Source organism: Schistocerca gregaria, chromosome 8 (genome assembly GCF_023897955.1).
Source record: "Schistocerca gregaria isolate iqSchGreg1 chromosome 8, iqSchGreg1.2, whole genome shotgun sequence".
Lineage (NCBI taxonomy): Eukaryota > Metazoa > Arthropoda > Insecta > Orthoptera > Acrididae > Schistocerca > Schistocerca gregaria.
In genome coordinates, this window is record NC_064927.1 from 451,646,237 (window position 1) to 451,790,415 (window position 144,179).

General features: G+C 45.4%; 1 protein-coding gene across 1 annotated transcript; it reads right to left on the reverse strand.

The window, feature by feature from the left end:
* Nucleotides 1-112,964: 112,964 nt before the first annotated feature.
* On the reverse strand, nt 112,965-113,567 carry LOC126285236 (uncharacterized). Its single transcript, XM_049984534.1, has one exon. It carries the CDS (start codon nt 113,565-113,567, stop codon nt 112,965-112,967), a length of 603 nt encoding a protein of 200 aa, XP_049840491.1.
* Nucleotides 113,568-144,179: the final 30,612 nt, after the last annotated feature.

A 144,179-nucleotide genomic window follows, 5' to 3' on the forward strand; every position in this document is an offset into this window, starting at 1 on the left:
TGTGTGTGTGTGTGTGTGTGTGTGTGTCGCTCGGAGGGGGAGGGTGTTGTCTCATATTCGAACATATTCTTCTGCCCATATTACGTTAGGATTGTGCGGAGTGTTTATAAATTGGTTATACAAACGTAATTTTTAGTTGCGAAAAAGGTAAACGAGTTACAGATAAATTTGATACAGCACTTTAAGCAGTATGTTGTGAAGTTTAAATTGCAAGTATTCAACGTGAATGCTTTTTCCGACACGACATATTTCCAGTGTGTAATAAATTTCTTGGCAAATCGTATGAAGCAAGTCTCTCTGTATGGCGACAGCGGCTTTGTGTTACCCGTTGTCGTAGCTCTTCGATGTTTCGTGGAAGCAGAGGAACAAGGACTATGTATATAATATAACGTGATACACAGAAGTCCATCGGGGTTAATTCATTGTGATCGTGGTGGTGAGAATTCTGTTCCACCACGTTCAATCCAAGTCGGCTCATTCCTACGAAGATACGCCACAACGTCACGATTATAATGTGGTGGCGCCATCTTGCTGGAAAATAAGTCCTGTGCACGTATCCTATTGCAATCGGTTAACGATGAAGCATATCCAAGTATGATATACCATTTACAGTTCACTCGGAAAAAAAGAAAGGACCGCCAATCTTGGAACAGCTTACAGTGCAAAAAAAAAAAAAAAAAAAAAAAAAAAACCTTGACACATGTCTCGTACGTACTCGATAAGGGGACTGATGACCACAGCAGTTAAGTCCCATAGTGCTCAGACCCATTTTCGATGATGTGACGTGGTTTCTGTTCAACCCATACCAATTATGCTGATTCACTTTACCGCACGTATGGACGGTGGCTTCATCACTGGACACAATTTTGTTGTTGTTGTCTTCAGTCCTGAGGCTGGTTTGTTGCAGCTCTCCATGCTACTCTATCCTGTGCAAGCTTCTTCATGTCCCAGTACCTACCGCAGTCTACATCCCTCTGTATCTGCTTAGTGTATTCGTCTCTTGGTCTCTCTCTACGATTTTTACCCTCCACGCTGCCCTCCAATAATACACTCCTGGAAATGGAAAAAAGAACACATTGACACCGGTGTGTCAGACCCACCATACTTGCTCCGGACACTGCGAGAGGGCTGTACAAGCAATGATCACACGCACGGCACAGCGGACACACCAGGAACCGCGGTGTTGGCCGTCGAATGGCGCTAGCTGCGCAGCATTTGTGCACCGCCGCCGTCAGTGTCAGCCAGTTTGCAGTGGCATACGGAGCTCCATCGCAGTCTTTAACACTGGTAGCATGCCGCGACAGCGTGGACGTGAACCGTATGTGCAGTTGACGGACTTTGAGCGAGGGCGTATAGTGGGCATGCAGGAGGCCGGGTGGACGTACCGCCGAATTGCTCAACACGTGGGGCGTGAGGTCTCCACAGTACATCGATGTTGTCGCCAGTGGTCGGCGGAAGGTGCACGTGCCCGTCGACCTGGGACCGGACCGTAGCGACGCACGGATGCACGCCAAGACCGTAGGATCCTACGCAGTGCCGTAGGGGACCGCACCGCCACTTCCCAGCAAATTAGGGACACTGTTGCTCCTGGGGTATCGGCGAGGACCATCCGCAACCGTCTCCATGAAGCTGGGCTACGGTCCCGCACACCGTTAGGCCGTCTTCCGCTCACGTCCCAACATCGTGCAGCCCGCCTCCAGTGGTGTCGCGACAGGCGTGAATGGAGGGACGAATGGAGACGTGTCGTCTTCAGCGATGAGAGTCGCTTCTGCCTTGGTGTCAATGATGGTCGTTTGCGTGTTTGGCGCCGTGCAGGTGAGCGCCACAATCAGGACTGCATACGACCGAGGCACACAGGGCCAACACCCGGCATCATGGTGTGGGGAGCGATCTCCTACACTGGCCGTACACCTCTGGTGATCGTCGAGGGGACACTGAATAGTGCACGGTACATCCAAACCGTCATCGAACCCATCGTTCTACCATTCCTAGACCGCCAAGGGAACTTGCTGTTCCAACAGGACAATGCACGTCCGCATGTATCCCGTGCCACCCAACGTGCTCTAGAAGGTGTAAGTCAACTACCCTGGCCAGAAAGATCTCCGGATCTGTCCCCCATTGAGCATGTTTGGGACTGGATGAAGCGTCGTCTCACGCGGTCTGCACGTCCAGCACGAACGCTGGTCCAACTGAGGCGCCAGGTGGAAATGGCATGGCAAGCCGTTCCACAGGACTACATCCAGCATCTCTACGATCGTCTCCATGGGAGAATAGCAGCCTGCATTGCTGCGAAAGGTGGATATACACTGTACTAGTGCCGACATTGTGCATGCTCTGTTGCCTGTGTCTATGTGCCTGTGGTTCTGTCAGTGTGATCATGTGATGTGTCTGACCCCAGGAATGTGTCAATAAAGTTTCCCCTTCCTGGGACAATGAATTCACGGTGTTCTTATTTCAATTTCCAGGAGTGTACATGGAAACTTCCCCTTACAAAACTAAGAATGACAGTGCTGGAAAAACTCCTACATTATTTGATTTTCAAACAGCTGAGCAAAACTGAACGTACTCAGACATTTCTCTCTCTACTTATTCTGATCATCTCTAAACTGACACAATATTTTTAGCGCAACGCAATCTGACTTTCAATAATCCCTACAAAAGGATGGCCCTGACTAACAATAACCTATACTTTTCATGAATCACTGGTGCAGGGAATGGCAATTGAATCTCAATGTAGACAAGTGTAATGTGCTGCGAATACATGGAAAGAAAGATCCCTTATCATTTAGCTACAATATAACAGGTCAGCAACTGGTATCAGTGAATTCCATAATTATCTGGGAATACGCATTAGGAGTGATTTAAAATGGAATGATCATATAAAATTGATCGTCAGTAAGGCAGATGAAAGAAAGAGATTAATTGGAAGAATCCTAAGGCAGTGCAATCCGAAAACAAGGGAAGTAGGTTACAGTACGCTTGTTCTCCCACTGCTTGAATACTGCTCAGCAGTGTGGGATCCGTACCAGATAGGGTTGATAGAAGAGATAGAGAAGATCCAACGGAGAGAAGCGCGCTTTGTTACAGGATCACTTAGGAATCGCGAAAGGACCGAGCGAGGTGGCGCAGTGATTAGACACTGGACTCGCATTTGGGAGGACGACGGTCCAATTCCACGTCCGGCAATCCTGATTCAGGTTTTCCGTGATTTCCCTAAATCACTCTAGGCGAATGCCTGGATGGTTCCTCTTAAAGGGCACGGCCGATTTCCTTCCCCATCCTTCCCTAATCCGATCAGACCGATGACCTCGCTGTCTGGTCTCCTTTCCCAAACAACCCAACCCAACCCTAATCGCGAGAGCGTTACGGAGATGATAGATGAACTCCAGTGGAAGACTCTGCAGGAGAGACGTTCTGTAGCTCGGTATGGACTTTTGTTGAAGTTTCGAGAACATAATTTCACCGAGGAGTCAAGCAGTATATTGCTCCCACCTACGTTTATCTCGCGAAGAGACCATGAGGGTAAAATCAGAGAGATTAGAGCCCACACAGAGGCATACCGGAAATCCTTCTTTCCACGAACAATATGAGACGAGAATAGAAGGGAGAACCGATAGAGGTACCCTCCGCCACTCACCGTCAGGTAGCTTACTGAGTTTGGATGTAGATGTAGATATCTGAACCCGACAGAACACATCTGGGATGTGACTGAACTTCGCGTCAGAGCTCATCGCCTCCGGTACAACCTCCCCGTAGTTTACGGAAATTAGGTGACTTGTGTGTGTGTGTGTGCAGATGTTTTATCAGCCCCCTCCGGCGACCTACCGAGTCTTCCACATCACGATGCGTCGCCGCTGTTACACGTGCTAAATGTGGACACACCGGCTGTTAACGAGCTGGTGGTATTGCTCTGGCCGATCAGTGCAAATGTTCTCAGTATTGACAAACATTCAGTGTTCTCTGTCACAGGTGTTGATCCCTGCGACATCAGCGAGCGCTGCATGTATGCCGCAATCGCATCTCTGGGCGCGTTGTTCCCGTAGCACAGTCCTTATTATCAGCGGCAGTGTTTACCTATCGCCGGTCACACTGCGTCACGTCTCCATCGCCGTCTGGGGTAACCGGGCGGTAGCACGCTCGGCTGTTGTCCCGGAGGAGGCAGGGAGAAACAGGGCACCGAACTCCACATGGCAGGATGGACGGCTGCTGCAGGCTTTTGTGGGGTGGGAGCTGGGGAGACCTCAGTTCGAGCCCCAGAAGCTGTGAAAGCGCCCAGATCCTGACAAGTGGCGCAGGCACCGCTGCCAGTGTAGCATTTTTGTGTCTATATTTAGTATGCTGTCACGTGATGTGGCATGAAAAAATTAAATTTAGCATTTGACACATTTAGCATTTTGTCCCTATTAGTCATCGATTGTGTGTTTTCTTTAAAAAAATGATGATAAAATCTCATTATCTCACCGTTTCAGTTTGCACTTCGCGGCGGCACAGCTTTATCGAGATTCGACCTGCCATCTGCTGTCGTAATGTAAGCCCACTTGTTGGATATCCTACGTCGTTCTTTGTCACTGGTTAGGGTCATCTGCAAATTCACGGCCAACACGTTCAGATATATCCAGATCAGATATTATCATCATCAGTGTTCTGCCTAAAGGCAGGTTTTCTTATGGTAGTTCTCCAGGTTGTTCGGGCTTCTGCCATCCACTTCAGGTCTGCATAATTTCCTCTTCCCTTTATGTCGTCTATCATCTTGTATCTCCTCCTTCCTCTCAGTCTTCTCTCACAAACCAATCCTTCCAAAGCATCTACTAGCAAGAACTCCCTTCTCAATGAATGTCCCAACAAGTTCTTTTCCAGAATGAGATTTTCACTCTGCAGCGGAGTGTGCGCTGATATGAAACTTCCTGGCAGATTAAAACTGTGTGCCCGACCGAGACTCGAACTCGGGACCTTTGCCCTTCGCGGGAGAGCTTCTGTAAAGTTTGGAAGGTAGGAGACGGATACTGGCAGAAGTAAAGCTGTGAGTACCGGGCGTGAGTCGTGCTTCGGTAGCTCAGATGGTAGAGCACTTGCCCGCGAAAGGCAAAGGTCCCGAGTTCGAGTCTCGGTCGGGCACACAGTTTTAATCTGCCAGGAAGTTTGTTCTTTTTCCTTTCTCTTACAACCTTCAGCAGTCATCTTCTCTCTCTAACGCTTTCCAATACTCTTTCACTACCCACTCTTTCCATCCAGCTTATTCTCTCCATTCTCCTCCAAATCCACATCTCAAATGCCTCTAACCTTTTTTCATCCTCTCGTCTCAGCGTCCATGTTTCACCCCATATAGTGCCACACTCCAGAGAAAACATTTGACAAGCCTTTTCCTTAGTCCTATATCTAATTTGCCACATAAGAGTCTCCTCTTTCTGTTGAATGCCTCCTTCGCTATGGCAATTCGAGTTTTCACCTGAGTTATTGTGCTTCCGAGATACTCAAATGAACTTACTTGGCTAATGGTGGATTGTCCTATTTTAATATTGGACAGTCTGCGTCTTGTACTGATGACTATACTCTTTGTTTTTGCGGTGTTTATTTGCATCCCATATTCCACACAAGCTTCATTCAGATCTTTCAGCATGTTATTCACTGTCCGTTCACTTTCTGCCACTAATACCATGTCACCAGCAAATCTTATACATTCTATTCTCTTTCCACCAATACATATTTCTCTTTTCCCATCTAAGCCTTTCGCATTAATCTCTTCTAGGTACGCGTTAAACAACAATTGGGAAAGGCAACCGCCTTGTCTAACACATCGTCCAATGCTGTTTTCTTCTGACGTTTCATTGCCAATCCTTATCTTTACTTTCTGGTGTAAACATACATTCTGTATCAATCGTCTCTCTTTCCAAACTACTCCTTTCCTCTTCAAAATATCCATCAGCTTGTTCCACTGAACTTTGTCAAAAGCCTTTTCTAAATCTATAAAAAGAGCAAAGATTTCTCTACCCTTTTCCATATATCTTTCCCCTATAGTTCTTAGCAGGCCAGTAGCATCTCTTGTTCCTCTTCTAAATCCAAACTGCCCGAATGCAATCCCTCTATCCAGCTTGCCATATAACCTTCTGTTCAACACTCTCAGCAAGAATTTAGCTGCATGATAAATTAGACTGATGGTCCGGTGCTCTTCACATTTTTTAATGTTTCTCTATTGGTATCACAACTGTTGCAGCGAAGTCCTCAGGCCATTCCCCTCTGTCATATATCTTGTTACAGAGGTAGACTTTCTTTTCTTGCCTTGTTTCGCAGACTCTTCAACAGTTCTGCTGGCAAATCATCTATTCCACATGACTTCTTATTCTTCATCCCCTTCAGCGCCTTTTCTACTTCTGCTTCCAAGATGGTAAATCCCTTTCCATCTTCCGGCACATATTGCTCCTCTACAACCTTAATTTCGCTTTGGCAATTCATCCCACTTATACATTCAATATATTCTTGCCATCTGTTCAAAACCTCCTGTGGCTCTTCTGCTAGAGTACCATCCGCTCTTTATAATTCCATGTTATTTACCTTCAAAAACTACCTCACTAGCCAGTCTATTCATCATTTCATAGTTTCCCTCTCTCTCTCCATTTTCTCTATTTCGTCGCATTTCTGTTTCATCCATTTTTCTATCGCTTCTTCAGTTTCTTTTCTTAATTCATTATTCAGTTTCCTGTACCTCTTTTTTCCTTCTTTAGTTTCTACGCTTTTCCACTTTCTGCGCTCTTCCATCTTTTTTAACATGTTTTCTGTTATCCATTCTTTCCTGGTGCTTTGGGATACTCTAATTCCTCGTACTTCTTTGGCAAAGTCTATGAGTCCTTCCCTCTTTTTTATCCACTTGCCATTAACACTTTCATCTACACTACGTCTTTGCCATTTTTCCATATAATTTGTTGATTACGTTGTCCTTTAGCAACTAATTCATTCGCGATGGTGATGCCTCGTGAGTGATTAGAGTTCAGTAGTAATATTTTGACAATGACCACGAATTGTAGCCTGTATTGTCGTTCAGAGTGAGGTACGCCGTCGTCTTCACTGCAGCGTCCCCACGTGGCGTGCACGTCAGACACGGCACAGTTGTCAGACGACGAGTGGCAAGCCCTGGGGAGGGGATTATAAGAATTGCTGTCTGGAGACCGATCACGCGGAAGTAGTAGAACTGCCGCATTACAGGGCAGCTTCTCGAAGGGTGGTCGTGTGTGAAAGCAACACCGACTCAAAGGAAGGCCTCGGCGCTTGTTCGTGACGTCACGTCAGCTAGGCGCGGCGAACGCCAGGTCTGTTGCAGGCATACTCATAATGGTGGTGTCTCCCTCCCTGACACAGGAAAATGTGAAACTATTGGCGGTAGTTGACCGACACATATTGTTCTGAGAGATTTCTGCAATCAACTAATTGTGCAATTCATTACACTTCTTAACAAATAGTGTACTCCTGAACTTAAATTTCCACCTGTTTTAAGGATTGACATACAGAAACTACTTCATGGTCCAGCAGCAATAGAATTCGTGCTTCTTTACCTTATTTGTAAATCTGTGGAAGTTTCGTTTGTACTGGGTTGCTTTTACAAGAAACTGTGAACATATTGGTGCTCTTCTTTAGGTATCTCGGTTGACTATGGGGTGAGGAGCACAGAATGTCAATGACATATTTTGCGATTGTACACGTTGGGGGAGGGGGTGGGGGACAGAAGAAGAGACAAATAAAATTTTTTTATCGCATAAAGTTTCTCCTTTTAGTTGCAAGATGGGGATATTTATCTTTTCTAATGTGCTTGTTTAAAAAAGTTTAAGCTCAACAGTATCTTGCGTCATTATAATGTGGAAATTCCAGTGGCTTCGAACAAAGTGCACTGTTTACCGAAGTTAAATAAATTACCTTACAGACACGATCCGAGAAAACTAAACACAGCTTATGAATCGCATCGATGAGGCGAGTTTATTGCAAATCAAACCATGTTGATAAACCTAATATGATTATCGAAGTTTATAAAAATTATAGCAGTTGAACGCATCGTCTACACTGCGTTTCTATAACGTGGACGCAGGTCACCTGCCCTGCTGCAGGGCCGCGCTGGTTTTGACATCCCTGTTGTCACTGAATCCAGCGGATGGCCGCGTTAATCACCTGCATGCAGCGGGGGGGGGGGGGGGGGGGGGGGCACACGTTAATAGGTCGACTGCGTCTAGCCCAGTGCTATCCGCAACCTGCCTGTCTGTGTTCGCCCGTCCGTACGACCACATCTCAGCCGTTGCGTCCTGGGTCTGTGTTTTGGAATTAAAGTATCCATTGTTGATATGTGTGTAATTTCTCTGTATACTGCGGGATGTAACAGGACGCCCTCCTCTAGCATTACTTTTCCTCAACAGCAATTGTCGATACTAGTTTTGTTTTTCAAATTTTGGACAGGTCAGTATTATCTCAGCCGCTTGTAAGACGTAATGGCCTACTGACCTTCGTTGCTTACATATTCCGCCCTCACAATCATATTCCGCACATCAAGACGCTTCATTCCAACCCAAACTCGATAAGATAAAGTCAGTGTTACATGTATTCATGTAAACGATATGCGAATAACAAGTAAGTGCGCCGTGGTTGAAATACTCTGGGCTGGCGTCCACACATACATTCCAGACACGACAGTCACAGGAGCTTTTAGCTCGGGAGAGAAAGCACACAATGGGACGCTGGTCCCTTCAGAGGACAAACCAGCCTATGTTAGTTGGTGATCGCCCGTGGAGTGGAGAGTGTGGGCCCGAGTGAAAAGGGGGAACGACCCCAGTTCTGCTTAAAAGCAAACTCCGCTACATTGTGTGGGAGCGACCAGCCTACGCATTCTTTACACATAGCACGCAGTTTCAGAGATTTTCACAGGGAGACAGCAAACGCCAAACGCCAATGCTACGGATTTCAGGATTGGTCGCCTTAAACGAAACGTCATTCTCCCATTTTAGAAGAGCAATGCTGATTGGCAGACGATGTTTCTGACGCCTTGAGCTGAAAGAGTAATGGAAGAGACCGAAAGATATACCCCTTCACGTCTGATGTGGAGAGGCGCTGTTCCGTTGTCGCTCTTGGAGCGATGAACAAGTCTCTCCTCAGTACTTCACTGGGAGAGCACCTCTGTCGAGAGTGAATCGAAGTGCGACTCTCTGTATTGAGTTCTTGCGATTAAGCATTGTTCACAGTGTTGGCCGACACACTTATTGTGCGGTGTGAACGGACAGAGTTATAGTTAAACGCCTGCAAGCGAATTTTGAGTGGCATCGCGGTGGACTGGTTATCTGACAGGTGTACCACGCTAATAATTCGACTAGGGGCGAATAGGAATCGTTGACTTCATCAAGGCATAGGGAGAGTTTGACTGGCGAAGGTCAATCCAGATAGAACGAGAGTTATCTTATTTGTCTGCAGCGAGCGGTGCAACCCAGCAGTCATCGCAGCTTACGGTATTTTGCATTGTAGGTATTGCGAGCCCCATATCTCCTCCACAACAGTACACTTCACTGCATTTCACACGCCACAGCCTCGACCGTATCTAGCAACATTCTAAAGGATAATTATTCAAGTTGAGTAGGCGTGCCTCTCAGTCATTCTGCCAAGTCAACAACAATCTTAAACTTTGTATAGAAATTTAATTAGCGAATCCTATCCTCGAGAGGTAACTTCACATTCCGAAAAGAACCAGAATATAACTTGTTCAACTCATAACTAAAAGTGTCATTGTGATTTCTCAGAATTTTTGCAAAATAAATAATAATTTCGTTAGTTCAATGTTTTTCTTACACTAACTAGCACTACTCCAGTACCCAAGTATCCCACTAGTTACATAAGAAATTTTGTGAATTTTTGTGTCGTTTCCTTACAGCGGACGACTTCAGAAGATAATTAATACTGAACGTTTTTCAGGCACTTCTCTTTAGAACGTTAGAAGCGTTTCTCTGACTTCTGTAGTAGTGTGGGGGTGGAAATTGCATCTTGCAGGAGCTACAGGGTAAAGGGTGCATCTCAGATTAATACGTTGCGCAGAATAACAGAATCTCAGATCAACTCCACGCTCACTCACACACGCTTTTCTCAAAACTTTCAATAATTTTAAACACAATATCTTATACTTCAAGCTGAAATTCATGAAAAGAAATTACTTTATTTTCGATGTTACAAACGGTAAGTACTAGCTATGAATGCACACTTAACATTAATTTTTTTTAGAGAAATTTGAAATTACGAGTTATTTGGAACATTTAAAATTTTTATTATTAATTACACAACCTAATACTGTTTACTGTGTTTATTTCTGGATTCATTTATGAAATAATAATCGAAATTAATATAAACTCATTTGTCAAGAACAATTGTAAACCCTTTGGAATACGGTTTTTACCGCAGAGTGAAGTAGTAGTAAGCACGCCTTTAATGTGATTATTTTTGTGTTTTGGGCGAACAATGTAATTTCGGCTTTCTTAATGGCCTTAAAATTCTGCAACAACAATCTTCAAACTTATTTAGATCAATTCAACCATGAGGACCTAAAACGTGAGAGTTACAGCTTCAAGAATCAGACCCCTAGGCAAGAAGAACTCGAGCCAACCCTACACGAAAAGCTAAGTAAACTAGGAAGTTTATTGCAATCTTCGCTCCTCTCAAATTATTCATAAACGACTTTGCTTATTGTGGACAATAACTGGAATTAGGAAGGAGGGGAAAATTACAGGGGAAGAAACCGTTCTGTTTGGTTGTTCAAAATGCTGGTAGATAGTGGAAACGTGACATTGATCAGACAGTCACGTAACGTTGTGTCCGTGGTCCTTAAATTCGCATCAAAATGGTTTTACAGAAGAATAATACTTCTTCTGAACAATTCTCCCTCCGACCCTACCGAGGAGATCACAGTGTATAAAACTGCATGATTTTGTATCATGGTGCTATCTGAGTGCCGGCCGCTGTGGCCGAGCGGTTCTAGGCGCTTCCGTCTGGAACCGCGCTGCTGCTACAGTCGCAGGCTCGAATCCTGCCTTGGGCTTGGATGTATGTGATGTCCTTAGGTTAGTTCGGTTTAAGTAGTTCTAAGTCTAGGGGACTGATGACCTCAGTTGTTAAGTCCCATAGTGCTTAGAGCCATTTGAACCTTTTTTTTCTGTTGAGTTACGGATTTCTTTACGAGTGGTTAGCTTTAGTAACAAGAGGTTTAAAGGGTTCGTAAGAGTGCTTTTTTTATAACATATATGTTTGACAATGTGCCAGCTCTCGCCGCGATATGAATTGTTACACTATTTTTGAAAACCAAGATCGCTTGTAAGTCTTTTTATTGATTACTGGTTTCGACAGATGTGTGCTTTCGCCATCAAGATCCGATAATGACAGCACAGATCTGTCGAAACCGGTAATCATTTGAGCGTTGTTACAACAGTAGCTGCTATATTATTTTAAGGATGCGATGATTTACACATTTAAAATATACAGGGTGTAGTTAAAAGTACACGATACTAGAAGGAGAAAAAATCTCAATAAATTTAGGCTCTGAAATGAATATTTGTAGAGCTATGAGAAATTCGTCTTCGATGCTGTGAAAAAGAAGCCTCTTCTACTGCAAGCTTTGCAGTCCACATTTTGAGATGTAGTAGTATGGATCGAAACAATGAAAAATTGTCCAGTAAACGTTAGCTGTAAAGTGCCTGCGTTAAAAGTACGAGTATTTGTTCGTTTTCGTTGCTTTGAAACACCTCTGCTACTGAACAAGTGCACTTTAGAGCACATGTTTACTGACATTTTTTTTTTTTGCTTCTAATATTATGTACCTACAGTTGTATGCTTGTACTCCATCAGTTATGATACGCTCTGTATTCAAAAACTCACTATTTGGCACAACAGCTGTATGTCACTTAAGGCCCCGTTAAACGATCAAACTTGTTTTTAAAATTCCGTGTTTACTATCCATGGGTTTGTCAAGCAAGCTCTGACACGTGCCAACGAAATTTGCCAAATTTATTTCACTTCTGAAACAGCTGTTAGGCTGCGCTCATCTTGCCGCGAATTATTTTGATATTGGTGGTCAATGAACAAAGTGCAGCAAAGTACACAAATTTTAAATCTTAATAGGTTGGCAAGCAACTAGCTATTGTTGTACAAACGTATGCATAAACGTTCATTCTTGTTTGTGAAATCGGCTATCAATTAAAAACTCCGTCGAACAGATCCAACAAACGTGTTTGACAAACACGTTAAACAAAGCAGTTACTTCTAACTTAATTTGACAAACACGCTGGGTCTGATGAATTGTTTGATCGCGTACGAGGTTCTTTACAGTTTGGGTTAAACAACAGACCATCATCTGGTGTAAAACCGACATTCATTACAGTACATTAGTCCAACTATCATCATTTTGATCGAGACCAACGCTATGCATTAAATGCATCAAAAATTTTAGACTGCAGAAAAGCACCTGATTTATAGATCATGCAGTATAACCTTAGTGCCACGACGTGTTAACGTACTAGGCGCTATAGTCGGGAGCCGCGCGACCGCTACGGTCGCAGGTTCGAATCCTGCCTCGGTCATGGACTTGTGTGATGTCCTTAGGTTAGTTAGGTTTAAGTAGTTTTACGTTCTAGGGGACTGAGACCTCATATGTTAAGTCCCATAGTGCTCAGAGCCATTTGAACATTTTTTTTAACGTACTGCCTAATGGTATCGCCTTCCATCTGCTGCTAGCTAGTGATAATCAGTTTATTGAAAGAGCATTAGTGTTATTGTCAAACGAGCTAGACGTGACGCTGTTGCGCTGGTTGTTGGCGGTATCGGTGAGCGATTGCTCTCGCGATAAAAACCATTCAGAAGCGCGATCCTAACACAGAGAGCCTAACCGGTTTTGGAGGGGGAGACAATACTTGACCCCGCACAAACGGCCCACCAAACAGTCGTGTCACTGATTATTGGGTGCTGCTCGTCAGTCTGGGATGCTTAGCAGGCGGGTTCAAAAAAAGAGGATGGCTGTTGTCGTGCCCAACCGATAAGCGCCTTAAAGGCTCGAACACTGCTCTAGAACTGTTCATACCAGCATGTTGTACGTGATTTCATTCACAGATTGAACGTCGCTTTCGCAAAACCCTTTCAACAAATCAACCCTACCCTACTACCGATTTTACGTGGTCGTCACATTTCATGTCGCTCCTCAATATTCCCTCTAAATACTTGTTCGATGGGACTGTTTCAGCATATTCGCCAATTACGTTGTAGTCGCATACTGCCGGATTGCTTCTTTTTGTCGCAGGCGTTGTCTTAATTTTCTCCACGTTTAATGAGAGCTCCCGAACGATGTGACCGAGCGAGGTGGCGCAGTGGTTAGCACACTGGACTCGCATTCGGGAGGACGACGGTTCAATCCCGTCTCCGGCCATCCGGATTTAGGTTTTCCGTGATTTCCCTAAATCGTTTCAGGCAAATGCCGGGATGGTTCCTTTGAAAGGGCACGGCCGATTTCCTTCCCAATCCTTCCCTAACCCGAGCTTGCGCTCCGTCTCTAATGACCTCGTTGTCGACGGGACGTTAAACACTAACCACCACCACCACCACCGAACGATGTGGCGCAGTGTCATTTTCCTTCCATTTTTTTAAATTTTATTTTTAATTTTTTTTTGTAGGGAGAAGTACACATGGACAATTTACGTAAATCTTTCTACATTTCATTGCTATCGTCCAATGCAGGTACCCTGTTGTACGTAGCGGCACCGCAACGAACATCTGATAGCGCTGCACACAAGGACTCTTGGGCAGCAGCTAACCTAAACCACAGAATCATTCCCGTCTGAGCGAGGCCTGCCCCTAGACAACGTCAGCAATTTTTTCGGTAGTAAAAATGGACGGTACGTCAAGCTGCGTAGCGAATGACGTTTTTGGAGAACAAAAACCTCCTCTTTAAAAATCAGCGTGGACTCTGTCTACAGAGATCTTCGAAACTAAGCTCGCTCTGTTCCGCCATGAGATCCATGGCGCTGAAGATACGGCGCTCAGGTTGATGCCGTGTCTCTTCAGGAAAGCTTTTGGCGCCTTACCGCGCACAGAAAAAAAAGCCTTACGGCGCTGCCAGTTAGTGAAACCAGTACGATTTTATGAAGTATCGGACCTGATTTGCGAATGGGTTCAAGAGTTCCTTGCAGACAGAACTCAATACATCGCATTTAACGGGCCAAAAACGACAGATGTCAAGGTAAATTCCGGACACCAGTAGCAAACGTGATAGGTCCGTGACTGTTCACAGTCTATAGGAATAAAATGTGAATGTCGTTTGACTAGGGCCTCCCGTCGGGTAGACCGTTCGCCGGGTGCAAGTCTTTCGATTTGACGCCACTTCGGCGACTTGCGCGTCGATGAGGATGAAATGATGATGATTAGAACAACGGAACACCCAGTCCCTGAGCGGGAAAAATCTCCGACCCAGCCGGGAATCGAACCCGGGCTCTTAGGAATGACATTCTGTCACGCTGACCATTCAGCTACCGGGGCCGGACTAATGTATATGAATGAACTAGCAGAAACCGTCGGAAGCTCTTAAAAGACTGTTCGCAGATAATGCGGTTATCTATAGGAAAGTAGCAACGCTAGAAGACGGTATCGATTTACAGCTTACCCTGCAGAGGATTGATGAATGGTGCAGGCTCTGGCAGTTGACCTCGAAGATGAATAAATGTAACATGTTGTTCATACATAGGAAAAAAATCCACTACTGTACGCCTACACTATTGATGGCAAATCGCTAGGAACAGCATCTACTGTAAAATATCCAGGACTGACTATCGAGGGCGACCTTAAGTGGAATGACAACGTAAAACAAATAGTAAGAAAAGCTGATGCCAGACTAATGTGGATAGGAAGAATCTTAACGAAATGTAATTCATCCACTAAAGAGGCGGATGACAAGGCACTTGTTTCACCGGATCTTGGATACTGTTCATCAGTATGGGATCCTTACCAGGTAGGACCGGCAGAAGAGGTAGAGAAGATCAGTGAAGAGTGGCTCGTTTCGTCAAGTCATCGTTTAGTCGGTACGAGAACGTTATAGAGATGCTCACAAACTAAAATGGCATACGCTTCAAGAGAGGCGTTATACATCGTGGAGAGATTTAATACTGAAATTCCGAGTCAGAACTTTCCGGGAAGAGTCCTCATGAAGAGAAAATTCGAGAAATTTAGAGCTAATATGGAGGCTTACAGATAATCATTTTTCTCATACCCAATTCACGATTGGAACAGGGAAAGTGGGGGTGGACGGTGAGGGGGTGTAGGCCGCTTGCGGACTATGATGTAGATGTATGCTCGTAAGACGTGTATATTTCTATTGTCTATTGTCAAATCACAGTTTAAGAAAGATGTTTATATTTTATTAATAGCATTAAGTAGGAATAATTAATATTTGTCATGTAATTTCTTAGACTTTCCCGGCGATTTGATGACATCTCGTGGAAATCGGGTTTTCTGCCGGATATCAGCGTCTTCCAAACACGATATTTCGACGTCATTACTTGACGTCTTCATCAGGTGTTCCCTGAGACTGGCTGCTTGCTGGACCGGGTCGCATATTTATGCCTGCCCGGTGCCTGGTGTTCTGTTTGCCGTTTCCTTGTCGGTCCGCGCCCCTAGTCGCGCTATCCTGCCGCTCTAGGTGTTCTCTATTCCGTCCGCGCCCGCTCTGGCCGTCTCCAACTGCGGTCGTGGCCTCCTGGTGTTCCCTTCTCGGTCCGCACCCTCTAGTCGCGCTATCCTGCCGCTCTAGGTGTTCTCTATTCCGTCCGCGCCCGCTCTGGCCGTCTCCAACTGCGGTCGTGGCCTCCTGGTGTTCCCTTCTCGGTCCGCGCCCCTAGTCGCGCTATCCTGCCGCTCTAGGTGTTCTCTATTCCGTCCGCGCCCGCTCTGGCCGTCTCCAACTGCGGTCGTGGCCTCCTGGTGTTCCCTTCTCGGTCCGCGCCCCTAGTCGCGCTATCCTGCCGCTCTAGGTGTTCTCTATTCCGTCCGCGCCCGCTCTGGCCGTCTCCAACTGCGGTCGTGGCCTCCTGGTGTTCCCTTCTCGGTCCGCACCCTCTAGTCGCGCTATCCTGCCGCTCTAGGTGTTCTCTATTCCGTCCGCGCCCGCTCTGGCCGTCTCCAACTGCGGTCGTGGCCTCCTGGTGTTCCCTTCTCGGTCCGCGCCCCTAGTCGCGCTATCCTGCCGCTCTAGGTGTTCTCTATTCCGTCCGCGCCCGCTCTGGCCATCTCCAACTGCGGTCGTGGTCCCAAAAGTCAGGCGGTGATCTTCACCAGGAAGAAAATTCCGGCCGACCTCCAGCCACTCAACATCATGGGAGGCCCCATCCCATGGTCGAACACCGGACGCTACCTAGGCGTCACACTGGACCGGCGCCTGACGTGGAAGGCGCACATCAAGGAAGTAAGGGGTAAAGCGCTTGGCAGATTGCGCTTGCTATACCCCTTACTGAACCCAGCGACGACCCTGCCCCCACACTGCGGTGTTACACTGTACCTAACATTGATCAGGCCATTGTTAGAGTACGCTGCTGTGGTGTGGGGCAATGCGGCCGACTCGTCAATCGCCAAGCTGCAGACGGTCCAGAACAAAGCGCTTAGGTTAGCGCTTCACCTGCCGCGAGATTTCAGCACGGGAGAACTCCACAGAATAGCCGGAGTCCCGCTGCTCAAACACCGATTCCGGCAAGCGGCGCATCGATTTTATGCGGCCGCGAGGACTTCGGAGAACGACCTCGTCCGCAACCTGGGCAACCAGGTGCACTGGCTCCCGACCACAAGGTGGCCAGATCTGTTGCTGGCGTAAATATACGCCGCAACACAAGCTAGAAGAAAGAAAAGAAACAACGCAACCGAGACGAAGATCCAGAAAAAGAGGAAAACAACCATCAACCCAAGATAGAAGTAGGAAAGGCGTGATCCGCTCACCCTACAACACACCAGAGCATGAAGCTCTGTGAATTTGCGAGAGCGAGCGTGGCCTCCTGGTGTGCTCGTCACCGCCGTAACGGGGGCCCTCCAGGCCGCTACCGTCGCCACAAAACCACACCATGGATAACGTCCTTATCCACGGTCTGACCATCTGTGGTTTCAATGCCAACAGCCTGTTTCCGCAACAGGGTGAGTTTTGTCAGTTCATGCAGGACGAGGCCATCGACCTGTGCCTGATCTGCGAAACTCACCTCAAGCCAGGAGTTCACGTGAAGGTAGCAAACTATGTTTGCTACCGCAACGACAGGCCGACGGCAGGCGGGGGTACCGCCATCTACGTCCGCGCCTCACTCCGGCACCACCAGGTGCTGCTCCCCGCCATGGCCACCCTGGAAGTCACTGGGGTGAACGTCACCACGGCTGTGGGGCAAATAACCTTCATGGCTGCATACAGGCCACCACGTGGACACCTCCAGGAGGCGGACGTCGACGCACTGCTGGCGTTTGGGGGGAGGGTCTTCATTGCGGGTGACTTCAATGCGAAACACCCGGAATGGAACTCCCGCCTCACGAACGTCAGTGGCCGCCGACTTCTTCGCGCAGCCCAGAGGAATGGCGCCCTGGTACTGGGCCCACAGGAACACACCATCTTCCCGGCCAGGGGGCGGTCGGACGTGCTCGACGTCGCCGTCATCAAAGGCATCGGGCACCACACGACCGCCACCACGCGGTGTGCGATGTCGTCCGACCACCTGCCGGTGGTCTATGGAATCGACATCGCTGGAGCCACGCTCCCGCCACGTCGGCAGACGTACCGGCGCCTGGACAGCGATCGATTTCAGGACAACGTCCTGGCATCACTGGCGGACTCACCTGACCCCGCGGCAGTGGGGGCGGACGCCGCCCTTCAATTCTTCACACGTCAGCTGCTGCAGGCAGCTGATGCGGCCTCCCCTGCCCCTCCACAGGGTACCAGGGACTTCTCCCGTAACCTGCCGCCTCCCATCCGGGACGCAATACGGGAGAAGAACCGCCTCTTCCGGGAGTGGCAGCTCACGCGCCAACCCGCAACGAAACGGCGCCTCAACCGCATGCGGAGAGACATCAAAGCGGCGGCTGAGGCGCACAGGAACAACGTATGGGCAGACTTCGTCGCCTCCCTCAATACCGAGGACGGCAGCGCGTGGCGGACTTGGAAGTCCTTTCTACGCAGAAGGCAGCGCGTCCCGCCGCTACTCGTCGGACAAGACGTCGTCTGCAGCCCGGACGGCAAGGCAGGCGCCCTGGTGGACCACTTCGAGCTGTCATTCACCCCGGTGGATGATAACATAGACGAGGAGCACCTCCACCGGGTTGAGGAGCAGCTCCCAGTGTTCCTGGAAGCCAGGGACGACGCGGACGAGATCGACCCCATCACCGAGGAGGAGGTGGCCGCGCAGATAACGGCGCTCAACACCAAGAAGGCTGGCGGGGCTGACGGCGTCACCAACCATCTGCTGAAGAGCCTGCCGGCGGGTGCACACCCATTCCTGGCGGGCATCTTCAACCAGGTCCTTCGCTGTGGGGTCTACCCCTCTGTATGGAAACATGCAGAGGTGGTGGCAATCCCCAAGGCGAACAAGGACCCACGGGACGCCGCCAACTATCGGCCAATCAGTCTGCTGCCGGCACTCTCGAAGGTGTTCGAGCGCCTGTACGCCAGACGCCTGCTCCGCAGAAGGCATCATACCCGACGAGCAGTTCGGCTTCAGGAGGGGCCATTCCACCGTCCACCAGCTGATGCGGTTGGTAGAAGAAGCCATGCGCGCCTTGGAGACTCGGGAATACCTTGGGGCGGTGTTCCTGGACGTCTCTAGGGCATTCGACTCCGTGTGGCACGACGGCCTCGTGTACAAACTTTTTGTGCACGGGGTACCGACGTCGCACGGAGTCCTCCTCCGGTCATACCTAGCCGAGCGGTCCTTCCATGTCAGGCTGGAAGACGGGACATCCACCCATCGATACATCCGTGCTGGAGTGCCGCAGGGGTCCGTTCTTGGGCCCCTACTGCACTCCCTATACACCGCCGACGCTCCGCGCGTGACGCCGGTGAAGTTGGCACTATATGCTGACGACACTGCGCTGTTCGTGCGGAGCATGAAAGCGGTCGAGATGCGCCGTCTTCTCCAACGAGGTTGCGAGGCCCTTGGCGCCTGGTCGACCAAGTGGCGCCTCAAGCAAAACGCGGCGAAGAGCCAGGCGGTGGTGTTAACTAGACGACCACTGCCGCCCGATCTTCCGCCAGTCACCTTCATGGGCAGCCCCGTCCCATGGAGCAAGACCGGCCGCTACCTGGGTGTCACATTGGACCACAAGCTGACATGGAAGCCGCTCATCGAGGACGTCAGGGGCAGAGCAATAGGGCGCCTACGCGTCCTGTACCCTCTGCTCAATCCCTCGTCTGCGCTGCCGCCTCACCACGGCATCACGCTGTACCTGGCTCTGGTACGTCCAGTGCTGGAATACGCGGCTGTGGTGTGGGGCAACGCGGCCGAGACACACATCAGCAAGCTGCAGAGGGTGCAGAACAGGGCGCTCAAGCTCGCTCTGCGCCTGCCGAGGCTATACTCGACCGCTCGGCTACACGAGCAGACCGGAATACCCCTCCTCCGCGACCGCTTCAAGCAATCGGCGCGGGCCTTCTATGAGCGGGCCGAACGGTCCGACAACCGGCTCATCAGGGATCTGGGCCATCCTGCACACCACAGGCCAACAACACGCTGGCCTGACCTGCTGCGGGAGTGAAAACTTCCGCAATAGAGACAGGACATCCCCATCCAGAAGAAACAAACCAGAGGCCAATCCAAGAAGAGAGTTAGTCCCTCCGAAATGAAAGGCTTCCGCAGGAATAGCAGTTGACTGCTTAGCCTGCTCCTGCACGGGTCAGGGCAGACCCGTAAGGTAGAACAGTGAGTGAGTGAGTGAGTGGCCTCCCGGTGTTCCCTTCTCCGTCCGCGCCCGCTAGTCGCGCTATCCTGCCGCTCTAGGTGTTCTCTATTCCGTCCGCGCCCGCTCTGGCCGTCTCCAACTGCGGTCGTGGCCTCCTGGTGTTCCCTTCTCGGTCCGCACCCGCGAGTGTCGCTGCATTGCCGCTCTGGACGTTCCCTACTCCGTCCGCTCCCGCTCTGGCCGTCTCCGACTGCCGCTGAGGCTTCCTGGTGTTCCCTTCTTGGTTCATGCCCGCAGTGTGCGGATGTCTGAGGCTCGTTGTTGGTGTCGGAAACATATTTTCTCCGGCATTGCTTCAGCAGTTCAAATGCCGGGTTCCATGCAGTGCTTAGCTGGTATCCTGCTTCCCGGTTAATCAAGTTTTGTGCCATCTTTATCTCTATAGATTCAGTGATGACACTATCCCAGAACCTGGGGGTCTGGACCATGACCTTGGTGTTCTCATAATCCATGGAATGTTCCAATTTTAGGCAGTGTTCTGCTACTGCTGATTTTGTGGCCTGCTTTAGCCTGGTATGTCGCTGGTGTTCCTTACATCTGATTTCCACCGTTCTAGTCGTTTGGCCAATGTAGGACATACCGCATTCACAAGGAATATTGTAAATGCCAGGCTTCTTTAAGCCCAGGTCATCTTTGACAGTTCCAAGTAAAGCCCTGATTTTGCTAGGTGGGCAGAAGACACTCTTGATGTTATGTTTAATTAGTATTCTGCTGATCTTGGCAGAGACAGGCCCGGCATACGGTAAAAATGCCAGTTTCTTGATTTCTTCTTCTTGCTCGTTCTCCGGTGTCTTCTGACGTCTGGTGGGATATAGAGCTCTGCGGATGTCTCTGGATGAGAATCCGTTGTTAGCAAACACTTTTTGAAGATGTTCAAGTTCCCCTGCCAGGCTGTCAGTGTCAGACAGTGTCTGGGCTCGGTGTACGAGTGTTCTAAGCACCCCGGTCTTTTGTGCTGGGTGGTGGCAGCTGTCGGCCTGTAGGTATAGATCTGTGTGTGTTGGCTTTCGGTACACACTGTGGCTGAAGGTGCCATCCGCCTTCTTATTCACCAGGACATCCAGAAACGGCAGCTGACCATCCTTTTCTAGCTCCATGGTGAATTTAATATTCGGATGCCTTGAGTTCAGGTGGTCCAGGAAGTCTTCCAGTTTTTCGAGACCGAGTGGCCAAATGACAGATGTGTCATCAACGTATCTCAGGAAGCATGTTGGCTGGTAAGTGGCAGTTGTAAGAGCCTCGTCCTCAAACTTCTCCATAAACAGGTTGGCCACTACTGGTGACAAGGGGCTACCCATCGCCACCCCTTCAGACTGTTCATAGAATTGACCTCCACAAAGGAAGTAAGTCGATGTTAGAATATGCTTAAACAGATCCAGCACAGCTCCATCAAACTTCTCACTGATTAAGTCAAGCGTGTCCTTAAGGGGTCAGTTTTGACGTGGTGTCCCTGTTCACCAGAGTGCCCCTTATGGACACAACTAATAGAGTATAGTAAAACAGAGTAATTATATTCATGTCGCTGTTCGATGTGGCATTCAAATGGCGATCCAGTAACAGTAGAAATCGAGGGCCACGGCGACGACACATTCTATGTTTCGCCGAAATAATCAGAAAATCTGTTTTAATAAGCAGCATTTAATTTGTATGCGAAGATGCAGAAAGAGAATTTATTTCAAAGAGAAGATTACATTTGTTATTATAAAGCAAGAGAGAGAAGTCCTAAAGGAACGTTTCATAGGTTATGGTAGAAGGGAAGGTTGCATAACCAAAGAGATATAGAGGAGACGGTTATTACGTAACGAAAGAGATATAGAGGAGACCGGAACGTTTCATGCTGTGGAACTTGAAAGGAGCTCATATTTGTGGCAAAATTTTGTCACCGCAGCCGATGGATCGACATGCAATATCAGGAGCTTCCAATAGCCGGAAGGCAGGCTTTATTGGCCGCGGCACACAAGTCCCGTTCCGTAGGGCTGGCTGGTCCGGTAATTAAAGGTCCGTCGTGTAATTAAATGCAGGGCGTGGCCCCCGTCTGCTTGCGCCCTCATTCGTAGCTGTGGCTTTGTCGACGTTCCACACGGTAGTATACCTGTCAGAGAACAGCTGCTCACGAGTCACGTGCGGAATCTCACGGGATGCCGAACCTCCAGTATTGCGATGACGCAGGGAGTACTGTGTTGTCAGTAGAGAAGCACATATGCAGGGTGTTACAAAAAGGTACGGCCAAACTTTCAGGAAACACTCCTCAAGCGCAAATAAAGAAAAGATGTTATGTGGACATGTGTCCGGAAACCCTTAATTTCCATGTTAGAGCTCATTTTAGTTTCGTCAGAATGTACTGTAGTTCCTCGATTCACCGCCAGTTGGCCCAGTTGAAGGAAGATAATGTTGACTTCGGTGCTTGTGTTGACATGCGACTCATTGCTCTACAGTACTAGCATCAAGCACGTCAGTACGTAGCATCCACCGGTTAGTGTTCATCACGAACGTGGTTTTGCAGTCAGTGCAATGTTTACAAATGCGGAGTTGGCAGATGCCCATTTGATGTATGGATTAGCACGGGGCAATAGCAGTGACGCGGTACATTTGTATCGAGACAGATTTCCAGAACGAAGGTGTCTCGACAGGTAGACGTTCGAAGCCACTGATCGGTGTCTTAGGGAGCATGGAACATTCCAGCCTACGACTCGCGACTGGGGAAGACCTAGAACGACGAAGACACCTGCAATGGACGAAGCAATTCTTCGTGCAGTTGACGATAACCCTAAAGTGAGCGTCAGTGAAGTTGCTGCTGTACAAGGTAACGTTGACGACGTCACTGTATGGAGAGTGCTACGGGAGAACCAGTTGTTTCCGTACCATGTACAGCGTGTGCAGGCACTATCAGCAGCTGATTGGCCTCCACGGGTACACTTCTGTGAACGGTTCATCCGACAATGTGTCAATCGTCATTTCAGTGCAAATGTTCTCTTTACGGATGAGGCTTCATTCCAACGTGATCAAATTGTAAATTTTCGCAATCACCATGTGTGGACTGACGAGAATCCACACGCAGTTGTGCAATCACGTCATCAAAACAGATTTTCTGTGAACGTTTGGGCAGGCATTGTTGGTGATGTCTCGATTGGGCCCCATGTTCTTCCACCTACGCTGAATGGAACACGTTATCATGATTTCATACGGGATACTCTACCTGTGCTGCTGGAATATATACCTTTACAAGTACGACACAATATGTGGTTCGTGCACGATGGAGCTCCTGCGCATTTCAGTCGAAGTGTTCGTACGCTTCTCAACAACAGATTCGGTGACCGATGGATTGGTATAGGCGGACCAATTCCATGGCCTCCACGCTCTCCTGACATCAACCCTTTTGGCTTTCATTTATGGGGCATTTGAAAGCTCTTGTGTACGCAACCCCGGTACCAAATGTAGAGACTCTTCGTGCTCGTATTGTGGACGGCTGTGATACAATACGCCATTCTCCAGGGCTGCATCAGCGCATCAGGGATTCCATGCGACGGAGGGTGGATGCATGTATCCTCGCTAACGGAGGACATTTTGAACATTTCCTGTAACAAAATGTTTGAAGTCATGCAGGTACGTTCTGTTCTGTTGCTGTGTGTTTCCATTCCATGATTAATGTGATTTGAAGAGAAGTAATACAATGAGCTCTAACATGGAAAGTAAGCGTTTCCGGACGCATGTCCGCATAACGTATTTTCTTTATTTCTGTGTGAGGAATGTTTCCTGTAAGTTTGGCCGTACATTTTTGTAACACCCTGTATTTGCAGTCAGTACTCAGCGGCACTTGAGGTGATGTAAAGAGCGCTGCCAGTGGACATTGGATGACTGTAAAGGGTGATTTGGAGTGATGATTCATGCGATACCGTGTGGGAATCCAGCGGAAGTGTTTGGATTGGGCAAACGCCTGGAGAACTTCATGTGCCATCATGTTAGTGACAGCAGTGCAGAACAGGGGAGTAGGTGATGGGATATGAAGGTGTGTTTTGTGATTAGGCTCTGGATCCCTAATTGTGCTTAAAAATGGTAAATTCAGAAGTGTATGAACATACGAGATTCAAGGAGATTAACAACTAGGTGACAATTATTGTTTGTATCACTATGACAATGCACCCTATCACAAAGCAGCGATTTTGAGGAAATGGTTTCGGCGCTGTAACCGTCCTGAAATTTCCATACGTTTGCAGCACTTTCAAGCTGATGTACACGTAATTTACCAATAGTTCTGACGTAGACACATTTTGATCAATATATGTTTCATTACTTAATGTATATATTGCTCTACATGTACTCTATGTTGGTAATGGAGCTACGACAACCTTATGACGTTGGTAATGAAGCTAACACAACACTAAGGAATTACAAATGTTCGAACACCAATAAGACACTGAAATCTGATTTAAATACCCGGTTTCAAATAAACGTAAAAAAGAATTCTTCAAAACATTGAACACGCAGTCACTGACGAACAGAAATGAAACATAAAAGTGAAGAACACCGAAGCATTAATACTGTGCAGCCAACGAAAACTACACAAACACAATATACCAGTGAGACTAGTAATAAGCTTGAGAAAACTCCAACGTATCACACAGCCTAAACATCCAAAACTACTTACAAAACATTACAATATGTACAGTGAAATAGTAATAAAATTTGAAACAAATGACTCTTAAATATTTTTCAGTACGAAATATTTGTCATTATAGGTTGAATTAAAAGTTCCACTGTATTGAACACAATTATTGAACTCATAAATTACGATCCTGTATGAGAGATGTTGTCCCCATGGCTACCAAAAATAGAATACTTGCTGCCTTTCTTGATCTATGCCTGCTACAGAGAACAAATTGACCACATGAATGCAAAATACATTGCTGACGACATTTGTAACTAGTAGAGACGGTGACTGTATGTTACACATTGAAGAACACAGGAGACTAAATAGTTTGAAAATGAGTATTGTCTACAAAGTGATGGTCTTCCAGTTGGATTCCCAATATTAGCAACATTTGACATTATCTACATAAACTGCTAAGGAAATCAAATCTTCGAAAAAATAGGCACACAACAAAAATACAAATACATATACTGATACAGATATGTTGATCACATAATTTATCCGCTAGAGTAGGCAAATTTAATACAGAAATTAACATGACACACAGTTAATTATAGCAGAGGTGGAGGATGTCAGTTTGGTGGTGGTAACTAGTGAAGACGATATCATGCAAGTGAAATTTATTCACACGAAACTAATATGATGAAGTAATTAATTCCATGAAAAGGCAATACAGGCTTTTTAGTCTGCTTACAGGTGAGTTTTGTGTCCTGTAATAATTTTTACTGGTAGTGACAATATCTTGAAAGAATAAGGTAACTCCTCCCTATTACTGTTATGCAATACAACAAGAAGAAGAATTTCTCATTGAAAAACAGGTATCGGAAGTATATTATGGAGCAATATGTAATTGTCCAATGGTCAAAATTTTAAGTTAGTGCCTAGCAGTGATCAAAAGCGGACAGCTTACGTGTGGAATGTCCGTATCAATTTATTTTTATCTAAATACTGTCAATGTTCCCTTCAGAGTCGTAGTTGATGATCTGTTGACTCACTGTATCGTTTCGTCGTGTACAAGTTAACTCCGCTTTGCAGTACTGCAGGATCGTTACACCTGGTTTCCAGTGTCTCTGTGCTACGTGTTCCGCTGCAGTGACTTGTAAGTGTGTCAAGAAGTCGATATTCTTCCGGTACAACTACTTCCACATCCGCCACTTTCAGTATATCTGTATATAATAAAATTACTACATTTTGTGTTTCCTTGCAAATATTCACATGTTTATAGTCCCTAAAATATGACGGATAAAAGGAACAGAAAGTTTGAGAAACTACAGTACCTGTGCACGAGTGCAAATTTACTTTTAGGCCAGTACAGAAGTTCAATAAAAAACATTATAGTTCGCTTTAAGAGTGGGTTTAAAGAAAAACTCTTATACAGGCACACGGAGAGAGAGAGAGAGAGAGAGAGAGAGAGAGAGTGAGTGTGCAGGGTAACGGGACAACAATGACCGCTGGGAAGTGAACACGATTTGCACGCAGCCAGCCAGCCAATCGAGGCAATGCCGGTAATACGCGACAAATTAAATTCCTATCGCCACTGTTGCACGGGTGGCGTGATTGTGAGCTGCGCGGGTTACATGATCCCCATTGGTAAACACCGCCCCTCTACTGCGCCCACCGAAAAACGAACACTGGTTACGTCTAAATAATGTACGACTCATACACGTCGCGTCCGTACTTACACATTTACTAACAGGGATGAAAAATGAAAAATACGCGAGCGAGCGAGGGGGGAGGGGGGAGAAAGAAAATATGAATTTTTCATATGCAGTTTGAGGAAACTATGTCCCAGCAATGAAAGGCTGTTTATTTTATTCACAATTTTATTCCCATCAAATATACAGGGTGTTTCAAAAATGACCGGTATACTTGAAACGGCAATACAAACTAAACGAGCAGCGATAGAAATACACCGTTCGTTGCAATATGCTTGGGACAACAGTACATTTTCAGGCGGACAAACCTTCGAAATTACAGTAGTTACAATTGTCAACAACAGATGGCGCTGCGGTCTGGGAAACTCTATAGTACGATATTTTCGATATATCCACCATGCGTAGCAATAATATGGCGTAGTCTCTGAATGAAATTACCCGAAACCTTTGACAACGTGTCTGGCGGAATGGCTTCACATGCAGATGAGATGTACTGCTTCAGCTGTTCAATTGTTTCTGGATTCTGGCGGTACACCTGGTCTTTCAAGTGTCCCCACAGAAAGAAGTCACAGGGGTTCATGTCTGGCGAATAGGGAGGCCAATCCACGCCGCCTCCTGTATGTTTCGGATAGCCCAAAGCAATCACACGATCATCGAAATATTCGTTCAGGAAATTAAAGACGTCGGCCGTGCGATGTGGCCGGGCACCATCTTGCATAAACCACGAGGTGTTCGCAGTGTCGTCTAAGGCAGTTTGTACCGCCATAAATTCACGAACAATGTCTAGATAGCGTGATGCAGTAATCGTTTCGGATCTGAAAAATGGGCCAATGATTCCTTTGGAAGAAATCGCGGCCCAGACCAGTACTTTTTGAGAATGCAGGGACGATGGGACTGCAACATGGGCCTTTCCGGTTCCCCATATGCGCCAGTTCTGTTTATTGACGAAGCCGTCCAGGTAAAAATAAGCTTCGTCAGTAAACCAAATGCTGCCCACATGCATATCGCCATCATCAATCCTGTGCACTATATCGTTAGCGAATGTCTCTCGTGCAGCAATGGTAGTGGCGCTGAGGGGTTGCCGCGTTTGAATTTTGTATGGATAGAGGTGTAAACTCTGGCGCATGAGACGATACGTTGACGTTGGCGTCATTTGGACCGCAGCTGCAACACGGCGAACGGAAACCCGAGGCCGCTGTTGGATCACCTGCTGCACTAGCTGTGCGTTGCCCTCTTTGGTTGCCATACGCAGTCGCCCTACCTTTCCAGCATGTTCATCCGTCACGTTCCCAGTCCGTTGAAATTTTTCAAACAGATCCTTCATTGTATCGCTTTTCGATTCTTTGGTTACATTAAACCTCCGTTGAAAACTTCGTCTTGTTGCAACAACACTGTGTTCTAGGCGGTGGAATTCCAACACCAGAAAAATCCTCTGTTCTAAGGAATAAACCATGTTGTCTACAGCACACTTGCACGTTGTGAACAGCACACGCTTACAGCAGAAAGACGACGTACAGAATGGCGCACCAACAGACTGCGTTGTCTTCTATATCTTTCACATCACTTGCAGCGCCATCTGTTGTTGACAATTGTAACTACTGTAATTTCGTAAGTTTGTCCACCTGAAAATGTACTGTTGTCCCAAGCATATTGCAACAAACGATGTACTTCTACCGCTGCTCGTTTAGTTTTTATTGCCGTTTCAAATATACCGGTCATTTTTGAAACACCCTGTATGTTACCAAGTTACACAGTGTGATTCAGGAGGAAAGGTACGTGCTTCGAGGGATGATAGCGTTAGTGATTCTGAACGAAAATGTCGCATCAACATGTGTCCTTTTCTCGACAGTTTCCGAAGAAACAAATGAAAACGGTGGGGAACAGAACGAATGCGGGTGATAGTAAGTGAAACATTGTTATCTAATGTTTTGTACAATTAGGTACATTTGCTTACAAAAGATATTCAAAACGGCCACTGTCAAATGCATTGCATTTTGCAGGCTTCTAAGACAGCTGCTGCGTTGCTGGACTCAGCTCGTTCATACGGTCCTTTACCTGAGCACACACTCATGTAGAATACGAGCGAAAACTTTCATGTCTTGGCTGTTGTTTCCGTTGAAATGGTTCAAAAATGGTTCAAATGACTCTGAGCACTATGTGACTTTACTTCTGAGGTCATTAGTCCCCTAGAACATAGAACTACTTAAACCTAACTAATCTAAGGGCATCACACACACCCATGCCCGAGGCAGGATTCCGAACCTGCGACCGTACCGGCCGTGCGGCTCCTGACCGTAGCGTCTAGAACCGCTCGGCCATTCCGTCTGGCTCCGTTGAAATGTCCGTAACTGAAGTAGCTTCAGCCCAACTGGTGTAAAAGTCAGTTGCCGAGAAGACACATCGGAACCCTACTGCTGGAAGCAACGGGCCCCCTAAGTCACTGTGTAAGTGGGGAAGAAACACGTGGTTTCAGAAAAATGAGCTGTGGTCTGTACAGACAACAAACACTACATAGCCTAATGTCGCTTTGGTTGTATTCTCATGTGCATGATGGTGGAGGAGGACGTAGGACTAACGACGATTTTCAAACAACTGTATGTCGGATTCGGCTAAGAAAAGGCATGTGTTCATTTGAAGTTGATTGTTGAGAACACCAAAACTCAAAGCATGTATCTTTTCTCCTGACTCTCCCTATATTAATCAAGTGCCCACTACTGGCATCTATTAGAAGATCCTCAAACAATGAGTACTCTCCGTTTCAGCGTTTCTGCGTTTACAGCTCGTTATCGCTAACTTCCATGGCAATGTTGGTAATTTAACCACTCTTGTTCAGAATTTTTAGTTCATAATTTTTTCGACATTATCTACTTATTTCATTACAGCCCCCGTAGGACCACAGTGGTCCTTTCGTAGATTGCATTTTCTGCTTCTGCTCCCAGAACGTATTCGTATTTTCTTTTCATCACTTGCTTTCTTCTTCCGAGATGCCCAGTATACTCTCTTCCACTGATGACACCAACGTTAACTTCTGGCGTATTGGTCGCTGTTGCTTTTCTAGCTTTCCTTCCCTCTCATCTTGCTCCCCTGTTCCGACCGGTCTTTCCTGAGTTTAGGAACCCACACAGTTCCATTCTTTCCTCTTAAAAACGGTTCAAATGGCTCTAAGCACTATGGGACTAACATCTGAGGTCATCAGTCCCCTAGTACTTACAACTACTTAAACCTAACTATCCTAAGGACGTCATACACATCCATGACCGAGGCAGGATCGGAACGAACCTGCGACCGTAGCAGCAGCACGGTTCTGGAATGAAGCGGCTGGAACCGCTCGGCCGCAGCGGCCGTCGTCTTTCCTCTTGCCACACACGAATATGTTTACCATACTCTTTTGGCACTTGCATCCATATACACCGATGCTGACAGTTCGAAAACTGTTCTTCTCTGCCGGGAAGCAGCAAGATTGTGTCCTCTTGTAACGAGGGCTTTTAGTGTTTGCAGAGTTGTTGTAGATCATTCCTCCTAGGAACTGTTAGTGTGATTTCTATGAAAGTTAAGTATTGTTTGGAAAGTAATTTGTGACTTAAAACTAAGTTATCAGTTTCTAGTGTCTGAATGTTTGTGTGCTTTGGGTCTAGCATACTTATTCACGCGCAAAGGTCAGTAATGTGGCTTTGTGTGGCTGATGATGTTCTTGTTGTTTCAGGGGTTGTCGCAGAACCAGCAAGCGTCTCCGTTCAGCTCGCAGATACCCAAGGTGAGTCCGCAGCTGGTTCCTAGCTTCTTCAGGAACGTTCCTGCCTATTGTGAAACGCGCGACAGAAGAATCGGGAGGGGTGAATGAAGCTATAGGTAAATGTCCCTGTATGTTTTATAAGGCCGCGCACAAGAAAAGATAAATGTGACCACAGAAGGAAAACAGTCCGGTATCTGCAGAGTAGGGCATTAATTTTATGTAGCTGGAGTGACATCATCTACACCTTCATGACTACTTCGCATTTCACACTTAACATGACTGGTCGGCGTTCGTAGAATAATTTTGAGAATGTCTACCGTTCCAGTCTCGAATAGCAAGTCGTAAAAATTAGTGAGTAATTCTTACCGTGCGAACTCTGATTTATGTTATTTTATTACGAAAAACATTTGTCTCTCTCTGGGTGGTAGATAACAAAATAATTTGGCAGTTAGAAGAGAAAGTCGGTGACTTAAATTTCGTAAAAATTTTTCGCCATAACGACAAACGTCTTTGTTTTGGTGATTGCCACCCCAAGCTCGTGTATCTTATCCGTGACATGAACTGCCCTTCTTTGATATATTTCGAAGTCCTCAGTAAGTGCTATGTGGAAAGGATTATACACCGCACAGCAATACTTCAGAAGAGGGCGGACAAGTGTAGTGTACGATGTTGCAGTGCCTGTATTATTCCGAATTGCGATGCGAGATTCCTTCGGACATGCATACATCGTAGTTTGGAATAATAGAACCACTGCAACATTATGTTTTTTCCGCCGATACCGGAAAAGCAAATTTCAAGTAAAAAGTCTCCCCTGTTCGGGAACATACATAATGGATGTACGAGTACAAGTTGTAGACATGTGGTTGACAACTTATACAAGTTTCGATCTGGTCGTTAGTCGTGCTTGGGCAGCCAAATGATGCTCGCGATAAGCGAGAAATCCGGGTTCAAGTCCCACTCCGGCACAAATCTTCATGGGCGTCATTCCACTGTGCAGCTGATATTCAAAACTGAGGATTGATTTCAAGTATAGTGTAGGCAGTTTCTTTAGTAGATTTGTTGCGCCTTCCAAGTGTTCTGCCAATAAAACTGAATGTTTTTGTTCGCCTTCCCAAAAGCGTTATCTAGGTGATCGTTCCACTTTTAGTTGAAGTGAGAGTCTTTAGATTTGCGTGATTTATCGTGTAACCGAAATGTAACGGATTCTTTGAGTACCTCAGGGCTTTTATTGCTTACTGTCTATTGTCACTTCTCGGACCATGCAGATATGTTGTCTAAATTATACTGTAATTTGTTTTGACCTTCTGGTCAGTCAGAAAACTGAGTAGATTGGTTTAAAAAACTTCCTCCACATGTAATGTATATTTTAGATATCGTATAGGTATTGTATTCAATTGCTGAGCAAAACTGATTGTTGGTTGGCCCTTTGTTGCGATGGGAACAGTGTCGTGAAATAAAACTTTAAACTTTATGGTACGCAAAATTTAAAATAAAGAAAATTAATCTAATTAAATTCCAAAACATAACTAATTGTGTGCTCAATGAAAGCGATGTAACGGTGTAACTCAGTACCTCCACACATTATGAACGATGCATAATATGAAGTGCAGTTTTAGACTTGGAACATTCACAGAAATAAATTACTGCTCTACTCGGAAGAAAACAATTTGAAATTACCAACGCTGTTCATCGAAAATCAGTCTGCTCGATAGTACACCTGACAATTCCGAGTACACACTGTTTCTCAAGAATGGAAGGTGAGCTCTGCCCTGAAATAAAAGTGACTTACCTCTTGCTCAGCATATTGTTTTGCGTCTGATATACTGGTCTTCTAGAAAGCAAATTCAAATGAGCAGATGCACCAGCTAAAGATAAATAATCTACTCTAAATGTATTTGCCTGTTATTAACAATCCTGACTTCGTGTGTCTTAAGGTGCAATGTACACACATGGCTGAATCTTCAGAACTTTGACAGTAATCATGGAGATGGGTTTTACTTTAAAGAAAATCGCTTTTGAGGAATCAAAGTCTGATTATTGACAAAAACTCAGCACAACACAATACGACAATTCTCTTATTACAAAGAAACAACAAACATACGTCTAAAATTCCTCCAAAATCTTCTCCGTCAATATAAAGACAAAAAAATATGAAATAGAGTTTTCATCTCTGTAATAAAGTATTCCAGATAGTCCTTCCGAGATTCAAAAATACCAGATTTCTTTCTCTGAAAAACGCAACTGCTCGCTACTAAGCATCAAATAAGAAAGTCACAGCTGCTGAACAAGTGACAAAGTAAATCAGACACAGATTAAATCTAAACGTATAGTCAAGGATCTCCTTTAGTACTCATGCAGTGCGCTCATTTATCTTCGACCCAGTACAGTAAAGATGAATTATTTACAAAGACAGAGAACATATGAGAACCTTACAACTTCACTAGACTGTAAACGACAGCTGCTTCCGCAAACAATCTGAGAGAGCTGCTCAGTTTGTCTCCTGTTGTTGTTGTTGTTGTTGTCTTCAGTCCTGAGACTGGTTTGATGCAGCTCTCCATGCTACTCTATCCTGTGCAAGCTGCTTCATCTCCCAGTACCTACTGCAACCTACATCCTTCTGAATCTGCTTAGTGTACTGATCTCTCGGTCTCCCTCTACGATTTTTACCCTCCACGCTGCCCTCCAATGCTAAATTTGTGATCCCTTGATGCCTCAAAACATGTCCTACCAACCGATCCCTTCTTCTAGTCAAGTTGTGCCACAAACTTCTCTTCTCCCCAATCCTATTCAATACCTCCTCATTAGTTACGTGATCTATCCACCTTATCTTCAGTATTCTTCTGTAGCACCACATTTCGAAAGCTTCTATTCTCTTCTTGTCCAAACTAGTTATCGTCCATGTTTCACTTCCATACATGGCTACACTCCAAACAAATACTTTCAGAAACGACTTCCTGATACATAAATCGATATTCGATGTTAACAAATTTCTCTTCTTCAGAAACGCTTTCCTTGCCATTGCCAGTCTACATTTTATATCCTCTCTACTTCGACCATCATCAGTTATTTTACTTCCTAAATAGCAAAACTCCTTTACTACTTTAAGTATCTCATTTCCTAATCTAATTCCCTCAGCATCACCCGATTTAATTTGACTACATTCCATTATCCTCGTTTTACTTTTGTTAATGTTCATCTTATATCCTCCTTTCAAGACACTGTCCATTCCATTCAACTGCTCTTCCAAGTCCTTTGCCGTCTCTGACAGAATTACAATGTCATCGGCGAACCTCAAAGTTTTTACTTCGTCTCCATGAATTTTAATACCTACTCCAAATTTTTCTTTTGTTTCCTTTACTGCTTGCTCAATATACAGATTGAATAACATCGGGGAGAGGCTACAACCCTGTCTCACTCCTTTCCCAACCACTGCTTCCCTTTCATGCCCCTCGACTCTTATTACTGCCATCTGGTTTCTGTACAAATTATAAACAGCCTTTCGCTCCCTGTATTTTACCCCTGCCACCTTTAGAATTTGAAAAAGAGTATTCCACTCAACATTGTCAAAAGCTTTCTCTAAGTCTACAAATGCTAGAAACGTAGGTTTGCCTTTTCTTAATCTTTCTTCTAAGGTAAGTCGTAAGGTCAGTATTGCCTCACGTGTTCCAACATTTCGACGGAATCCAAACTGATCCTCCCCGAGGTCTGCATCTACCAGTTTTTCCATTCGTCTGTAAAGAATTCGCGTTAGTATTTTGCAGCCGTGGCTTATTAAACTGATAGTTCGGTAATTTTCACATCTGTCAGCACCTGCTTTCTTTGGGATTGGAATTATTATATTCTTCTTGAAGTCTGAGGGTATTTCGCCTGTCTCATACATCTTGCTCACCAGATGGTAGAATTTTGTCAGGACTGGCTCTCCCAAGGCCGTCAGTAGTTCTAATGGAATGTTGTCTACTCCCGGGGCCTTGTTTCGACTCAGGTCTTTCATTGCTCTGTCAAACTCTTCACACACTATTGTATCTCCCATTTCATCTCCATCTACCTCCTCTTCCATTTCCATAATATTGTCCTCAAGTACATCGCCCTTGTATAAACCTTCTATATACTCCTTCCACCTTTCTGCCTTCCCTTCTTTGCTTAGAACTGGGTTGCCATCTGAGCTCTTGATATTCATACACATGGTTCTCTTCTCTCCAAAGGTCTCTTTAATTTTCCTGTAGGCAGTATCTATCTTACCCCTAGTGAGATAAGCTTCTACATCCTTACATTTGTCCTCTAGCCATCCCTGTTTAGCCATTTTGCACTTCCTGTCGATCTCATTTTTGAGACGTTTGTATTCCTTTTTGCCTGCTTCATTTACTGCATTTTTATATTTTCTCCTTTCATCAATTAAATTCAATATTTCTTCTGTTACCCAAGGATTTCTAGCAGCCCTCGTCTTTGTACCTACTTTATCCTCTGCTGCCTTCACTACTTCATCCCTCAGAGCTACCATTCTTCTTCTACTGTATTTCTTTCCCCTATTCCTGTCAATTGTTCCCTTATCCTCTCCCTGAAACTCTGTACAACCTCTGGTTCTTTCAGTTTATCCAGGTTCCATCTCCTTAATTTCCCACATTTTTGCAGTTTCTTCAGTTTTAATCTACAGGTCATAACCAATAGATTGTGGTCAGAGTCCACATCTGCCCCTGGAAATGTCTTACAACTTAAAACCTGGTTCCTAAATCTCTGTCTTACCATTATATAATCTATCTGATACCTTTTAGTATCTCCAGGGTTCTTCCATGTATACAACCTTCTTTCATGATTCTTAAACCAAGTGTTAGCTATGATTAAGTTGTGCTCTGTGCAAAATTCTACTAGGCGGCTTCCTCTTTCATTTCTTAGCCCCAATCCATATTCACCTACTATGTTTCCTTCTCTCCCTTTTCCTACACTCGAATTCCAGTCACCCATTACTATTAAATTTTCGTCTCCCTTCACTATCTGAATAATTTCTTTTATTTCATCGTACATTTCTTCAATTTCTTCATCATCTGCAGAGCTAGTTGGCATATAAACTTGTACTACTGTAGTAGGTGTGGGCTTCGTATCTATCTTGGCCACAATAATGCGTTCACTATGCTGTTTGTAGTAGCTTACCCGCATTCCTATTTTCCTATTCATTATTAAACCTACTCCTGCATTACCCCTATTTGATTTTGTGTTTATAAGCCTGTAGTCACCTGACCAGAAGTCTTGTTCCTCCTGCCACCGAACTTCACTAATTCCCACTATATCTAACTTTAACCTATCCATTTCCCTTTTTAAATTTTCTAACCTACCTGCCCGATTAAGGGATCTGACATTCCACGCTCCGATCCGTAGAACGCCAGTTTTCTTTCTCCTGATAACGACATCCTCCTGAGTAGTCCCCGCCCGGAGATCCGAATGGGGGACTATTTTACCTCCGGAATATTTTACCCAAGAGGATGCCATCATCATTTAATCATACAGTAAAGCTGCATGTCCTCGGGAAAAATTACGGCTGTAGTTTCCCCTTGCTTTCAGCCGTTCGCAGTACCAGCACAGCAAGGCCGTTTTGGTTAATGTTGCAAGGCCAGATCAGTCAATCATCCAGACTGTTGCCCCTGCAACTACTGAAAAGGCTGCTGCCCCTCTTCAGGAACCACACGTTTGTCTGGCCTCTCAACAGATACCCCTCCGTTGTGGTTGCACCTACGGTACGGCCATCTGTATCGCTGAGGCACGCAAGCCTCCCCACCAACGGCAAGGTCCATGGTTCATGGGGGGTCTCCTAAATCGCCTATATATTAAGGACGCTTTCGTGGGGAACCAGAGTTGTAACACGAACGTCACTTGATGACTTCCCATCTGTTACTAGTAACTGTGACTTTCTGAGAGGAAATCACGAATCCAGTGTCGTAGCTGAGATAAAACTACATTGGGCCGCAGTTTGATTAGAAGCTCGTCATTTCTTCCGTTGATTAGAAGCCGTTTGTGAGGAACAGTCGATATCACTCATTACTTGATGTGAATAGAGCCAGTTGCCGCGCGACCGCTACGGTCCTTCTTCAAGTTGTGCCACAAACTCCTCTTCTCCCCAATTCCATTCATTACCTCCTCTTTAGTTATGTGATCTACCCATCTAATCTTCAGCATTTCTTTCAGAAACGACTTCCTGACACTTAAATCAATACTCGATGTTACAAATTTCTCTTCTTCAGAAACGCTTTCCTTGCCATTGCCAGTCTACATTTTATATCCTCTCTACTTCGATCATCATCAGTTATTTTGCTCCCCAAATTGCAAAACTCCTTTACTACTTTAAGTGTCTCATTTTCTAATCTAATTCCCTCCGCATCATCCGGCTTAATTCGACTACATTCCATTATCATCGTCTTGCTTTTGTTGATGTTCATCTTATATCCTCCTTTCAAGACACTATCCATTCCGTTCAACTGCTCTTCCAAGTTCTTTGCTGTCTCTGACAGAATTACAATGTCATCGGCGAACCTCAAAGTTTTTATTTCTTCTCCATGGATTTTAATACCTACTTCGAATTTTTCTGTTGTTTCCTTTACTGCTTGCTCAATATACAGATTGAATAACATCGGGGAGAGGCTACAACCCTGCCCCACTCCCTTCCCAACCACTGCTTCCCTTTCATGCCCCTCGATTCTTATAACTGCCATCTGGTTTCTGTACAAATTGTAAATAGCCTTTCGCTCCCTGTATTTTACCCCTGCCACCTTCAGAATTTGAAAGAGAGTATTCCAGTCAACATTGTCAAAAGCTTTCTCTAAGTCTACAAATGCTAGAAACGTAGGTTTGCCTTTTCTTAATCTTTCTTCTAAGATAAGTCGCAGGGTCAGTATTGCCTCACGAGTTCCAACATTTCTACGGAATCCAAACTGATCTTCCCCGAGGTCAGCTTCTACCAGTTTTTTCATTAGTTTGTAAAGAATTCGCATTAATATTTTGCAGCTACGACTTATTAAACTGATAGTTCGGTAATTTCCACATCTGTCAACACCTGTTTTCTTTGGGATTGGAATTATTTTATTCTTCTTGAATCTGAGGGTATTTCGCCTGTGTCGTACATTTTGCTCACCAGATGGTAGAATTTTGTCAGGACTGGCTCTCCCAAGGCCGTCAGTAGTTCTAATGGAATGTTGTCTACTCCCGGGGCCTTGTTTCGACTCAGGTCTTTCATTGCTCTGTCAAACTCTTCACACACTATTGTATCTCCCATTTCATCTCCATCTACCTCCTCTTCCATTTCCATAATATTGTCCTCACGAACATCGCCTCTGTAGAGACCCTCTATATACTCCTTCCACCTTTCTGCTTTCCCTTCTTTGCTTAGAACTGGGTTTCCATCTGAGCTCTTGATGTTCATACAAGTGGTTCTCTTATCTCCAAAGGTCTCTTTAATTTTCCTGTAGGCAGTATCTGTCTTACCCCTAGTGCGATGAGCCCCTACATCCTTACATTTGTCTTCTAGCCATCCCTGCTTAGCCATTTTGTACTTCCTGTCGATCTCATTATTCAGACATTTGTATTCCTTTTTGCCTGCTTCATTTACTGCATTTTTTTATTTTCTCCTTTCATCAATTAAATTCAATATTTCTTCTGTTACCCAAGGATTTCTACTAGCCCTCGTCTTTTTACCCACTTCATCCTCTGCTACCTTCAGTACTTAGAACTACTTAAACCTAACTAACCTAAGGACATCACACAAGCCCATGTCCGAGGCAGGATTCGAATCTGCGACCGTAGCGGTCGCGCGGTTCCAGGCTGTAGCGCCTAGAACCGCTCGGCCACTCCGGCCGCCAGTTAACCGCAGAGATGGAACAGTGGCTACCGCCAGTTTCTCCTGAACGACCGCTCGGTCAAAGTTGGTGCTGTTGTTACTATTCATCGGCGGCGAACGCTGGAATTTGCACGCCAAAACCTCACCTGGACGTCCACTGAATGGTGACAGAAGCCCTTTTCGGACGAATTATGTTTAATGCTGCGTTGGGGCGATAGCCATTGGCGTGTACGGCGTGAAACGCCCGAGAGAAAGCACCCTGCAACAATTGTTCGATGGGTCCAGGCCGGAGAGGGAGAGCGATGACATTCGTGACGTTCCCTGGGTGTTCTCGTCATTGTGGAAGGCCCAGTGGATCAACACAAGTGTACATTTATCACTGGGTACCGTGTCCACCCTGCTTGCAGTTTGTTTTTCCTCGGCATGATGGCATGCGATGGCGACGTTGACGATACGCACGTTGACGAGGCATAGTGCGTCAATGCTGTTGCAGATATAGCTCACAGCGGAATGATTCCGCTGGTCTGCGTTGGCCGCTTTTATACTGAGCGCATGACCTTCATTACGTAAGAGCGCTGATAACGGACTTAGCCGCTGCGAGGGCCGGCGCGGGAGAGTTATCCCGTGCGCGTGCTGTTGTCCGTCTAGCAGCACGGGTACCCGCTGGCGAGCCGGCCCAAGCGGGTTGCATCATGCAGCCTTCCTTGAGCCCCCGTTCACCAGATATACGTCTAGCGATTGGCGGCTGACGCTACAGATCAGACTTTATTAATAATTATAGTACAGGGTTACATCACCAGTTACAGTTACATTCTCAGCAAGTACACAAAGTCCTTTCATCCATACATGTATTTTTTTCATCATTACTAACTTTGCGACAGGAGCGGGTATACAATCTAAAAGGCGTATTACTATATACATAACTAGGTCTACATTGGGTCTTAGCATCTATTCCACAGTGCCAGGTCTTGTAAGCGATGACATCTCGGTCGGCGAATGATTCCAGTCGAGGTAGAGAGGCATTCTCACATCGGACGGTAGCGAGAGTAAACCATCCACTTCCAGCACTCCCTGTGGCAGCGTCAAGACTGAAATTAACTCGACAGCCATGGAAAAAAAAATCGGCCCATTCAATAAGACACTTGTGCAACTCCATTTGGTGCTGCTAGGACTGTGCATAAAGAGCTCGCCGTGTACGTGCGTGATTCGAAGAGCACCAGGGAGTTCGCGGTACCCCCCTGTCCACCAAACCCCTGAGATTAAAACCCAATTGATAATCAGTGGGGCTGTCCCGACCGGCCTGTTCCGCTCCACGGACCTTCAACCGAGAAAACTAGCGCAGCTGGTAACAGCACTAGCGTCGGCTTGGCTCCACTTCTCTGTCAGCACCCTCCAGAAACTCACTCACCCTCTTCACAGTGGACCGCTGTTGACTGTAAAATCATCCACCACTTGGCGGAGACCACCACTGTTGTACCACTGCCGAAAACCACGCGGTCCAAGAGTTACCGCCAAACGTAACTGACCCTCCTGGCCCGTGGAAACGCTGCGTCCAAGGCCACTGTTGAATCGCTGGCAGCCGCGCTTGCCTCGAGCAGCGGCTGTCGTGGTCACCTAAACCGACTCGGCGCCTGCCACGCCTATAGTCATATTTCAGTAATTTTACCCAGATGACAGCTCGCCAGCATATGCGTTATGTTACGAGGTCCGAAACCTGTCTTTGATCAACATCAGTTTTGATAACGACCTCTTTGCAACGCTGTTCGGTTCAAATGGCTCTGAGCACTATGGGACTTAACGTCTTAGGTCGTCAGTTCCCTAGAACTTAGAACTACTTAAACCTAACCAACCTAAGGACATCACACACATCCATGCCTGAGGCAGGACTCGAACCTGCGACCGGAGCAGTCGCGCGGTTCGGGACTGAAGCGCCTAGAACCGCAACACCGTTTGTGGGGAGCAGAAGTATCAAGTACATTCTTAGAGCAATATCGGTTATTAGGAAACCCATGGATTTTCCACTAAATCGCTTTTAAACTGCCATAACTCTTTTATCAGTTATTGCAAAAATCTTAGAGATATTGGCAACTGCATTGCGACGCGTTTGATCGTGTACCAATGGGATTTTGACGCGACGGAGAAACAGGTTGTCGATCACTGTCGACTTACCTCTTATCGATCGTCCACTGAAAATTATAGCTGAATAAGCGGATACAAAATTGTCATGTCTCCGTCGTTTAAGACCAGAAAGGGGTCTGCTCCACACCAAGGGAGACCCGACAAATTGGAGCATGCAGGCACGTTCGGGCAGAGCATTTTTCTCTGGACCCTTTCTTTGTAGAGAGCTTCCGACAGTGGAAAATTAATACTGCCCTCTACTGACATCTCTCACAGTGATCTCCGCACCAGCTGAGTGAACGTCTTAGCGCGAAGAAAATGTGCGTATTGTTACGCAAGGAGAGTAAATTTTGTTACTCAAAGTCGAAGCTCACAGGGAGCACATCTTTTATAACTGAGAACAGATAAATACATGAAACTTCCTGGCAGATTAAAACTGTGTGCTGGACCGAGACTTGAACTCGGGACCTTTGCCTTTCGCGGGCAAGTGCTCTGCCAACTGAGCTACCCAGGTAGGAGAGCTTCTGTTAAGTTTGGAAGGTAGGAGACGAGGTACTGGCAGAAGTAAAGCTGTGAGGACGGAGCGTGAGTCGTGCTTGGGTAGCTCAGATGGTAGAGCACTTGCCCGCGAAGCGCAAAGGTCTCGAGTTCGAGTCTCGGTCCGGCACACAGGAAGTTTCATATCAGCGCACACTCCGCTGCAGAGTGAAAATCTCATTCTTGATAAATACATGTTCGTTTACTGGAGATATTCCTGCTGTACAAGATATATTTGTGTAATTTGAAAATCTGAAAGTTACTGCTGTAGTTTCGAAACTAATTCAGACATGGCATTGGGGCAGGGATGCACACTATTTTGGTCATCCATCCTCACTGTTACCCTAGTCAAGGACTATTTAAGACAATAACAGTTGGAAACAAAATCTAAAAGAAAATAAAGGCGCAGGAGAATGGAAGGTAGGAACTGCTGAAAAGCTATTTGAGCCTGACGAAAATCAAGCAGAAAGAATTAATTCTATGAAAGTAAGACCGATAAGGTCATGAAAGTGCTAAAAGAAAGAACGAAGAAAACTGTGGATAGGCCAACTTCAGATAGTATTAGTACATTCGGCCAGGGGAGGTTTTCAGGTGGCAATTCTCCATGCTCCTCTGTCTTATGCTATCTTCTTCAGGTCCGCGTGATTTCCGCTTCCTTTTATGTCGTCTATCGTCTTGTATTCGTCCTTCCTCTCAATCTCCCCTCTCAAACTAGGCCTGCCGCAGCGTGTTAGGAAGCACCCCCGTCTCAACAAATATCCCATCCAGTTCTTCTTCCTGTCTCTTACAATTTGTACCAGTCCGTTGAAGAGCGTGAAAAGTGCGTTTAAATTTTCTGCCTGTAACAGTACAACCAATCGAAATGAAATCCAGGATGGGTGCAGTGCCTTAGATTTAAAAAGTGGTCTCACAACGATTGCGCCACAAGAAACATTAGTTTTTGTGTGCACAAAGTGAAACTCTGATAATGATCATCAATATGTCTTTAATTGACATTCAAACTCTTGTGCACGCCATATTATGCTAACAGGTGGAATACCGCCAAACATTTTGTTTACTGCTGGTAAAATTTTTGTATTTCACCATATTAACTGATGTAAGAAAGACTGTAATTGTGTTTACTGCCATTCAAACATATTTTGAAGCGCTCAGTAGTGTGTTTTGTTTACTCGTTATTGTGTTCTATGATAAACGTGGCCCATTAAGTGCGTAAACCTGCCCCACACGAGTGTCACGTTTACACAATCCAATTGAGCCTACATAAAATTATTTTCCACTCTTAAATATAGTAAGGAATTAAAAGTGTATATACCTGTTTATATGGGAATAACCACGCCATAAGAATAAATAATTTTAAACACGATAAATCTAACAAAAAATTTAAAACGTTCCGGAAATAAATCCGCGTAAATGTTCCCCGGTCTCGTCTACACCAGGCAGCACCCTAGGTAGCCTGCAGTGTAGCTGGGGCCTGGAGCAGCACGTCGAGAACGAAGGCAGTTGGCCAGATGGTGGGGATGCAGGAAGACTAGTCTTGCCCTGTGGCGCGTGCTGCCTACGTAGCAGGGGCCGCGGCTCTCGCGAGCCAGTGAGCCGTTGGTACATTATGTATTTATTGCTGGCGCCACGGCCGGAGCCTGGGAGGGGTGGCCCAGTTTCCCGGCCGCTGCTCGGGCTTGCAGAGGCGCCTGCAGGTAAACTGGCCATGTCGGAAAAGCGGGAAAATGCAGCGGCGCGGCGGGCCCCAGGGAAACTCTTTGACGTGGCGCACAAGGCGGCCGGAGGAAAGCGACCACGGCATCTGCCGTAGCATTATCCGAAACATGCTCTTGCGTCAGGATAAAGTTTCCTACGTGACGGTACGTAAGAAAGCATACCCTTTTCATATTTGTATTTTTTTTTACTTACTAATATATTCTCAGGACGCGACCACACTTAGTCCAAATCCAAAAGCAGGGTCGTCTAAGAACTGGCACATTCAGCACTGAAAGCACGTTTATTACCAAAGTACACACAGAACAGAACAGAATTTGATTCCTGGACGAAGAGTGCTGTTATGTGTACAAATATCGATTATTCCTTTACTGATTATCCAAAGGAACAATAAACTGCCCAAGCATTTCTTAGCGATTGCTGTTCGCAAAAATTGCGTGTAAAAGCTCCAAACGTGAAGTCCAAGGTCGCAACAGTGAGCAATTTCCTGATCAGTCGGCACATAAACATCACTTAAAGTAGCTGGAAGACTCTAAAATTACCATTTTTTTTATATAATTGAGATGTTCAATTTCGTACTGTCTCATGTCACAAGAACTAAATTTTATGGGCGACACAAAGAAGTACCATATCCCAGAGAATTGATGGTTATCCAATCAATATTTGTCATACAAAGATTATTTTTATACTTAAAACAAACCAACCAACCAGCGCTCAAACGTAAGTTACACAGCAATCGTTAAAACAGTAGTATTGTTTTACTACTATCAGGTGTGTAGCCCTGTTTCGCTAAACAAGAGGTTTAGCGGAATGTCGGGAATCATTTCTAGAATCGTTTGAGACTTTTGTAAGTAATTAAGAACGTCATACTTCAGATTCAGGTGAAAAGGGGAGGGGCGGGCTAAACTATCTCCTACAGACTAACTTGCAATTGAAGTTATCCTTCGTGGCTCCTGATCTTACGTAAAGTTACTTATACAAAAGCATTCAGTGATATTTAAAGCCGGAAGAAACTTGAAAAGAGCTACTAACACTCGTACTTAGCGTAGGAACTGTCTTGAGAGAGTTTACTAAACGGCGAAAATATAGCTTTCATTTCAGTAAGAAATCGGAAAGGAAATGATTGTCGGAGGACAGACTCAGCATACAGGAAAGTCAAAACAACCTTCCGTGACGTTAAAAGCAAATGTGGTAACATTAAAGTGTGCAACGGGTATTCCACTGTTAAATGCAGAGGAGAGAACGGACAGGTGAAAAGAAGGAAGTTTCGTCTAATGTGATAGAAAAAGAAACAGGAGTCTATTTAGAACAGAAAGGGGATCCAGTAGTAGAATCGGAATTTAAGAGAGCTTCGGAGGACTTAAGATCAAATAAGACAGAAGGGATATGTAACATTCCATCAGAATTTCTAAAATCATTGGGGAAGTGGCAAAAAAAAAGACTATCCAAGTTGGTGTATAGACTGTGTGAGTCTGGTGACATACCATCTGAGTTTTGGAAAGATATCATCCATACAGTTCCGAAAACTGCTAGAGTTGACAAGTGCGAGAATTATCGTACAGTCAGCATAACAGCTCATGCATTCAAGTTGTTGACAAGAATAATATACAGAAGAAGTGAAAAGAAAATAGAGGATGTGTTAGACGATGATTAGTTCGGCTTTAGGAAAGGTAAAGGCACCAGAGAGGCAATTCTGATCATAGAAGCAAGACTAAAGAAAAACCAAGACACGTTCATAGGATTTGTCGACCTGGAAAAAGCGTTCGACAATGTAAAATGGTGCAAGATGTTCGAAATTCTGAGGTAAATGGGGATAAGCTATAGGAAGAGACGGGTAATACACAATATGTGCAAGGGCCAAGAGAGAATAATATGAGTTGAGACCGAGAACGAAACCAAGTACTCGGATTAAAAAGGAATGTAGTCTTTCACCCTACTGTTCAATCAGTACATCGAAGAAGCAATATTGGAAATAAAATAAAAGGTTCAGGAGTGGAATTAAAATTCTAGGTGATTGGATATCACTGATACGATTCGATGATGACATTGCCATCCTGCGTGAAAGTAAAGAAGAATTGTGTGATTTGCTGAATGGAATGAAGAACCGAATGAGTACAGCATATGGACTGAGATTAAATCGAATAAAGACGAAAGTAATGAAAGGAGCAGAAATAAGAACATCTAGAAACTTAGCATCAGGATTGGCCACGAACTAGATGAAGTTAAGGAATGCAGCTGCCTAGGCAGTAAAATAACTTATGACGGAAGTAGCAAGGAGGACATCAAAATCAGACTAGCAAGGGCAAAAAGAGCATTCCTGGCCTAGCGAAGTCTACTAGTATCAAACATAGGCCTTGATTTGAGGAAGACATTTCTGAGAATGTTCGTCTGGAGCACATCATCCTATGGTAGTGAAACATGGACTGTGGGAAAACCGGAACACGAGAGAATCGAAGCATTTGAAATGTGTTGCTACAGATGAATGTTGACAGATAATGTAAGGAATGAGGTGGTTCTGCGCAGAATCGGAGAATAAGGAATATGTGGAAAACACTGATAACGAGAAGGGACAGGATAATCTGACATCTGTTAAGACGTGAGGGAAAATACGTCCATGGTACTAGAGGGAGCTGCACGGGGCAAAAACTGTAGAGGAACAGGTTGGAATACATCCAGCAAGTAATTGAGGACGTAGGTTGCAGTGCTACTCTGAGGTGAAGAGGTTGCCAGAAAACTGACTACCCAAAAAAAAAAAAAAAAAAAAATGGAGTGAAGTTACAGCTTACTGGGGAATATTGTTGGTTGCCCGTTGAAGAAGCTGCGAATTCTCGGCGAAATCTGAAATATTACTGGGGATAATTATTTTCTCGCAATAGGTAGTCCGGAATCCATTGAATCCCATGAGAGAATTGTTAATGGAAAATAGATGGAGGTCCGTAAATAGAGTTTCGTTAAATAATTTTGAAAGGAATAATAATGTTGCTTCAAATACCAATCTAGGTTGCATTAATCCGAATGATCTGTAGGGCAAAATAATGGTTCGTGTTATTGAGTCCAGTTTTCGCCAGAAATTAAACACGAACACATACCTTTTAATTACGTGAACTGGCCAGAAAGTAATGCACCGCAATTTTTCTTCAACAATTCTTTATCGAACATAATGAGAATTACACACACTAAAGAATGGTGTTTAATCTACACATTCTATTTTTGCACGTCATCTCCATCCCTTCTATGGCCTTCCTCCAGCGCGAAACTAGGCCGTGTATGCCCTGTCGGTACCAATCCCTGTCCTGGTGGCGGAGCCAGTGTTTTACTGTTTCAGTCACCTCCTCATCATTCTCAAAATGTTCCACGAATGGCATCATTCAATGACCCAATCATCATCAGGTGTGACAACCGTGGATGGTCTCCCAAACTGCAGCAAATCGTGGAGCTCCGCAGAACCGCCTTCTGATGGATGACCTCAGCCTTCGTGCCCAGCGACTGACTGTACTCCTGTCGGCAGTAGATGCTCCACAGACTTTGCACAAGCGTATGTGAATGTTCCCCACAGTAACTTTTTCGCAAGTGAGAAATTCAATGACGGCACGTGGCTTCTAACGTAAATCACTACAGGCGCCATGTTGAAACTGTCGTGCATCTACGCTTTTTGTCGAAAGTGGCGGAAACTTGTCCCGCCCACTCAGGAGACTTCAAATAATACATATGTAAAGTTTGGCATTCATAGGAATGTGGGAATTTAAGGAGATGGGACCTGGATAAACTGAAAGAACCAGAGGTTGTAAAGAGTTTCAAGGAGAGCATAAGGGAATAATTGACAGGAATGGGGAAAAGAAATACACTAGAAGAAGAATGGGTAGCTTTGAGGAATGAAATAGTTAAGGCGGCAGAGGATCAATTAGGTAAAAAGACGAGGGCTAGTAGAAATCATTGGGTAACAGAAGAGATACTGAATTTAATTGATGAAAGGAGAAAATATAAAAATGCAGTAAGTGAAGCAGGCAAAAAGGAATACAAACGTCTCAAAAATGAGATCAACAGGAAGTGCAAAATGGCTAAGCAGGGATGGCTAGAGGACAAATATAAGGATGTAGAGGCTTATCTCACTAGGGGTAAGGTAGATACTGCCTACAGGAAAATTAAAGAGACCTTTGGAGAAAAGACAATCACTTGCATGAATAGCAAGAGCTCAGATTGAAATCCAGTGCTAAGCAAAGAAGGGAAAGCAGAAAGGTGGAAGGAGTATATAGAGGGTCTATACAAGGGCAGTGTACTTGAGGACAATATTATGGAAATGGAAGAGGATGTAGATGAAGATGAAATGGGAGATACGATACTGCGTGAAGAGTTTGACAGAGCACTGAAAGACCTGAATCGAAACAAGGCCCCGGGAGTAGACAACATACCATTGGAACTACTGACGGCCTTGACGGTCTTGACAAAACTCTACCATCTGGTGAGCAAGATGTATGAGACGGGCGAAATTCCCTCAGACTTCAAGAAGAATATAATAATTCCAATCCCAAAGAAAGAAGGTGTTGACAGATGTGAAAATGACCGAACTATCAGTTTAATAAGTCACAGCTGCAAAATACTAACGCGAATTCTTTCCAGACGAATGGAAAAACTAGTAGAAGCCGACATCGGGGAAGATCAGTTAGGATTACGTAGAAATACTGGAGCACCTGAGGCAATACTGACCATACGACTTATCTTAGAAGAAAGATTAAGGAAAGGGAAACCTACGTTTCTAGCAGTTGTAGACTTAGAGAAAGCTTTTGACAATGTTGACTGGAATACTCTCTTTCAAATTCTGAATGTGGCAGGGGTAAAATACAGGGAGCGAAAGGCTATTTAGAATTTGTACAGAAAGCAGATGGCAGTTATAAAGAGTCGAAGGACATGAAAGGGAAGCAGTGGTTGGGAAGGGAGTGAGACAGGGTTGTAGCCTCTCCCCGATGCTATTCAATCTGTATATCGAGCAAGCACTAAAGGAAACAAAAGAAAAGTTCGGAATAGGTATTAAAATATATGGAGAAGAAATAAAAACTTTGAGGTTCGCCGATGACATTGTAATTCTGTCAGAGACAGCAAAGAACTTGGAAGAGCAGTTGAACGGAATGGACAGTGTCTTGAAGGAGGGTAAAAGATGAACATCAACAAAAGCAAACCGATGATAATGGAATGTAGTCAAATTAAGTCGGGTGATGCTGCGGGAATTAGATTAGGAAATGAGATACTTACAGTAGTAAAGGAGTTTTGCTATTTGGGAAGTAAAATAACTGATGATGGTCGAAGTAGGGAGGATATAAAATGTAGACTTGCAATGGCAAGGAAAGCGTTTCTGAAGAAGAAAAATTTGTTAACATCGAGTGCAGATTTTAAGTTTCAGGAAGTCGTTTCTGAAAGTATTTGTATGGAGTGTAGCCATGTATGGAAGTGAAACATGGGCGATAAATAGTTTGGACAAGAAGAGAATAGAAGCTTTAGAAATGTGGTGCTACAGAAGAATGCTGAAGATTAGATGGGTAGATCACATAACTAATGAGGAGGTATTGAATAGGATTGGGGAGAAGAGAAGTTTGTGGCACAACTTGACTAGAAGAAGGGATCGGTTGGTAGGACATGTCCTGAGGCATCAAGGGATCACAAATTTAGCATTGGAGGGCAGCGTGGAGGGTAAAAATCGTGGAGGGAGACCAAGAGAAGAATACACTAAGCAGATTCAGAAGGATGTAGGCTGCGGTGGGTACTGGGAGATAAAGAAGCTTGCACCGGATAGAGTAGCATGGAGAGCTGCATCAAACCAGTCTCAGGACTGAAGACCACAACAACAACAACAACAACAAACAACAACATCATCTTACAATGCCACACGAATAACATGATGTTCAGTACTAGGCTGCGTAATTTATGAGACTAAAACAGCTGTAGAACAAAACCGAGGTTTCGACCGTTTCCTAGGCGACGAAAATTCTGTTTCACTTGTCGCGTCACAGCCTAGGTGACGTCTCTAGAACGCCGTTGACAGTCTGACATCGGGACGTCTGTGGACACGGGCGCTGGCCCGGCAGTCCTAGCCGCGCTGTGTGTAGCCCAGCGTGGGCTCGCAAAGCCTGACCTGGCGCCGTTAGACATTTATTGGCTGCAAAGTGGCGCCAAGTTCGCCCCACACCACTGCTCGCTCTCTCCTCGGGGCGGCGTTAAACTTTGAGACGAGTACACTCGCAGCGCTACTCGGGTGCCGTTGTGAATACTTGAAGCGGGCAGTTGCCTGTCGCTGTTGTGCTTGCCGCTGCTTCCTCTGGACACAAGATGACGTACGAACAAGGAGACGGCACGATCGTGGGGTCGGGGATTTGTCCGCAGTTTTGTGGGAGAAAGAGGACGCCTAACACCTCACGCGGTTAAAATATTAGGACGCACTACTCGGAAAATGCCAAGAAAAATCGATCCCAAGCTTCTTAGTGGCCTTATGAGCATAAAATGTTAGTCCATTGTCGTGCCATCGTCTGGCCTACGTGGTTAGCGCTCGCACACTTACGCCAGAGGTCTCTGGTTCGATTCCTCCTCCAGTACTTTTTTTCCCTTCTGTTGCTTGCAAAATTGCAGCGCGTTGTTACAGGAGAATCGTGAAATAAATTCCCGGCAAGATTGTATAAAAATTCATTCTATAATTCACCATCAATTATCGTCACCATTATCCGAGACGGATTTATTGAAAACGCCCTGTGATTGTAAAATATCCGCTTTTATATGTTGCGCAAGATGTCTCAAAAATTATTGCTTTGTTTGTTTTGACGATAATTACCTCTGCGGTTCTTGTTTATAATTATTATATGTATAAAAATTGAATGTTTCCCAATCGAGTTTGTTTTTCTTATTAAAAAGGCAATCTTTCTCCTCATACTTTACCATGAAAAATGGAAAATCCACCGCCATGAATTGTGTTGTTAGACAAAAAGAAAATAACTTTTATTCAATAATGTAACTAATTTGTTAAATATAATGTAGGATTGAGAAACTTTCTGAATAATTGGTGGAATAACCCAACAAAATAAAACAAAAGAAAAAAAAGTGCCAGAGGAGGAATCGAACACGAGACCTCAGGCTTAAGAATCCGGGCCCTTAACACCTAGGCCAGACGGCGGGTCGGTAGGGGACTAACATTTTATACTCATAAGGCACCTAAGAAACTTTGGATCGATTTTTCCCGGGATTTTTCCCGGGATTTTCCGGGTAGTGCGTCCTAATATTTCAACCATGTGAGGTGTTAGGGGTGTTTCACCACACAAAATTGCGGACAAATCCCCGACCCCCACCGTCGTACCGTCTCCTTGTAAGGACCGATTCCGTTCGGAAACTGAATATGCTGCCGACTTAATCCTCGTCTGGGTGACCTTCACTTTCTCTCTCTCTCTCTCTCTCTCTCTCTCTCTCTCTCTCTCTGTGTGTGTGTGTGTGTGTGTGTGTGTGTGTGTGTGTGTGTGTGTGTGTGTGTGTGTGTGTGTGTGTGTTCGCGCGCGCGCGTTTCCCCCCCCCCCCCCCTCTCCTTCCTCAGTTCGTATCTGTTCGTGTTATGTATATTATATGCTGCCCAAAAAACGCTCACCTTCTTCTAGTGTGGCCCAGGTAACCTAATAGGTTGAACATCCATGTTTTATAGGATCACTTTGAAAGGTTACCGTCAAACCTCCTTGCCTAGGAACGCCAGATTAAAGTTGATGTCGTGGATGCCGGAAACAGCGATCGTGTGAGACCCATCTCGCTTTATTTGTTCATGCGATCCAGAAAATATTAGATACAGGCTCCCAGTTAGATGCCATTTTCCTTGACTTCCGGAAGGCGTTCGATACAGTCCCGCACTGTCGCCTGATAAACATAGTAAGAGCCTACGGCATATCACACCAGCTGTGTGGCCGGATTGAAGAGTTTTTAGCCAACAGAACACAACATGTTGTTCTCAATGGAGAGACGTCTACAGACGTTAAAGTAACCTCTGGGGTACCACAGGGGAGTGTTATAGGACCATTGCTTTTCACAATATATAGAAATGACCTAGTAGATAGTGTCGGAAGTTCCATGCGGCTTTTCGCGGATGATGCTGTAGTATACAGAGAAGTTGCAGCATTAGAAAATTGTAGTGAAATGCAGGAAGATCTGCAGCGGATAGGCACTTGGTGCAGCGAGTGGCAACTGATCTTTAACATAGACAAATGTAACGTATTGCGAATACATAGAAAGAAGGATCCTTCGAGACGGTAGAAGGCTGAGTGACTCTAAAATGTACACAGAAATTCTCGACTCACTTCAGTACCTTTGTATGGAAGACAGGGCGAACTGTAGGTGCAAAGTGGGCGGGGGACAGGAAGGGTAGACGTGTGAATTTAACCATCGCAGGTGTGTTTTATGGAAACACGGCTTTACATACAAAGACGGGGTAAAGCTGTTAAAGCATATTTTCAAAAGATGTGGAATCTAAAGATAAAATACTTCAAACATAAAAATCGAGAGTCTTAAAATTTGAAAACTAATAAGTTAACATTAGAAACAAACTTACAGGAACCTGTGAAAGCTAAGTTTTAAAATAAATTTCGCCATCTTTTTGAAGTTAGTAACTAACTTACATAGTCTTAGATAAAATAGTTACTTGAACATCAAGCCTCGCAATACCAACTGGGGAGGGGGTGACGGTACTTTGTGCCCACCTTTCAAAGATATTGTAATCTAGTGATGTTCCTTATATTTCAAAATTTTTGAAAAAAAATGCTCTTTATTTTTAGCGGTTTCTTATACCAGAGCCCGCATCTCGTGGTCGTGCGGTAGAGTTCTCGCTTCCCACGCCCGGGTTCCCGGGTTCGATTCGCGGCGGGGTCAGGGATATTCTCTGCCTCGTTATGGCTGGGTGTTGTGTGATGTCATTAGGTTAGTTAGGTTTAAGTAGTTCGAAGTTCTAGGGGACTGATGACCATAGATGTTAAGTCCCATATTGCTCAGAGCCATTTAACCATTTTTTCTTATACCAGATTCCGTACTTGTTTTAAATTTGTCAGTGAAACTTATCCCAAACGCAAAGTCTTAGTATCGGGTGTGACCTTCTGCAACAAGTGTCATATTCATATTTTCAGGTCCGTGAATGAAGTTCAGTGAAAATTAAAAGAATCTGTATTTTTAATTTTTTGTGGTGGTCATATAGTACCATTTCTCTCTGTGTGTAAATTATCGAAAATGCTTTGGTTTTGCTAGGAATGTGCTTAAATCTATTTTCATATTCTGGACTTTACTTATGTACTAACGCCTGGTTAAAAATGTTGTTAATAAAAGTTACGAACAATTAACGAAATTGGTTTTTTTGTAGCCGGCCGCGGTGGTCTCGCGGTTCTAGGCGCGCAGTCCGGAACCGCGCGACTGCTACGGTCGCAGGTTCGAATCCTGCCTCGGGCATGGATGTGTGTGATGTCCTTAGGTTAGTTAGGTTTAAGACGTTCTAAGTCTAGGGGACTGATGACCTCAGATGTTAAGTCCCATAGTGCTCAGAGCCATTTGAACCATTTTTTTTTGTTTTTTTTTTGTGGTGGGCATAAAGCAATGCACCCCCTCCCTCTACCCTTGATAGTCCACGTTATGGAAAATGCGTTGGTACTGTTAGGGTTAAAAATCATTCGGAATAAAATGAAGTGTAATAGCTACATACTTTAAAAGAATGTGAAAAGTTCACATTGCATACTTCAAACGAATACATATACTGATTCAAATAGCCGGATGGCTTTCCTCTTCCTGTATGTTTGTCATTTCTTTCAAAGCTTTGTCGATCTGAATATGTCCAGATAAGGACTGAAGTCGGTTAGCGTATGTGTTGAATAGCAATTGTGACTGAAATGTAATGAAACGATCGTATGAGACGTATGGTATTATCGACCTGTATAGTTACCTTCCTTTCTTGAATGTTAATTTATATACGAAATTAAAAATTGTGAATGTCGATCCTACTATTCTCCTTCCAGTTTACTCGACATTTTGGTAATTTAGTAAGGGTAGTACTGTAACACCAGTCTTTAACAGAACAAGTAGTCCTAATGGAAAATCCACGTATGACACTGTTATACGGGGAATAGTGCATATGGTATAATGTTACTCCTTTTACTGGACCTGACCGGTCCTCATAAACTTCAGCAGTCTTCCATAGCACTAAATTTCAAAAACTTCTATTTTCACTTTATGTAAATTTCCAGTCGTCCACGTTTAACTTCCACACACCACAGTTATGCATCCCTCACACCGCAAATTTACCTTTAACGCATTGTCTGGCATCGTCTGAGACTGTTTAATTTAGCCGTACATTTTTCCGCATCTCGTATTCCAGCGAGATGTTCTGCAGGACACGCTGAATGATTTTCCCATCCCTGTTGGTCGCCGCTTTCGGTTTCAGCACGACGGAGCCCTCTCACACGTATTTCAGCAGACAAGTGAGATCTGCAGGCAACTCTTCCTGGCCGCTTGATTAGTCATGTTGGGCCAGTCGTATAGCCACAGGATCTGTCCCCAGTCGATGTTTTCTTGTCGCGGGTATCTGAAGGGCTTTCTCTATGGAACATCTGGTACATCGCCGGAGGACCTAGTGATCAAGGTTGTTGCGGCAGCAGGATGTCTTCGAGATACACCAGGTAGCTTTGAGAGGGTGCGCCGTTCAGTGCAACGCCAATATCGGGCGCGTTTCAATGCACCTGGACAAAACTTTGAGCATCTCCTGTAGTGAGCGCCTATTTGTAGCATGTTACAAAGTAACTGCAACGCCTTTTAGTAGCCCCGGATAGCCTTTGCGATCCGCGGTTCATATGTGATCCTTGGTTTGTTCCCGATGTGCGATGTCAGTACGTAACCGTTTTTTTTTAATCAACCTGTATTTCAACATTCTTAATTCTTCTTATTCTTCGGAGCACTTGAACGCTCTTAAAAGCGCGAATTTAAGATATTTTCGTGGGTTTCACTGTTTGGCGCTTTGCCCACGGCCACGTCCTCTGTGGCGAGTGCTGCCAACCGCTGAGTGGTTAATGTCTGGGGGCCAGTGTGCCCGACCACAACCTCTTCCAAAAAATGTCGCCGTGACGCGCTCGCGCGACCTTCTGGGGAACGCAAATGTCGCTGTAACGGACGTCTCTCGCTGGAAAATTAAAACTTCCCCAGGACGAATTGACCCCGGCGGCCATTGTTCGGGGGCAGACAAATTAGTAATGGCATTCCAGTTCCAGCGAAGGACGTGTTCTAGAAGGGGCAAGAGGGGAAACGCTGCTGGAAAAGTGTGCGGTCCCCGACTCTCGATATGAATGGGCTTTATGCACGAGTTGTCAAGTTTTCATGGCGCCGTAAAATCCAACTTAGCTGTCGTTGGAGGTCTGAGGAGGGGTGGGAGGATGAATTACCAGCGACGTCGGACACCGCTGGTGATGGTTATTTTCCATTGCGTCTCACTCACCAGTTCGTCTCTCAGTAGTAAAATATGCAGGGCTTCTCTCGCGGTGTTTCAAAATGCTAAATTTGCAGTGCTGCTCGTCGCGAACGTGAAAGTTCTCGCTGAATTCCCTGCTCCGACAGGGCAGAGTCTCTTAAAGTGTGTTCCGCAGTACGCTAAAGATACGTGGAGGACACTCAAAGATTCAGTCGAACTTAACTAGCTTTTTTCCACACATTGAAGAAAGCACCTTCACAAACAGTCAACATTTACGCCTATACAAAATGAAATAAAATATAATGAACTTTGATGTTCGGTACGAATGCGACAAAGGCGGCGTATGTTAAGGCTGTGACAAGAAGTATGTACTATTTATGGAATATTCCGTCGACTCTCGGAGGAACGTAGACATATTATGAAACATACCCTTAGAAAAATTTATAAATTACTTGTCTACATTGAGATTCAATTGCCATTCCCTGCACCATGCGTCAATTCGTTGCCGATCCTCCTGCATTTCAGTAAAATTTTCCATTGTTACAACCTCTCGACTACAGCATCATCCGCAAAAGCCCTCAGTGAACTTCCGATGTTATCCACAAGGTCATTGGTATATGTTGTGAATAGCGACGGTCCTACGACACTCCCCTGCGGCACACCTGAAATCACTCTTACTTCGGAAGACTTCTCTCCAATGAGACTGACATGCTGCGTTCTGTTATCTAGGAACTCGTCAATCCAATCACACAATTGGTCTGTTAGTCCATATGCTCTTACTTTGTTCATTCACACCTGAAATCACTCTTACTTCGGAAGACTTCTCTCCAATGAGACTGGCATGCTGCGTTCTGTTATCTAGGAACTCGTCAATCCAATCACACAATTGGTCTGTTAGTCCATATGCTCTTACTTTGTTCATTAAACGACTGTGGGGAACTGTATCAAACGCCTTGCGGAATTCAAGAAGCACGCATTTACCCGGGGAACTCGTATCTATGGCTCTCTGAGTCTCGTGGAAGAATAGCACGAGCTGGGTTTCAAACGATCGTCTTTTTCGAAACCCTTGCTGATCCCTACAGAGTAGATTTCTAGTCTCCAGAAAAGTCATTATACTCGAACATAATACGTGTTCCAAAATTCTGCAACTGATTGACGTTAGAGATATAGGTCTATAGCTCTGCACATCTGTTCGACGTCCCTTCTTGAAAACGGAGATGACATGTGCCCTTTTTCAATCCTCTGGAACGCTACGCTCTTCTAGAGACCTACGGTACACCGCTGCAAGAAGGGGGGCAAGTTCCTTCGCGTACTCTGTGTAAAACCGAACTGGTATCCCATCAGGTCCAGCGGCCTTTCCTCTTTTGAGCGATTTTAATTGTTTTTCTATCCATCTGTCATCTATTTCGATAGCTACCATGTTGTCATCTGTGCGACAATCTAGAGAAGGAACTACACTGCAATCTTTCTCTATGATACTAGAACATCCAACAGATTCAGTCGATATGAGTCCCCGTGCTACTACAACCTGTTCACCAAAATGAAGAACCCTCTTCGTGGCACTCTCCACCACACAAGACACTACAGCATCCGCACCTTAGGGCGTTCCTTGCCTGACAGATGGACTCGCTGACGGTGTACTATGCCGTCCATCCGTGTGGGCGAAGGTCATGGAGATGATGGATGGTTATATTGAGGGCACGTCTGCCAGTAAGGTCTGGTATGAATTTCAACCGTGTTACCACTACTTTTTAACCAACCCATGTAATAACGCATGTTTGAAAGACTTTTCCCATGGTTTTGTGCCTGGATGAAGTATAGGGACATGCGACAGACTCCCGAAAACTCAACCGCGTTGAAAACACGTTTTTTGTAAAACGACTCTTACGACTTCTCCATTTCCACTCTTCAATCAATCTGGCCTGGCACAATGAGAGATTAACATCAGTCCTGTCGAAAGAGTACAAGCCAACAACTTACTTACGTTAGAAAATTGTAGGAGTGTCTTTGTCATTCTGGACGACAGCTTCCTAAAGTTCTGTGCTGCCCAGGTCGTAACCCCTGACACCACCTCCCGACAGGTACTCCATCCCTTGGCAGGTTGAAATTCGGCGTGGCGGCTCGTTACAGAACATGAAACAATTGTCCAAAACCGTTATTACATTTATTTTCACCCACATGCATCACGCAGCAAATATCTTAACAGTGCTGACCCAGCATTACTGCCGTATACGGAGGAATAGGGGGAATAACAAAAGTTCATATACTACTGATACAGTCGGATCTGTACACAATCACTCTTTGTGTAGTTGCTGAGTTTGCCGTCTGGAAGGTAGCCGCCTCGTCTCCGATGAATACATCCATAACGTTCGCTGTCTTCGTCACTTTTGCACCGAGTATAAAAAGTTTACAGGTGGTAGCAAGGATCAGTTGTTGTTGTATTTCATTTAATTTAATTTTGTAGAGGCGTAAATGTTTACTTTTTCTGAAGGTCCTTTCTTCAATGTGATGAAGAAAGACAGTTATGTTAGGCTGAACTGTTGAGTGACCTCCATGTATCTCAGCGTACTTGGCATCCAACAGTTGTACCGGGTGATCAAAAAGTCAGTATAAATTTGAAAACTGAATAAATCACGGAATAATGTAGATAGAGAGGTACAAATTGACACATATGCTTGCATTGACACGGTTTTATTACAACCAAAAAATACAAACGTTCAAAAAATGTATGACAGATGACGCTTCATCTGATCAGAATAGCAATAATTATCATAACAAAGTAATACAAAGCAAAGATGATGATCTTTACAGGAATTCCTCAATATGTCCACCATCATTCCTCAACAATAGCTGTAGTCGAGGAATAATGTTGTGAACAGCACTGTAAAGCATGTCCGGAGTTATGGTGAGGCATTGGCGTCGGATGTTGTCTTTCAGCATCCCTAGAGATGTCGGTCGCTCACGATACACTTGCGACTTCAGGTAACCCCAGAGCCAATAATGGCACGGACTGAGGTCTGGGGACCTGGGAGGCCACGCATGACGAAAGTGGCGGCTAAGCACACGATCATCACCAAACGACGCGCGCAAGAGATATGTCGGACATTTGGTGATTTTTTTTCGGTTCTAATAAAACCCCATGTCATTCCAAGCATGTGTGTCAATTTTTACCTCTCTATCTACATAATTCCGTGGTTTATTAAGTTTTCCAATTTATACTGACTTTTTGATCACCCGGTACATGATGTATGGTCTGGCACCGAGTTTTGCTTCCCTCTGGGGTTTCAAAATTTTATTATAAAGCGTGGCGTCCTGCTATCATTTCTGTCGAAATCTGACGTTTTTGAGACGGTGGCTGGCTGTGTACAAAACGCCCGTCGGTTCTTGCATACAACGAAACAGTAAACAGTCATTGTTAACAATGCTATTTACTTGCGCAAATAGCGCATTTATCGGTTTCGAACCGACAGGTTCATCTTCAGACGCCTGTTGAAGGATATATTACATCTATTGTTGTTTCCATTAGCTGTTAGCTTTTTTAACAACTAACGTAAACAGCAACAAGAAATGTAATATTAACGTGGTTAGCTGTTTGAAGATGAACCAACAGTCACTTTTCGGACCATTCAGATATTTTTTTTCTAAATCGTTTTGCAGTTTGTTTTGATCTTCCGGTGACTCTTTTAGTCGATAAACGACAGCGTCATCTGCAAACAGCCGAAGACGGCTGCTCAGATTGTCTCCCAAATCGTTTATATAGGTAAGGAACAGCAAAGGGCCTATAACACTACCTCGGGGAACGCCAGAAATCACTTCGGGTTTACCCGATGACTTTCCGTCCATTACTTCGAACTGTGACCCCTCTGACAGGAAATCACAGATCCAGTCAAATAACTGAGACTATATTCCATAAGCATGCAATTTCTCTACAGTACAGTGTCAAAAGCCTTTTGGAAAGCCAGAAATACGGACTCGATCTCAAATCCCTTGTCAGTAGCACTCAACACTTCATGTTTCACAGGAACGATGTTTTCTAAACCCATGTGACTGTGGACCAATAGACAGTTTTCTTCGATGTAGTTCATAACGTTTCAACGCAATATATGTTATAAAGTCCTCCTGCATATCGGCGCTAACGATATGGGCCTGTAATTTAGTGGATTACTCCTACTACCATTCTTGAATGTTGGTGTGACCTGTGAAACTTTCGAGTCTTTGGGTATGGATCTTTCGTCGAGCGAACGGTTGCGTATGATTGTTAAGTAGGGAGCTAAGGCATCAGCATACTCCGAAAGGAACCTAATTGGTATAAAGTCTGGACCAGAAGAGTTGCTTTTATGAAGTGATTCGAATTTCTTCACTACTCCGAGGATATTTACTTCTACGTTACTCATGTTGGCAGCTGTTCTCGATTCGAATTCTGGAATATTTACTTTGTCTTCTTTTGTGAAGGCATTTCGGAAGGCTTTGGCAGCCCTGTCTTCGATAGTATCTCCATTGCCATCGTGCAGAGAAGGCATTGATTGTTTCTTGCGCTAAGATAATTCACATACGACTAGAATCTATTTGGATTTTCAGCCAGTTTTCGAGACAGAGTTTCGTTATGGAAACTTGACGACGGGTGAGGGGTCAATCTCAGTGGGAGCAGTACCCGGAGCGTCCACAGTAGTGGATAGATTGGCATCCACATGGATAATGCCACACGGCCCTCGGATCGCCCCAACTGGCCCTCCACAGTGATGCCCACTGGCAACAGCCTCAAGTTGCGCGAGTGAAGGCGACACCGCCTGGAGCAGGGAGCGAAGGGTCACCAGCTCGGCTCGGATCTGAACACAGCAGTCACATTTCCTATCCATACTAAGTACTCAAACGCGCACGAAATATAGGAGTTTATCCTAAAGAACATTGACAAAATTTTAAATAAGTCACTTACGTGAATCTGTGTCGACTCTCGGTATTCTAGTGCGCTGCTGCTGCTAGGAGACTGACCACTCGACTGGGGGATCTAGCTACTACAAGCTGCTCTTGAAACACGAAGACAAGTGCTTGGTGCAATGCAAACAGCGGTTGTATGCACTACACAGTTACTAAATCGCGGAACTGTGCCTGATAAACAAACAAACACGCACAAAATATAGGAGCTGAAGCTAAAGAACACCGACGAAATTAAATAAGTTGCTTCTTACCAGAAGCTGTGTCAACTCTGAATACTCGTACATATAATTCGCAAACGAGCTGTGTACTCGCCTTCATATACAGCAGACATGCAGGTCCTCCCTGACTGGCCGTTTAACCGACACCGACCTGATCTAACCAAAACAGATAAACAGAAACCTGTGTAATACGAGGGTCGGTGCCCGTGTCGATACAGGTGGAGCCAGTTCGCACTAATCTGCTATTAAAACGAAAGACTGTGTATAGTAAGTACACAAACACGCAATAAATTAAAAGAAAACTAAACTAGTGTCCACACAGGTAACTCAAATTGCGTCGTTCCTGTTTCAACCGCGTAAATTTAATTCTCTAGTGAACGGTGTAATAGCCGTTATCTGCAGGAAGAACACAGGTCCTCTATCACTGGCGGTCTGACCGCCACTAGAGCGGTAGAACGTCTGCCTTTGTAGGATTTACGAGAATTTAGGCCGTCAGGTGCAATTTGAGATCCCCAAGAAGACTTTTTTTTATTCGCTGCACATAATGGCGGGGCTTTTTGAGCTAGGCCGCTTCTTGACGGGCAGTTCTTCCCAGCCAGAACTGTATTATTTGAGAACATTACCACTTGGGAACGGTAGATTGGAGCAGGCTTCTAGTTAAACGCAATAGTTCAAGCCATTAAAGACAAGATCTGCCACAAATGTAGCAAGCTTTTCAAAGCACGTGATCGTGCGTCTCACAGTGCATGAGCATCCACAGCAGCGCGTATCATCACTCTGTCGCGTATAACGAGGGAGTTGAGTCACAGTGTGCTCCGAATTGCCTGTTTAAGAGGCATTTCTACAAAGATCGATCAGTTTAACCGTCCAAAGGCAAACAGGTATATGAATTTACTGCTCACGAGAAAATATTTGCTCTCAAGAAAGAGAGAGAATTTTGAAATATTTCGTGCTCCTTAATGAGTTTGATGGTATCCAGACCAAAAAAGTGTTTATAGTGTGCTTAAATAGGAGAATAATTTGTGAAGGAAATAATCCAGCTCCAGAAACTTTTGAATGAAGCTTTTGATCAGTATGACTAAGAGATTAAAAACCCAGTTTACTCCATTCCTGTGGCCAGATCTCGAAATTGTTTTTGAAAGTAGTTGCATTACCATCCTGTACCAAATATGCGAATAAAAGCCATAAGCAAAGCAGATTCTCAGTGAAAGGCAAACGATTACAACTGACACACCGACTTACATGTGGAACCCCAGAACCTGCTTTCGCACTTTAACTTAAACGTCCACTAAGTAAAATTGGGTGAGGCTAGATGAAGATATTACGTAATGAATTTTGAACAATTAACTATTTACAACTGTTTAATGTATGGAGCCCTTAAATTGTTACACAGTATTACACATTCTTGTGAAATCGCTTTCACTCTGAAACAAAGAAGAGGATAGACTCATTATATTCAATAATATAAGATCGGTGGTTACAAAAATGTCTGACCTTTCGGATGTTTAGCGACTGCGTAATCTGTTACAGTGAATTAACCGCTTTCAAGTATATTTTTAAGTAGCAAATAAAATGACTTTAACACTGCTTCTATGAAAAAGATCAAGGTAAAGCATTTAATCATATGGATTCACATTTAGCAACACGTAAAGCGCTTGAAACTAGCAAAGTATTGTAAGTTTGAAAAGTAGCTCCATTCAGTAATCAGCACACTCAAATGGTGCAAATTAATTAACTCTCTACAAGGACTTATTGTTTTGTACACTACTGGCCATTAAAATTGCTACACCAAGAAGAAATGCAGATGATAAATGGGTATTCATTGGACAGATATATTATACTAGAACTGACATGTGATAACATTTTCACTCAATTTGGGAGTATAGATCCTGAGAAATCAGTACCCAAAACAAACACCTCTGGCCGTAATAACGGCCTTGATACTCCTGGGCATTGAGTCAAACAGAGCTTGGATGGCGTGAACAGGTACAGCTGCCCATGCACCTTCTACACGAGACCACAGTTCATCAAGAGTAGTGACTGGCGTATTGTGACGAGCCAGTTGCTCGGCCACCATTGACCATATGTTCTCAACTGGTGAGAGATCTGGAGAATGTGCTGGCCAGGGCAGCATTCGAACATTTTCTGTATCCAGAAAGGCCCGTACAGGACCTGCAACATGCGGTCGTGCATTATCCTGCTGAAATGTAGGGTTTCGCAGGGATCGAATGAAGAGTAGAGCCACGGGTAGTAACAGATCTGAAATGTAACGTCCACTGTTCAAAGTGCCGTCAATGCGAACAACAGGTGACCGAGACGTGTAACCACTGGCACCCCATTCCATCAAGCCGGGTGATACGCCAGTATGTCGATGACGAATACACGCTTCCAATGTGCGTTCACCGCGTTGACGCCAAACACGGATGCGACCATCATGATGCTGTAAACAGAAGCTGGATTCATCCGAAGAAATTACGTTTTGCCATTCGCGCACCCAGGTTCGTCGTTGAGTACACAATCGCAGGCGCTCTTGTGTGTGATGCAGCGTCAAGGGTAACCGTAGCCACGGTTTCCGAGCTGATAGTCCATGCTGCTGCAAACGTCGTCGAACTATTGGTGCAGACGGTTGTTGTCTTGCAAACGTCCCCATCTGTTGACGTGGCTGCACGATCCGTTACAGCCATGCGGATAAGACGCCTGTCATCTCGACTGCTAGTGATACGAGGCCGTTGGGATACAGCACGGCGTTCCGTATTACCCTCCTGAACCCACCGATTCCATATTCTGCTAACAGCCGTTGGATCTCGACTAACGCGAGCAGCAATGTCGCGATACGATAAACCGCAATCGCGATAGGCTACAATCCGACCTTTATCAAAGTCGGTAACGTGATGGTACAAATTTCTCCTTACTCGAGGCATCACGTTTCACCAGGCAACGCCGGTCAACTGCTGCTTGTGTGTGAGAATTCGGTTGGAAACTTTCCTCATGTCAGCTCGTTGTAGGTGTCGCCACTGTCGCCAACCTTGAGTGAATGCTCTGAAAAGCTAATCATTTGCATAATCAGAGCATCTTCCTCCTGTCGGTTAAATATCGCGTCTGTAGTACGTCATCTTCGTGGTGTAGCAATTTTAATGACCAGTAGTGTAATACCTCAGAACCACACAAAGAATAGTAATAGATACCTGACTTAGGCAATATGACTCAGGCAAATCAGGTAGGCCTAACTTAATAAATTCAGTGTCAGACATATATTAAACAAAGATTACGAACACTTTTTTTTTGTCATCAGTCTACTGACTGATTTGATGCGGCACGCCACGAATTCCTTTCCCGTGCTAACTTATTCATCTCAGAGTAGCACTTGCAACCTACGTCCTCAATTATTTGCTTGACGTATTCTAATCTCTGTCTTCCTCTACAGTTTTTGCCCTCTACAGCTCCCTCTAGAACCATGGAAGTTATTCCCTCATGTCTTAGCAGATGTCCTATCATCCTGTCCCTTCTCCTTATCAGTGTTTTCCACATATTCCTTTCCTCTCCGATTCTGCGTAGAACCTACTCATTCCTTACCTTATCAGTCCACCTAATTTTCAACATTCGTCTATAGCACCACATCTCTTCCGTTCCGGTTTTCCCACAGTCCATGTTTCACTACCATACAATGCTGTACTCCAGACGTACATCCTCAGAAATTTCTTCCTCAAATTATGGCCGGTATTTGATATTAGTAGACTTCTCTTGGCCAGAAATGCCTTTTTTGCCATAGCGAGTCTGCTTTTGATGTCCTCCTTGCTCCGTCCGTCATTGGTTATTTTACTGCCTAGGTAGCAGAATTCCTTAACTTCATTGACTTCGTGACCATCAATCCTGATGTTAAGTTTCTCGCTGTTCTCATTTCTACTACTTCTCATTACCTTCGTCTTCCTCCGATTTACTCTCAAACCATACTGTGTACTCATTAGACTGTTCATTCCGTTCAGCAGATCATTTAATTCTTCTTCACTTTCACTCAGGATAGCAATGTCATCAGCGAATCGTATCATTGATATCCTTTCACCTTGTATTTTAATTCCACTCCTCGATGTACAGATTGAAGAGTTGGGGCGAAAGGGTACAGCCTTGTCTTACTCCCTTCTTAATACGAGCACTTCGTTCTTGATCGTCCACTCTTATTATTCCCTCTTGGTTGTTGTACATATTGTATATGACCCGTCTCTCCCTATAGCTTACCCCTACTTTTTTCAGAATCTTGAACAGCTTGCACCATTTTATATTGTCGAACGCTTTTTCCAGGTCGACAAATCCTATGAACGTGTATTGATTTTTCTTTAGCTTTGCTTCCATTATTAGCCGTAACGTCAGAATTGCCTCTCTCGTGCCTTTACTTTTCCTAAAGCCAAACTGATCGTCACCTAGCGCATTCTCAATTTTCTTTTCTATTCTTCTGTATATTATTCTTCTAAGCAGCTTCGATGCATGAGCTGTTAAGCTGATTGTGCGATAATTCTCGCACTTGTCAGCTCTTGTCGTCTTCGGAATTGTGTGGATGATGCTTTTCCGAAAGTCAGATGGTATGTCGCCAGACCCATATATTCTACACACCAACGTGAATAGTCGTTTTGTTGCCACTTCCCCTAATGATTTTAGAAATTCTGATGGAATGTTATCTATCCCTTCTGCCTTATTTGACCGTAAGTCCTCCAAAGCTCTTTTAAATTCCGATTCTAATACTGGATTCCCTATCTCTTCTAAATCGACTCCTGTTTCTTCTTCTATCACATCAGACAAATCTTCACCCTAGAGGCTTTCAGTGTATTCTGTCCACCTACCTGCTCTCTCCTCTGCATTTAACAGTGGAATTCCCGTTGCACTCTTAATGTTACCACCGTTGCTTTTAATGTCACCAAAGGTTGTTTTGACTTTCCTGTATGCTGAGTCTGTCCTTCCGACAATCATATCTTTTTCGATGTCTTCACATTTTTCCTGCAGCCATTTCGTCTTAGCTTCCCTGCACTTCCTATTTATTACATTCGTCAGCGACTTGTATTTCTGTATTCCTGTATTCCTGATTTTCCCGGAACATGTTTGTACTTCCTCCTTTCATCAATCAACTGAAGTATTTCTTCTGTTACCCATGGTTTCTTCGCAGCTACCTTCTTTGTACCTATGTTTTCCTTCCCAACTTCTGTGATGGCCCTTTTTAGAGACGTCCATTCCTCTTCAACTGTGTTGCCTACTGCGCTATTCCTTATTGCTGTGTCTATAGCGTTAGAGAACTTCAAACGTATCTCGTCCTTCCTTAGAACACTAGCTCATGCTAATAATACGGTTCTGATTCTTTACACTGAAAGTCAAGAGGGCGAGTGTGGTTTCGGAAGACGCTACGGAAGCACCGCTGGATGGATGAGACTTGACGTCGAATGTGTTACATGGATTCTACTTTAATACCAGGTATATCAGAGAAAGTAAGAGCCAGTATAATTTAATGTTTTGTTCGACTGTATTACTTTAAATTTAAGCCCCTTTAGTACCTTAGGGTTAATTCTGAAATTGCTTTCTGTAGTAAGTAAATGTGACAGTGTGTGAAATAAGTCATTTTTGTAGCAAGTAATCAATCTACAGGCTGTAGCTTGAAAAACAATGTAGCTTAAAACATACTATAGAAACATTCTACGGGTTCCACGATAAAGGTAGCCATTAAAAATAGTTTCACGTGTAGAAAAGATTAACAAACGCTGTGATAGGTCACATAGCGGCCTTAGGGTATCAGTGGGGGAAACATGTACAACAGCCGACGGTTGTTACGTAATTGTTGTTTGCTTTCAGAATGTTGAAGAAAACTGGTCGGTGTCCAGTGTGTGAAATCCGGTGATACAGTTGTTTCGCACGGTAGCGTATGAGAAACGGGCTGGTAAACAGCGTCTACATATAGATTTTCAGTCATTTCCTTGAGTCAGTTTCGGCCGTATCGGAGGTGTTTCCTTCGACGAAACCCATTCTGTGTACGATCTCCGTTCAGTCTTAACGAGTCTTTAATGGCGCCTAAGTGTGTAGCAACTTCCAGATTATAGATCAAAAATAATAATCTGTAAGAAGAGGGACGTTGATTTGTCAGCTCTGCTTTTTCCATGTGTTGGCGCGTTTTGCGTGTCCGTATTGTGTACACTTGCCTGCACGCAGGGATTAATTTTTAAACCTTGACACCCTTCGTGTGCAGCTGCCGTACTTAACCCATTAGGATTGTAAACTGTTTCTGTACACAAGAAACAAACTGCGACGATCGCGTGCAGAAAATTTCTGTCTTCATTCTTTGCACAAACGAAAAATGTCGCATGAAATGTTAGTTAATCCACTGAGGGAGTGAGTGTGTGTTGACACGTTACATGTGCTCTTCACCACTATTGAACCCTGTCTGATTTTGACTCTAATGTGGTCTGCAATTTTTTTTACGCATTCAAAAAAATGGCTCTGAGCAGTATGGGACTTAAAATCTGAGGTCATCAATCCCCTAGATTTAGCACTACTTAAACTTAACTAACCTAAGGACATCACACACACCAATGCCCGAGGCAGGATTCGAACCTGCGACCGTAGCGGTGCAAAAATTAAACGGGACATGGAGGATGCTCCACTGAACAGTTTGGGGTAGGGAACCTGCGATCGGAGAAGCCGTTTTAAGTAGATATTAGGAATAAAATCACATTACTGTGTACTTTCTTATTTACATTAGAGTTAACTGCAAATACCATCACTGGGACAATGAACATACCATGTGCGCTGTATCTTGCAAAACGTGCTGAAACTGACGACCATCAATCACAGTGCAAAAACGACATCGGCGAAAAAGGTTCAGACGCCCCCTAACAAATATCCCTGATGTGTTCGAATCACATCACAGGCATCTACAATTCTGGCAAACTAATTCCATCTCTATATCCACTGGGGTCTCACACACATACAGTGACCAGGAAATACGGCAATGAGATGGTTGCGGACATCCACACTGAAGTGAGGCAGTGCACAGTCATGTTGTATCGACACGCTCTCACGAACGGCCAAAGTAACGTTCTCCAACAACTCTGGTAGAACTCTTTGCACGAACCTCAAGTACAGATGGCCATTCAGACGGGCCATATAGAAGATATGGATCTTCCTCCTTTATCCCTTGCAGGAAATAAACAATGTACGTGTAAATAAACAGCACAGTACATGTAGACTAGTACGGTTGTTTGTTGTAAATACGTGTCCTCGGAGTCTTTCGCGATGGCATACATGAATAAAACGTTCTCGGTTTTGCAGCAGCGTCAATTCGAATAAAATGCTCTACGTTTCGATGGCCATCTCCGCCATCGTCGTCAGGAGTTCACTGACTGCCGGGGCTGTTTTTCTTTATTGTAATTTTAATCACTTCAGACAAGGCGGGCTGGCAGCAGCACATTACCCTGCTCTTCAGCCTTTAGTGGTACAATGACATGACAAATAGGTGGCACAGACAATACAATAAAACGGCGGGCAAAAAATGTAGATACAAAAAACAGTAAACATGAAGCCGTTCACGCTGGATGAGAAAAAACACTAACACTTGTTGACACAGCGCACATAACACGGATGACTGCGACGGCACACGTGAACAGTGGTGGCGTGACGGCGAAAGGACACTGAACACAAAACGAAGGCACACACACACACACACACACACACACACACACACACACACACACACACACACACGAGACACTGATGGTCTCCCGCTTATATAGGCATGATGACATCATCAGCAGCCAATCAGATCGACCCAATGTGGCGCGCGCGTAAGTCGACCCGGTCAGCTAGCGGAGCTGTTGCCCGCCGCAGCAATAGTGACGTCCGGTGGCGCCAGGGGCAGGCGCCACGTTTGAAACTGCCGCTCCCGCGTCGCGCATCTGTCTCTGCTTTCTTTCTGTGTCCAACGCCCGTCCCCATGCCCTGCTGAGTGTGTATCCCTGGTCTCTTTTGAAATTGTTGTCGTTAAAGCGAATCTCGGCCGCTTCCTTTATAACGGAGTCCCAATATGTAGTCGCATGAGCCCACACTTTTGTATTTTCGAACTGTATTTTATGTCCGTTTTCTAGGCAGTGCTTCGCTATGGCCGACTTGTCAAGCTGCCTTTCTTTTATATGGCGCTTGTGCTCAGTAAAACGCTCCGCAACCGTGCGAATTGTCTGTCGAATGTACATGCTGCCACATTCACAGGGTACACCATACAGACCGGACACTCGAAAAGCAATTTCGTCTTTAACAGGGCGCAACATATCTATCTTGGGGGCGGGTTGGAACACTGGTCTTACCCCACGTTTCTGCAGCAGACGTCCTAACATACTGCTAGTTGCTCCACAGTATGGCAGGAATACAGTCCGTTTGGCGTCTTCTTCTGATTCATCAGGTGTCTTTCGTCGGCGGCCCTTGAAAGCGTTTGCGATGTCTCTTTTGCTGTATCCATTTTCCCCGAAAACACGTTTTAAGTTCTGCAATTCAGACGGTAGGTGGTCGTCGTCAGAGATAATCTTGGCTCTATGAACCAACGTGTTCAGGACAGCTTTCTTGTGTACAGGTTGGTGGAAACTATTGGCGTTTAAGTACCAATCAGTGTGAGTTGGTTTCCGGTACACTGAATGACCAAGCTGGCCTCCTGCGTTCTGCTCAACCAAAACATCCAAGAATGGTAGCTTGCCGTGCTTCTCCAACTCGACAGTAAATTTAATGTTGAGATGCACACCATTCATATGATCGACGAACTGCTGTAGTGTATCTTCACCATGAGGCCATATCAGGAAGGTGTCATCAACGTATCGTAGAAAGCATGATGGACATAATGTCGCAGTTTGCAGAGCCTGCTCCTCAAAGAGCTCCATGAAGAAATTTGCGACTGCTGGAGACAGTGGTGATCCCATGGCTGTGCCGTCAGTCATCTCATAATAGTCATCGCAGTACAAAAAGTACGTTGTCGTTAGGACGTGACGGAACAACTTAATGATTCCAGATGGAAAATGGGCCAAAAGATCCAGCGCTTCTTGTATTAGCACCCTGGTAAAAAGTGGCACAACATCCAGGCTAACCATTAGGTCGTTTGGGCCTATCTTCATTCTTTGAAGTGTCTCAACACATTTATGCGAGTTGACAACATGGTGTTCGCTATGTCCCAATTTTGGTGCTAATAATCCTGCCAGATGTTTAGCAAATAAGCTGAAAACAGTAATTCTTGACAAATCGGTAGACAAGTTTCCTTCCATAGGTCGTTAAGCTGGCTTCTCCGACCCCAGGTTCCCTACCTAAAATTGTTCAGTGGAGCGTTCTCTGTGTCCTGTTACATTTTTCCATGCTCTCACAGAACCAAACCCATAGATAGCGCACATGGACCTAATCGAAATTCCTCCTAGACACCACGGCGTAGTCACAGGTGGTTAGGAACGTGGAAGCACAGAAACATTATGAAAGTAGGCTGATGTACGCCTACTTCATCGTGGGGAATAAGAGTGTGAGCCAGCCAGTTTCAAAACTCTTCTACATCTTCATCCATACTCCGCAAGCCACCTGACGGTGTGTGGCGGAGGGTACCCCGAGTACCTCTATCGGTTCTCCTTCTATTCCAGTCTCGTACTGTACGTGGAAAGAAGGATTGTCGGTATGCTTCTGTGTGGGCTCTAATCTCTCTGATTTTATCCTCATGGTCTCTTCGCGAGATATACGTAGGAGGGAGCAATATACTGCTTGACTCTTCGGTGAAGGTATGTTCTCGAAACTTTAACAAAAGCCCGTACCGACCTACTGAGCGTCTCTCCTGCAGAGTCTTCAACTGGAGTTTATCTATCATCTCCATAACGCTTTCGCGATTACTAAATGATCCTGTAACGAAGCGCGCTGCTCTCCGTTGGATCTTCTCTATCTCTTCTATCAACCCTACCTGGTGCGGATCCCACACTGCTGAGCAGTATTCAAGCATTGGGCGAACAAGCGTACTGTAACCTACTTCCTTTGTTGTCGGATTGCATTTCCTTAGGATTCTTCCAATGAATCTCAGTCTGGCATCTGCTTTACCGACGATCAACTTTATATGATCATTCCATTTTAAATCACTCCTAATGCGTACTCCCAAATAATTTATGGAATTAACTGCTTCCAGTTCCTGACCTGCTATTTTGTAGCTAAATGATAAGGGATCTATCTTTCTATGTATTCGCAGCACATTACACACGTCTACATTGAGATTAAATTGCCATTCCCTGCACCATGCGTCAATTCGCTGCAGATCCTCCTGCATTTCAGTACAATTTTCCATTGTTGCAACGTCTCGATACACCACAGCATCATCCGCAAAAAGCCTCAGTGAACTTCCGATGTCATCCACCAGGTCATTTATGTATATTGTGAATAGCAACGGTCCTATGACACTCCCCTGCGGCACACCTGAAATCACTCTCACTTCGGAAGACTTCTCTCCATTGAGAATGACATGCTGCGTTCTGTTATCTAGGAACTCCTCAATCCAATCACACAATTGATCTGATAGTCCGTATGCTCTTACTTTGTTCACTAAACGACTGTGGGGAACTGTGTCAAACGCCTTGCGGAAGTCAAGAAACACGGCATCTACCTGTGAACCCGTGTCTAAGGCCCTCTGAGTCTCGTGGACGAATAGCGCGAGCTGGGTTTCACACGACCGTCTTTTTCGAAACCCATGCTGATTCCTACAGAGTAGATTTCCAGTCTCCAGAAAAGACATTATACTCGAACATAATACTATCCTCTTTTTTTCCCGTGAGCCACTAGTGCCAAAAATTTCTACACGAACATCCATTCCTGCCGTTCTTGCGTCCCCACTTCGAACTACACTCCTGGAAATTGAAATAAGAACACCGTGAATTCATTGTCCCAGGTATGGGAATCTTTATTGACACATTCCTGGGGTCAGATACATCACATGATCACACTGACAGAACCACAGGCACATAGACACAGGCAACAGAGCATGCACAATGTCGGCACTAGTACAGTGTATATCCACCTTTCGCAGCAATGCAGGCTGCTATTCTCCCATGGAGACGATCGTAGAGATGCTGGATGTAGTCCTGTGGAACGGCTTGCCATGCCATTTCCACCTGGCGCCTCAGTTGGACCAGCGTTCGTGCTGGACATGCAGACCGCGTGAGACGACGCTTCATCCAGTCCCAAACATGCTCAATGGGGAACAGATCCGGAGATCTTGCTGGCCAGGGTAGTTGACTTACACCTTCTAGAGCACGTTGGGTGGCACGGGATATATGCGGACGTGCATTGTCCTGTTGGAACAGCAAGTTCCCTTGCCGGTCTAGGAATGGTAGAACGATGGGTTCGATGACGGTTTGGATGTACCGTGCACTATTCAGTGTCCCCTCGACGATCACCAGAGGTGTACGGCCAGTGTAGGAGTTCGCTCCCCACACCATGATGCTGGGTGTTGGCCCTGTGTGCCTCGGTCGTATGCAGTCCTGATTGTGGCGCTCACCTGCACGGCGCCAAACACGCATACGACCATCATTTGCACCAAGGCAGAAGCGACTCTCATCGCTGAAGACGACACGTCTCCATTCGTCCCTCCATTCACGCCTGTCGCGACCCCACTGGAGGCGGGCTGCACGATGTTGGGGCGTGAGCGGAAGACGGCCTAACGGTGTGCGGGACCGTAGCCCATCTTCATGGAGACGGTTGCGAATGGTCCTCGCCGATACCCCAGGAGCAACAGTGTCCCTAATTTGCTGGGAAGTGGCGGTGCGGTCCCCTACGGCACTGCGTAGGATCCTACGGTCTTGTCGTGCATCCGTGCGTCGCTGCGGTCCGGTCCCAGGTCGACGGGCACGTGCACCTTCCGCCGACCACTGGCGACAACATCGATGTACTGTGGAGACCTCACGCCCCACGTGTTGAGCAATTCGGCGGTACGTCCACCCGGCCTCCCGCATGCCCACTATACACCCTCGCTCAAAGTCCGTCAACTGCACATACGGTTCACGTCCACGCTGTCGCGGCATGCTACCAGTGCTAAAGACTGCGATGGAGCTCCGTATGCCACGGCAAACTGACTGACACTGACGGCGGCGGTGCACAAATGCTGCGCAGCTAGCGCCATTCGACGGCCAACACCGCGGTTCCTGGTGTGTCCGCTGTGCCGTGCGTGTGATCATTGCTTGTACAGCCCTCTCGCAGTGTCCGGGGCAAGTATGGTGTGTCTGACACACCGGTGTCAATGTGTTCTTTTTTCCATTTCCAGGAGTGTATCTGGCTATCCTGATTCCGTGTAACCGATTGGCATATACTCACAACTTCACTGCCGTGGCATCCGCCAGCGATAGAGGATCTCAACGCCGTTTGGCACCAGTTCTGCAACAGCTATACAGTGTGTTCTTTTGAAGTGGTTGCTAATACCGTGAGTCCCAGGGGGTTTGTGCAATTGTCAGGGACGTGACAGGAATTGGCATTCGAGAAGATGGGTTTCACAACAGCGGAGATAAACAAATGCTCGTAAGTCTCAAGTTACTTGTTTATAAAAAAATGGCTCTGAGCACTATGGGACTCAACTGCCGTGGTCATTAGTCCCCTAGAACTTAGAACTACTTAAACCTAACTAACCTAAGGACATCACACACATCCATGCCCGAGGCAGGATTCGAAACTGCGACCGTAGCAGTCGCACGGTTCCAGACTGCGCGCCTAGAACCGCGAGACCACCGCGGCCGGCTACTTGTTTATAACTCATATTTAAATTTATTATTTTGGTCCATACTACACCCTCTCAAAATATGGAAAGCAAAAAGCTTTTAGTAGTAGGGGCGCTGAAAGGCGAAAACGTTATGACGGCTTGCCACCGTGGGGTTGGACGCTACCAGTGGAGTCCCGGCCACGTGACGCGGAAAAGGAAGCACACGCGTCAGTAAAAGTGTTGCGTCACCGAGTTCTAAGATTTCCCTGACCCTTTACATAAAAATGGAAGGGAGATATGCATAAGCATACCAGCTCTCTGTATTTCTCATGAAAACAAAAAGCTTCATGTTGTACAACAATAATCTAGACTTCCTGAGTTTCTGTTCCAGATTGCAGCATACGCCAATACCTCTAATACTCAATAATACGTCTTCTTGCATTGATGCGCGCATACTGTCCACCAGATAATCAAGGCACTGTTGGTCTAGATTGTCCCACTCGTCAACGGCGATTAGGTGTAGATTTCTCAGATTGGTTGGCGGGGCATCTCGTCCAAAAACAGCCCGTTTCAATGTATCCCAGGGGTTTTCGATAGAGTTCATGTCTGGAGAACATGCTGACCATTCTAATGTAGCGATTTCGTTATTATTAAGTAACGCATTCATAAGATGTGCACGATGAGTGCTAGAACTGTCGTCCATTAAGGCGAATCCTTCTCCGAAATGCTGCCGATATGGTTGCACAATACGTCGGAGGCAACCATCCCTGTATTGTATACCTGTCTGATTGCCTTCAATGACTTCCAGTGGCGTACGTTGGCCCCACGTAATGCCAGTCCAAAACATGAGGGGACAACCACCTTGCTTCACTCGCTGGACGGTCTGTCTGGAACATACAGACCGACTAAATTGCCTCCAAAAACGCCTCCGATGATTGTATGGCCCAAGGAATATGCATAATGTGATTTTCACCTGTGATCAGAACTTGATGCCAGTTCTAACGAGTCCATCCAGAAAGTTGTTGGGCCCATCTGCACCGCGCTGCATAGTGTCTAGATGTCAAAGTTGGACCTCACCAAGGACTTCTGGAGTGAAGTGTTATATCATGCAGCCTATTTCGTACAGTTTTAGTCGAACCACGACGTACTGTGGCTGCACGGAAATCATTATTCAGCGCGACGGCGTTCCTTTCAGGGTTCCCCCTAACTGAAATCTGTTAAGTAGCGGTTATCAGCTGCAGTTCAAAGTGGCTCTGAGCACTATGGGACTTCACTTCTGAGGTCATCAGTCCCCTAGAACTTAGAACTGCGTAAACCTAACTAACCTAAGAACAACACACACATCCATGCCCGAGGCAGGATTCGAACCTGCGAGCGTAGGTTGATAAAGGGCAGATTATTATTTAACAGAGCTTGCGAACGACTATCTCGAAAACAGCAAAACAGGTCGGATGTTCATCTGCAAGAATCGTGAGCATCTACGGAGAGAGGTAGAAGGACAGTGAAACTACCACTTCGTGCTAACTTATTGGACATCCACGACTCTTGACAGAACGTGGTATTCGGAGGCTTGTCTGCACTGTAAAGTATGATAGATGGAAATCTGTGGTATCTCTGCCAAAAGAACACTATGCTGGTGCACGCAAAGGTGTCTCGGGGCACACCGTCCATCGTACATTACTGGGCACGGAGCTCCGCAGCAGACCACCCCTATATGTTCACATGTTGACGCAACGACGCCCTCATTTACGACTGCAGTGGACACGGGACCATCGGGATTCGACCATCGATGAATGGAAACGTGTCGGCTCTTCAGCTGAATCACATTTTCGCTACACTATTTCGCTGGTCGTCTCCACAGACGCCGTCATCGATGTGAACGGCGACTCTAAACGTATAGCGCGCCACGGCCGCAGTCTGGTGGGAGGAGCATTATGCCATGGCAGGCATTTCGTGTGCTTGCATGTGACCTGTGGTAGCAATTGAAGACGCGCTGACAGCGCGAATCACCTGTATCCCTCCATGCTTGATGTCTCTTTCGAGAGTGATGTCGTCTTTAAGCGGTATCTGTGTCTCAGATGCAGAACAATGCTACAGGGGTTTAAGGAGCACTATAGTGAACTCACGTTGATGTCTCGGCGACCAGATTCGCCTGATGTAAATCCTATGGAACCCCTTAGGATCGCTATCGGGCGTCACCAGGTACTCAAATCAGCGGCCCGCTGTTTACGAGATTTACGTGACCTGCATGTAGACATCTAATTCCACGTACCTCCACAAACGTAACATCAAACTGTCGGGTCCCTAATACACAGAGTCAGTGATGTATTTCGTTTCAAAGATGGTAGAGTCTCGAACCGCGCGACCTCTACGGTCGCAGGTTCGAATCCTGCCTCCAGCATGGATGTGTGTGATGTCCTTAGGTTAGTTAGATTTAAGTATTTCTAAGTTCTAGGGGACTGATGACCAAAGTAGTTAAGTCCCATAGTGCTCAGAGTCATTTGAATCACTCCAAAGACTGACAAACAAGCTTTAAACAGATGGTCCTAATGAAACTTCCTGGCAGATTAAAACTGTGTGCTGCACCGAGACTCGAACTCGGGACCTTTGCCTTTCACGAGCAAGAGCTCTACCAACTAGCCTACCCAAGTACGACTCACGACCCGTCCTCACAGCTTCAGTTCTGCCAGTATCTCGTCCCGTACCTTCCACACTTCACGGAAGCTCTTCTGCGAACCTAGCAACTAGTCCTGCTGGATCGCTGTTTTAATCCGCGACCATGCCGGGGCCTTTGAAAATAGGGATGTACGATAGCTAATACAGCTATGGATGTTCAGATAGTTTAACTCTATCGTTGGCCGTAGTATGATTGAAAATCAATATGTCTTTCAATTTCACTACAAGGCAACTATGTCGTGTGTCATTTCATTTAGGTGATGCGGAGAGTGGCAGTCCGGACTCCCTGGAGTACCACCTGCGTTCCCTTCGCCCCCCCCCCCTCCCCTCCCGCATTGGCTATGTCCTTGTCTAAGGGATTCTGCAGCGTAGGCGAAACAACCTTGGCAACGTCTAATGCCGCCTACATGTTGCCAAGGTAGTTTCGTCTGCGCTGTAGAAGTTTTGCTGCAAAGCCCTTACATGTCCTTAATACAGTCCCTAATCGTCCCCACGCGGTTTCTGTAGTTTTGGAGCCCTGAAGAAAGACATTCGTGGCCTTCGAGTTGCTGTGAACTAAGAGGTGCACACCGGGATACTATCCTCGTTCCGTAGGCAAACACAAACATTTTTCCACTGCCCGTCCTCTCTCGCTTTAGGATAAATATATTAATAGTTACGGGATTCCTTTTGAAATAATCAATAGTGTGCTTCACGCTCTTCCATCTCGTTTTCATTTGACTGCCCTCCTACTTACAAGCAGTGAGCACTGTTTCGTTACTAATGGCGCAAGACAGCTACTGTAAAGCGTCCTGACAAGGGAACCTCCACATCGCACCCCCCTCAGATTTAGTTATAATTTGGCACAGTGGATAGGGCTTGAAAAACTGAACACAGATCAATCGAGAAAACAGGAAGAAGTTGTGTGGAACTATGAAAAAATAAGCAAAATATAAAAACTGAGTAGTCCATGCGCAAGATAAGCAACATCAAGGAAAGTGTTAGCCCAGGGGCGCCGTGGTCCGATGGTTAGCGTGAGCAGCTGCGGAACTAGATGTCCTTGGTTCAAGCCTTCCTTCGAGTGAGGAGTTTGCTTTCTTTATTTTCGCAAAGTTATGATCTGTCCGTTCGTTCATTGACGTCTGTTCACTGTAATAAGTTTAGTGTATGTGTTTTGCGACCGCACCGCAAAACCGTGCGATTAGTAGACGAAAGGACGTGCCTCCAATGGGAACCGAGAACATTTGATAGCAAGATCATAGGTCAACCGATTCCTCCACAGGAAAACACGTCTTATATATTCTATACGACAATGGTGACGGTATGTGCGTGACATGACAGGAATATGTTGTCGACCCACCTAACTTGTACACTTGGCGAATGAGTAAAAAGATTGATGTACCTTGCCCGATTTAGGTTTTCTTGTGGATGTGATAATCACTCCCAAAAAAGTGATGAAAACATAAAAGTTTGTCACGTAAACTGCAACAAATGACTGCAACAGTTACACAGTCGCACAGTTTTCCCTGTGCTCTGTCAAAACATACGTTTTTAACGTTTTCAAATTTTTCCTTTAGGTGTAGCGTCCCCATACTACGGCGCAGTTACCTCGCATCGTACTGACGGACGGACAAATAATAATTATCTGAAAATAAAAAATTAAACTTTTTACTACTGGGAAGACGTGAACTAAGGACCTCGCTTCGTAGATGCTCACGCTAACCACGGGACCACAGCGCCGTTGAACCTACGCTATCCTCGATGTTGCCTATCTTGCGCATGGACTACTCAGTTTGTATATTTTGGTTATTTTTTCATAATTCCACACAACTTCTTCCTGTTTTCTCGATCGACCTGTGTTCAGTTTTCAAGGCCTATCCACTGTGCCAACTTATAACTAAATTTGAGCGGGGTGCGATGGGGAGGTTCCCTTGTGAGTAAAGGAACAATGTTCACTACACGTAAGTCAATGTAAAGGCATGGAGATGGTGTAAACATAAAATGAACATACTATAAAAGCGGTTGTTTTGAGACATTATTTGTTGGCGTCGCGTGTTGGGAAATGGATGTCATTCATATCGTTTGGTTACCCGGTAAATATTTAACGTCACAGACGCTTTAGTTCTGACTTCATGCGCTAGGAGCGCTGCTGTAGCCTCATGTGACGATGGGGCCCGCGACCGTAAGCAAGTATGTAATTTAGGCCCACGGTTCACGAGAGTTCGTCCATGCCTGCATTCTAGCCAATTCGCCGCGGTGACAGAAGCAGGAAATCGCGGCTGTGCCGTTCTCCACTTTGTAATAGGCCCATTCTGTTCTCGTGTCCTAAGCGGACTCTGAAAGTGAATCTGGTCCACAATGGAGGAGAAGTGGGAGTCATTTTAGTAACTCTAATGTTGGAAGCTTTTAAACCAGTCTTGACAAAAAGGGCACTCGGCCTTTCGGGCCGCAGAATGTTGGATGTGGTCAGGCGCTTGCGTGTACGAGACAGCCATGAGAGAGAGAGAGAGAGAGAGAGAGAGAGAGAGAGAGAGAGAGAGACCTGTGCTGTGCTGAGCAGTCTCTCAGCGGGCGAACACAGAGTGTTGTGCGGTTGGCAGCCCTGTCGTTGCGGCCTTAGGGAAGCAGAGTGGGACAGCGCGTTTGAAATTCCGCCCGCCACCGCCACTGCCAAACATAAACACACACACGGCGGAGAGAGGGGAGCACTGGAGCTTACGCATAATGGCACCATCCATCACGCACGAATGCATTTACAAGGGGACAGTGAAATGTTGCCGCACATTGCAATGTTTCTGCGTACATTTCAGATGAAATGTTCCAAGAAAAAAACTGCAACGCTACCAGTGCGTCACTTTTCCTCCCGATTCACGGGAAAGTTTGCAATAAAGAGGTCCTTAATTTTTTTATTTTCCCCTCAGCATTTCCATACTACCTTGCAAAGCAAGTTGGACATGGCGAGTTTAACACGCGCCACGTAAGAACCCCTTTTCGTTACGTAAAAGTTCCCGCCTTTCCTCAATTTGCTGTTGTTATTATTATTACTTTATTATTATCGGTTATTCCCCCTTAAACGCAGTCCATTGTCTTGGCCTTTTTATGTCTCTGTTCTTTGTCCTCAAAACCTCCCGTATGTTCCCTGTGTTTTTTCTTCTCCTCTTCTGTTCACGTCTTCCCTGTTCTCTTTTCTCTTTTGACGTTTGTTCAAGTTTCTGTTTCCTGATATTTTTCCTCTGCATCAATTCTTGTCGAGCATGCCTTATGTGGAGACGTTTAGTTTTTTGAGGAGTTTCATTGTTTCCTTCAGCCACTTGACCTTGACTGTATTTGTCGTCACTATGTTAGAAATGTTGCTGTGAATCTTTCTTTCTTCACCTTATGTGTGTGTCCGAGGAACTAGGCACTTCTTGTCCTGATGTTGTTTGTAATTCGGCGCTGTGTGTGTGTGTGTGTGTGTGTGTGTACAGTTTTTTTGTCGGTCTCTTTAGCGAGATGCACCCTATGGACCGGCCCGTAGATCTTTATCAGGATTGTCCTCTCTTATTTCTCTATCTTCTTCATTTTCCTTCTTCCTTCGATTACTGTTGTTTCTGAGGCGCACCAAGCCTTTGGAAAGATTACTGTATTAATGTGTTATAATTTGGCACTGATGGAGATACATCATTCGTTCTAGTGGTTCCATGTAAGTATGCACGGTTTCTCTAGTTTTGTGATCCACTCTTTATTGGATATCGAGCTTGTAAAGTTCCTCGACTCTCTCGTTAATATCGCTTCTGTTTAATTTTTTGCAGATATCGGACTCAAGCAAGGGAGCTTTTCATAGAGAACACGCTTCGTTACCACATAAACGTTACTATGTGCCTAATACGAATACCTGTCTCTCTTATTTTTCAAATATTGCAGTTACCGACTTGTAGTTGTGACATAGTCGCACAGGAGAGTGCTACTAAGTTCAAATGTTCAAATGTGTGTGAAATCTTACGGGACTTAAATGCTAAGGTCATCAGCCCCTAAGCTCACACACTACTGAAGCTAAATTATCCTAAGGACAAACACACACACTCATGCCCGAGGGAGGACTCGAACCTCCTCCGGGACCAGCCGCACAGTCCATGACTGCAGCGCCCTAGACAGCTCGGCTAATCCCACGCGGCTGCTACCAAGCACATCCTCAGATTGTGATGAACATCTTGTTAATGAGATATATAGAGACGGCCATGACAGCTTGTTTACGTATCTCATCACCAAGATGTTCCCGGACCTGCCTGCTCCGTGACCTTTGTCAGTTTCCCAAGGATGGTACCCCTTCACTTGTTTATCGGCGAGTATTTGCTGCTCTCTGTTCACAAATGAAGGAAGCCACATTTATGACTCGAAAACATCGTTAGGTGTAGGGAATGCCTATGTTGTTGGCGACACCCCAAATCGATTTCGCCTTCCCGACCAGTGTTGGGTTTATACTGCGGAGCTTTACGCTGTTCTCCAGGCTGTCCAATACATCCGCCGCCATCAGCGGATACAGTATGTTATCTGCTCAGACTCTCTCAGCACTCTCCTCAGTCTCCAAGCTATCTACCCTGTCCACCCTCTGGTCCACCGGATTCAGGACTGCCTCCACTTGCTCCACTTGAGGGGCGTCTCTGTGGTGTTCCTCTGGGTCCCAGGACACGTTGGTATCCGTATAAATGAGGCGGCCGATATAGCGGCCGAGGCTGCAATCCCTCTTCTTCGGCCAGCTATTCTATCGATTCCCTTCGCCGATCTACGGAGTGTTTTATGTCTTCGTGTTGCCCTTTTATGGCACGCACATTGGTCGACACTTCCTCATAATAAATTGCGGGACGTGAAAGCTTTTCCCTGTGCTTGGACCTCTTCCTCCCGAACGCGTCGTCGGGAGGAGGTAATTTTAACTAGACTCCGGATAGGGCACTGTCTTTTTAGCCGTCGACATCTTTTAAGCGGCGATCCTCCCCCACTCTGTCCCCACTGCTCTCAGCTGTGGACGGTAACACACCTTTTACTTGAGTGCCCCTATTTTACTCCGTTACGCTGTCGCCTGATATTTCGTTCATTTTAGCAGATGACACGCGCTCGGCCGATCGCGTTCTCGAGTTTATTAGTGCCAGTGAGATGACGTCAGTCATTTGAAGCTCTTTTTGGGGACAACCAAACCCTTTCTGTAGTGGATTTTTAAGCTTTCCTTCTGCTTTTAGTTTCTCCAATTTCTTTAATTGCTGCTGGTGTCCATTTTCGTTTTTTACCGTTTCCTAAGTCACAGACCGGGCGCTAATGACCATTAGCAGTTTTGCGCCCCAAAACAAAACAAGATGTTCATGATAAACTGAGGATGGATTCTACCCAACCCGCATCAAATAAAGTCAATGGTTTATCAAGTGGTGGCTTCTTATTTAGTGACAATTAAAGCATTTTTGCAGTACTTCTATTTAACATCTTGAAAAGATGATAAATGCTAAATGGTTCAAATGGCTCTGAGCACTATGCGACTTAACACCTGAGGTCATCAGTCCCCTAGAACTTAGAACTAACCTAAGGACATCACACACATCCATGCCCGAGGCAGGATTCGAACCTGCGACCGTAGCTGTCATTCGCCTCCAGACTGTAGCGCCTAGAACCGCACGGCCACTCCGGCCGGCCAATAGCAGTTGTCTTTTATTGTCATCTAAAGTCATAACCAGAATTCTCAGTGTATAAAACTACTTAATTGGAATTTTTCTTTTCAAAAGTTTAATTACTCGGCATTTCATAGTCTAAAAATCATTCAAAATTATTATCTGCTTATTATTTTGTTGTGTGAGTACATGGGAGTGAATGAGAGTGTGTCTGTGGTGGGACATAAAAAAAAACTTAACACTATTTTATGTAAAAACTTATGAAATTGAATCGCTGTGAAATAGTCTTGTAACCACGAAGCTGATGACGTATGTCGATGTATGCTTCCTTTTCTAAGAGAGCAGCCAGAACAGAAGTCGGAAGTGAATAAGTTTCTAAATTAATTTAAAGATTATTTTTCTTTCCGGTTTCTTTTAATAATATTATATTAGAAACAGGCATTGGAATGATGTAAATGATTTTCCGATTAATGCTTGTCTCAAACAAGTTGTGCCGCGAGAAAGATGTAGACCAGGGGTTCCCAACAAAATTTTCTCGAGGACCCCTTCATGGAGCATGATTGGTACTTTGTTATATCACAGTATCAAGAAACCTAAAAAAGCCAAATTAAGTTAGCATTCGCTAAAGCACTGCTCATGCAGGAAGCGGCCAAACCAAAAAATCTGTAATCAAAATATCCACGGGTGTACTGCCGGTCTATAGTGTCCAACGGGCACAATATTTCGGCGATCAAACATGCCGCCGCGACCGAACCCAGTTCCCCCTCAGCAGCCATAGCGTACGGATCTCCGTGCCGGCACGTTCACAGGAGCTCAGTCCGTCAGTTCACCTGATGATGGCGACATGTTTGATCGCCGAAATATTGTGCCCGTTGGACACTATAGACCGGCAGTACACCCGTGGATATTTTGATTATCAAATACGCCGGGAGAAACTCAAGAATCCCAAAAAATCTGTTTTCATACGAAATATATTTAAAATATTTTTTATTGTAACAGCATCTTGCGGACACCTCTGGCATAGCTGACGGACCCCAGGGGGTCCGCGGACCACCTCTTGGGAACCACTGATGTAGAAGGATCGTTCTGACTGATCATTCGCACCATTACCCAATCAGAATTAAGCTGTTCCCGCGCGGAGAAAGTTAGATGGGCATCGAGAGAGTCGCTCGCCAATCTTCGTACGTGTAACACCATGCTAAATGACTTGTAGAATGGAGAACTGTTGAGTTCATTGCTGATAGGAAGTGTCGTGACTAATGCAGTTTACGTTACGAACATTATGAGGACAATTTGATTAATTAATTGATATGTGATGAGCGTGTGCTATTTCGGTCTTAGTGAAATTCCGCGTGCCATATTCTGTATACTGTATGGAATACTTGGGCGAGTACTTCTAACTTTGAAGACCACTGATACGACCAAAGTTTCAACTCGCTATACGGGGTGTTACGAAAAGGTACGGCCAAACTTACAGGAAACATTCCTCACACACAAAGAAAAGATGTTGTGTGGACATGTGTCCGGAAACGCTTACTTTCCATGTTAGAGCTCATTTTATTGCTTCTCTTCAAATCACATTAATCATCGATTGGAAACACACAGCAACAGAACGTACCAGCATGGCTTCAAACACTTTGTTACAGGAAATGTTCAAAATGTCCTCCGTTAGAGAGGATACATGCATCCACCCTCCGTCGCATGGAATCCCCGATGCGCTCATGCAGCCCTGGAGAATGGCGTATTGTATCACAGCCGTCCACAATACGAGCACTAAGAGTCTCTAGATTTGGTACCGGGGTTGCGTAGACAAGAGCTTTCAAATGCCCCGATAAATGAAAGTCAAGAGGGTTGAGGTCAGGAGGGCGTGGAGGACATGGAATTGGTCCGCCTCCACCAATCCGTCGGTCACCGAATCTGTCGTTGAGAAGCGTACGAAAACTTGGACTAAAATGTGGAGGAGCTCCATCGTGCGTGAACCACATGTTGTGTCGTACTTGTAAAGGCACATGTTCTAGCAGCACTCGTAGAGTATCCCGTATGAAATCATGAGAACGTGCTCCACTGAGCGTAGGTGGAAGAACATGGGGCCCAATCAAGACATCACCAACAATGCCTGCCCAAACGTTCACAGAAAATCTGTGTTGATGACGTGATTGCACAGTTGCGTGCGGATTCTCGTCAGCCCACACATGTTGATTGTGAAAATTTACAATTTGATCACGTTGGAATGAAGCCTCATCCATAAATGAGGATTGACATATTGTCGGATGAACCATTCGCAGAAGTGTAGCCGTGGAGGCCAATCAGCTGCTTATAGTGCCTGCACACGCTGTACATGGTAAGGAAACTACTGGTTCTCCCGTAGCACTCTCCATACAGTGACGTGGTCAACATTGCCTTGTACAGCAGCAACTTCTCTGACGCTGACATGAGGGTTATCGTCAACTGCACGAAGAATTGCCTCGTCCATTGCAGGTGTCCTCGTCGTTCTAGGTCTGGAATGTTCCGTGCTCCCTAATACGCCGATCAATTGCTTCGAACGTCTTCCTGTCGGGACCCCTTCGTTCTGGAAATCTGTCTCGATACAAACGTACCGCGCCACAGCTGTTGCCCCGTGCTAATCCATACATCAAATGGGCATCTGCCAACTCCGCATTTGTAAACATTGGACTGACTGCAAAACCACGTTCGTGATGAACACTAACCTGTTGATGCTACGTACTGATGTGCTTGATGCTAGTACTGTAGAGCAATGAGTCGCATGTCAACACAAGCACCGAAGTCAACATTACCTTCCTTCAATTGGGCCAACTGGCGGTGATCGAGGAAGTACAGTACATACTGACGAAATTAAAATGAGCTCTAACATGGAAATTAAGCGTTTCCGGACACATATCCACATAACATCTTTTCTTTATTTGTGTGTGAGGAATGTTTCCTGAAAGTTTGGCCGTACCTTTTTGTAACACCCTGTAGAGTTTGGCGCTGTACGCCGCGCGGTCTGCTGGCGCCTTGCAACGGTTCGCGCGGTTCCCTCCCGTCGGAGGTTCGAGCCCTTCCCACGACATGGGTGTTTGCGTGTTGTCCTTAGCGTAAGTTAATTTAAGTTACAGTAAGTAGTGTGTGAGCCTAGGGACCGATGACCTCAGCAGTTTGATCCCACAGGAAATTAGGAAAAATTTCCAAATTTGGGCGCTGTACACCTCGTGTAAGGGATTCACAGGATCAAATGCAAGGTCGGCAGAAGGGCGCTGTGGCGAAATGAGCTGTTCCCACGGCAACGGCGACCATATCAAGACGCTTTTGTATGTCAGAGGTTTGTTGCATTTCCTTCTGCGTTTTGGTGATTCCATATTTTCACTCTTGTGAAGGTATTTGCATAAAAACAAAGCCAATTGGGGTAACAGACTGAATAAGTGTAAACTTCATGGCTATTCTGTAGTGAGCTATCGAGGACTGCTGTTCCCTTATACCAAAATGGCCTGAGAATATTCCAGAACAGCAGCAGAAATTCTGTTTGTTTAATTCTGGTACGTAACTCTTCCTGTTACAGAGTTGGGCTGACGACAAATGTTCAGATTAAATTCCTATAACACACGAGATACCATCTGTAGGAATAACTATCTCGGCTTCTTATTTACGCGACAGTAAAGATTTGGAATATCTTACGTGCACCAGTGTTATTCACAGTGGGACTTTATGAAGTTTATGACACGCATGTTCTAAGTAATTACTACAATTAATAGTCATCTCGCTGTGATGGCCGCAATGGGTGCTAAGCAGATATCCCCAAGCTGCTTTTTTCTGTTCATATAAGCGACTTAGCCGTATTACCTCTTTAATATCTGTCAATAACATACTAAGGGTATTAGTGGTGCAAAATAAAAGAACATGACACAGTGTTTGAGCAAAAATAAGTGATTATTCTCACTTAAAAAAAACTTACATTGACATTAATATATGCGTCCTAACAGATTGCGGCGAGGAAGAGGAAAGATGAAGAAGAGGACGCCAAGTGAAATATGTCAGACAAAAGACTGATATTGCTTTATTAAGATCACTTAATTACTAATTCCACTTCTTCAAACTTTAAACATTATGATTTTGTTTCTTCTGTATGGTCCTTTCATCACAAATAGCACATTTCAGACTATATTATTTGCTATTTAAAAGAGTAGGTCTACTAAAACAAAAAAGAGAAATATGCTCATATTTCCTTATAGATTTACCCTGAATATTACAGATTTCGAGCTTATATATGATAGAAATGACTGCGTTAACGAGAATATTGAAGTGTGGTGCAAAGTTCAGATGCTTCAGTATTTATTTTCGAGGCGACGCACTAAGGAAAATAAATGAATAAAGGCCATATATACACACATCAAATAAAGTTTGGCATCACTCTGGTTCCCAGAACTCCTGAAGATAGACGTTGACTGTGGTTATTGTATCACAGACACAGTCCCTTTGTTCAGAGATGTCACTAAACCAGCCCAAAGATGTAAACAACCGTGGAAGAGCAGCGCGTATTAAACGGGGTTGGTCCGACAGCCAATCAGTTGCAGTCATTCCACCAGGAAGGAGGTACGCGGCTCGTGTTGTCTGTAGTTCAACCATTTTTAGACGGTCAGTACCGCGTCCGCATTGTTAATTTGTCAGGAAGAGCTCTCAACAAGTGTCCAGGCGTCTCGGAGTGAACCATAGCGACGTTTTCGGACATGGAGGAGATACAGAGAGAAACGAACCGTCGATGACATGCCTCGCCCAGGCCGCCCAAGAGCTTCTACTGCAGTGGATGACCGCTACCGACGGATTATGGCTCGGAGGAACGCTGACAGCAACGCCACCATGTTGAATAAAGCTTTTCGTGCAGCCACAGGACGTCGTGTTACGACTCGAACTGTGCACAATATGCTGCATGATACGCAACTTCACTCCCGACGTCCGTGGCGAGGCCAATCTGTGCAAACACGACACCGTGTAGCGCGATACAGATGGGCACAACAATATGCCGAATGAACCTCTCAGGATTGGCATCCCGTTCTCTTCACCGATGTGTGTCGTATATGCCTTCAACCAGACGTGTTTGGAGACAACCTAGTCAGGTTGAACGCCTTAGACATAAGGTCCAGCGAGTGCTGACGTTTTGGGGTGGCATTATGTGGGGCCGAAGTACGCCGCTGGTGGTCATGGAAGGCGCCGTAACGGTTGTATGATACGTGAATGCCATCCTCCGCCCGATAGTACAACCATATTGTCAGCATATTGGCGAGGCATTCGTCTTCATGGACGACAATTCGTGCCCCCATCGTGCATATCTTGTGAATGACTTTGTTCAGGATAACGACATCGCTCGACTAAAGTGGCCAGCATGTTCTGCAGACATGAACCCTATCGGACATAACTGAGATATATTGAAAAGGGCTGTTTACGGACGACGTGACCTATCAGTCACTCTGAGGGATCATCGCCGCTGAGGAATCGGACAATCTGGACCAACAGTCCAGTCTTGTGGATAGTATGCCACGACGAGTACACACATGCAACAATGCAAGATGATGTGCTACTGGGTATTAGAGGTAGCGGTGTGTACAGCAGTCTGGACCATCATCTCTGAAGATCTCGTTGTATGGTGACACGATATGCAATGTGCGGTTTTCATAAGCAATAAAAAGGGCGGAGACGATGATTATGTTGATCTCTCTTCCCATTTTCTGTACAGATTCCGAAACTCTCGGAACCAAGGTGATGCTAAACGTTTTTTGATGTGTGTATTTAAACAATGGATTATTTTTGACGCACCAAAAGGATTCCGAAACTTCAGAACGGATATTCAGACGTCTAGTTTTATTAGGTCTTGGTACTTCTTGCTACCTCTACTCGCGGGGATATTCTTCCAACTCACATCGAGTGCAGTAAAGACGGCGCCAAAATGCTGAGTGGTGGTGGTGGTGGGGGGGGATGGAGGGGGGAGGAGGAGGAGGGGAGGGGGCGCTGCTGCCTGCCTGTACACCCCTCACGCAGTGTGTGGGGGTGGAGATTCCCACCACCAATCTACAACTGCGTACAGTGGGCTTGCAAATGTTGTGCCTATAGAGCTGTGCGCTGAGTCTGCTCCCCTCCGTACCAAATCCGGTGACGTCAATGGCAGAGGATGACACGGCGTTCGATCGGTTACGATTGATCTGTCAGGACATTCGGACAGAGTTAAAGTTTCAGCTCCTGGTAGCAAGACTCGCATTGACCGGTATTTGTTCCGTTGGAGGGGGGGGGGGGGGAGGGAGGGTTTGGGTAGGGACAGGAGGAGTGTTTCACCAACAAGTTTACTGAACCAAACGCCATTGTCCGAATAACCATAAAAAGCATTTTCTGAAATTGCCATACTTGAAATTAAAGCACTTCCTGGTAGAGGTCAGTTAAAGTGATTAGCGGCCGAATCAGCTCTCCGGCTTTGTAAGTCATCAGTTATGTGTTAAGTAATAGAAGGTGGAAGGGGGGGGGGGGGGGGAGGAAAGGAACTAAAATATCAGCTACATGACTATTTTGTGTGGAATCAGCGTGTCGAGTGAAAATGACTGTCGGACCGGGTCTCTGCTTGCTGGGCAGCTGAGTTAACCTCTGAGCCACCCGGATACAGAGCTTATCGCGAAGCTGCGGATTCTCTCGGTACGCTCTCCGATTAGAGTCTGTCTAGGGAGAGAGTGGCCAACTGGACGATACGGCGGCCATTTTTCTGGCAAACTGCGGGCGGCACTTTTGAATGGCCAGTAGTGGAGTAGTGGCTTACACACTCACCGAATCAAAAGCACAAGACAATAGGGCGAAAAAAGATAATTTTCACACAGCCAATTTACAGGTCTGTTTTCAAATTTACCTATGTCTATTGCAGATTGTTTTATATGTAGTAAAAAGCAAAAACGACTTACTTCGCATAGATAACAGCACTTGGTTGGTTTCCACAAGGCTCCTGTTTGATTTATGTCAGACCTGTTGACTGCAACTGCCCACTGCTTTCGTCTTTCTTCATTGCGTGGAAATGCTAAAATGCGAAACCCAGCTTCGCCTCTATTGCAACAACGAAATGCAGCACAACATGGCATCGTTTACGAACGTCTGCAGAACGAATTACAGATGTCAAAAACAATACTGTACAATTACTAACGTGTTTACTTCAAACATGTAGGCCTGCCGACTTCATCACAAAACGCTTCATTATTTCAACTCGTATTTAAGACCGCAAACGCTAATTACGTACTAAAAACAATATACAACTGAATCTAACATGCATGAACAACGCATAATAACTCTCTCAATAATTCAAATACCTTTTAATGGTTTCCAAAAGTCCTCTGAACTTCAACTCAAAAGCACGGCGAACATAGGAAGCGCGAGAGACGCTTGGCGCCATTTTTCTGCCAGAGCTAATCAACCGATCACGGGCAACTTGAACTATGGCCGCTCTCTCCGTATACAGGCTCTGTATCTCCGACCGACGCACCCTCCCACCGAGCCTCACTTAGGTGCAGCTCCCATCCACGCTCTGCATGGTTGCTACCTTAAGATTCCCGCTGGAGGTGGAACGTAAATGTGCGCCCGCACTGACGATTGTGGATTAATTTGGTTGGCTTCGATGAGAAATTAATCGACAACCTTCTCTGTGGATGCACATTTACGTTCAGCCTTCGGCGGGAATGTATAATTTGCGAGCATGGTGGATACAGAGGGGTGGGGGGGGGGGGGGGGTGCTTGTAGGAGTCGCAGTCCAGTACACATTTTGACTCGTCGCCGATGATTCTGCAGAAAGTAGTGATGCAGCTGATACACAATTAGTTTCTTCTTTTCCTTTGCTTTCCTTTCTTCCCTGTCCACTTTCGGATACATACACTACTGGCCATTAAAATTGCTACACCACGAAGGTGACCTGCTACAGACGCGAAATTTAACCGACAGGAAGAAGATGCTGTGATTCGGAAATGATTAGCTTTTCAGGGCATTCACACAAGGTTGGCGCCGGCGGCGACACCTACAACGTGCTGACATGAGGAAAGTTTCAAACAGATTTCTCATACACAAACGGCAGTTAACCGGCATTGCCTGGTGAAACGTTGTTGTGAAGCCTCGTGTAAGGAAGAGAAATGCGTACCATCACGTTTCCGACTTTGATAAAGGTCGGATTATAGCCTATCGCGATCTCGGTTTGTCGTATCGTTACATTGCTGCTCGCGTTGGTCGAGATCCAATGACTGGTAGCAGAATATTGAATCGGTGGGTTCAGGAGGGTAATACGGAACGGCGTGCTGGATCCCAACGGCCTCGTATCACTAGCAGTCGAGATGACAGTCATCTTATCCGTATGGCTGTAACGGATCGTGCAGCCACGTCTCGATCCCTGAGTCAACAGATGGGGACGTTTGCAAGACAACAACCATGTGCACGAACAGTTCGAGGACGTTTGCAGCAGCATGGACTAGCAGCTCGGAGACCATGGCTGTGGTTACCCTTGACGCTGCATCGCAGGCAGGAGCGCCTGCGATAGTGCTCTCAACGACGAACCTGGGTACACGAATGACAAAACGTCATTTTTTCGGATGAATCCAGGTTCAGTTTACAGCATCATTATGGTCGCACCCGTGTTTGGCGACATCGCGGTGAATGCACATTGGAAGCGTGTATTCGACATCGCTATACTGGCGTATCACCCGGCGTGATGGTATGGGGTGCCATTGGTTACACGTCTCGGTCACCTCTTGTTCGCACCGACGACACTTTGAACAGTGGACGTTATATTTCAGATGTTTTACGACCCGTGGCTCTACCCTTCATTGGATCCTTGCGACACCCTACATTTCAGCAGGATAATGCACGACCGCATGTTCCAGGTCCTGTACGGGCCTTTCTGGATATAGAAAATGTTTCGACTGCTGCTCTGGCCAGCACATTAGCCAGATCTCTCAGCAATTGAAAACGTCTGGTCAGTGGTGGCCGAGCAACTGGCTCGTCACAATACGCCAGTCACTACTCTTAATGAACTGTGGTATCGTGTTGAAGCTGCATGGGCAGCTGTACCTGTACACGCCATCCAAGCTCTGTTTAACGTGATGCCCAGTCGTATCAAGGCCTTTATTACGGCCGGAGGTGGTTGTTCTGGGTACTGATTTCTCAGGATCTATGCACCCTGATTGCGTGAAAATATAATCACATGAAAGTTCTGGTATAATATATTTGTCCAATGAATACCCGTTTACCATCTGCATTTCTTCTTGGTGTAGCAATTTTAATGGCCAGTAGTGTAGTATGTATCATAGCTGCGGCTACGCATGGTACAGCAGCAAGAAAACACGCGTTAGCATTCACGGCGCCTCGCTTACTATATGGCGCCAGGGCGCCCCGAAGTTCATTCCGTAGGCCTCTCACCCCGAGAAGGAGGGGTAGCGGCCCCACAGCTCGAGCAGCAGCAGCAGCAGCAGCAGCAGCAGCAGTAGTAGTAGTAGTAGTAGTAGAGTGTAGGAGGAAGAGCGGCAGAGCCCGGGGGAGCCGTAGAGTACAGTAGCAGACACGCTCCGCTGCAGGCGTCCAGGGGCCGCGCAGGAGAGGTGCAGCCACGGTCTGCCTCTGCCACTGCTCGGGGGACGTCCGAGCCTCCCACTGTACACGATTGCTGCAGAACTCGAGAACAAAGTACTGGGGTTGCATAAAAATGTGGAAACACAAGAAGTGAATGTTTGACCATAAATGCAGATGCCTCCCACGTCCCTGGGTTGCGGTGATGTATTTGACCAACAGTGGCCTCTGTGCAGTGTCCTCAAAACGCTGCAAGCGTCAGTCGCGGTCAGAACAGTGTTTTGTTCAGTTTTGAGTGCAGTTTGTAACCTCGCCCTCACTTATCGACCTTAGTGACAGTAAAAATTAAACCGCGTGTACCTAATGGAAATTTGGGAAAAGCAATCGTCACCGAAGTTAACCTGTCGCTAAAGGAGGGGGGAAGGGTTGCATCTAAATGAAAGGAAAAATGCAAATGAAACTGGTGGAAATTAATTTTGAAAATGGGTAAAGTTAATAATGAAGGTAAATGTGCGATCGTTACGTTAACAATTGACTGGCGTTAGTTAGATATTTGAGACTGGGGAAAATTACGGTCGCCAGTTCTATGGACAAAATCCTAAACACTTTGGTTCTCCACACGACCTATCAATGTAGTCGTTCGATAGCATAGTTTTCCCTATTCAAGACCCAGCGTAAAAATACAAATAGTGTTTACAAAACAAAACAATTATACACCGACATATATGCATAAATAAATACAAATAGTAAAACAATTACAATATATAAAGACACAGAAATGTCATATCTTCAGGTAACAAAAGAAGGAAAATAATTTATAGTACAATAGATGGAAATAAGAAGATATGCATTTCCGGCGTTACAAATACATCGGAGCTCAGTGCATTCGTAAAACGACTAATTGTAGGTGCTCGTATCATGCGTGCTTCCGTAACCGTGGTAGCTGAATTGTATCAGTGTTTCAAGAGGCACCGTGTCGAGGTTTTATACCGTACACAGGGGAAGCAGAAAAATACCATCAGCTAAATCACATCACACAACAGGAAAGGGAATGGTAAACGTGCTGAGGAAATAGCAGGAAAGTTAAAGGGGGAAGGCACTGTCATCAGTGATAAAATACCAACAACCACTGGTATTTTATCACTCAAGGCAGTGCCATCCCCCTTTATGAACAGAAGTTCACAAAATACCCTTTTGACGTCTTGGATATTCGGGAATCCAGCCGGATGTTCGCGTCGTTCTCGCACGATATTTCAACAGCGTGCCTCGCTGTCTTCTTCAGGTGCTACCTGAGACTGGTCCTTGGGTCGATTGAGTCCAGTATTTATGCCTGGGAGGAGCTGGGCGTTTCCTAATCGGTCCGCGCCGAGTCGAGTGTTCCATCTGTGGTCCGCGCCCGCCATATGCGTCTACATTGTCCGTCTCTGGTCGCCAGTGTTCCCTCCGCCGTCCGCGCCCGGCCTGGCCGTCTTCTGAAGTCGAGTACATCATCTGGGGTGTGTCAGATCTGGTCTCTAATGTTCGACACCTTGTCTCGCGGCTGTTCTCTCGGTCTCCACTTCTATTTCTTGTAGAATCCCGGAGTGTCCTACGTTGAGTTTTCACAAGCTCAAGCGCTGGATTCCACGCAGTGCTGATTTGGTATCCTGAGTCACGGTTGATTAGATTGTCTGTGACCTTAATCTCAATGGCTTCTTTAATGACACTGTCCCAAAATCTTGAGGTCTCTGTGCGAGAACGACGCGAACATCCGGCTGGATTCCCGAATATCCAAGATGTCAACAGATCGACGGGAAAGCATGAAGAATTACAAAATACCCTTTTCTTAGGGTGGGGAGGACAGAAGTTTTAAGAGCGGTTAGGATTGAGACAAACCCTCAGTCTGAGAAAGAAACCAAAAAAACATAATCCTAGCTTATTACATCAGCATAAACATGCGTTGGTTAATTGTTTTCAACAATAATCAGAAATTTCAACTCTACCCAATTTTAACACAGTCAGTGTGAAGTGTCAGCTATCTTTATTGCATCAAAATATTCGAGGACTAAGAAATAAAATTAATGAATTAATTATCTGCATGGTTTCGAAATGTGGTGTTACAGAAGAATGCTGAAGATTAGATGGGTAGATCACATAACTAATGAGGAGGTATTGAATAGAATTGGGGAGAAGTTTGTGGCACAACTTGACCAGAAGAAGGGATCGGTTGGTAGGACATGTTCTGAGGCATCAAGGGATCACCAACTTAGTATTGGAGGGTAGCGTGGAGGGTAAAAATCGTAGAGGGAGACCAAGAGATCAATACACTAAGCAGATTCAGAAGGATGTAGGCTGCACTAGGTACTGGGAGCTGAAGAAGCTTGCACATGATAGAGTAGCATGGAGAGCTGCATCAAACCAGTCTCAGGACTGAAGACCACTAAAACAACAGCTGAATTAGAGCCCTTAAACCCTGCTGACATTATCAGCCTCTTTGAACATCATGCGAACGCTAGTACAGAACTTTTAAGTTTTACAGGTTTTAGGCCTGAGTAACCTGTGAGCGCTGACAAACTGTTCCCCCCCGCTGCCCGCAGCGCTGCGGTGTGCTGCGGGTTGCCTGCCCGCTGTCGGTAGGCAGTCAGTGTGCACGCCGTGGCAGTTAGCTACACGTAGAACGCTGCTGAAGCCAAGTTTAGGTGGGCCTCCACGCGAGCAATAAATCGTTGGCAGTGTCGCCAGCCACCAGTCGTAACAGCAATGATATATATTAGACTTGAAAATAACAATGGATTTCCGTTAGGCTGAAATAAAATGACCTTCAGTTTTATTGCAACATGGTCGATTTCGCGGTTTGCAGTCTTCGTATTTAGATGTTCCTATTCCTATTAGAGAAATATGGTAAGCCTGTGCATAAGAATGCAACTGCATTGCTTATTTGTTATGCTGTAGCTACTTCCTTCGCTTCGTCCGGCATTGAGATTAATCTTTGTCTTTGATGTACAAATCAAAATCAACATAAAATTACCAGCTCATGTAATGATAGTCAAGAAATATTTATACAATGATATTGTCGAATTTACGTCTGTTAAGCAGAATGTGACAGAGCTGGTAATTAGTTTCTACCTTAAATTAATAAACTTTTAGACTGATTTGTGTGTGTGTGTGTGTGTGTGTGTGTGTGTGTGTGTGTGTAATCCTCCACCGTCGTTGCGCGTTTTTGCGCCGGAAACAAAGTCAAAACCTTACAATTAAACAGGCTGACATTTTATTCTAAAAAGGGCGGAAATCTTATAGTCGTAAGAAATCAAATTCTTAAAATATCATGGTAGGTTCCTACTGTTTAAGTGGTGCAGAAACCTGTTAAGTAACCCTAAGCTATACGCAGCAGGGACTTGATTTACAACACGCTATTACGTCACAAAGGCTGTATTCCATCTGTGACAGGTGCGAACTGATACTGTTCCATGGTCAGAGGCTAAATATGAATGTGTTGGTCACCTGTGACGGCGTAAGCCGATTAATAACGGTTATTAGAATTAACCGGCGAAGTTACGTTTAATTCACGAGATATTACAATGTTGAGACCCAAATCGTTAAAGATAGGTGAAACAGGAGGGTAAAGATGAATTTGCCTAAGATTGCAGTTAAAAAATTTCCAGTTTTGTAGTAACATGGTCTGTTTCGCGACTTTTATCCTCATCTTCTAATGTTGCGCGTCATTCGTTGTGTGTCACAATAAGGGACTGTGATCTACCCGTGTCCGCTTTTTTTTCTCCTGTGAAATGAATCTCTCTCTCTCTCTCTCTCTCTCTCTCTCTCTCTCTCTCTCTCTCTCTTTTTACTCACACACACACACACACACACACACACGAACAATAATTCTAGGACTGTACTATCTGCCTGAAAATAGGGAGTTGCCACCCAAGCGAGTCAGCTTTCTTTTATGGATAAGGTGCTGTCTGAATATTCATGATTCGGCATTATGCATGCGCTGTTCCATTCGATTCCAATTTTGTCCGCTTTCAGGGACTCTCGCTTCGGCTATTTGTTAAAATCTGAAAGTAAAAAAAATAAAAACGAAAGTAAAGACCGATAGAGCGGACTGGGAGTTTAGCCAACAGGCGCTGCGTCGCACCTTTCTCGGCTCTATAAGCTCCTGAATTCTGTTGCAATTTTAGCGGCGCCGCTATATGGGCAGTACCTGATGAAAGCTGTTTAGCGTATGTATGTGTGCGTGTGAGCTTCTAGCATGTTCAGGGTGGACCAGTTCAGTAAAACGCGAAAAACGCTTCACTAAGGGCCATAACTCGGGCCTCCGAAACTGCTTGGCTGAACACGATACGAACTACAAACATTAAATTGTTCCTACGGATTCTGCAGCAATTTTATTTGTTAATTGACGGCTACAACTGCAAAAGAAAATAACCATCGCGCACACACACACACACATCAGTAAGACAAGTTTCCACTTTCTGAATTGCGCAATTCGTTTTAAAAGCAACTTTTATTTGAAGAGATACTAGTACAATTAAAGATTGAAAAATGGAAGAGGTTACCCAGTGAGAGAGTTTTCACACGAAATAAAAGGTTGGAAATTTTGTCCTCAGTTAATATATTCTGAAACTTAGGTGAACAAGTATCACTGCGAAGCCCGTGCTAGTCTTAACACAGTCACTCACAATCCCTTTCACTCACGTTAGCAAGTTTATGGTGTTGCATTTCCCGAAATCGTAATAGCTACGAAAATACTGATTGTTTTCGATTGAGAATGCTCGCCAAATATTAAGTCTGTCGGTAGCAAATGCAGTCACAGTTTTTAACCACCGACCTGCTCAATACGCCACGCGGAATATATGTCTTGTCACAAAATTCACTTAAAAATTCCGAAATTTCTACACACCCATCGGAGTTATTATGCCGTCACTTTACCACACTTTTGATGTATGAAAACACTGCTAGATCGGGCAACTTATCGTTTCCATCGGCACTACTACTACACACGTCCGAACTGTTACATGGCTAGCCTCCGACTCTTCTCTAGAATACTCGAGGTCTCCTCTACCAGCAGAGAAAGGCGCGCGAAGAATATTGCTTTACCATTGGTCAGTTTAGTCAACAGCCAATAGCAAAACAACACTCTGCCGCGTCAGTCCGCGCCTTTAATCAATAACCAATCGCAAAATAGTAAACCTAACGACTGCACTTTTCACCGACGTAATTATCTAATATGCTGAAGTTTTGTTTATGTAACTTTCCCTTTACCATAAACTTACTTTACAAATCTATTCTACAAAAATCCCCTTTGTCCATATCCATACTTCTTCGAAATATAGCCACACTAAATCTCACTACATAACTCGTTAAACAGTTATCTTCATATTAACCTTAAACCACACTCACGCATCGTTCATACTGCTAAAACACATTTATAACATTTTACATACACAAAAAGATATAATAACACTATATGAAAATACTAGAACAGTTTATGAAAAACATTCTATTACTTTAGTGCACTCTAGTGGCCCCAATCGAAACTAAGCCACAGTTCCCCTAGAGAGCATGTATACAGAGAGAGTGGCCACAGGTGAAGTTTCCCGTGATTTGTTGATTAGATTTGGAAGAGAAAAATGGCGCCAAACGTCTCTCGCGCTTCCTATGTTCGCCCTGCTTTTGAGTTGAAGTTCAGAGGACTTTTGGAAACGATTAAAAGATATTGGAATTATTGAGAGACTTGTTATGCGTTGTGCATGTATGTTAGATTTAGTTGTATATCGGTTTTAGTACGTAATTAGCGTTTGCGATCTTAAATACGAGTTGAAATAATGAAGCGTTTAATGATGAAGTCGGTAGGCCTACATGATAGAAGTAAACACGTTAATAATTGTACAGTATTATTTTTGACATCTGTAATTCGTTCTCCAGACGTTCGTAAACGATGCCAGGAAGGAATGAGTAAGGCCGGCCGCGGTGGCCGGGCTGTTCTAGGCGCTTTAGTCCGGAACCGCGCGACTGCTACGGTCGCAGGTTCGAATCCTGCCTCGGGCATGGATGTGTGTGATGTCCTTAGGTTAGTTAGGTTTTAGTTGTTCTAAGTTCTAGTCGACTGATGACCTCAGATGTTAAGTCCCATAGTGCTCAGAGCCATTTTTTGAACGAATGAGTAACTCTTGTAATAAAGTCCAGGTACAACTTTCTTAATGGTATGTATTATCCGAAATATTTATTTAGTTACGCTTATAAAAATATTTGGTTCTTCACTTTGCTGAGAGAACTCTGATTTTAAGGTGTCAGTTTTTAAAAATATTTTTAGTCACGCAAAACAGGTAGGCCTATTACAATTTGCTGCATTTTTAAGCTCTTATTTCTTTAACAGTTCGTGCATACTGGTCGCATCATAAGCTTTTCTGAAGCCAATATCTGACAGTCCTTGCTGGAAACGGTGACGCAGGCAAGTTGTAAGCACGTTTTCCGCAGTTGTCGTGGTTGCTGAAATATTATTCGTAGTAAATAATTGGAGTTACTCTTGAAGACAGTTTTTAATAGGCCTGCTTACTGTGGGGTAGAAGGGATACGGTAGTTTTCTTGTTATGTTTGGTCGTTATTACAGTAGCCTACATTTAACAATACCTGACTTTTGTAATCTTTTTCGTTTGTTATCTACAGGAGGTATTCAGTAAACAGTTGTTTACTTGTAACATGCAAAAAGTTTGAAGACGTGACAATAAGTATTAAATAGGTCTCACCCTTGTTGCATGTCACAAGTAAAGAACTGCTTACGACGTTCATTCATCTGACGTAATACAGGTACGTCAAATCTTTAATTTTTACAGCCACTGTATCAGATTTTCCTGTGCTGTATGTAGTAGGCTGTTAGGAGTATATTATAGCTGTAAAGAAAGACATTTAACGAATGATTTCGCCATATTGTCTTGTGCGTTTCGTTCGGTGTGTGTGTACTCCACCACTCCACTGCTGGCCATTCAAAAGTCCCGTCCGCAGTTTGGCAGAAAAATGGCCGCCGTATCGTCCAGTTGGCCACTCTCTCCCTATACAGGCTCTCTAAGTTCCCCTATCCAATACTGTCCTCTATCGGCTGATACATAAACTACGTGCGCATCCAGTCTCGCATCACCATCTGTCACTATCCAGCTCGGCAGGCCATGAATGCACCACTTTAGTGCGGATCCACGATTACGTTCGAACTCGAAGTGGCGAGGATGGAGGACGTGGGCCGGAACTGTGGGTAGCTGGCGTAGGATGGGAGTCCGCGTAGAGCGGGCAGCGTGCCTGTATAGGCCGCGCAGCTACGGTAAACACTGTGTCTGGGCGCCGCAGTACTTAACGGAACTGCGTAGTAAGCAGGAGATCCCGGGTTCTACTCTCGGTACGGGACATATTTTGACACTTCGCCGCTGATTCCGCATGAAATTCCGATACAGCTGACATCAGTAGTTACTTCCCTTTCCTTTCTCTCCCACTCCAACTTTAATTTAGATCAGAAGATGTTAAAGGTCTACTAAACATCGACTTCAGTGGACATTACTGATCTGGTGATGATCAGAATGAGTTCAGGATATTCACACTTGTAGCTAACAGCAGCACATAGGTTCAGTGCTACCAGTTTCTGTTTCGGTAAGTTTGTCTGCTTTCTTATACATTGTAGTTTTATCTTTGCACCTGCCAGTATAATGGAAGCCTATTATTCCAGCCCGTGTCCTGTATGCTACAAAATATCCAGTACGCAATGGCACTATCACTCAACCACCTAGCGGACTCTGTTACCCCAGCTGCAACAACAGGAACTAATGTGTGTAATGTACACACTGCACTATTCCAGAACTGTGAAAACGGTTTTCAGAAACAACACTAAGAGATGCATGCTTTATCCATAGACAATAACAGAAGAATGTGCTCTCCTCCGTTTTATGGTTTCTGTAGGTCGTTCTTAATAACAATGAGCCTGAAGTAGAAAAGATCTGTTTCACACCAGTGAAGGTGAACAAAACACACTTAGCTGCCAGGGTATGCATTTTGGAGCCCACGTTTAGTGCACATTTCTGTCCTGCTTTGGTCCATACTACCACCTTTTAAAATATAGAACACTTTTTCTTTATAGCCTGTTTACGTCTGTGCAATGGAGGTAAAAGTAAACATAAATTCTCGGTGCAGTTCAGTAGAGCACAGACTCGCTCCAAGCGTGGACGGGGAAGTGCGGTTTTATGTACATTGTTCAGTCGTGTAATGGGACATCCTCCTCCCTCAACAGTAGTCGTCGATACAACCGTTGTTTTTCGAATTTTGGACGGGTCAATATTATTTCAGCAGCTTTTCTGAAAACTTTCATATAATTTTATACACAGTATGTTACTTTTCAAGCTAAAATGTATGAAAAGGAATTACTTCGTTTTGGATGTTGTTATCGATAAGTACTAGTTCTGAATATACAATTACAATTATATTTTTAGAAACATTCGAAATTACGTATCATTTGGCACACTAAAAATTGCTATTATTAATTAAGCAATCTATTGCTGTTTATTATGTTTATTTCTGGATTCATTTCTGAAATAATAATCGAAACTAATATAAATTCATTTGTCAAGAAAAATTGTAAGCCCTTTCGAGGCCAGGCTCAGATTCATTGGGAGAGTGCTTAGAAAATATAGTCAATCAACAAAACAGGTGGCTTACAAAACACTCGCTCGACCTATACTTGAGTATTGCTCATCAGCGTGGGATCCGTACCAGGTCGGGTTGACGGAGGAGATCCAAAGAAGAGCGGCGCGTTTCGTCACGGGGTATTTTTTAAGCGTGATAGGGTTTCGGAGATGTTTAGATAACTCAAGTAGCAGACCCTGCTAGAGAGGCGCTCTGCATCGTGATGTAGCTTGCTGTCCAGGTTTCGAGAGGGTGTGTTTCTGGATGAGATATCGAATATATTGCTTCCCCCTACTTATGCCTCTCGAGGAGATCACGAATGTAAAATTAGAGAGATTCCAGCGCTCACGGAGGCTTTCCGGCAGTCGTTCTTCCCGCGAACCATACGCGACTGGAACAGGAAAGGGAGGTAATGACAGTGGCACGTAAAGTGCCCTCCGCCACACACCGCTGGGTGTGTTTCGGAGTATAGATGTAGATTATTTCCGCTGAAAGAGACTATAGTAAACATGCCTCTGATGTGATCGGACGTATTTTTGTATTTTGTACGAACAATGTAATTTCGTCTTTGTTAATGTGAAAAATCAAAAGACTGTTTGATATACTAAAATGCGTCAGAATATATTAACGTAACAACAAAAATTCAGCAACAACAATGTTCTACTTTATTTACATCAGTTCAGTCATGACGACCTAAAATGTGAGAATTTCATCTTCAAGAATCGGACCCACTAAACAAGAAGAGCTGGAGCCAACTCTACGTGAAAAGATAACTAAACTTGAAAGATTATTGTAATCTTCGCGTCTCTCAAATCTTCGTAAGAGACTAGTGTGGACAAAAGCTGCACCTAGGAAGGAGGGGAATAATACAGTCTGGAGATATCCTCGAAGGGTCAGTTTGAAGCTTATTAGACCGTGCGCGGGTTGTCGTTTTACGGCCGGAAGAGGTTTTAGCACGGGCCGTTGCCTTCCAACTTTGAGTAGCCCATTCCAAAGCGTCATTTTATGGCTGAACCGCTACAACGTAATTTGAGGGCTGTGCAGTATCGGGATAGGATCATCCAAACTACACTCCCCAACGAAGTAAGTGACACATCCTGAACATAAGTTCATCCTTAGAATTCCAATTCAGTGAGACAGGGTGGCCTCCAGATCGCGTCAGTGTTGTTCCTGTGTAGTGTTCTTAACAGCCATTCTCGGGTATGTAAGTGGCGTAAAGACAGTCAGATGTTCAGTAATCACTCTGAATGACGCATTAGTTGCCGCATACTAGTGTGGGATAGCAGAGCTTGAAAGGGGTCTTATTGTGGCCCTCCATTTGGCCCGATGGTCGAATCGTGCAATATTCATACTTTTATGGCATTCGCATGTGACAGTCGCTCGATGTTGGACTTGCCAAAGTAAGGGCAGGTATATTCGTCATAAGGGTTCCAATCAGTCACGTTTCACCTCCATAACAGAGGATGTCATATTGTGAACCTTGACACCTGTGCCTGCTATCCGAGATCAAGTAACAGACTCTTTGCAACAATCTGGGTGTCATTCCCGCACCAATGGTCCGAACGTAACAGCAGCCAGACGAGGGAGTTGCCGCCCCCATGTGGAGGCTGTCGCCGACACCGCAACACGAACGGCTGTGTCTGGATTAGTGCCATGACCGGGAATCATGGACTGCTGATGAATGGTGTCGGACTTTCATTGTCGTCGTTCCATTAATGCAGCTCGTGGTTGTTCGTATTCCCAACTGCGAATGGAATGTCTGGATGACTGTCGTCGGCGAATTTGATTGGATTGGATTGGGTTGTTTGGGAGAAGAGACCAAACAGCGAGGTCATCGGTCTCATCGGATAAGGGAATGATGGGGAAGGAAGGGGCCGTGCCCTTTCAAAGGAACCATCCCGGCATTTGCCTGGAGCGATTTAGGGAAATCACCGAAAACCTAAATCAGGATGGCTGGACGCGGGATTGAACCGCCGTTCTCCCGAATGCGAGTCCAGTGTGTTAACCACTGCGCCACATCGCTCGGTGGCGAATTGCTGGCAACCTGGTGCGTGGTCCCGTTCTTCCTACTCATAGCGTCGTTATGTGAGAAGCCATTCTGAATGGCGCAGTAGATGCCGCATACTGGTGTGGGATAGCGTTACGAATACCTGGCAGAGCTTGAAAGGGGTCTTACTGTGGCCCTTCCGGTCAAGGCTAATAGTAATTGAGGAAGCTCTGACGGGTGGACGGTAAATCAGGGGCATCCGGTGTCCTCACATGTTACGCCTAATGCGACGGTACTGAGGTGCCAGTTTTTAGGAGGACAGCGCTAGTCCGCACGTGCACAATGTTGGGGTACGCCCGTGGTCAACAAGACCCCCCCCCCCCCCCCCGATCTGTCCCCAGTAGAACATGGATGCTACCAGCTCCGTCGTAGTGCCAGTACCCGGGATATCGATCACCAGTTAACAACAACAGTTGTGCAGTTGCGGACCAGCTTGCCACAGGAGAGGATTGAGCGCCTTTGCGACAGCCTTCCCAATCGAATCATCGCATACATCCCGACTGAAGATGACGGAGCGTGCTGCTGATACGTATGGATGTACTGCCAAGTTCCTTGTAAATTTGAATCGATTTTGTAATCACTGGAGTATCATCACACATTATCACTGAAACTCGTGAAGTTTCATTCAGTTTCCTCCTTCCCTTCTGGGTGCGTCACTTTTTTGTTGGGCAGTACATAGTTCAACCGAACTTTACACATTTCGGCGAAGGGTTCGAGACGAGAATACACGAGCTGTCATATACTTTCGAAAAGACATTTGAACTTTCAGATACCTGAAATATCGATATTACACTCCTGGAAATTGAAATAAGAACACCGTGAATTCATTGTCCCAGGAAGGGGAAACTTTATTTATACATTCCTGGGGTCAGATACATCACATGATCACACTGACAGAACCACAGGCACATAGACACAGGCAACAGAGCATGCACAATGTCGCCACTAGTACAGTGTATATCCACCTTTCGCAGAAATGCAGGCTGCTATTCTCTCATGGAGACGATCGTAGAGATGCTGGATGTAGTCCTGTGGAACGGCTTGCCATGCCATTTCCACCTGGCGCCTCAGTTGGACCAGCGTTCGTGCTGGACGTGCAGACCGCGTGAGACGACGCTTCATCCAGTCCCAAACATGCTCAATGGGGACAGATCCGGAGATCTTGCTGGCCAGGGTAGTTGACTACCACTTCTAGAGCACGTTGGGTGGCACAGGATACATGCGGACGTGCATTGTCCTGTTGGAACAGCAAGTTCCCTTGCCGGTCTAGGAATGGTAGAACGATGGGTTCGAAGACGGTTTGGATGTACCGTGCACTATTCAGTGTCCCCTCGACGATCACCAGAGGTGTACGGCCAGTGTAGGATATCGCTCCCCACACCATGATGCCGGGTGTTGGCCCTGTGTGCCTCGGTCGTATGCAGTCCTGATTGCGGCGCTCACCTGCACGGCGCCAAACACGCATACGACCATCATTGGCACCAAGGCAGAAGCGTCTCTCATCGCTGAAGACGACACGTCTCCATTCGTCCCTCGATTCACGCCTGTCGCGACACCACTGGAGGCGGGCTGCACGATGTTGGGGCGTGAGCGGAAAACGGCCTAACGGTGTGCGGAACCGTAGCCCAGCTTCATGGAGACGGTTGCGAATGGTCCTCGCCGATACCCCAGGAGCAACAGTGTCCCTAATTTGCTGGGATGTGGCGGTGCGGTCCCCTACGGCACTGCGTAGGATCCTACGGTCTTGGCGTGCATCCGTGCGTCGCTGCGGTCCGGTCCCAGGTCGACGGGCACGTGCACCTTCCGCCGACCACTGGCGACAACATCTATGAACTGTGGAGACCTCACGCCCCACGTGTTGAGCAATTCGGCGGTACGTCCACCCGACCTCCCGCATGCCCACTATACGCCCTCGCTCAAAGTCCGTCAACTGCACATACGGTTCACGTCCACGCTGTCGCGGCATGCTACCAGTGTTAAAGACTGCGATAGAGCTCCGTATGCCACGGCAAACTGGCTGACACTGACGGCGGCGGTGCACAAATGCTGCGCAGCTAGCGCCATTCGACGGCCAACACCGCTGGTGTGTCCGCTGTGCCGTGCGTGTGATCATTGCTTGTACAGCGCTCTCGCAGTGTCCGGAGCAAGTATGGTGGGTCTGACACACCGGTGTCAATGTGTTCTTTTTTCCATTTCCAGGAGTGTAGATACGAGTCAGACATTCGGACAACATAGTTGCCCCTTGAAAATTTGTCAAGACTCGTCGCAACGAAAAACTCCTTTTTTTAATTATGATTGCCACTCCAACGTACGTGTCATATATCTAGCACACACTACCCAGTCTGGTGATAATACAAAACGGACCGACCTTCTTTGATCTTTTTCAGTGTCATGCATCGTTCTTATCCGGTAAATATCCTATACCGCGCAGCAATCCTCCTGAAGAGGACGGAGAAGGCAGTCTCTATACCAAGTCTGTTGCATCTTCTAAGTACTGTGAAAGTAAATAGCAGCCTTTGGTTCGCCTTCCCCCACAACAATATCAGCGAGATCGTTCCACTTTAAGTTGTTCGTAATTGTTATCCCTTGTTATTTAGTTGTTTTGACAGCAAAGAGATTTTTGTGATTTTCGCGTAACCTAAATTTAACGTATTTCTTTTAGTACCGATGTGAATGGCCTCACACTGCTATTTATTTACATCGACTGCTACATTTCGCATCATAGAGATAGCTAGCTTGTCTACGTTATTTCGCAGTTGTTTTTGATATTTTGTTTGACTTTACTAGACAGTAAATGACAGCATCATCTTCAGGCAATCGAAGAGGGCTGCTCAGATTGTCACCTAAATCGTTTATATATCTACATCTACATGGATACTCTGCAAATCCCACTTAAGTGCTTGCCAGAGGATGTATAGATCAGGAACAGCAGAGGGCCTATAACACTTCTTAGGGAACACCACGTATCACTTCTGTTTTACTCGATGACTTTCCCTCCATTACTCCGACCGGTGATCTTTCTGATGGGAAATCACCAATCCAGTATCACGACTGAGACGATACCTAACAGACACGTAAATTTACCAGAAGTCGCTTGTGAGGAGCAGCTCCAATAGCATTCAGGAAAATAAAAAAATTGTAATTAATTTAACATCCTCTGTCAGTGGCACACATTACCTGGTAAGAATACAGAACTAGTTGTGTTTCGCAAGAACTATAGTTTCTGAATCCGTGCTACCTGGCAATAAATTATTTCGAACATTTCGTAACTCTCGAACACAGTATATGTTCCAAAATCCTTGTGGAAATAGACGCTAGTGGTACGGGTCTGTAATTACTCCAATTACCTTTCGTGAATATTGGTGTAACTCGTGCAACTTTCCAGTCTCTGAGTAGGGATCTTTCTACGATCGAAGGCTTGTATATGAGTGCTAAGTACTGAGCTATTGTATCTGTATACTCTGAAAGGAAAGTAATTGTTATGCTGTCTGGACCTATCCTTTCGTATATTACGTGATTTAAGCTGTTCACTACACCGAGGATGTCCACTTTTATATTACTCATGCTGCCAGCTGTTCTTTATTTGAATTCTAATATATTTACTTCGTGTTCTTTCCTGGAGGAAGTTGACAAAATTTGTAGTAACACCTCTTCAGTACTGGAATAGCGTACACTGGTTGTAAACAACGTACATCCCTTAATGACTACCATGTTTCCCGACGGCAGTGGTAATTTTCAACATGATAATGCTCCGTACCACAAGGCCAGAAGTGTGACGGAGAGATTCGAGGAACACAGTGGCGATTTCAAATTGATGTGTTGGCTCCCAAACTCGCCACATCTAGACCCGACCCAACATATGTGGGATATGATGGAACGTGGCCTCAGAGCTCACCGTCTCCCCCCACTCCTCATCGGAATTCACGGGAATTAGGTGACTTGGGCGTGCAGATGTGGTGCCAACTCCCTCAAGCGACCTACTAAGGCCTCATAGCTTCCATGCCGTGACGCGGTGTAGCTGCTATCCGTGCCAAAGGCGGCCATATCGACTATTAGGTAGATAGTCATAATGGTCTGGCTGATCAGTGAAGATCGCCATTGTAAGACTCGATCAAAAACTATGAGCCACATGTCAGACCCTCACCCTGTTTGGGGGAAAGTAATGGTGGTGCTAACACTGACCAGTGCGGTGACGACACAAAGGTAGCTGTTTCGGATCTGCCGGCCGCGGTGGTCTCGCGGTTCTAGGCGCGCAGTCCGGAACCGTGCGACTGCTACGGTCGCAGGTTCGAATCCTGCCTCGGGCATGGATGTGTGTGATGTCCTTAGGTTAGTTAGGCTTAAGTAGTTATAAGTTCTAGGGGACTAATGACCACAGCAGTTGAGTCCCATAGTGCTCAGAGCCATTTATTTTGTTTCGGATCTTGGCTGTGGGAATAATTTTCAGCTCCCGAGAGGTTGCGACTGGCGTCTCCCGTGTTAACACACGATGGCGAGCAACGCGTGGGTGGAGGTGCTCATACATACGCGAAAGAACTTGGCCTCCCTTCTAACAGCCGTGTACCGCAAGTCTCTAGAGAAACAGAAGGTCCCAAATGATTGGAAAAGAGCACAGGTAGTCCCAGTTTTCAAGAAGGTTCGTCGAGCAGATGCGCAAAACTATAGACCTATATCTCTGACGTCGATCTGTTGTAGAATTTTAGAACATGTTTTTTGCTCGAGTATCATGTCGTTTCTGGGAACCCAGAATCAACATGGATTCCGGAAACAGCGATCGTGTGAGACCCAACTCGCTTTATTTATTCATGAGTCACAGCAAATATTAGATACAGTCTCCCAGGTAGGTGCTATTTTCCTTGACTTGCGGAAGGCGTTCGATACAGTTCCGCACTGTAGCCTGATAAACAAAGTAAGAGCCTACGGAATATCAGACCAACTGTGTGGCTGGATTGAAGAGTTTTTCGCAAACAGAACACAGCATGTTGTTCTCAATGGAGACTGTTGTGGTTGGCAGGAGAGCCAACACCGTGTTACTACAGGAGGCCGAAATGCACGCGGTTTTAGCTCACGCAGGCTGGCGTGAAGTCTGGAACATGACAAGGGAATTACAATTGAGAAAAACGGACGTAGCTGGTGGAATACTTAACTTTAATCCATTAATGACGAACGTCGCTCTTGACGTTACATATTTCACAAATCAATAGTACTAATAATGGCGCCTTGCTAGGTCGTAGCAAATGACGTAGCTGAAGGCTATGCTAACTATCATCTCGGCAAATGAAAGCGTAGAAGTCAGTGAACCATCGCTAGCAAAGTCTGTACAACTGGGGCGAGTGCTAGGAAGTCTCTCTAGACCTGCCGTGTGGCGGCGCTCGGTCTGCAATCACTGATAGTGGCGACACGTGGGTCCGACGTATACTACCGGACCGCGGCCGATTTAAAGGCTACCACCTAGCAAGTGTGGTGTCTGGCTGTGACACCACAGAGACACGTCTACAGACGTTAAAGTAACCTCTGGCGTGCCACAGGGGAGTGTTATGGGACCATTGCTTTTCACAATATGTATAAATGACATAGTAGATAGTGTCGGAAGTTCCATGCGCTTTTCGCGGATGATGTTTTAGTATACAGAGAAGTTGCAGCATTAGAAAATTGCAGCGAAATGCAGGAATATCCGCAGCGGATAGGCACTTGGTGCAGGGAGTGGCAACTGACCCTTAACACAGACAAATGTAATGTATTGTGAATATATAGAAAGAAGGATCCTTTATTGTATGATTATATGATAGCGGAACAAACACTGGTAGCAGTTACTTGTGTAAAATATCTGGGAGTATGCGTGCGGAACGATTTGAAGTGGAATGATCATATAAAATTAATTGTTGGTAAGGCGGGTACCAGGTTGAGATTCATTGGGAGAGTCCTTAGAAAATTTAGTCCATCAACAAAGGGGGTGACTTACAAAACACTCGTTCGATCTATACTTGGGTATTGCTCATCAGTGTGGGATCCGTACCAGATCGGGTTGACGGAGGAGATGGAGAAGATCCAAAGAAGAGCGGCGCGCTTCGTCACAGGGTTATTTGGTAACCATGATAGCATTACGGAGATGTTTAGCAAACTCAAGTGGCAGACTCTGCAAGAGAGGCGCTCTGCATCGCGGTGTTAATTGCTGTCCAGGTTTCGAGAGGGTGCGTTTCTGGATGAGGTATCGAATATATTGATTCCCCCTACTTATACCTCCCGAGGAGATCACGAATGTAAAATAGAGAGATTCGAGGGCGCACGGAGGCTTTCCGGCAGTCGTTCTTCCCGCGATCCATACGCGACTGTAACAGAAAAAGGAGGTAATGAGAGTGGCATGTAAAGTGCCTTCGCCACACACCGTTGGGTGGCTTGCGGAGTATAAATGTAGATGTAGATACTGTGTGCGGCTCCCTCAGTGCTACTTCGCAGAAGTAGGCCACCTGCCGGGAACACCACGTACCCTCCTCCCGTTCACTTTCATATCCATAATCGTCCGTAACAGAATATGCAGTACACTACAGTGCTGTCATTTGCTCACCAGTACCCACTCACACGACGTGTAGGCAGAGTCGAAGTTTAGCATATCACTAGAACTACACCGTGCGTGTGACAAACAGTGAGATTGATGCCCAACGTACGCGTTAGAATCAGTAATGTAGTGTAGAGTGCTGGTGAGTTAGAGGTGCCGTGGACGTGACGCGCCAGCCAGTGTTACAGGCGTAGACAGCCCCACAAAACAAACGACAGGGCTTTATACGTGCTGGGCGACCGTCATTAACACGCCTGTAATTGAGGCGGCGCTCGCTCGCCGATTAGTGCGCAAAACCAGCCCGTGGCGCCGAGAGGCCTTCAATTAATATGGCCGCACCGTTTGGTGGCGCTGTTGCAGTGGCGAGTGGGGCCCGGTTATACGCGTCCGCTCGTCATCCGCGCTGGCGCGAACAAACAACCGACATATGAAGAGTCATTAGTCGTCACTCCTGCCGCAGCGCTCTCTATGAGCGCTGCCGTTGTGACGCCCACCCCATCCCGGGCCTCGGCCGAGACCGACTCATCGATTTCTCACTCAGCAAATGAGGCGCCACGCCCTTTCCGCCTTGTGTCAGCTTAGCGTGGGCTGGCGTCGGCAGTGATCCGCTAGCCTGTGGTCGCTGGACACTCTTAGAGGACTGCTGGGAGCTACCTTGCTGACCTGCTTCCGCCGTCAGAGGTCTTTGTCCTGTTAATTCACTTCCCCTCCCCTCCCTTTCCCTCCCATCCCCTCCCCTCTCCTCTCCTCTCCTCTCCTCTCCTCCCCTCCCCTCCCTTCCCCTCCCTTCCCCTCCCCGTCCCCTCTCCTCCCCTCCCCTCCCCTCCCCACCCCTCCCTCTTCCACTATCCCTTCCACTCCGCTCCACTATTCATCCTCCTAACTTCCCCACGACACCGAGCCCCTCCCCTACCACTCCCTCTCCGCTACCCTTCCACTTCATCTACCGTCTACACTCTGCCACTCACCAATCGCCCTCTAATTCCTTTCCCATCACCCTGACCTCCTTTTACCTCTCTTACTTTTTACCTCTCTTACTTTTATTCTTATCTCCATTTCATTTCCTTCCCCTTTACTGTGGCGTACTGCGCACCACATAGTATGTTATGTGCGACGATGCCTAGCTGATGTTGTTTGTGTCTCTCAAAGACACCGATCTGGCTCTATTGTATCACGATACCTTTTAAACAGGTATAGTTCGTCAAGTTTTGAAGCTCATGGATTCTACACTCATGCTCATAAATTAACGATAATTGCATAATGTGGTGCCACTCAACGTGGTACCACACAAAACTGCCGATAATAGCATAAGCACATAGGGAACACAGACGACATAGATCTGTAAGTCCACAGTATTGGTGACAAGTTGAGAAAACCTTCCCGAAACACGTGTGCTACAAAACGCCGCTGTTTCCTGCACATGTACCCAGACATCAATATCGGGTATGATCACCATGCACATGTACACAGACTGCACAATGGGCTGGCATACTTCGGATCAGGTGGTCGAGCAGCTGCTGGTGCATTTTTGCAGCAGTGCCTGTCGGAGCTCATGAAGTGTCCTAGGGGTTTGAAGAAGTGCAGTGATACATAGACCGAGACCATCCCAGACGCGCTCGATGGGATTTAGATGTTGAAAGTGGGCAGGCCACTTTATTCGCCTGATATCTTCTGTTTCAAGGTACTCCTCCACTATGGCAGCTCGGTGGGGCAGTGCGTTATCATCCATCAGGAGGAAGGTGGGACCCACTGCACCCCTGAAAAGGCGGACATACTGGTGCAAAATGAAGTCCCGATACGCCTGACCTGTTGCAGTTCCTCTGTCAAAGACATGCAGGGGTATATGTGCACCAATCATAATCCCACCCCACACCATCAAACCGCGACCTCCATACAGGTCCCTTTCAAGGATATTAACGGGTTGGTTCCTGGTTCATGCCAGATGAAAATCCAGTGAGACTCACTGGTCAGACTTGGACTCGTCTGTGAACATAACTTGGGACCCCCATTGCAACAACCATGTTCTGTGTTCTTGACACCAGGCTTTATGAGCTCTCCTGTGACCAGGGGTCAGTGGAATGCACCTAGCAGGTCTACAGGCGAATAAACCATGTCTGTTCAGTCGTCTGTAGACTGTGAGTCTAGAGACAACTGTTCCAGTGGCTGCAGTAAGGTTCCGAGCAAGGCTACCTGCAGTACTCTGTGGCCGTCTGATGGCACTGATGGTGTTGTACACTGTGGACGTCCCGTACTGTAGCGCCTGGACACGTGTCCTGTCTGTTGTTGCCATAATCTTGAGATCACACTTTGTGGCACAAGGAGGGCCGGTGCTACGACCTGCTGTGTTTGACCAGCCTCCAGTCACCCTAGTATTCTACCCCTTATAACGTCATCAGTATGTGTTCTTTGAGCCATTTTCAACACACAGTCACCATTAGCACGTCTGGAAACATCTGCACACTTACTCGCTGCACCGTACTCTGACATACACCAACACGCCTCTGCATATGTAGACTGCTGCCAGCGCCACTGTGTGACGCCCGCAGGTCAGATGCACCGCATGGTCATACCCCGAGGTGATTTAAACCCGCAAACAGCCCACCAGAGCGTTGTTTCACCATGTATCAGCATTATCCTTGATTTATGAGCAAGAGGGTACATGTATGCAACTAGTTCAAAAATGTTCAAATGTGTGTGAAATCTTATGGGACTTAACTGCTAAGGACATCAGTCCCTAAGCTTACAAACTACTTAACCCAAATTATCGTAAGGACACACACACACACACACACACACACACACACACACACACACACACACACACGCACACACACGCCTGAGGGAGGACTCGAACCTCCGCCGGGACCAGCCGCACAGTCCATGACTGCAGCGCCTCAGACCTCTTGGATGAAACTAGTAACTTTTCATAGATTCATTTGGTATTTACAAGATGGAAACTGTTATTTTGTTGTATTCGGTTTTCCCCAATTTCCGCAGATGATGACCGAATCGATAGTCTAACGACAGCATTTCTGCTCATAGACGGGAATAAAAGAAACAAGTTATACACCTCCTGGATCACCGTTTTTATTGTCAACTATGTCGCATGTTGTAGCAGTAGACGGTGTCCGGGAAATAGGAACGAATGTTAAAATGCTATAGAAAATACAAAATTTATTGAAAATGTAGTTTTTTTTATGACCACCCAACGCCGCGCGGCAACGAGCAATGTGTTGATTGAAGTTCATGATGACGCGTTCTCAAACATCTGGTGGGATGCCGTTAATAGCCCTTTTAATTTCATCCTGCAATTGGTGTATTGTTTGTGCTTTGTTCACGTACACTTTTGATTTCACAAATCCCCAAGTTACAAGGCGTAACATTGCATGATCTATTAAGCCATTCCTGGTTACCATGCAAGGAGATAATTTTTCGGGGAAACTGTTCATTGAGCAGTGCAATAGTTTCACGGATTTGTAACATGACGCACCATTTTGATGAAAACAAAAAAACGTAATTTTCATCAGTAAGAGGGAAAAACCAATCAGAAAGCATGTTCCGGTAACGGTCGATAACATCCCTCATTATTTTCAAAAAAGTGTGGGCCGACCACACCTACCCAGAATCCCCATAGCACTGTCGTGCATTGTGGATGCATCTCATCTTCCACAGTCACTCGCGGATTTTCTGAATCCCAAATTCTGCAGCCTGTTTATTGACTTACCCATTGAGGTGAAAGTGCGCCTCATCTGCGAAAATTATTATTTTTAAGTTCTCTTTCTCCGCTTGTCCAGCCAATACCCACTGAGGAAATCGACGTCTCCTTCCATGATCCGCAGGCTTCTACTCTTGAGTAAGTTGAATCTTGTACGCATCCATTTTCAGGTCCTTTGAAAGTATGTAATGTAGTGAACTTGGTGAAAACTCAGTTGTCGAGCTCATCGGCAAACCGATTTTCTGGAACTCCCGGTCACACTGTCACTCACGACACCAATGTTTTATTGTGTTCGAACTGTTTTCTAACTTTGAAGCAGAACGCGTGGTCTCAGACTTCCGGATCAACTTCCGAACTGATAATGCAATTGCAGCAGCATTACGTCCGAGTGGCAGACGTTTTTCACAGATGATTGCCACGGGACTTTCACTATTTTTGTAATTACCTTTTATCACTTTGATACGTTGCTCAGTTGTCATCTGCTGCATGACGAAAATAAACATCGAACAACAATGCTCAACACACGAAAGCTATTAGGCTATTAATGGGAAGCATCGCAGATAACCAACGTAGAAAAACAACGGATGCCAACCGTCATATGACAAAATGGCTCAAAATTCAAATTCGTTCTTATTTCCCGGACAACCGATGGTGGTGGTGGTGGTGGTGGTGGTGGTGTTGGTGGTAGTAGTAGGAACGGCGCTATTCCAAATCGTAATTTGTTAAAATTACAGTTGCATTACACGTTTTTGTTGTTAATTGTGCGTGTGTGTGTGTGCGTGTGTTTGTTTTTGCGAGGGGTTGGTTGCAGAGGGTTGGTCGAGCGCTATACTGAATTTGTAATTATTCACCGGAATCTTAAACTGTCACTTCTTATAAGCGTTTTTCTTTCTTATTTCCAGGTAAGACCGCTTGCCATCGGCTGACTGATGGAGCGACATAAGCGGTAGGTGACATAGGATATTGCTCTAAACCTGACGGCAGCTATCACCGAACTGAAAACTGAGTTGGAAGTATCCTAGTGTGCGTCTGGCACAAATTCCCCGTTTTCTGAGTATGTCGACATTCTCCTTCCTGATAGATTGACTGATACAGCGTTTCCAGTAAACGGTGCCAGGTAGCTTTTTCGTTGCAGGTGCCGTAGGATACATCAGCGAACGCTTCTGTTACTGTCTACGACTGATGAACACCCCCCTGAACTTGAGTAGTGAATTAAGCTAAACACTGTTTGCTACGTTTTGATATGCAGAGGACTTCGGCAAAACGTTTTGCCGAATTTGGAGTTGGGAACTTTTTTTGCTGTTGGCAGAGTCTCATAAGCTTTTAACTAGAGTGTAGCGCAGGTTAAAGTGTCTTTATTCTTATTATCAATAAATCTGGTTAATGATATTGGACAATGCTACTGAACAATGAGTAAAAGAAAACTCAGAGTACAGCCGATAAATTCTTCATTTCAGATATATTCCGACTGTTCAAGACACGTTATAAGCACTAATCTTTCTGCGCTTAGAGAATTAGCGACAAGGATATTATGGAAAAACACCAACACGCTTTTATTAGTCTCGAAGTTACAGGCATAAACTTCTTTCTTTTTTAAATGACACTGGTGGTTTTTTTTCTATCGTCAGAACAGCGGACGTGTATGGTACGAAATTGGTGATGCAATTCTGTCACAAGTCGAATGAGAAGATATGAAGTAGCAGTGCGTTTGATGTGAAGTGATTTCTTAGTACTGTATTTATCTGTCCTCTAGCTGCCCAGGTACATGGCAGAAAGGCGTGGTCCTGTTGCAGACGCTTGCATGATTTTGCCGCCGTTTCCGACCCTCTACACGGAAACTAGCGACGCAGGGTTGAGATGCAGGGTCAATCGACACCGTTAAAATTTTTTTGTGCCAGAGAGGATGTTGCACTGCGAGAAGTTATTCAGACTGATTTACAGTTTGATGAAGTATGTCTTACCTCAACGAATTTCTGTCTGGACAGGCGTAAACTTTAGTATCCTGCCGCCTGCATCTGCGGCGCTAATCTCCTTCCAGAGTGCCGCCAGCTTCAGTCAATACGCGATTAAAACGGCGGCAGACACCACAAAAATTACGAAGTTCTGTTTATTTCTACCCCGTTATTTCTTGGCAGGCCCGCTATAGAATAACACCACTGAATTCTTCTAGAAGCGAAGCTCTATTCAAGCGCAATAAATAACATCATTACTTTAAAAAAGATACTTTACTAGCTGTATGTCGTTGAATGATGCATGAGTCCTAGGTCACTAGTCACTACTTTCTCTGTTTGGGGTAAAAAGTGTCTTAGGCATAAAGGAAGCTGCAGGTGAAATAGTGAAACGTACGTTCTTTGAAAATAGCTGGAAGATAAAGAAAAACAGTCAGCTTCGATATTTGAAATATGACTATGGAAAAAAAGTTGTCGCAAGTGATCTCATATTGTCTTAAAAGCATTTTTTATCGTTTGTGCGACAGTATTGATACATTCCCTAATGTGCATACCTGCTCCTCCCTTTCCCTCTCTTCTCCTCTCTTCCCCTTTTTCCCTATTTCCAGCGTACTCCTCTTTCCCTTCTTCCAGCCCACTTCCCACCTCTTCACACTTTCTGGCCCTCATCCCTTTCCGCCCCTCACACCCCCTTTCCATGCCCTCACGCACTCCCTTTCCACCTCCCCAGCCACGCCCCCTTTCCGCCCCAACAGCCACGCCCCCTTTCTGCCCCAACAGCCACGCCCCCTTTCTGCCCCAACAGCCACGCCCCCTTTCTGCCCCAACAGCCACGCCCCCTTTCTGCCCCAACAGCCACGCCCCCTTTCTGCCCCAACAGCCACGCCCCCTTTCTGCCCCAACAGCCACGCCCCCTTTCTGCCCCAACAGCCACGCCCCCTTTCTGCCCCAACAGCCACGCCCCCTTTCTGCCCCAACAGCCACGCCCCCTTTCTGCCCCAACAGCCACGCCCCCTTTCTGCCCCAACAGCCACGCCCCCTTTCTGCCCCAACAGCCACGCCCCCTTTCTGCCCCAACAGCCACGCCCCCTTTCTGCCCCAACAGCCACGCCCCCTTTCTGCCCCAACAGCCACGCCCCCTTTCTGCCCCAACAGCCACGCCACCTTTCTGCCCCAACAGCCACGCCCCCTTTCTGCCCCAACAGCCACGCCCCCTTTCTGCCCCAACAGCCACGCCCCCTTTCTGCCCCACCAGCCACGCCCCCCGGCCTCTGCTTCCCTTTCCGCCCCCGCCGCCCCTTTCCATCCCTATGTCAGCCCCCCAGCCGCCCTTTCAAACCCACGCCCTGTTTCTACCTGTCACCCCTTTCTACCCTAACTCTCCACTCGCCTACTGTCTCTCACTTCCCCCAACTTCCGCCTACTCTCTCTAACTTCCCCCAATTTCCGCCTTACGCCTCTCTGCCTATTTGCATTCCTTAGCCTCCATGGGGTCCCCTTTTACTTCCTGTGCTGTATTGGAGACCCAACCTCAGAGCACCTCAGTACTGAGGTGCCTCTGTTTGAACATCAGCTGCCTGTTTGTTCAGGGATGCAGATGATGTTAGCTGACCTGGTCAGCCTCTGGATTTTGATGGTCATGACATGTGTCATTAGTCAGGCTGTCGACATGGACATATGGAGCAAAGTGCTCAAAATGCCTAACCGACCGGACTTGGGCGTCATCCAGGGACTTTAGCGGTACCACAAGAGAACTGATGTTCATTCTGGACACTTTGAGCAGTTACTGTCCCGGGGCCATGTTGTGTGCTGTGACGCTACAGAATACATTTGAGTGATAGCACATTGCAAGTTGTAGATCCTTCGGAACATTTTGTATAGTTCTGGTCCTAGGAAGAACCTGCGAAGATATTGTCCAAATGAAACTTTCTACCTGATTAAAACTGTGTGCCGGACCGAGAATCGAAATCGGGATCTTTGCCTTTTGCCGTCAAATGCTCTACCAACTGAGCCACCCAGGCATGACTGACGACCTGTCCTCATGATTTTACTGCCGCCAGTAACTCGTCTCCTACCTTCCAAACTTCACACAAGTTCTCCTGTAAAACTTGCAGAACTAACACTACTGAAAGAAAGGATATTGCAGAGATTTGGCTGAGCTGCAGTCTGGGGGATGTTTCCAGAATTAAAGCAATTTGCCGCGAAAGGTAAAGGTTCCGAGTTCGAGTCTCGGTCCGGCACACAGCTTTAATCTGCCAAGAGGTTTCAAATCGGCGCGCACTCCGCTGCAGAGTGAAAATTTCATTCTATTGTCCAAATGTTTGGAAATACCACATCTAGTTTGAATTTGGTATATTGCAGGGTTCGCACAAAATTCCAAGCTTGCTTTTACCAACCCATAACGAGAAACGATGGTTGGTTGAAGGCGAGGTGCCATCACTTTCGGAATTGGATTTTGGCCCTCGCTTTTTCTCCTCCCCCACAAGGGTGGTTCCACGCCTGTGGACCAGCCTGTACTTGTAGACAGACGAAGCTACAAAATGACACAGGCGAACGAAATCGGTCCTCGTCTATCGGCTGTTGGAACATTGATCAAAGTGCTCAGACTCGTGCAGCCCTCACACGATAACAAGTGCTCACCGATTCTCGTGCAGCTGTTCCTGGAGCAAATGCGGCCGATCCGTCTGTCGTCTGGCACGACCATCTCTGCCCACGACCGCCGGTCTGCCGTGCACCGCACCCTCAGCTTCCGGTACTGAGTCACTCGCTCCAGTCGCCAGCTGCATTCGAAAAATTCATCTACTGTATTATGTACACTGCGGCCATTCGGTGCGAGATACTTTATTGTATTTGGGCTCAAGACATGCTATAAAATCCTACAACAGAAGCGTTTTAATGATATTCGAGTATAGTTTTGCCTATCAGTTTTGCTACCCTTCTTGCAGACCGGCTGTGTGACATGTGCTTTCTTCCAACTACTGTGAGAGATCTACAATATATTAGGGTTCCAAGAGAAGCGAACCCAGCCGTAAATTTTTTACAGAAGTCGGCTACGGATCCCATCGGGCTGTGGAACTTTGTTTAGTTATAACTACTTGAGCTGTTTCTCAAAGCCACCGGTGCTAATATATCAACTCACAGTTGCAGTCGTGACAGAATTAAATTGGAACTACAGTCTTTACACATGATCAGATTGTCTTTGGGTTCTGTTATAGGCTTTTCGATAATATTGTATAACGGTAGTCTGTGAAGTTTTCTTGCTGCCTCGACAGATAAACGTATTTCATTCAGCATATTGCCATATAGATCCGTATGCTTTGATTTATAAATCAATTTGTCTCAGGCTGCATTACCGATTTCGGGTCTATCAGCACCATCCAGAGATGCACCTTCCATGTGTACATCTAATCGATGTGAGGTCTGTTACCACTGACTCACATTTGAGAGTCGTGTTGTGGACACAAGTTTTTGCACTCTAAGCCATACTTCAGTGGTCGACTATGCTTTGTCTTACACCTATTATGCAGTAGTCCCTGTTTCGTTAGAAGTTTCTTGACAGTGACTGTATTGCATGGAATGTCCTCCCCATGCGAACTGTTTTGCTAAGTACATGTCAAGTGCATGGTTAAGTGTTCTTCTGAACTTGAGGTACAGTCTTCTACATCCTCCTGCCCAAAGATAAATATTTTGAGTTCATTCTTGAAATATGACTCCAAAGACTGTTTGCTTAGTGTACAGAACATTTAGAGCTTTCTGCTTGTTTTAACTGTTCTTTGGTAATCATTGTATTCGGTCGATAATTCTAGTTTCCGTAGACATTTTCGTGGAGACCAGGTCCATTTGTTGCCATTCAGTTCAATATATTTCCATCGTAAGTGTGTTTTCTAAGAGTCTATTCCAGGTAGTTTTTAGAGAAGATAAGTAGCATGCTTTCGCAGGATGTCTTGTCACGCCCGCCACTAACTAAACTGTAGCTATCCCTATTGATATTATGGTTTTAAACTCTCTTTTTGACGACGACTGTATGACTGAGGAACAAACCTACTAGCGAACTGAGATTTTCTCTAAAGTTTTTCGTTGTGTTTAGCGGCAAGTCAGATGGTCGATTGAAAGATCCAATTCAAAGTTTATGCCCACCCATGGTGCTGAGTCTTGCCCAAATATGCAGCTTCAATTTCTATCTCGATTAATTTGAGTGTCTTCACTGTTCCGACAAATATACCAGCTCCGTTTTAAATGTGAATATTCTTTCAATACACACTATGATTTACCTCGAAAATCTGACTGCTATCAATTCCTCGGTTGCAGACAGCTTCCTGTACGCAGTATTTATAATACGCAACCCAGTTTGTGGAGCACTTCGAAGTTTATTGCGAATACTTCGTCAGTTGGTTATTACGATTTCAATAGTCTCTCTTGTCAAAGACATTTGTTTTCTTCCTACGCTAATACTTCATAGTCTCCTAAAACTATCATTACTTAGATTGCCTGGGGAGTCGCCGATCCTTAAGAGGACAACCCACTTGGGTACTTTAAAGGTACATTTTTAGCCATAGCATGTAAATCTATTTCTTTTAATCAGAGAACCCTGTTTAATAAAGCATGAAAGCCAATGCAAGTTATCTTATGCGTGATCGCATGTGATCGCTGGTGAGACACGCCCGTTAGACTGGCCGCTCTAATTTAAACTCTTTAATTTTATAAAAAGTCACTGTGTAGTGCAGGGCGCATACTCGTGCATACTAGTAATTACATAAGGAAATTTCCACTGCGCACGGACGAGATACCGACGTGCGGATAATCAACATATCACTAGTGATTAATATTGTATTCCTAATGAAAGTAGCATAGTGCACTTCAGTAATTATAGTTATGATTAACGCTATTGTGATTTCATTATTTGTTTAATCCATGATCCTAAAATTTCAACATTATATGTAAACTGTATTATATGTAAACTCATTTTAGCTCAGAAATGACGTGGCCCACGAACCTCCTTACGGCGACGAAATTCTCAAAGTACATGTCCGATGCCACCTTATCATGGTTTAAATATATTAACTGATTTTTAAATACTTCCATCCATCTCATTTCAGTTCAACAAAAATTATAAAAAAACGAAAATAGTATAATCATATTTACATGCATAATATTTTTTATTTAATTATTTACAGTACCCCACACACCTTCAGCTACCTGGGTAGCAGCGTCGGAAGAGAAGGAAGTATCTGAAGAAGATCGGTACGCGATCTGACGTGTTTGTTTTGTCGGCGCTTAAATGCTGGAGATGGTACAATGAGAGGCTACGAAAGAATAGTATCACTACTTCTGTCATGTAACTCGTGTATTGACAGTGCGACTGAGTCTACAGCAGTTTTGTTCACTCGGAAGGTTACTTCACGTTTTACCATCTCCGGATGGAAAGAGACGGAGGAGAAACGATATGCACCCTACAAAATAGAAGGTGACGCAGATTCTACTCATATGTCGACATTTTCTGGGAAACCTGCGTTTATTGGTAGTGTGTGTGTGTGTGTGTCTGTGTGTGTGTGTGTGTGTGTGTGTGTGTGTGTGTGTGTGTGTGTGTGTGTGTGTGTGTGTGTTGACTGTTCAGGTCAAACTGACAACGCCCCCGTCTCCGCCTCGCTCCCCCTCCTCTCGCCGCAGCACCGAGTCCGAGGTTCGTCGATCGATGCCCGGCCGCAGCACACCTAGACGTGCCTGTCTGACCGCGAGGTAGGACGACCACACCACCTCCCTCGTTCCCACCACACCACACCACACCACACCACACCACACCACAAGACACCTGCCAAGCCAGAGGGGACACAACACCTGCCAATCTCAACGCGTCTGCTGCTCAACGTCGAACCGCTACCACTCACCCTGCGGCGGGTCAGGTTGATCTCTCACTATCCGTTTAACACTCTGTCCACCTACTGGATAGGTTTCAGGTTGTTCTCGTTCACTCTGCGATGGTAGATACTGGTTTAGCGGACAAAAGCAGCTTTGACGAAAATTAGAGTAAATACCTACCACGCGAACGCCACATAACTCTAGGCCATGGGCAGTAGCTGAAAGTTCAACTATCGAGCGGTCGGGATTCTTACATTACTCGTTTGAAAAAAGGTCGAAAATTTCCTGTTAGTTGATTTGTCTTTATAACACGGAAAATGGCTGTCGAGTCCTTATTTAATATCTCGACATCAATTATGCAACGTTACTGGGTATCTCTCTTAAAAGCTCACACCCAAAAGTAGCCAGAAGATATTTAGTCCGACCCGATATTTTGAACGTCCTCAAGTCATTGACCCATGACTGCTTGCGAATTAACAAGTTCAGTCCTTCAGTACGCTCCTTGTAAAGATGCACTTACCATAACGTCTGGCCCACTCGCTTAGCCGTGCCGTCTGACGCGCTGCTTTCCGGGCGGGAAGGCGTGTCGGTTCCCGGCACGAATCCGTCCCGCGGATTAATGTCAAAGTCGGGTGTGCCGGCCAGTCTGCGGTTGGTTTCTAAGGCGTTTTCCATCTGCCTCGGCAAATGCGGGCTGGTTCCCCTTATTAGGCCTGTTACACTATATCGGCGATTGCTGCGCAAACATTGTGTCCACGTACGCGTACACCATAATTACTCTACCACGCAAACATTTGGGGCTACACTCGTCTGTTGTGAGACGTTCCCGGGGGTTGGGGTGTCCACTGGGGGCCGAACCGCACAATAACCCTAGGTTCGCTGTGGGACGGCGGTGGGGTGAGTGGACTGCTGTAGCCTGTTGTGGGGTTGTGAACCAATGAGGGCTACGGCGGGGACGAATCCTCTCCGTCGTTCATAGGTCTCCAGTTCCACACAGTACAATACAATACAATACCATAAGATGTCGTATTCTGTACGAAACACTCCACGCGGAGTTTATGTACGACAAGAAATGTTGATACGCGAGTGTGTCCTAGAATAAACCACTCACAAAGCTCAAACTTTCACGAAATACTCAATACTGTAGTCGCTTTTCGTCAACGACACGAGAGAACCGACCAAACGCGCGAACTTCTTCATTTCGGTACAAATTTGATGAGCAAGGCTTAACGTTAGTGTTTACCAGAAGATTGCTCCTGAGCGATTATATTGACTCATAGAGCGGAGGAACGAAGCCCTACTCAGAAGCGCGAGAAATGCTGAATGGCTAATATATTAAGCAGACATTCAGATCATCTCGAGCGTATCTATACTCCCGATATTTCTAATATCAGTCAATCAGATTACACTAGTAATTTAACAAGAAATCTCGTAATTACGAAACTACCTAAAATTTGATGAAAACAAAATAGGATTCCTTTCACCAAAATCAATTACTAATAATTTTGATACTCAAAGCCCCTTCTGGCTGCTTTTTACAAAATCAAGCTCACTCGGACATACGCCACAATTTCCTTTACTGTATAACAAATTTCTCGCGCATACCTTTTCATAGTTTTAATAAAATATCACATTCTCACTTTATTTTTGTCCTCCATTCACTCTCTCAATGTATCCAAAACATTCACACAACCAAAAGACCGTTGTTGTTGTTGTTGTGGTCTTCAATCCTGAGACTGGTTTGATGCAGCTCTCCATGCTACTCTATCCTGTGCAAGCTTCTTCATCTCCCAGTACCTACTGCAACCTACATCCTTCTGAATCTGCTTAGTGTACTCATCTCTCGGTCTCCCTCTACGATTTTTACCCTCCACACTGCCCTCCAATGCTAAATTTGTGATCCCTTGATGCCTCAAAACATGTCCTACCAACCGATCCCTTCTTCTAGTCAAGTTGTGCCACAAACTTCTCTTCTCCCCAATCCTATTCAATACCTCCTCATTAGTTACGTGATCTATCCACCTTATCTTCAGTATTTTTCTGTAGCACCACATTTCGAAAGCTTCTATTCTCTTCTTGTCCAAACTAGTTATCGTCCATGTTTCACTTCCATACATGGCTACACTCCAAACAAATATTTTCAGAAATGACTTCCTGACACTTAAATCTATATTCGATGTTAACAAATTTCTCTTCTTCAGAAACGCTTTCCTTGCCATTGCCAGTCTACATTTCATATCCTCTCTACTTCGACCATCATCAGTTATTTTGCTCCCCAAATAGCAAAACTCCTTTACTACTTCAAGTGTCTCATTTCCTAATATAATTCCCTCAGCATCACCCGATTTAATTGGACTACATTCCATTATCCTCGTTTTGCTTTTGTTGATGTTCATCTTATACCCTCCATTCAAGACACTGTCCATTCCGTTCAGCTGCTCTTCCAAGTCCTTTGCCGTCTCTGACAGAATTACAATGTCATCGGCGAACCTCAAAGTTTTTACTTCGTCTCCATGAATTTTAATACCTACTCCAAATTTTTCTTTTGTTTCCTTTACTGCTTGCTCAATATACAGATTGAATAACATCGGGGAGAGGCTACAACCCTGTCTCACTCTTTTCCCAACCACTGCTTCCCTTTCATGCCCCTCGACTCTTATGACTGCCATCTGGTTTCTGTACAAATTGTAAATAGCCTTTCGCTCCCTGTATTTTACCCCTGCCACCTTTAGAATTTGAAAAAGAGTATTCCAGTCAACATTGTCAAAAGCTTTCTCTAAGTGTACAAATGCTAGAAACGTAGGTTTGCCTTTTCTTAATCTTTCTTCTAAGATAAGTCGTAAGGTCAGTATTGCCTCACGTGTTCCAACATTTCTACGGAATCCAAACTGATCCTCCCCGAGGTCCGCATCTACCAGTTTTTCCATTCGTCTGTAAAGAATTCGCGTTAGTATTTTGCAGCTGTGATTTATTAAACTGATAGTTCGGTAATTTTCACATCTGTCAGCACCTGCTTTCCTTGGGATTGGAATTATTATATTCTTCTTGAAGTCTGAGGGTATTTCGCCTGTCTCATACATCTTGCTCACCAGCTGGTAGAGTTTTGTCATGACTGGCTCTCCCAAGGCCGTCAGTAGCTCTAATGGAATGTTGTCTACTCCGGGGGCCTTGTTTCGACTCAGGTCTTTCAGTGCTCTGTCAAACTCTTCACGCAGTATCGTATCACCCATTTCGTCTTCATCTACATCCTCTTCCATTTCCATAATATTGTCCTCAAGTACATCACCCTTGTATAAACCTTCTGTATACTCCTTCCACCTTTCTGCCTTCCCTTCTTTGCTTAGAACTGGGTTGCCATCTGAGCTCTTGATATTCATACACGTGGTTCTCTTCTCTCCAAAGGTCTCTTTAATTTTCCTGTAGGCAGTATCTATCTTACCCCTAGTGAGATAAGCCTCTACATCCTTACATTTGTCCTCTAGCCATCCCTGTTTAGCCATTTTGCACTTCCTGTCGATCTCATTTTTGAGACGTTTGTATTCCTTTTTGCCTGCTTCACTTGCTGCATTTTTGTATTTTCTCCTTTCATCAATTAAATTCAGTATGTCTTCTGTTACCCAAGGCTTTCTACTAGCCCTCGTCTTTTTACCTACTTGATCCTCTGCTGCCTTCAGTACCTCATCCCTCAAAGCTACCCATTCTTCTTCTACTGTATTTATTTCCCCCATTCCTAACAATTGTTCCCTTATGCTCTCCCTGAAACTCTGTGGAACCTCTGGTTCTTTCAGTTTATCCAGGTCCCATCTCCTTAAATTCCCACCTTTTTGCAGTTTCCCCAGTTTTAGTCTAGAGGTCATAACCAACAGATTGTGGTCAGAGTCCACATCTGCCCCTGGAAATGTCTTATAATTTAAAACCTGGTTCCTAAATCTCTGTCTTACCATTATATAATCTATCTGATACCTTTTAGTATCTCCAGGGTTCTTCCATGTATACAACCTCCTTTCATGATTCTGAAACCAAGTGTTAGCTATGATTAAGTAGTGTGCTCTGTGCAAAATTCTACCAGGCGGCTTCCTCTTTCATTTCTTAGCCTCAATCCATATCCACCTACTACGTTTCCTTCTCTCCCTTTTCCTACACTCGAATTCCAGTCACCCATTACTATTAAATTTTCATCGCCCTTCACTATCTGAAGAATTTCTTTTATTTGATCATACATTTCTTCAATTTCTTCGTCATCTGCAGAGCTAGTTGGCATATAAACTTGTACTACTGTATTAGGCGTGGGCTTCGTATCTATCTTGGCCACAATAATGCGTTCACTATGCTGTTTGTAGTAGCTTACCCGCATTCCTATTTTCCTATTCATTATTAAATCTACTCTTGCATTACCCCTATTGATTTTGTGTTTATAACCCTGTAATCACCTGACCAGAAGTCTTGTTCCTCCTGCCACCGAACTTCACTAATTCCCACTATATCTAACTTTAACCTATCCATTTCCATTTTTAAATTTTCTAACCTACCTGCCCGATTAAGGGATCTGACATTCCACGCTCCGATCCGTAGAACGCCAGTTTTCTTTCTCCTGATAGCGACATCCTCCTGAGTAGTCCCCGCCCGGAGATCCGAATGGGGGACTATTTTACCTCCGGAATATTTTACCCAAGAGGTTGCCATCATCATTTAATCATACAGTAAAGCTGCATGTCCTCGGGAAAAATTACGGCTGTAGTTTCCCCTTGCTTTCAGCCGTTCGCAGTACCAGCACAGCAACGCCGTTTTGGTTAATGTTGCAAGGCCAGATCAGTCAATCATCCAGACTGTTGCCCCCGCAACTACTGAAAAGGCTGCTGCCCCTCTTCAGGAACCACACGTTTGTCTGGCCTCTCAACAGATACCCCTCCGTTGTGGTTGCACCTACGGTACGGCCATATGAGATAATTATTTTCCAAAGTCCTTTTATTTATTCCAGAAATCTGTGGTCATGAAACTAAAGAAAAATCCAGAAAATTAGATTATATGACTACATCCTCTTGGTTGTAGTTTCAGTTAATACTGTAGATAAATGTGTTACAGTGCCTATCTGAAGTTTCACAAGGCCATCACGGTTATTGTGTGTTTCAGGTAAAAATTTATAACTTCGAAAGTTACTGATTTGAAATTTTAACAATACGTTCGTGCTAACCATAGAATTTGGTATACTAATTATGAAAAAGATCTATTATTATTCAGGGGTACGTATTCAGATTCATTCTGAGTATGTGTAACGTGAAACTTCCTGGCAAATTAAAATTGTATGCCGAACCGAGACTCGAACACGGGACCTTTGCCTTTCGCAGGCAAGCGCTCTACCAACTGAGCTACCCAAGCACGACTCGCGCCCCGTCCTCACAGCTTCACTTCTGCCAGTACCTCATCTCCTACCATCCAAACTTTACAGAAGCTCTCCTGCGAACCTTGCAGAACTAGCACTCCTGAAAGAAAGGATATTGCGGAGACATGGCTTAGCCACAGCCTGGGGGATGTTTCCAGAATGAGATTTTCACTCTGCAGCGGAGTGTGCGCTGATATGAAACTTCCTGGCAGATTAAAACTGTGTGCCGGACCGAGACTCGAACTCGGGACCTTGGAAGGTAGGACACGAGGTACTGGCAGAAGTGAGGCTGTGAGGACGGGGCGTGAGTCGTGCTTGGGTAGCTCAGATGGTAGAGCACTTACCGGCGAAAGGCAAAGGTCCCGAGTTCGAGTCTCCGTCCGGCACACAATTTTAATCTGACAGGAAGTTTCATATCTGGGCACACTCCGCTGCAGAGTGAAAACCTCATTCTGGATTTTATGTGTAACGTGTTGCACACAGCATTAGTCACGCACACGGCTCGCTCGGTCCTGCAGCCAGCGACAGCTGTGCCAGCGTGAGAATCAAAATATGCTCTCCTCTCTGCTCCACGGCAAGCTACGCTTTCAATGCAGTCTTACAACTCGTAATAATTCGCTACGTTACAAGCTTCATGCGGCTTTTATTTACTTATTTATGTACTGATTTATCTGTTTCTTACATTTAGATATCTACAAATAGAACTGTTATAGTGCGTGACTGAGAGCAGTCTGCTCTCTAGATGCTGTTGTAGACCGTACACTGGCTGATCAAAGGTATCCGGACACCTATTAGTGAACATTATTGCGCGCCCACCCTTTACCTTTATGAAAGCTTGAACTCTGCTGAGTAGGCATTCAGTGATGTGTCTGAATGTCTGTAGAGGAATGGCAACCATATCTTACTCAGGAGCCGGAAACAGAGAAGGTAATGATATCGGAAGTTCGAGGTCTAGATCGAAGTCGACGTTCTTACTCATTCCAGACGAATCAGTTGGGGACTCTTGACCAGGCTAGTCCATTTCAACACTGATTTTGTCCACAATCCATTGCCTCACAGACACTGGTTAACAGCACAGCATATTGTAATCCTGATACAAACAGTCGTCCCCTTACGAACTGTTCCTCTACTGTACACAGCGCTGTAAAATGTGATCATAGGCTTCCGCATTTCGCGTTTTGGTAGGCGCAGTCCAGGGAGAAGCCCCATACCGTGACAGCCGTTCCTCGGTACTTCACTGTCGGCGCTGCAAATGATAGCCGGTGAAGTTCCCCAGACATTCCCCAAACCCAAACCCTTCTATAGGATTGCCACAGGTTCATTACTCCAGATTACGCATTTCCATTCGTCTACTGTCTAGTGGCGTCGCTTTTCACACCGCCTCAACCTTCGACTAACACTGGCTACGGAAGCGTATGTCTTACGAGGAGCTCGTCGACAATTCCTCGTAACTCGCCAAGCACAGTCACTGTACTAACCGCACTCCTTTCACAGGTTTCGTGCGACTTTCTGGAACCGCCCTCCGCTGTGATCGACGGTCCCTGTCTGGCACTACATGAGATCCACCAGGTCTCGGTTTGTTCCTTCTCGTTTCCGCTTCACATTCGCATCACCTACAGTCGACTTGGGTGGCTTTAGGGAGGTTGGAATGTCCGTGATGGATCTGTGACTCAGGTCAGATCCAATGACTGGTCCACGTTGTAAGTCACTGAGTAGGCCTGACTGAACCATTACGCTGATAACGCAGTACTCGTCACATACTTTTATAATGGCTGGTGTGCCTCTTATGGCATGTGGTAAACACTTCCACTTACATAGGGAAGTCCACATGCTTTTGATGAGACATATTCCTGAGCAACAAGGTATAGGAAGTAAAATCGTAACGAGAAACGAAATCACGGTAATAGTTATTTGTTTCATGAGGGTATAAAATACACTGTCAAGCTGGCTGTGCGCAGTCTTCTATCCAGCAGTCTTTCTTTCCAGTTCTCAGGAAGCAAATGCCCTCCCCTTTCTCTCCCCCCTCCACTACCCCCCTCCCACCTTGTGCATCCACAGAGCTTTAATATTTGGGATATTCTTGAAGCTGAAGAAGCACAGCTGTTCTTCGGTCTGTGTGCCTCCCCCCCCCCCCCCCCCCACCACCACCACCACCAAGCTGGCTGCCCACCTCATGCCCTGGCCGACCAACCCACTAAACGGAGTCATAGTCAATTCTTTTAAGAATCTTGTCAAATTGAGAGGAGAATCCGCCTTATGGTTTTGATTTCACCCATGTTTTATTGCTTTATGTGATACCTTCAATGGGTTTATTTGTTTATTTTCTTTCTCAGATGAAGCTGTTAGTTGTGTATACTGCAGCTTTTCTCTCTCTCTCTCCTTGTCTAACAAAGAATGCATGTGTATGTACAACAGCAAAAGAAATTAGCGAGTAAACATGACACAAGCAAGGAGGGAAAAGCATAACATTGAAAACCATGAAAAGCTATAGTGTGTATAGTAAATCGTATACACATCTGACCGCTTAATCTGGGATTGAAAATAGACAAATAAAGCCAGCAAAGATAGCATAAAAAGTGCTGAAACATGTCTGGGTGAAAAAAACTATAAAACGGTATTTTACATAAGGCGGAATTCGTCTCCAGTTTCCTTAAGAAACACGTAAATGATAAGAGCTGCAGCATCCAGAAGCTGATTAAATCTAGTCAATGGAAAAACGAGTAAGATCTGTGGAAAACGCCAGAGTCAGTTTCACGAAAGAAGCAGAGAGATGTTGGTGCGAAGCTGCCCATCCTATAGTGCAGAAAATGAGAGATGTCCATGAAAGCAAAATTTGGGTTAACTACACATTTCTGTATTATTTTTAGGAAGCCATGACGGTGATACGGCGACGTAGTTGTATTGCGTGGTTGCCGCACAGTAGAATCGCAGTGTTTCCGCTCTGAGTCCGCTAAACGACTGGAGAAATGCAATGCGTCGTCGGAAAGAAGTAAATAAAAGGAAATGCTGAGTCAGCCGTCAGCGGAACTTAATCTGCAAGCGTACAGAATACGAAGTGACGCATTAACCTTTCATTAGACCTCCGATCTGCAACAGAAATGGAGTGCAGCTCATCAATTTAGCTTCCGTTTCAGCTGGAGATGCGCACACACACACACACACACACACACACACACACACACACACACACACACACACAATTTTCCAATTCTGGAAATTGATACATCTGTTTGTCAGTTACAGAAACACCAGTTTCTTGGGGATAAAGTTCTCTCTCGTGTTTTTAGCTTTACCTAGGCTCAACTGCCATCCGTTCCTTGAGTCATCTCTCGGCTGCCAGCAGTCATGTGATTCCCTGTGGCAAAAAGTCACACAACTTGATCCTCCGCCACACACCGTTGGGTGGCTTGCGGAGTAAGGATGTGTATGTGAATGTGCGCCGCGCCTTGTTCTCCAACAACTTGGTTAGAAACAGTTGCCAGTCGCAGACCCCCCCGTCGTTACCCTGTACCAGGGGGAAGGTACGACCGGTCGGTTTGTGTTTGATTTCCAGTTTACATATATAAACAAATGCACTACAGCTGCGCAGTACCTGTTGTCAGAGTATACATTTCTCTCTAGCCGGCCAGAGTAGCCGTGCAGTTCTAGGCGCTACAGTCTGGAGCCGAGCGACCGCTACGGTCGCTGGTTCTAATCCTGCCTCGAGCATGGATGTGTGTGATGTCCTTAAGGTTAGTTAGGTTTAATTAGTTTTAAGTTCTATGCGGCTGATGACCTCAGAAGTTAAGCCGCATAGTGCTCAGAGCAATTTCAACCTTTTTTTTTTAATATTTCTCTCTAAATGGCTCGTCCAGCGGCTAAGTCCCGTTCAAGGTCACCCGCCTAGCGTCATGTTTAATAAACAGCAGTTGATTGGAAGTCCAAATCTTTTTCGTGGACTGCATCTGAACTTTACCTGTGATGTACAAGCAGCATTTGGAGGTAGTACCTGGCTGACACTTGCTGTTTTATGGGGCAATCAAGCAGATTATGGTAGCCTCGAAGCATTTCCAGATGCTAACATTTTGGCTTGGAAGAGATGGAGTATTGCTGAGACTACAGGGCTGTTGGCGTCATAAGAAATGACATTAGAACTATGGCTCTGAGCACTATGCGACTTAACGTCTATGGTCATCAGTCCCCTAGAACTTAGAACTACTTAAACCTAACTAACCTAAGGATATCACACACATCCATGCCCGAGGCAGGATTCGAACGTGCGGACGTAGCGGGCGCGTGGTTGTAGACTGAAGCGCCTAGAAGCGCTCGGCCACTGCAGCAGCCAATAGAAATGAATACAACTTGTTACGTTTGTGTTGTGGGGTACAGTTAATACAACTTGTTACGTTTGTGTTGTGGGGCACAGTTAATACAACTTGTTACGTTTGTGGGGCACAGTTAATACAACTTGGTACGTTTGTGTTGTGGGGCACAGTTAATACAACTTACTACGTTTGTGGGGCACAGTTTACGTCGCCAGGGGACTATTTACCGAATCCAACGACTTGAGATTGTCTGAAGTGACCGAGGTTTAGTTTTCATAAATAAAAGCCAAGCGACCGATGACCTCAGCACTTTGGTCCCATAGGAACTTACCACCGTAAATGAATTTGTACCTCATATGACACTTCTTTGTTGATAGTTCTTAATGCACTATATTGACAGCTGAACTCCTTAGGTAATATTGAAATAAATCTACGTGGGGAGTTCAGTACGTAATGTAACATACTTTTTTTTCTGAAAGCAGGTTGGCTTCATTCAGGATCCAAGAGCCTATTTTCCAACATCATCTCCTTTCAGTTAGTCGTCCTTACGCCACCTGATTGGGAGGGCGTGTATGCCGGCGTGGTGCCACTCTACTGGTCGACATCGGAGCCAACGTCTCGCTACAACAATAATCTCCCCATCATCCACGTACTGCTTCTCGCGGAGTGCATCGTTCATTGCACCAAAGAGATCGAAGTCGGAAGGTGCGAGATCCGGACTGTAGGGTGGATGACGAAGAACAGTGAAGTGAAGCTTTCTGATCTTCTTCTCAGTGCACATACTTGTGTGAGGCCATGCGTTGACTCCGAGAAAGAGAATCATTTTTTGGCAACGAACACGATGAAATCGTTTCTTCAGTTTCCTGAGGGTAGCACAATGGTTCAAATGGTTCAACTGGCTCTGAGCACTATGCGACTTAACTTCTGAGGCCATCAGTCGCCTAGAACTGAGACCTAATTAAACCTAACTAACCTAAGGACATCACACACAGTATTCGAACCTGCGATCGTAGCGGTCGCTCGGTTCCAGACTGTAGCGCCTAGAACAGCACCGCCACTGCGGCCGGCGGTAGCACAATGCTCTTCACAGTTTATCGTTTCTCCACGAGGGAGGTCATCAAACAGAATAACCCCTTCAGAGTCCCGGAAGACCGCCACTACGACTTCACTGGCTGAGGGGAAGGTTTCGAACTTTTTCTTCGAAGGGGAGGCGATGTGGTGCCACTGCATGAATTGCCGATTTGCTTCCGGTTCGAAGTGGTGAACTAACGTTTCATCATCTATGACGATGTCCAACAAAAAATTGTCACGATCGTCTTCGTAAGGCACAAGCAACTTGTAACGTCTCTTAGCAAAACACATATGTGGTTAAAAAAAAAAAGAGAGAAAAGATCAATTGTACTGGATGATTGTAATTGCGTGGACAACGATTGTGTGAACTTTATGTAATAAAGAGAAAGCATTATGTGCCATGTTTTGTTTTTGTATAGAATTATGTACCGATTTTTTTAAAGATAATATCTGTGTCGGCGAGTACTGAAACCGCCAGAGACGATACTTATTAAATATGAAACAAAGATGAGAATATGTGACAAAAAGTGTAAACAGTAGTGACCGAACATTAATTTCTCTGTCGTCTTCTTCGAGTCACGTGAGTAGGAAGAGCCTGTGACGTTATATTGTATGCTTGCGTAGCATTCTTTGGCAAGATTGAGAGACGTACGCCATTACGTACTCATTGTAAAGGTGTGTAATAATTTAATCCGTCTGAATGTTTTGAATAGAGTTACTTAGTGAAAACTTGCATTATGATTTGTAATAAGCTTGCCTGGTATTTTATCCCATCCCCTTAAGACATTTTCAGTTATTTAAATATTATTCATAGTGCAGAGCTGCGCTTCGAACGAACGAGCCGCTGCCGGGGCGCATTCAGACTGCATTAAGTGGAATCAATCATACCGCAAAGAAGCGCGCAGGTAATAGTGAACTCAAATTATTTCTTTCAGCTTTCGGAATTGCAGAGCAGAGAGGCAGATTTTATGATTTGTTTTACAGGTGGACGCGGGCTGCCAATGATATCTTATTAATAGTGCAAAAAGGTAATTTACCTTCATAACATAAAAGAAATCTTGCTGTGCGTAGTTCTGGTCTGGCAAACATTATAGTAAAAACATCTTTTTCTCTGATAATAGTCTCATGCTCTCGTGCTACTCGTGGTACTTATTAGTGTTTTACTGTTAACAAAAATCCACTGCAAAAGTTTGATGTTGAACAAACATTGCGTACTGTAACATCAGTATTGATAACGAAATACTTTTCAGTAACCTTTTCAATATCTGTAAAGAACGGAAGATAGGTTGAACTTTATGACCAATTACAGTAACGAAAAACATGTTCCTTTAATAGAAAGCCAGATCCAGAATAATAACATAATATAATTTGTTTTGTTGAAAATTAATGATCCAAAGAAAGTCTCAGCACAGTATACCTAAAAAGTACTTCGGGGCTCTTTTCGTAGCAACATATTTTATCTCATATATTAGATGTTACGCGAGCAATAACAAAGCAGAGAGCCAGCGAAAAAGTGCACACAGTTCATCCTTAGTTGCTCGCGATGGTCTTCTGGTAGGTGGCAAGGATCCCAGGGGGCACACACCTTTGAGTACACCAACTGGGGGACAAGTGTATCAGGAGGCCAGTTGGGCAACGAGGTGTTTGATTGAATGCATCGATTACCTCGAATGAGAGGGTCCGCACGTTCCAACTATGCAGGAGTCACAGCTGTGTGCAGCCGGCCGGCACACGGGAGGTCGGACGTGATTGCGCGACCGTGTTGCGATGATGACAGACGCTTCTCGGCCCGTTTGTTCACGGATAGGTCTCCGTAGACAATCTCCAGGTGCCTGTGGATATCTACGATGCTCTGGTTTTCCACCAAAAGAAACCCAATGACAGCTTTGTGGCTGGAGCGCATCCGTTACACACGCCATTTTGAACTCTACGTGTAGCGCCACCAGCTATAGGACCCTCGTGAAACTGGAGGGGCTGCAGTAGGAATACTTCACACACATTCTGCATTTCTTAACCGAAATTAGCTGAGAGAAGAAGGAAAAAAAATGTTTCATTACATATTGAACGCTCCCTGATACATAGTTCCGCACTGTCGCCTGATAAACAAAGTAAGAGCCTACGAAGTATCAGACCAGCTTCCTGGCTGGATTGAAGAGTTTATAGCAAACAGAACACAGCATGTTGTTCTCAATGGCGAGACGTCTACAGAGGTTAAAAGTAACCTCTGGCTTACCACAGGGGAGTGTTCTGGGACCATTGCTTTTCACAATATATATAAGTGACCTAGTAGATAGTATCGGAAGTTCCATGCGGCTTTTCACGGATGATGCTGTAGTATACAGGGACGTTGCAGCATTAGAAAACTGCAGCGAAATGCAGGACGATCTGCAGCGGATAGGCACTTGGTGCAGGGAGTGGCAACTGACCCTTAACACAGACAAATGTAATGTATTGCGAATACATAGAAAGAAGGATCCTTTATTATATGAATATATGATAGCGTAACAAACACTGGTAGCAGTTACTTCTGTAAAATATCTGGGAGTATGCGTGCGGAACGATTTGAAGTGGAATGATCATATAAAATTAATTGTTGGTAAGGCGGGTAACAGGTTGAGATTCATTGGGAGAGTCCTTAGAAAATGTAGTCCATCAACAAAGGAGGTGGGTTACAAAACGCTCGTTCGGCCTATACTTGAGCATTGCTCATCAGTGTAGGATCCGTATCAGGTCGGGTTGACAGAGGAGATAGAGAAAATCCAAAGAAGAGCGGCGGGTTTCGTCACAGTGCTATTTGCTAAGCGTGGTAGCGTTACGGAGATGTTTAGCAAACTCAAATGGCAGACTCTGCAAGAGAGGCGCTCTGCATCGCGGTGTAGCTTACTGTCCAGGTTTCGAGAGGGTGCGTTTCTGGATGAGGTATCGAATATATTGATTCCTCCTACTTATACCTCCCGAGGAGATCACGAATGTAAAACAGAGAGATTCGAGCGCGCACGGAGGCTTTCCAGCAGTCGTTCTGCTCGCGAACCATACGCGAGTGGAACAGGAAAGGGAAGTAATGACAGTGGCACGTAAAGTGCCCTCTGCCACACACCGTTGGGTGGCTGGCGGAGTATAAATGTAGATGTAGTTGAATCACACTCCCTTGATGTACATGAACTAAGGGAACGCCAAGAGCATACGTGACCTTCGACAAACGTACGTGAAATGTTGCTCGTAAAAAGAGATGCTGAAACGAAATGCGAGTGTCGTGAGTGTAAAGAACTCGGTAGTCCGAGATACTCTTCTCGTTCTGGAGCCACTCAGATTAAATGTCCAGCAGCCGAGCACCACAGACGGACACACACGTTGCGCCGGCGCGGTTCTTTCCACCCCTTTACGACGGACCTGCACCTACCTGTGAACATTGTCTCATCAGATCATTGGTAGGGAAGCCGAGCTAAACCTAATGTACTTCGACGTGAACCAGGCTGTAATTAAAGTCACTAATCTGCGTTTCGGGAGAAAGTTTTCATATAAAAGGAAAGGTTGGAAATTTTGTCCTCAATTAATATATTCTGAAACTTAGGTGAACAAGTATCACTGCCAAGCCCGTGCTAGTCTTAACACAGTCACTCACAATCCCTTTCACTCATGTTAGCAAGTGTATGGTGTTGCATTTCCAGAAAACGTAGTAGCTGCAAAAATGTTGATTGTTTTTGATTGAGAATGCTCGCCAAATATTAAGTCTGTCGGTAGCAAATGCAGTCACAGTTTTTAACCACCGACCTGCTCAATACGCCACGCGGAATATATGTCTTGTCACAAAATTCACTTAAAAATTCCGAAATTTCTACACGCCCATCGGAATAATTATGCCGTCACTTTACCACACTTTTGATGTATGAAATACTGCTAGATCCGGCAACTTATCATTTCCATCGGAACTACTACTACACACTTCCGAACTGTTACATGGCTAGGCTCCGACTCCTCTATAGAATACTCCAAGTCTTCTCTACCAGCACAGAAAGGCGCGCGAATAATATTGCTTTACCATTGTTCAGTTTAGTCAACAGCCAATAGCAAAACAACACTCTCTCGCGTCAGTCCGCGCCTTTCATCAATAACCAATCGCAAAATAGTAAACCTAACCACTGCACTTTTTACCGACGTAATTATCTAATATGCTGAAGTTTTGTTTGTGTATAAAGTTATTTACTATTGTTATTTATACCTGAATTAACTTTCCCTTTACCATAAACTTACTTTACAAATCTGTTCCACAAAAATCCCCTTTGTCCATATCCATACTTCTTCGAAATGTTCGCCCACCAAATCCTACTACATAACTCGTTAAACAATTATCTTCATATTAACCTTAAACCACACTCACGCATCATTCATACTGCTAACACACATTTATACCATTTTACATAAACAAAAAGACATAATAACACTTTATGAAAATACTAGAACAGTTTATGAAAAAAAATTCTATTACTTTAGTTCACTCTAGTGGGCACAATCGAAACTAAATCAGTCCCCTATCCAATACTGTCCTCTATCGGCTGATACATAAACTACGTGCGCTTCCAGTCTCGCGTCACCATCTGTCACTATCCAGCTCTGAGGCACATCTCCCACTTAACCGACTCCAAGGCAGGATCGCTATACGGCGCTACGCCTCAACGTGGTTAGGACACTTAAAAGAGGTGGCCTCGAGCGCCTCATCTACTTACGTCGCACGTTGCGTTTACCATCCGAGTCCAGCCAACGGTCCGCACTTGGCGCCACCACTTTGGGGGCAGTGGTACTGCGGGCCGTTTTAATTATTTACATGCACGGACGTGCCCGTCCTGCAGTGAGGGTCTTGTGAAACGCTCCGTGATGCTGTCGGCTGGAGACCCACCCACCCCACCCCACCCCTGCCTCGTCGGTGTGCGTAACAGGCTGGTGATGCGCCTCTAAACAGCCAGAACGTACGTCTGGTCGTGTAAACGCAGAGCGCGTGTCCGGGCTGCGACGCGTCTGTGGCTGTTTGCGCAGCAAACGAGACCTGCCGGCGCTCCGCGGCGAGCAATTACCGCGTCCGGTTTCCGAAACGGTGGGCACAGCAAAGCAGAGCAGCGTTACACGTTTCACCTGGCAGTTTAGAGTTTCTCTGCAGTTGTTCTGCGTTCGCAACCACGGCGTTTGAGTGAAAAGGGGGAAAAATGATGCCGCGAGAGAACAACATAAAAAATGTTAGTTCATCAAGATGAGATTGATATGAAGGGTTGTACGGACTTCTAGTCTAGTCAAAACGTTAACTGAACAAACGAATGTGATAACAACACTACTCAATAGTCATTTTGCGTCTGAGATGTAATACATCAATTAGTATACTGACCGTCTTTACTCCAGGAGTGTCGCCAGTGGCTTTCGTTTTTCTGCCGAGAAGACGGTCTGTATTAACTTCTGGCGCTACAAAGAGTTTATCCCACCGTCCTTACATCTCGGTCCCGTTGCTCTCCCATTCGTGGGACCGAGCGAGGTGGCGCAGTGGTTAGACACTGGACTCGCATTCGGGAGGACGACGGTTCAATCCCGCGCCCGGCCATCCAGATTTGCGTTTTCCGTGATTTCCCTAAATCACTCCAGGCAAATGCCGGGATGGTTCCTTTCAAAGGGCACGGCCGACTTCCTTCCCCGTCCTTCTCTAATCCGATGAGACCGATGACTTCGCTGTCTGGCCTCCTTCCCCAAAAACAACCAAACAACCAACTATTCGTGGAGACAACAAAATTTTTAGATCTTAAATTTGACAGGAAACTTAACTGGTCTCCACATGTGTCATATTTGGCTGCCCGTTGTACCCGTTCTCTAAATTTCCTCCGTGTTCTTAGCGGAACGTCGTGGGGAGCGGATCGAACCGTTCTAATTCGCCTATGTCGGTCGATTGTCCGCTCAAAGTTGGATTATGGGAGCTTCGTATACTCCTCTGCACTGCCGTCCATCTTACACCGCCACAACTTTATACAACATGGGGGGTTACGTCTTGCGATCGGAGCGTTCTATACTAGTCCCGTCGAGAGTCTTCATGCTGATGCCGGTGAATTGCCACTCACCTACCGGCGCGATATACTGCTTTGTCGGTATGTCTGTCGGCTATTGTCAATGCCCGACCACCCGTCTTATCGTTCCTTTTTTGACGACTGTCTCAATAGTCAGTACGGGTTGTGTGTATCTGCCCTGCTACCCCCTGGAGTTCGCTTTCGTCGCCTCCTTCAGCACCTTGATTTTTCACTTCCTGCAACCTTTAGAGTGGGCGAGCGCCACGCGTCACCTTGGCTCACCTTGACCTCAGCTCGCTCCCAAAGGAGGTTACCCCAGCTTCGGATTACCGCTCACAGTTTGTCGAACTTCGTTCGAAGTTCATTAATACGATCTTCTTTTATACAGATGGCTCTAAGACCAAAGATGGTGTCGGGTGTTCTTTTATTGTCGGGGCACACAGTTTGAAATACCGGCTCCATGGCCATTGTTCGATCTTCACAGCTGAGCTATTTGCCCTCTATTAGGCTGTTCCTCACATATGCCGCCGCCGACTTTCTGATCCCCTGAGCGCCATCCAGAGCCTCAGTGATCCGTATCCGGTTCACCCTTTCGTGCACCGGATTCAACTCTCTCTCTTCAGCAGCTGGCGGACGATTCCCCGGTTACCTTTATGTGGGTTCCTGGCCATGTCGGTATCCCTGTGAACGAGGCTGCAGATGCCGCGGCCAAGGCTGCGGTCCTCCAGCCTTGGACAGCTTCTTTTTGTGTGACTTCGTCTGATTTTCGCAGGGTCATTTGTCAGCACATTTTATCGCTGTAGCACGCCGATTGACCTACACTTACTGAAAACAAGCTTCGGACCTTGAAACCTCTCCCCCACGGCTTGGACGACCTCTTCACGCCCTTCTCGGCGGGAGGACGTCGTTTTGGCCCGGTTGCGGATTGAACACTGCCGGTTCAGCCACCGCCATCTGCTGACGGCTGCGCCGGCACCGGTCTGCCAATGTGGGCGATTGCTTGACGGTCCGCCGTATTTTAACGTCCTGTCCGAGATTTAATCCACTGCGCATTGATCTTGGCCTGCCATGTGCTCTGGATGACATTTTATCAAATGACCCAGGAGCAGCTGCTCGCGTTCTTCGTTTTTTTCCACTTGGCAAACCTGTTGAAAAATTGTTCAAATGGCTCTGAGCACTGTGGGACTTAACATCTATGGTCATCAGTCCCCTAGAACTTAGAACTACTTAAACCTAACTAACCTAAGGACAGCACACAACACCCAGCCATCACGAGGCAGAGGAAATCCCTGACCCCGCCGGGAATCGAACCCGGGAACCCGGGCGTGGGAAGCGACAACGCTACCGCACGACCACGAGATGCGGGCTGGCAAACCTGTCTAAAGACATTTGATTATGCTGTTTTCTTTTAATCCCTTGCCTGTTAATGTGCCTTTTCTAGTGTTGTCCTTTTTAGTTGCTGTTTTAACCTTGTGCCTCGCAGTGAATTCATAACTTAGTCTGGGCGCTAATTACTATTGTGGTTGTGCGCCCTAAAACCACAAAAAAACATCAATTAGTATCTTCTTGTGTAGATTCCGAATCTAACTTCCAAAATGATCTTGCACGTAAGATTTTTTGAGGGCATTTTAATTGTTTAGTGTTAGTATTTCTCTGTTTACTATTCTGTTGCTTAGATGTATAATGTTTCTATTTTTGTTGTTTTGCACAGGAAGATGTACAGACCGCCACTAGATGGCTGCTGTCACTTGATGAAAAGATTCACTCAGGTGGCAAAAGTCACAGGATGTCTCCTAATATCGTGCCGGACCTCGTTATGTCCAGCGTAGCGCAGAAACTCGACGTGGCATGGACCCTGCAGAAATATTGAGCCTTGCTGCATCTATCGCCGTCCGTAATTGAAACTGTTGCCGGTGCAGGATTTTGTGCACCAATTGACCACTCGATTGTGTCCCGTGATTGTTCGATGGGATTCATGTCAGATGATCTGGGTGGCCAAATCATTCGCTCGAATTGTGCAGAATGTTCTCCAAACCAATCGCGAGAAACTGTGGCCCGGTGAAGTGGCTCATTGCCATTCATAAAAATTTCCATCGTTCCAGAATGAGACTTTCACTCTGCAGCGGAGTGTGTGCTGACATCAAACTTTCTGGCAGATTAAAACTGTGTACCGGACCGAGACGCGAACTCGGGACCAGGAGAGCTTCTGTGAAGATTGTAAGGTGTAGGCGACGAGGTAATGTCAGAAGTAAGGCTGTAAGGACGGAGCGTGTGTCGTGCTTGGGTAGCTCAGATGGTAGAGCACTTGCCCGTGAAAGGCAAAGGTCCCGAGTACGAGTCTGGGTTCGGCACACAGTTTTAATCTGCCAGGAAGTTTCATTTCCGTCGTTGTCTGGGAACATGAAGTCCGCGAATGACTGCAGAGGGTCTCCAAGTAGCCGAACGTACCCATTTCCAGTCAATTACAGGTTCAGTTGGACCAGAGGACCCAGTCCATTACATGTAAACACGGCCTACACAACCGAGAGACGTGGCGCAGTGGTTAGCACACTGAACTCGCATTCGGGAGGACGACGGTTCAATCCCGTCTCCGGCCATCCTGATTTAGGTTTTCCGTGATTTCCCTAAATCGTTTCAGGCAAATGCCGGGATGGTTCCTCTGAAAGGGCACGTCCGATTTCCTTCCAAAACCCTCCTACCCCGAGCTTGCTCTCCGTCGTTGTCGACGGGACGTTAAACACTACCCACCACCACCAACACGGCCTACACCGTTGCTGAGCCACCACCAGCTCGCTCAGTGCCTTATTGATAGCTTGGCCGCATGGTTCCGCGAGGGCTGCGCCACACACACAACCATCAGCTCTTACCAACGGAAATCGAGACTCATCTGACCACTTCATGGTTTCCCAGTCGTGTAGGGTGCAACCGTACTGGTCAAGAGCCCAGACGGCGCTGCAGGCGATGTCGTACAGTTAGCAAAGGCACTCGCGTCGGTCGTGTGCTGCCATAGCACATTAACGCCAAATTTTGCCACACTACCCTAATTATACGTTCGTCGTACGTCCCGCATTCACTTATTCGGTTATTTCACGTAGTGTCACTTGTATGTTAGCAGTAATAACTCCACGCAAACGCCGCTGCTCTGGGTCGTTACGTGAAGCCCTTCGGCCATTGCGTTGTCCGTGGCGAGGGCTAATACCTGAAATTTGGTACACGCTTGACACCGTGGGTCTCTCCCTAACGATTTCCGAAATGTAATGTTCGATGAGTCTAGCTCCAACTACCATTTCGCGCTCAAAGTCTGTTAATTCCCGTCGTGCTGCCATTATGACGTCGGAACCCTTTGTACCTGAATTTCATGAGTACAAACGACAGGTCCTCCAATCAAATGTCCTTTTCACGCAATACTACCGCCGACTCTGCATGTGCATATCGCTATCCCATGACTTAGTCACCTCAGTGTAATCCGTAGTGCGAAAGAGTCTTTATGATCTAATGCATGCTGAAACACGGGTGCCTGCCGGTGTGGCCGAGCGGTTCTAGGCGCTCAGTCCGGAACCGCGCGACCGCTACGGTCCCAGGTTCTCATCTGCCTCGGGCATGGATGTGTGAGATGTCCTTAGGTTTGTTAGGTTTAAGTAATTTCTAAGTCTAGGGAACTGATGACCTTAGAAGTTACGTCAATAATGCTCAGAGCCATTTGAACTGCTTTGGTCATGCTTCAGCTACTGCAATCTTCTCAGAACTGTGGAGTGAATATTAGAGTGGAATCTTATGTTTCCAAAGCCTGAAATGTCACGGTTGGTACAACACAACTCTCAAGCGTGAAGAATAAGTAGTTAGGGGGCGTAACTCGGATAATCGTGTGAAGCCCAGCTCTCGCTATTCGTCCACGAAACTCCGAGGGCCATAGACACGGGTTCCCAGGTAGATGCCGTGTTTCTCGACTTCCGCAAGGCGTTCGATACAGTTCCCCACAGTCGTTTAATGAACAAAGTAAGAGCATATTGTCTATCAGACCAGTTGTGTGATTGGATTGAAGAGTTTCTAGATAATAGAACGCAAAATGTCATTCTCAATGGAGAGAAGTCTTCCGAAGTAAGAGTGATTTCAGGTGTGCCGCAGGGGAGTGTCATAGGACCGTTGCTATTCACAATATACATAAATGACCTGGTGGATGACATCGAAAGTTCACTGAGGCTCTTTGCGGATGATGCTGTGGTATATCGAGAGGTTGTAACAATGGAAAATTTTACTGAAATGTAGGAGGATCTGCAGCGAATTGACGCGTGGTGCAGGGAATGGCAATTGAATCTCAATGTAGACAAGTGTAATGTGCTGCGAATACACAGAAAGAAAGATCCCTCATCATTTAGCTACAATACTGGAAGCAGTTGATTCCATAAATTATCTGGGAGTACGCATTAGGAGTGATTTAAAATGGAATGATCATATAAAGTTGATCGTCGGTAAAGCAGATGCCAGAGTGCGACTCATTAGAAGAATCCTAAGGAAACGCAATGGGAAACAAAGGAAGTATGATACAGTACGCTTATTCGCCCGCTGCTTGAATACTGCTGAGCAGTGTGAGATCCGTATAGGGTTAACAGAAGAGATAGGGAAGATCCGACGGAGAGCAGCGCGCTTTGTTACAGAATCATTTAGTAATCGCGAAAGCGTCATGGAGACCTGCAGGAGAGACGCTCAGTAGCTCGGTACGGGCTTTTGTTCAAGTTTCGAGAACATACCTTCACCGAGGAGTCAAGCAGTTTATTGCTCCTTCCTACGTATATCTCGCGAAGAGAGCATGAGGATAAAATCAGAGAGATCACAGCCCACTTAGAGGCATACCGATAATCCTTCTTTCTACAAACATTATGAGACTGTAATAGAAGGAAGAACCGATAGAGGTACTCAAGGTACCTTCCGCCACACACCGTCAGGTGGCTTGCGGAGCATGGATGTAGATGTGAGTGAGTATACAGTTTCTACGAACAGAATAGGTACACAGTCCAGTCACATTAATGTTACCACCGGCTATGTTCGACGTAACTGAGAGGTGGCAGGTGGCAGCAGAAGCAATTGAAGGTATATAAAGCGCGTCGGTGGGGGGGGGGGGGGGGGGGGGCGGAAAAGCATTGCAGTTGTCCTCGTAATACGGAAATGGAGCGATTTATCTGACGTCCAAATGTGCATGATCATGTGCTTTCGGCCCAACGGGGGAAGCATTTCTGCTAATTGTGTAAACTGTTTGTGTGCCGTCATGTTTAGTGTATAACGTGCATGACAGAATGGCGTTATCTAAAACCGGTACAGGGTTACTATGGTGCCCCACGCACCGTAGACTACAGCCGTGAACGACAGCTGAGGAGATACGTATAGACGAAAAGACGTGTAACTGCGGAGCAACTGACCAGTCAAATGAACCAAGGGCTACCAACAGTGTCACCTCGACGAACCGGTCAGCAAACGTTGTTGCGTGTGTGCATCGGCGACTTACGCAACTGAACGCTCACTGAGGGGGGACAGGTGGCCTTGTAACATCCTCATCACTTATCGACCTTAAAGACAGTGAAAAATTAAACCTCGTGCACCTAATGGAAATTTGGAAAAAGAAATCGTCTCCGAAGTTAATTTGCCGGTTAAGAGGGAGGAAAGGGTTACACCCAAATGAAAGGAAAAATGCAAATGAAATTTGTGGAAATTAATTTTTAGTAAAGGGAAAAATTAATAAAGAAAGTAAATGTGCGGTCTTCACGTTAACAATTAATTGGCGTTAATTAGATATGAGATTTGGGGAAAATTACTGTCGCCAGTCCTATGGAAAACTACTATAATAACTCAAAAAGAAAAGTTATTGCACATATAATTAGCACTAAAAGCGTGGCAACTGAAGGTTGACACGTGTTGTGTGAAAACTGAATGTTTGTCAGAAGTAATAAATTTCGCTACACTCGGACTTAATTGAGCAAAAGAATTAATAAAACCGGAAAATTGAAAGTTAATTTATTGACTGAAATTAATAGTGAACTTTGTTTCTGCAGCACTACGAAATTCAATAAAATAAGGTTATTCTTGGGCTAGCTCAACAAACATTTCAAAAGCTACTTGAATCTATGCAATTTAGAAATAAGACTTTTAATTTTGAACTTGAATTAAATGGTTCTGAACAATTAACAATAGTAAAATTTAGTACGTACCAAGCTGAGCTGCAGTCACAGGTAAGCTAAAATATGGTAATTTGTGCTTGTGTAATCTAAATATTGTAGCCAGCTATGAATACCTGAACTGAACTTTGAAATTAAAGCAGTGAAATGGAATGATATTACTTTAATGCTGGCGTATGAATTTCAACGAGACTCTGGTTCATTCCGGAAAAGGAAGGGACCCTGCTTGGTAATGTAATTGGGACAATGAGCTACAAAGGTTCATGCTATGTTGCTGTAATTTAAAGAGGCAAATTGAGCGGTTTGAAAAGCTGAGGTCTGCCATACAGCTCTAAAAATTTACGTGCTTCCAGTCTTCCTTGTTGGTTGACTGAAAGTTTGAAGTCGTCGATCGAGGAAGTGGCGACTGTCACTCATTGTCGGCCGTCGCTGTTGCAGAAGCTGTATATTGACGCGCCTTCTTCTCGACACGGTCACCTGGCGAAACGGGCTCCTGATGTGCGCCAGCTAATGCTTCCCGTCCGCGACACCGTGTCAGAAACTATCATAGCAAGGCGAGCGCAATTACATGCTGCCAAACCCCGAAAGCGCGGCAACTCGCGGGAGCGTCACACAACACACCTGCTCCACCGCCCTACTCCAGCCAGACCCCGCTCTGCCCGCGCTCCAGGCTGCAGAGTTAACACTACCAAAGATCCTAAACACTTTGGTTCTCCACACGACCTATCGATGTAGTCGTTCGATAGCATAGTTTTCTCTAGGCAAGACCCAGCGTAAAAATACAAATAGTATTTACAAAACAAACCAGTTATATATATAAATATATAGTAAAACAATTACAATATATAAAGACAGAGAAATGTCATATCTTCAAGTAACAAAATAAGGAAGAAAATTATAGTACAGTAGATGGAAATAGGAGGATATGCATTTCCGGCGTTACGGCCTTCGCAGATAAATCACGTTTTATGTTCCATCGAACGTGGAACGTGTGAAAGCAGACATCCTGCAACTATCGTCGGTAGGGTTCAGGACGGAGGCGGGAGCGTTATGGTCTGGAGAACGTTTTCGTGGCATTCCATGGGTGACCTCATCATTCTGTAAGCGGCAGTCCACCAGCACAAATATGCCTCTACTCTGGAGGACCGCCGGCCGTGGTGGCCGAGCGGTTCTAGGCGCTACAGTCTGGAACCACGCGACCGCTACGGTCACAGTTTCGAATCCTGCCTTGCGCATGGATGTGTGTGTTTTGTCCTTAGGTTAGTTAGGTTTAAGTAGTTCTAAGTTCTAAGGCACTGATGACCACAGATGTTAAGTCCCATAGTGCCCAGAGCCATTTGAACTAGAGGACCGTTTCCACCGCTACATGCAGTTTATTTTTCCTCGGCTTTTTGCCATCTACCAGCAGGACAACGCAACGTGTCACAGAGCTGCAATCTACGTGCCTGGTTCAAGAGCACCAGGATGAGTGTAACTGGTGTACCGTACTCCGCTGGCCACTAAACTCTCCAGATTTAAACCATCTGTGGGACCACCTCTGGCTGTTTGCGCCGTGGATTCTCAAGTGAGAAACCTAGTGCAGCTGGCCACGGCTTTGGTGTGGCCACGGCTCCACATCCCTGACTTTACCTTCCAGAAATTCACTGACTCTCTTCCTGCACGTCTCGCAGAAGTCTGCGTTGCAAAAGGTGGTTTTTCAGGCTTTTGACAGGTGGTTACATTAACGTGACTGTACAGCGTCAGTTGTCAGAGAGAGGTAGCTCAAGTGAAAATCTTAGACAATGAAGCCATATTTTCGCTGAGGCTGTCACTTTATGTAATAATGCTAGCTGCTATTGATCAGTTTCAACCCCATGGTTATTATCAAAATTTGCCTTCAAAACTAAACGAAAAAACGTGACTCAAACACGTAACTTTAAACAAAACGAAAATCCTGGCTATCAAGTGAGAAGTAACACATGAATAATATTAGAAAAGAGTTAGTTAGGTGTAAGAGTGGTCATATGTCTATTGTTTATAGACCGTACGAGATTTGCATGAAAAATAATAGCATAGGGATGCAACATACTTTATTTTTTTCACCTTCACAACTTTTATAGTATCTCCTTCAAATTACTTCCCTCCATGATCCGTACACAGAACCACGTAAATTTTACACTGCTCAGAGCAGTGACTGAAGTGTTCTGCTGAAAGCATATTCATGGTCTCGGTCGCTTTTTCTTTCACGGTCGTGGGAGTCAAGTTGCTTGTTTCCGTTGCACCAGTGCTAGTTTATTGTAACCCTCGCACACACACATTGACGATGGAACACAGAAATTGCGTCGCGATTCAATGTTACAGGCTCTACCCGACTTCTCTACAAGCGACTAACGTGGCTACGGTCACCGTATGCACGTTCTCCTGGGAGTCAAGTTCCTTGTTTGCGATGCACCACTGCCAGTTACTGTTTCTTTGTGGATTATTAAAATACCAGCAACAACGCAGACACTTAACTGCCGTCTTTCATGATTAAATCTCCACTTTATTTAATATTTTCGTTCGTTGTTGACGTTGAGGGTTGTCCTGGGGGATGTCTCATCTTCAATCTCTTCGCGACCCTCTTGTAACCGTTTAAACGACTCAAGAACTGGAGTACGTGAAAGACGATCATCAGCGTACACTTTTTTTTTCGATATGAATGGAGTTCCGTGGCGTACTTTCCAAGTTTACGTAACTAGAAACTTCATATGAATGCGTTGCTCTTTCAAAAAACTAAGCAATTCTTTTCGAGGAGCCATTAAAAAATCAGTCCAGTTATTGTTTATCCTAAACTCGGACATGAAATCAAAGATTTAAATCTTGTAAAATTTGCGGAGCTGTTTCAGTCAGCGTTGTCGGACACGTACATAAAATCAGTCACGATAAATTTTTCACAGCCAATTATTTCCTTGTTAAAAATATGTCCTTCGTGATTCTTAATTTTTGCGTCCTCCCACACAAGCATGTTTTCCTACTTTCCACAGCAAAGCTACGAACGTTACTTTCAATTTAAATTTAGTTACAGTCCTTTTCACTGCATACTAGCAGTTACATCCTACTACATAGAGAAAACACCTTATGTCA

Excerpts from the sequence above, each read along its gene's own strand:
- LOC126285236 (XM_049984534.1), bottom strand. The coding sequence starts at position 113,567 with ATGGAAAGGGGCGGCGGGGGCGGAAAGGGAAGCAGAGGCCGGGGGGCG.